Source organism: Taudactylus pleione, unplaced genomic scaffold (assembly GCF_031769625.1).
Source record: "Taudactylus pleione unplaced genomic scaffold, aTauple2 ptg000082l, whole genome shotgun sequence".
In the NCBI taxonomy this organism is placed as follows: Eukaryota; Metazoa; Chordata; class Amphibia; order Anura; family Myobatrachidae; genus Taudactylus; species Taudactylus pleione.
In genome coordinates, this window is record NW_028284484.1 from 8,438,571 (window position 1) to 8,582,749 (window position 144,179).

At 44.7% G+C, this 144,179-nt stretch overlaps 1 protein-coding gene across 1 annotated transcript; it reads right to left on the reverse strand.

Annotated features, from left to right (window-relative positions):
* Positions 1-21,887: 21,887 nt before the first annotated feature.
* Positions 21,888-95,845, reverse strand: LOC148532190 (transmembrane protein 26-like). The gene is made up of 4 exons (XM_088468204.1): positions 95,758-95,845; positions 40,849-41,065; positions 34,567-34,690; positions 21,888-24,146 (listed from the first exon to the last, which is right to left on the reverse strand). The coding sequence occupies exons 2-4, from the start codon at positions 41,043-41,045 to the stop codon at positions 23,562-23,564; spliced, it is 906 nt and encodes a 301-aa protein (XP_088324330.1). The 5' UTR covers positions 41,046-41,065; positions 95,758-95,845; the 3' UTR covers positions 21,888-23,561.
* Positions 95,846-144,179: the final 48,334 nt, after the last annotated feature.

A 144,179-nucleotide genomic window follows, 5' to 3' on the forward strand; every position in this document is an offset into this window, starting at 1 on the left:
GCATGGACAAACATCATCTTTCATGGACTTTTGTCCATGAAAGATGATGTTTGTGCATGAAAAATGACGTTTTGCCTCTTTCTGAGACCCAAAATCAGAATATGGCTGGAAAATCCGAACCAATCCGAACCTGCATATCTCTAGTTGAAACACAGTCATTAACTGAAACAGAAACAGCTGTGTAGAATGCTTAAAACTGGGTGAGGAACAGCCAATCTACTACAAAGGTGAGGTTGTGGAAGACCGTTTCATGTCACAGGTCATACACCATGGCAAGACTGAGCGCAGCAAGAAGACACAAGGTAGTTATACTGCATCAGCAAGGTCTCTCCCAGGCAAAGATTTCAAAGCAGACTGGGGTTTCAAGATGTGCTGCTCAAGCTGTTTTTAAGAACCACAAAGAAACGGGCAACGTTGAAGATTGTAGATGCAGTGGTTGGCCAAGGAAACTTCAGATGAAAGACACATCATGCTTACTGCCCTTTGAAATCGGCAAATGTCAAGCAGTGCCTTCAGCTTAGAACTGGCATAACACAGTGGGACCCAGGTACACCCATCTACTTTTCAGCAAAGTCTGGCCAGAAGTTGTCTTCATGGAAGACTTGCGGCCAAAAAGCCATAGCTTCGATGTGGAAACAAGGCCAAGCGACTCAACTGTGCATGAAAACATTGGAACTGGGATGCAGAAAAATGGCAGCAGCTGATCTGGACTGATAAATCAAAATTTTAAATATTTGTCAGTAACAGAAGGCAGTTTGTTTGCCGAAGGGCTGGAGAGCGGTACAATAATGCCTGCAGGCAACAGTGAAGCATGGGGAGGTTCCTTGCAGGTTTGGGGCTGCATTTCAGCAAATGGAGTTAGGGATTTGGTCAGGATTAATAGTGTCCTCAATGCTGAGAAATACAGGCATGTCCTTATCCATCGTGCAAAACCATCAGGGAGGTTGATTGGCTCCATTTTTATTTTGCAGCAGAACAACGACCCCAAACATACAGATAATGTCATTAAGAACTATATTCAGCGTAAAGAAGAACAAGTAGTCCTGGAAGTGATGATATGGCCCCCACAGAGCCCTGATCTCAACATCAAGTCTGTCTGGGATTACATGAAGAGACAGAAGAATTTGAGCAAGCTTACATCCACAGAAGATCTGTGGTTAGTGCTCCAAGATGTTTGGAACAACCTCCCTGCCGGGTTCCTTCAAAAACTGTGTTCAAGTGTACCTAGAAGAATTGATGCTGTTTTGAAGGCACAGGGTGGTGATACCAAATATTGATTTGATTAAAATTTCTCTTCTGTTCATTGACTTTTCATTCACTTTGCATTTTGTTTATTGATAAAATAAACTATTAACACTTCTATTTTTGAAAGCATTCTAACTTTGCAGCATTTCACACCTGCCTAAAACTTTTGCACAGTACTGTGTATTTAAATATTTTATTTAAAAAAAATATACTTTACTGTGTTATGCACCCCCAACCCCTGTGTCCACAGGCCCCTGTTGAAATGTAATTTCTCACGTCCCACGAAAAATATCCCCCACAGTGTTATAAACCCCCGAGCAATATTAACCCCCACCCCCTTGTGGTAATATGTCCCTGTCGCAGAGCTCCCACCCACACCCCCAAGGACAATGGGTCCCCAAGTTACCACCACCCCCCTCCTCATGTTTTACTGAATATGGAAAGGTTTTTTTGTTTTATTTATATATATATATATATATATAACATTTTATAGCTCCCTATCTAACTCTCTTCTTATAGTAAACACCTATCACATCTTCTCTTTCTTCATTTTAACGTCCTCCTAACCCTAGGCCAACTTTCCAGTGTAATTGGATTATACAGCCCACCAAGAACATCTGCAATCGGGCTGGACCAATTTGCAATATGTAGCACCTCTCCTTGTGTATCAACACCTATTTCCCTATAGATTGTAAGCTTGCGATCAGGGCCCTCTTACCCTTATGTATGTCATGTATGTATGTATGTATGTCTTTTACAACCCAGTATAATGTTAATGTTGATTCAAATTGTAAAATGCAACGGAATTTGCTGCGCTATATAAGAAACTGTTAATAAATAAATTATATATATATATATATATAAATATATATTGTCGAAGCTGGATTAGTGGCTGAGACAGAATCAGCGTAAAAATTAGCGTGCGCGACGCCATCTTGCGAATGGCAGCTAGACTCCATTTTAGAAATAAGAATCTGCAAGACGCCATTTTGCGACCAGCGCCATTTTAAGTTACAACTCACAAGCTAAGTACAGATGGCAATGTTTTTGATAATCTACCAAAAACAACTAGAAAAACAGCCCCTGAGAAAAGTAAATAGAATAGACAATACACCAGAATACTGTGAGTGTTTTACATACAAATTGGGAATCCCTGTATATAGACAAGTATAGTTGTGGCAATTGTAATATAACCCAGACATTGATCTACACAATTGAGTTTGTCTGAATCCTAAACAGGTTTTAGTCCCACACCCAGACAGAATGGCCCCGGCTTCACAGCTGGGGGTAACACATTTGCATTGCAGTTTGAAACTGTAAGTAAGGAATGAGATATGTGTATGTATATATATATATGTATATATATATATATATATGTATGTGCATGTATATATATATGTATATGTTAAGTCCATCATAGATAGAATCTCATGCATAAACACCGCACATTACGCGCAGTTGAGCTGCTAACATGACGCTCAGTAGTGAATGCACAATATCCTGCATGCGAACGCTGTTTATTAGCTGCATGCGTGCACATCTGCCCCAAATCAGATAAACCTAACTAGCGTATTTTCCCATATCCCTAATACTTACATAATGCACACTTACACAAAAGGTTCCATAGCTATAAAGTAAAAGATCCAAGTTTTATTCAATTATTACAAATGCTGTGAAATAAAGACTGTTTTGGTATCTAAGGTTTAATACATGATTTGTAAGCCGTGTTTGATATTATACTGATCCGCACTTTATCCACAGCTTTCCGGTATCACCGGTGTGAAGATCGGAACATGCGTTCACAGCTTATGGACCATAAAGACATAAAGAACCAAAATGTATTTTTGTGCATGCAGGGGAAATAGAGGAGGCAACAAGCTGTTAGAGGCTGTTCTGTGTCCATTTGAACCAACCTGTTAAATGCCCTGTAACAAATGCATCCGCTCTGGGAACCAATGGGATCAGCAACAAACTCCTCTATTGTGTTGTCTATTTCTTGGGGGTATAAATATGTGTGCTCTGACCCTGAGTTTCTAGTCTTCTTGCTGATTGCTGATTGCCGGAGGTTATCTTGCTGATGCCGGGATCTGGTCCAGAGCGCTTGCGTATGTATAACTGTACTTGGGTCTGTATAATTTCTTTGCGCTAAATTGTACTTAGATCATAGCGTGTAACACACTGTACTTTTACTTGAATAATACTTTGTGCTTTGGAACCACAGGTTCAAGGTCTTGAGTCTTTATTTACTGTATGACTGCGTACGCAAAATAGCGTCATCCTTAGAGGTTTATAGGAAGGATATTAGAAGGTATAGGCAGGAGTGTATAGAGGTTCAAATCCAGAATCCTTAGTATATACACTGTATGGATTTTCTGGCTCTCACTGCATACTGCGGAGCTCATACCCCGTTGCCCTCCGTCATGAAGATGATGGTAACCACTATCTTCTACACAAAGTCACACAATCGGCGGCACTCAGGGATTTAAAAGACACAACAGACCACCAGGTAACAAAAGCCAACGTTTCAATGCTGGCGCATTTTCATCAGGGCAATACAGAAAACATGCTCTACTCACCATATATAGGTGCTCCCCTTCACCAATGTAGCCTCATGTCAGGCACAATCTCCCAGTAGAGCATGATTTCTGTATTGCCCTGATGAAAAGAAAATGTGCCGGCATTAAAACGTTGGCTTTTGCTGCCTGGTGGTCTGTTGTGTCTTTTAAATCCCTGAGTGCCACCGATTGTGTGACTTTATATATATATATATATATATATATATATATATACTCTGTAGAAATAAACTGCGGCACTCCAGAAATTGAAATTTAAGAAGTAATCTGTATTTGGCAATGAACTGCCGATGTTTCAGAACATCAGCTCTTTTATCAAGGCAGCCAAAATACAAGGATTAAATAACAAAGTTGCAAACAAGTAATACATAGGTTCTTACCTTAAATAGGTATTAGAGGTCCCTGGTCTGCTGCAGACCGGGCAGCGCAGGCAACAACCTATGTTTATTAAGGACACCACCAGTTTCTTACTAGCACTACAAACTGTCACGGATATTCCTCAGAACACATTAATGTGTGTTATGGATGTTAACAGCTTATACACATCCATCCTGCACCAGGCAGGACTCGAAGCGATGCATAACTTTCTGCTTAAGGAACAGGTCTCCAGTATCGATATCGATCTTTTCATGTCACTTTTACACCTGACACTGACCCGAGACTACTTTTTATATGACGGGAGATTTTACCAACAACTCCGCGGTTGTGCAATGGGCAGTAATGTCGCCCCTTCTTACGCAAACATATATATGCTTAATGAAGAACGAAATATGTTTTTTGATGATCCTGCAATCTCGGGAGCAATATTATTATATTGCAGATACATAGACGACCTGTTTGTGTTATGGTCTGGAGGGGCAGACCAATTGGAGATCCTGATGATGCAAATTAATAGTCGCGAGTCCCCAATCAAGCTTACTTATCAGTATAGTGGTAAAACCATCAATTATTTAGACGTACAAATTACCATTAAACATAAACCCACAGACCGCAATACACTCTTATTGGCTAGCAGTTACCATCCGAAACCACTGAAGCGGGGGCTGCCTAAATCGCAGATGCTGAGAGTATCCAGAATCTCAAGTGACATGTCTAATACCAGCAAGGAACTGGACAAAATTATTGACAAATTTGTGACCCGTGGTTATGACCTAAAAACGTTAAGAAGGCAAAAAGATGAAGTGTTGAAAATCCCACGGGATGAACTTCTACATCCAAAAGTCAACTACATAGGGATATCATCCCTTGGAAACAACGTTTTCAAACGTCTAGTCCAGTTGTAAAGCGAGCCAGTCGGGCACTATGGCCTATAGTAGCAACGGATAAAGACTTACCCAGTCTACGGAATAAGAAACCCATGGCCTGTTATACTCGAGGCCGCAATATACGAGATATAGTAGTTCATACTGACATTACGGGATTTCCCAAAGCAGAAAGACCATCAGCCACTTTTTTACAGAGACCTCCAGGTTGCTATAAATGTTTACATTGTACCACTTGTAAACACATGATCACGGGGAATTCCATCAAGCATCCCCATATGGATAAAAAGTACCAGATACGTTTTGTTTTAAATTGCTTGTCTACTCATGCCATCTATGCCATCATTTGCCCTTGCGGCCATTATTATATTGGTAAAACTATCCGTACCATTAGAGAAAGAATGGCATTACATAAGTCAGCAATCAAACTGGCCTTGAACAGGGGCAGCTCCGAACAACCGGTGGCCAGACACTTCCTAGAAGTGGGACATTCTCTGTCTTCCCTCAAACATATGGTTATAGATCAGGTACCGACCCCCACCAGGGGAGGGGACCGTGAAAGTATTTTATTGCGACTGGAGGCTCGCTGGATTCACCAATTTGATACTATTGCACCACGTGGTCTCAATGAAAAAGTTAATTGGAATACCATTTAGACCAGTATCAGTTATGTCTATTGCACATTTAGTTAACATATATGCATTTCTTAGGGATGACATATATAGCGATACCACTTGATATGTGAGTAATAGCATGATAATATATTGATATGGTCTGTAAAGGTTAATCCTTCAATGATGGTTTATTATATTTTTTTGGTGGGATGATCATGACATCCCCTGCTGTTTTGGTATACCACCAGGTGCCACTCTGGTCCAGCAGTTCATGTCCTGTGATTTATTCCAGCTGGCCGAGGCTGTGCCACCATAGTATACATATATTGCCGATTGTTTAGCGGTTGTTGCTAGTTCATCTAACATTGTGTATTGGACTTAATTAATATGTTCTTGTTGAGGACAGTGGCGTGCATGTTGTTAATATTGCACATAACGCTCCTAATGTTTATACAGCGCTGTGGTCTGTTTAGCAGACTGGGGAGACGCTGCCAGGTTTCCTGGCAACCAGGTCGCGGCTGGCTGACGTCATTTCGACGGGACTCCGGCCTCGGCGTGGACGCGCGCTGCCAGGTCTGCAGCAGACCAGGGACCTCTAAAGGTGTATTAGGTATTATGGTGGGTACACACTGGGCGATATTACTCAGCGACTGCACGATTACGACATCGTAATCGTGCAATCGCTCAGTAATCGTGCAGTCGCTGAGTAATATCGCCCAGTGTGTACCCACCATAATACCTATTTAAGGTAAGAATCTATGTATTACTTGTTTACAACTTTGTTATTTAATCCTTGTATTTTGGCTGCCTTGATAAAAGAGCTGATGCTCTGAAACGTCGGCAGTTCATTGCCAAATACAGATTACTTCTTAAATTTCAAATTCTGGAGTGCAGCAGTTTATTTCTACAGTGTATCTTTACGTCGGCTGAAGGCACACATCACCATTTACATTTTTTACTCTACACGAGTGCCAGTCCGCTTGTAAAGTATATATATATATATATATATAATATATATATATATACACACATATATATACAATACAATACAATGTAACAACCATTCTTTGATGTCTGTTTCACATTGTGAGAAAACAGTTTTTGTACATGCCTCATTTGTAGCCTCGCTCAGGATACTACCTCTGTGGCTATGGCCATGAGCCCTAGCACTCTTATAGGGCCCATACACCTAAACGACCAGCATAAGATCAGATGAATGATACGTTTTTCCCTACGATTCTCCCGGAGCTCCCTGGCAGTCCCTGCATGCTGCTGTTGTTTTTCTAGCACAGGATCAGTCGTAAGATCGATCCTTTGTCTCACAGGTAATCAGGGGCTCATCAGGGAAACAGTCATTGAAATGACTTGAAATGCCACACGATGGTTCCCATGAACAAAATAAACAGCACCATCCTCATACAGATAAGAAGGGCAAGATGTGCTGCACATATGATCAGAAGACACGATTGTACGAACAGCAGGAGCGCGCATCGGATCATAAGTTACTAAAAAAAGACACGATTTTCACAAGATCCATCTTATGATTGCTTGAAAATCGTGTAATCGTCCAGAAATCGTTTAGGTGTATAGGGGCTATTAAGCAGGGCCGGATTAAGGGGGGGGCGACAGGGGCGGTCGTCCCTGGGCCCCCACACACAGAGGGTCCCCCACTAGCAGCTGTGCAGCCGATGGCTTCACCCGCCGCTAGTGTCCCCGCCGCTGGTGTAGTATAGACCGCGCTGTGAGCGCAGCCACACTACACAGTGATAAACACACAGCCGCCGGCGGCAGCTGTGTGTTTGTTACAGCAGCCGATGAGAGTCACACAGAGTCTCATTGGCTGCTTCAACGGAGGGAGCCGGCTGGAGCTAACTTATGAGCTCCGTCTTCCGGCTCCCCCCCCGGGTGATGATGGGAGTGACGTCATGACGCTGATGTCTCTCCCATACTGCAGGAGAAGAGGAGCCGGAGCAGACAGCGGCGGTCGCATCAGGAGCGGGGTTTCAGTTAAGTTGTGTTTTTTTTTTTTTTGTGTGTGTAAGGGGCACTGCATAGGGGGGGCCGCTTCATGGGGGCACTGGTGGCAATGCATAGGACAACTACTGGCGGCACTGAATAGGGGTGGGCTACTACTGGGGGCAGTGTATAGGGGGGCACTACTTCTGGGGGCACTATATAAGGGGCACTGCATGGGGGGGGACCACTACTGGGTCTGGGGGCACTATATAAGGGGCACTACTGAGGGCACTGTATAGGGGGACCACTACTGGGGAGTTATAGAAGGGGCACTGCATAGGGGGGACCACTATTGGGTCTGGGGGCACTGTATAGGGGGACCACTACTGGGGCATTATATAAGGGGCACTGCATAGGGGGACCACTAATGGGTCTGGGAGCACTATATAAGGGGCACTGCATAGGGGGACCACTACTGGGGGTACTGCATAAGGGGCATTACTACAAGGGACGGTGGTATATAGGGGCCCCCATAAGTTTGTTGCCCAGGGGCCCCCACAGAACTTAATCCAGCCCTGCTATTAAGCATATCTGTGCTGTGACCCAGGAACTTGTACTCAAACATAGAACATTACTGTCACAAATCGCGCTGTTCTCTGCAGCCGCCAGGTGACCCCACATTTGGCGTTATCCAGCATTCCGGTCCATAGCTACTCTGGAACGGACGTACCAAAGCTCATCCTATCCTGTCTATCTACACCTGTGTGCTTCAAGCACCTATCATCTGGTTCCCATCAAGACACCGGCTGTCCCACCCATGCCTTTAGTCGCCAGCAGCCATATCTTGCCTGCCAGTAACACACAAGTGCACTACTGTCCAAATCCATTAGCAGGAACTATTTAAGGACTCCCAGCAAGGCCGGATTAAGGGGGGAGGGGCGACAGGGGCGGTCGTCCCTGGGCCCCCACACACGGAGGGGCCCCCACTAGCAACGGTGCGCTGTCTGCGCCCGCCGCTAGTGTCCCCTCCGCTAGTGTAGTGTGGACCGCGCAGTGAGCGCGGCCACACTACGCAGTGACATACACACAGCCGGCGGCGGCAGCTGTGTGTATGTTACAGCAGCCGATGAGAGTCACACAGACTCTCATTGGCTGCTTCGTCAGCTGAGGGAGCCGGCTGGAGCTCACCCATGAGCTCCGCCTTCCGGCTCCCCCCCGCGCAGCTGGTGATGATGGAAGAGACGTCATGACGCTGACGCCTCTCCCATCTGTGCAACAGAAGAGCCGGGACTCGCGTCAGGAGCGGGGATTCAGGTAAGTTGGTTTTTTTTGTGCGTGTGGGGCAGCACTGACACTGCATAGGGGGGAGCGCTACAGGCGTCCCTGTATAGGGAGGCCACTTCATGAGGGCACTGTATAGGGGGGGTGTGCTACTAGGGGCAATGCATAGGGGGGGTACTACTGGGGGCACTGTATACCAGGGGACTACTACTGGGGGCAGAGCATGGGGGACTACTAGTGGGGGCACTGTATAGGGGGGACTACTACTGGGGGCAGAGCATGGGGGGACTACTACTGGGGGCACTGTATAGTGGGGGACTACTACTGGGGGCAGAGCATGGGGGGATTACTACTGGGGGCACTGTATAGGGGGGGAATACTAGGGGCAGAGCATTGGGGGACTACTACTGGGGGCAATGCTTTTGGGGGAACTATATAAAGGACACTGCATAGGGGAGATTACTACTGGGGGCACTGTATAGGGGTGGACTACTACTGGGGCAATGCATAGGGGGGAACTACTACCGAGGGCAATGCATAGGGGGGACAACTACTGGGGGCACTGTAAATGGGGGAACACTACTGTGGGCATTATGTTAGGGGCACTGCATAGGGAAGACCAATACTGGGGGCACAGTATAATGGGCACTACTACAGGGGGCACTGCATAGGGAGGACTACTATAGGGGGCACTGCATAGGGAGGACTACTACAGGGGGCACTGCATAGGGAGGACTACTACAGGGGGCACTGCAAAGGGGGGACCATTACTGGGGACATTGCATAAGGGGCACTTCTACAGTGGGCATTGCAAGAGGGGCATTAAGGTGAATAGAAAGAAAAAAAAATCCTAGGGTGATGAGAAATGGTAGTATATAGGGGCCCCCACAGACCTTAATACGGCCCTGACTCCCAGCATTCCGCCGCTCGCCTCAGATACCATTCCAGCCAAAGACTCCAGTCCGGTTGCAAACACTCTTAAATTAGCTTCTGATGTTTTTCTATAGACAAAAATGTGTTAATATCATGTATAACTCTATCATATATAGCACATATATACAAATTAGTCATCTGTGATCAGGCGCATCTACAGTATAAATAGACATGTTGATACTGATGACTGGCACATCTATGCACTCAATTCTAGGTTGAATGTTTCTTAAGACACATGCAACTCAAAGTATAGATGTAAATCACAAGTGTGCAGAGCACATCTTTCCATCTAATTTAAATGACTAGTCCCAAAGACTTACTACTGTGGTCTTTTGAGCTCTGTACCCCAGGGATGTCTTATCTTGCCATTGGCTCCAGTGGTTGTGAGTGTAGAGCACCAGAAGTGATTTTAGGCTTCCCCTCCCTCTTTTGAGTAAAAGAGTAAGGTGATTCTGGACACTGCTTGGCATAGAGCTGCCACTTATGTAACTTTGTCTATAATGATTCAGATTAGAGATGTACGTGGACCCCCCTTGGTTCTAAATCATTGTTATGTTTTGGTTTTGGCAAAACCATCCTCATGTGTTTTTGTTCAGTTTGGTTTTGTATTTATTTAAAACTGATACAAACAGCTAAAATCATGTAATTCGGGCTTTTCTTTTTGTTTCAATAGTATTAATATCATCAATAACATTAATTTCCAGTCCATTTTGTCCACCTCACAATATTGTGTTCATCAATATTGGGCAAATGCTGCAGCGAGCTGGCTGGCTAAACTAAGTGACAAAGCAGCGGCACAAACACATGGCAGAATAAAAAAAAATATATAGCAATCTATAAAAAACAGTTCTAAGTAATTGCAGCTCACCGGGGGCGTCTTAAGAGAGGAGGGGGCCCTTGTGCATTCCCCATATGCGTGTGCCCCTCCTCTCTCCCCGGCGGCCAGCAGCCGACTGACGCGGCTGGCTGGCCACTGCAGAGTCAGTAGACTCTGTGCACTAGAGTGTGCCCAGAGTCTACTGCGCATGTGCAGAACTCCAGAAAAAATGGCTGCGGGGGCCATTTTCCGGTGTTCTGAGCAGAGCTGACACCCGACGCAGGACCACGGACAGGTGAGTTTTAGATAATATGGGTGCAGGGTGTGCAGTGCGGGGGCCCCTGTGCACCGCACACCCTGCACCCATTATAGATATGCCCCTGCAGCTCACTTCAAGTTCACTTCTAACAATGATACACAAGAGCCTGTTTGCACTGGAGTGCAGGTGCTATCTAGTGTCTGACAAACAAACGTACACAGTGACAAAGATTCCTGAAGTCTTTTATACGCTTCCCACCCACTCCATCTACCTACATATCTCTCTAATGGCGATTAGTATGTAGTATTGCACCATGAACTACAGCCCACATCCTCTCTATACACTCTCCTGTGTGAAATGGTACCTGAGATCACGAGGTAGGAACTTGCATGCAATCCAAAACATGCAAGATCCGGTTCTGAGATACGATTTCTGAACTTGTGATAAGACCCGAGTCGGGACCCGGTTCTGCTCAGAATCCCAAAAGAGATCCGAGCCGGGACTCAGTTCGACTTGAAACCCCAAACTTTGGTTGTGTTCGGTTTTCTGCAAAACCGAACTGCTCATCTCTACTACAGATGGCAGTCGGTGTCCGTACAAACACCAGTTCATTAGGATAGTGGTTCCTAAAATGAGTGCCACGAGTAACTTTATGTTAAATGTGATGGATAAAAGCAGTGTTGGGGGCTGGCAATCATAAAATATGTGGACAAACAGAAGCGCAGCCCTATACACTACCACAAAACCTAAGGGCAGTGCTGCCATCAGAAATTGTGGGGCCCGCTACTGACAAGATAGGCAGGCCCCCCCATCCCCGGGGGTGGAGGGGCCAGAGGTGGGCGGAGCTACACTGGAGGGGTGGGACATCAATTGGTGCCTTTAAAAATTCTCAAACCTTGCGCTGTGGTTGTAGTTCGATTGACATGCTGGATCATATATATATATATATATATATATATACACATACAGTCAGGTCCATAAATATTGGGACATTGACAGAATTTTCATATTTTGGCCTCTATTCACCACCACAATGGCTTTGAAATGAAACAAACAAGATGTGCTTTAACTGCAGACTTTCAGTTTTAATTTGGGCATTCCAACATATATATACATTTAAATGTGGACATTGCATCATCTGCAAATATACTAATTCTAACAATAAGTCTTTTACCAATTTCGATGACTCAAAAATTTTTCTGATTTATGAGTTTATGAATTGTATAACAACCTGGGTGATTTATATGTTGGAATGCCCATGCGGATTAAAATATATTGGTAAGACGAAGCGACCATTCAAAATTCGGATCCAGGAACATGTACGGAGTATAAAGAATAAGCTGGATAACCATAATGTTCCTAGACATTTTAAACAATGTCATAATTCTGAACTGAATGGTTTCAAATTTAAGGCCATTGAACATGTGACTATTGGAGAACGAGGTGGGGACCTTGAGAATAAATTGTCCAGACGAGAGATGTATTGGATATATACATTGAACACTATGGCCCCCAATGGTCTTAATGACAATTACGAGATTGCCCCATTTTTAGACTGAGGTCTGTTGTTGAATAGTTATATGTAGGCTTCATGATTTTCTAATGGTCGTTTACGGTCTTAATTCTTAATCTTAATTTTATAATCTTTTATTTATCTGCTTTTTAGCACATTTTAAAAAATGTCATATTATAATTTTTGACATTTTAATCAATATTTTAATATGTGGTTCTTATTGGATTTTTAAACTATACCTTATTTGCTGCTCATATATGTATGTCTATTCGTATACTTCTTTATACATTATATTTATGTGTACATACATATATGTTTATATATGTATGTGTATTCATATTCTTATCAGCCTCCTATATTGGTCATTGTTGCTATTTATGATCCCAAAGGTTTTTCATTTGCCCTGTAATTGTGTTACCATTTATATATGCCCATCATTGTACACGTTGATATCCCTATTAGATAGTGGTTGAATAAGGTGCTTGGTCACCGTGGGTTTCATTTCCCTATGATAGAATAGGAATAGACCATGGCAAAATGGCGATGGCTAATACTAGAGCAATTGCTAGAGGAAAATCTTCAACAAAATGGCCACTATCATACACGGACGGAGCCCATGGGAGTCACACGCGGCTGCTGGAGCATTGTGACCCGATTAGCTCACCCAGCATGCCGGTGGACTCGGAGTGGGCTGACCACGTGTGTGAGGGTAATTATCAGGCCGTTTGTCGACTAGGAAAACGGACATAGGAATGTACATCTGGGATGGTGGAACACATTTCCAGTTGACTTCCGGGTCTTTGGAACGCATTCTCGATCTCAGAATGGCGGTACTCACGCCCACCAATTAAGGGATATTTTTAGGGTATATATAGGGCATGGTTATGATTATTCTTTATCCTCCTGATGAAGTCCTATACATTTGATGTGGACGAAACGCGTTGAGGTTTACTGGTGATTGATGTTACCTTTTGCCCGGGGTTCCTGTCAAGTGACCATGGACATTTTCAGATAAGCTTATTTGAAATTATTTTGATGTACGGGCATTTTATATTGTTGTCTATGTGTGCATTAAATATCTTTGTGTTATGTGATTACACTATGGTCCTCTTCTCTTTCCATACCATCATTGCATAAACATTATGGCTGGTGCCAAATGGCTCAAGTTGTCTTGTTCCGAATGAGAAGTGGAAGTGCTGAACACATTACTGGTTGTTTCATGCTGATTGTTTTGTGGATTAATTCCACTGCCTAAGGTACACCTCCATCACATAGGTGTATACTATTGGTGAAGGGTCTTACAGTTGGTACGAGATTGCACTAGGAGGCGCTCTTTGTCCACTTTTTGTGTCTCTATCTATCTATCTATCTATCTATATATATATATATATATATATATATATATATATATAAATTTATTTTTTTTTACACTGAAAAAGCTGGATCCCCAGAAAAAGTCAGGCAGGGAAGGCTGGCTGGACTAGGGGGGGAGGCACAGGGCAGAGAAGGCTGACTGGACTGGGGGGACTGGGCAGGAAAGGCTGGCTGACTAGGGGGAGGGATAGGGAAGGCTGGCTGGACTAGGGGGTAGGCATCGGGAAGGCTGGCTGACTCGGGGGGGACAGGGAAGTCTGGCTGGACTAGAGGAGAGCCACAGGGCATGGAAGGCTCAGTGTCAGTACAACTCAGTGTCAGTCTGAGTGGGGGGGGGCAGGGAAGGTTGGCTGATATAGGGGGTAGGCACAGGACAGGGAAGTCTGGGTAACTAGGGGGGTACAGGGAAGGCTCAGCTGGCTTGACTTGGGGGTAAGCACAGGGCAGAAAAGGCTGTAACAGGGAGAGGCAGTGCAGTGAAGGCTGGCTGAAACAGCGGGGTGGACAGGGAAGGCTGGCTGGAACAGGGTGGAGAGCACAGGTCAAGGTCAGGGAGTACCTGTCTTTCAGCTGGCTGCCCTGGTGCAGCCAGCCAGGTAGCATTAGCGCTGAATCCTCAGATATGGGGGCCCAGGTGGCAGCAGTGCTGCACCGACAACCAGGAACGGCAAGCCAGGAGCATTAATACAGTAGCTCTGACAGCATTTCAAAAGGCGGCCGCGAGCCAATCACAGCTCGCGGACCGGCAGCCAATCAGGAGCGGCCGCTCCTGATTGGCTGCCGTTCCGTGATCTCAGGCTGACTTGTGGCCGCAGGAATGGATTGCGTGAATTCTCCCTGCATCCCTGTCTGCTGGTGTGGTGTAGCACCGCTGCAGCCCGTGCCCCCCTCTCTCTCCCTTCCCTCCGGGCCCGGGACTTGAGGCCCGGCGGTCCCCCCGATGGCGGCCCTGCCTAAGGGTGACCGACAAACACAGTTTACTTAATTTAATAATTTCTTCTGAATTTCTCAAAAAACTTTTGACCTAAGGGAGTCGTGAAAAAAATGCTCATTCTTAACAACGCCATGGTTCAAAAAAGTTTGGGAACCACTGCATTAAGGCTTGTGCACTCACTCTTTAACAGTAAAACAAATTATTACAAACATTAAGGGAAGACAGGGCGCAGCAGCTAGTGAGAGAGATTGAAACAACAGCAGAGCCAAGTGTAAGAGTGACATCTGCATAGAAAGAAAAGGGTAGGTAAGGTGTTATTTCTGGTAAAGAAGACAGACAGAGGAAGGGAAAATGTTTTATTACAGAAGGTGAAAGTGTGCACATTCTGCTGCCTGATCAAGCTGCATCCTTTAAAGCAGGGATGGGGAACCTCCGGTCAAAAAAATTGATAAAAACTATAATTTTATCAGGCCTGCCCGGTCCGGCCCTGTGTAAAAGCAACAGCATTTTCTGCTGCCGTCTGCCCTGGAGAAGCTGAGCAGAGCAGCACTGGGGTGGGGGTGGAGCCAGTGATCTGAGCAGTGTTGCCAACTCTGAAATGGAAAACAAGCAACCTATAAGTAAAAAATAAGCCCAAACCAATCCTAAAAAGCCCAATAAAAAAGCCCAATTTATGGGGGTGTCTCTTTCTCCTCACTCTCTACCTAGTTAACTTCCTTTATTCCCACTCTTCTCTAACCTAAATATTTTAGTGTATGCACAGCCTTATCTGCCTATATTGCTTTTCTCCCTCTACACCAGCCTCCATATTTTTACCTCCCTCTTTTCATACTTCATTCCCTTGCCAGTCTTCAGCTGGGTACACACTTGCCAATGTGTGTACCCAGCAATGCGATGCCCGACCACGCAATATATATCGGGCGGTCGATACATACTGCACGATGTGATGACCAAATGTCCGATATGTCAGGCACCGGCTCCATCCACTATGCCAGCATCGGCATCTGGGTCATTCCATCGGCCGACAGAACGACCACGATAGACGACTGCAGGAGTGCGCAGGGTCATGCATAGTGGGTACACATTGGCCGATTTGGACAATATGTCAGCCCAATCAGCAGGATCAGGCGACATATCGTCTAGTGTGTACACACCTTTTCTTTACCACCCCTCTTCTTTACCTCCTTCATTCCTGTCACCTGTCTAATTCCATTATCCCCTCTTTTTAACAGCCTCATTAATTTTAACTCGCCCCCATGTACCTGCCTCATTTCTATCATCTAGTTTTCCTCTCCTTCTTGCCTGCCCCCTCCAACTTCACCCTGTCCACTGCCCTCTATTCCCCAGACACAACCTTCCCCCCTCCCTCAGTCATTACCAGTGCAAAACACACAGACACACACTTACCTCCAGGGGTGCCTCGGCAATGCACACAAAAAAACAAGCCCCAAAACAAGCAACCTTAAAAAAATAAGCCCAAAAACAAGCAACAAGCTATTTGCAAAAAAAAGAAGCAACTTGAAAAAAAAAACAAGCCCAATTCCGATTGTTATAAGCGGACTTGGCAACTATGGATCTGAGGAGTCTGAAACAGACAGCTCAGCTCACTTCAGTCTCCTCTGATCACTGGCTGAGAGAGCCGATGAGTCATCAAAAAGCTCCACCCCCACCCCAGTCAGTGTGGTGTTTCGGCTTCTCAAGGGACCCTGGCAGCCAGCGTCAGGCATGTAGACTTTAACCACTTGCCTGGCACAGTCGTATCAGATACGACCATACCAGACTGGGCTTTACTTGACATGGTCGTATCTGATACGACCAGTCAGAAATGCCCACTGGGCGGCTGCGGGAAGCTAATTATCCCGTAGCCACCTATATCAGAGGGACCTCCTGGTCCCTCTGCATCACCGGATTCTCCTCCTGTATGTCCCGATCACTGTGGCCAGCAGTGATCGGGCAGCGGACATGACCTCCCTCCCGGCGCGGCTACCCTGCTGTGTCCCTGGGCTGGGCAGCCGGCGGGACACCCACCCCCTTGTCCCCAGCGTGGCTTTGTATTATAGAAGCAGCAGCAGTGGCTTGTCAGCCGCTGCTGCTGCTCTGTTTCCGGGGAGCCGGCGGTGCTCCCACCCCTTCCATCACCGGCGCTGGCTGCCGGTGACATCGAACTACAGAAGCGGCAGCTGCTGCTCCTGTCAGCCGTGGCTGCTGCTCTGTCCCCGGGAAGTTGGCGACTAGCCCACCCCTTCCTTCACCAGCACTGGCTGCCGGTGACATTGTACTACAGAAACAGCAGCTGCGGCTCTTGTTAGCCGCCGCTGCTGCTCTGTCCCAGGGGAGCCGGCGGCTAGCCCACCCCCTGCCTTCAGCAGCGCGGCTGCCTCTATAAAAGCCACAGAACCCGCAGCATCGGTGGCGGCTACTGCTCTGTCTCCGTCCCGCGCAGCCGGCAGCACAACACTCTCTCCTCCCCCGGCCAGGCGGTTACCTAGTGCCCTGTCCCCGGCCCCTCCTTCTGCCTACAACTCCGCCCTCATCCCGATCACTGCTGGATACAGTGCTGGGGCATTGTACATGCAAAAAAAAAATAATCACACAAAATATATATATATATATATATATATATATATATATATATATATATATATATATATATATATATATACACACATGTGTAATATATACACACGTAATACATACTGTATGTGTGTATATATATATAATGTGTATATATATATACTGTATATGTATATAGATTGTGTGTGTGCAGCCCTCCAACCTGCAGCTGCGTTCTCAAACAATCGAATGTTTCTATCGATGGTTGAACCCATCGGCCATCGATGGTACAGCTGTCAATGGCCATCACTACAGTATACCATAAACATGTTTATTTTTATGGTATATGGTGTTTAAAAAAAAAAATGCGTTGGAATAGTTTTAAAAAGATGTTCTTGACCTAATTCAATCATAAAAAATAAAAAAAACAATTTCGGAGCGTTTTTTTGAAAAATAATTAGTGGTCTATTACTAAGCAGTGTTAGGAGTAGGGATGTGCAGGCTCGGTTTTACTCGGATTTACCCGCTCACCCCTAGTTAGGAGAAGTGAAAAGTGAAGAGTGAAAAGTGATAAGGTGCCAGCCAATCAGCTCCCAACTGCCATTTTTCAAACACAGCCTGTGAGATGGCAGTTAGGAGCTGATTGGCTGACACCTTATCACTTTTCACTCTTCACTTCTCCTAACACTGCTTAGTAAATAGACACTAAGGGGTCTATGTACTAAGCAGTGATAAGAGACAGAGTGAAAAGTGATAAGTCTGTGATAAGGTGCCAGCCAATCAGCTCCCAACTGTCATTTTTCAAAACAGCCTGTGAGATGGCAGTTGGGAGCTGATTGGCTGGAACCTTATCACTTTTCACTCTAAGGGCCGTATTCAATTTGAGGAGTTAAGTCCGGATTCACGGTAATTTACCGCCGATGACGTCATTATCGCCTGTTTTAGTTTTCCTCCGTATTCAATTTGAAAGACTTGCCGCCTAGGAGGAAAGTTAACGCTATGTAATAGGTGGAAAAGTATCGCCTATGAATAGCAGACGTCAAAATGTGCAGAATTGGGGTTTTGGGGTGCAACATTGCGGGACCCCCTGTACAGCCTTCAGATAGTTCCCCAAAGGTAAACTGTGTCAAAAAAAAAAAAAAAAAAAAAACACTTTTGGACACCCCAAAAAATCACCTTAATTTTGGGGGTGAAAAAAAAAATTGGGTATTGGGTAACAAAGTTAAAAACTAGCGAACTTTACTCTGGGGGGGGTCCCCAAGTATGCCCCAAGTGTTTTTTTCATTGCAGCTGCTTGCGGCAGGTGGGTTTTTCATGTTTTTTTCAACTCACTTTAGCAACTTTAAAATATGCTGACCCCCATTTTCAAGTACCCCAAACCTGATGGGCATAGTTATTTTTCCCCAAAAAATCTTCTGAATGCTTTTCTGCAGCACTTTCTTCCAAGCTGCATTTATGCACCTGCCGCGGCTATTACAAACCCCGACTTCCTTCAAGAGATAATAAAGGGGGTACCCATAGTGATCCCCTATGTCTAAACATCTTTAGGGTGTCCCCTGGAATATTTTAAGAAAATTCCCGTTATGTTTCTACCTGTAAAAAAAACAGGATAAAAGATAAAAAAAAAATTACATAGGGCCCCCCTCCAAAAGCCAAACCAGCCCCAGGCTTGGCAGCTAGTGGTGGTTTCTAAAAATACGGGGAACAAAATGTGTAGGGTTCCACCGTATTTTAGAAACCAACACCAGGCTGCAGGGACTAGTGCTGGTTTTAAATATAGGGGGCAAAAAAGACGTGGGGTACCCCCTATATTTAAGACCAGCACCAGACCCAACCGACCGGGCTGTAATGCCACAGCCCGGAGACCCAATCACCGAGGCTCCAGATCCAAAGTATTAGCACCCCAAGTCAGTCAGCGCAAGCCGGTGATCTCAGGGGAGTCGGGAACCCCCCAAAGAAGGGTCCCCCCCTCCTGAACACCCCAGGCTTACGCTGAAGCCCGGGGCTCTTCCCCCTACCCCTGGCTTGCTGGGTATGGGGGTAATGGGGGGGGCCAAATAATGTAAAACTATTGTACTTTACAGTGGAACTACAAGTGCCAGCATGCCTGCCATTTTGCACTTGTGGAACTACAAGTGTCAGCAGACATGCGGCACCTGTAACTTCACTGTAAAATAAATAGTTAAAAAAAAAAAACACACACACCCTGTCCAGTATAACTTTATTACACACACCTACCCATTCACACATACTTACCTATACAAGATGAATCTGTCCCCTTCTCCAGTAGAATATCCGAAAACATGGCACTGCAAAGAAGAATTCATGCTCACCTTTATCCTGGCGCTGGTCTCCGCAGCATCCCTGGGACTTGGCAAAACAAAAAAAGGAGTTTACCCGATCCACGCACTAGCTATCAGTATGTGTGTTGCCACACATACTCATAGCTCCCAAATGCCAGCTGCTGGAACATGCACGTAGCTGGCAGTCCCGAGAGCCAATCAGCGGCTGCGCTGACTGTAGAGTGGCCGCTGATGCTGCGAAGACCAGCGCCAGGATATAGGTGAGTATGAATTCTTCTTTGCAGTGCCATGTTTTCGGATATTCTACTGGAGAAGAGGACAGATTCATCTGGTATAGGTAAGTATGTGTATGTGAATGGGTAGGTGTGTGTAATAAAGTTATACTGTCACGGTGTGTATTTTGTCTTTTTTTAACTATTTATTTTACAGTGAAGTTACAGGTGCCGCATGTCTGCTGGCACTTGTTGTTCCACAAGTGCGAAATGGCAGCCATGCTGGCACTTGTAGTTCCACTGTAAAGCACAATAGTTTCACATTATTTGGCCCCCCCATTACCTCCATACCCACCAAGCCAGGGGTATCGGGAAGAGCCCCAGGCTTCAGCATAAGCTTGTGGTGCTCTGGAGGGGGGGTCCCTTCTTTGGGGGGTCCCCGACTCCCCCGAGATCACAGGCTTGCGTTGACCGGTTTGGGGTGCTAATGCTTTGGACCTGGAGCCCCGGTGATTGGGTCTCCGGGCTGTGGCATTACACCCCGTTCGGTTGGGTCTGGTGCTGGTCTTAAATATAGGGGGATCCCCACGTTTTTTTTTACCCCTATATTTAAAACCACAACTGGTCCCTGCAGCCTTGGGTTGGTTTCTAAAATACAGTGGAACCCTACACTTTTTGTTCCCCATATTTTTAGAAACCACCACTGGCTGGCAAGCCTGGGGCTGGTTTGGCTTTTGGGGGGGGACCTTATGTCATTTTTTTTGTAAATTTTTACTACTTTTTTTTACAGGTTAAACAAAATGGGAATTTTCGGGAAATATTCTAGGGACCCCGCTAAAGATGTGTAGACATGGGGGATCACTATGGGTACCCCCATTTTTAACAACTGAAGGAAGTCGGGGTTTCAAATAGCTGAGGCAGGTGCATTTTTGCAGAATTAAAAAAAAATGCGTTTTGGGACTTAAAAATATGCTAGTACCCATTTTCATGCACCCCAAATTTGATGGGACCATTTTTAAAAACGAAAAAAATAAGCTAAATGCTCTTCTGCATCACTTCTTCAAAGTCGAAAAAAAAAAAAACCTGCCGCACCTATTTAAAAACCCGACTTTCTTTTGCAGCCAAAAACGTTTTTTCACCGCCGATCCAAGTATCGCCGGGTCCCGTTTTCGCCTACTTTCAAATTGAATATGGGGATACGCGGGCACGCACGCGATACTTTAACGCCTGGAAAACAGGCGAAGTCGGCGTTAATTCCAGGCCGCGTTAAGCTAACGCGGCTTGGCTCAAATTGAATACGGGCCTAAGTCAGTTAAGTGGTTAAGAAGCAGAAGAATGAAGATGGCCCTGGATGACTTTTCCTTTCAGCGTTGGTACAGGTAAGTGTTGAAGGGGGAGCACAGTGTGGGTGACATGTGGGAAGGGGGAGCCCAGTGTGGGTGACGTGGGAAGGGGGAGCCCAGTGTGGGTGACGTGGGAAGGGGGAGCACAGTGTGGGTGACATGTGGGAAAGGGGAGCACAGTGTGGGTGACATGTGGAAAGGGGGAGCACAGTGTGGGTGACATGTGGAAAGGGGGAGCATAGTGTGGGTGACATGTGGGAAGGGGGAGCACAGTGTGGGTGACATGTGGGAAGGGGGAGCACAGTGTGGGTGACACGTGGGAAGGGGGAGCACAGTGCGGGTGAGATGAGGGTGGACAGTGTGGGTAACGTGGGAAGGGGGAGCACAGTTTGGGTGAGATGAGGGAAGAGGGTGTACAGTGTGGGTGAGATGAGGGAAGAGGGTGGACAGTGTAGGTGGGAAGGGGAAGCACAGTGTGAGTGACATGTGGGAATATACAGTATATATATATATATATATATATAATCAGGCAAATTTTTAAGTTGATAGTTTTGTATGGCCCGCGAATGATTTTATAAATATCCAAATGGCCCTTGGCAGAAAAAAGGTTCCCCACCCTTGCTTTAAAGCTACATATTTGAAGTTTTGTTTGTAAATAAAATGAGTCTTAAAAAGTTATTTAACAACATTTATTTTAACAAATAAGTGTGTTTTTCATAACATCATATAAGGAACTTATGGCCTGATTCAGAGCCGCTCGTAAGTGGCTGCTCGTTCGCTCTGAGCGATGTTCGCACAACTGCGTATGGGTCATAATGCGCATGCGCAAAACAGTCATTGCAGTCGGAAATCGTGCGCTCGTAAAACAGCGAGGGGCTGCTAATTTGATTGACAGAATGTACCGTTTGTGGGTGGTAACAAGGGAAGGTGCTTGAAATTTGGGGAGTGGAGATCCGAATGCAGGCATGCCTAACGGTCAAAAGGGCGTTTAATGGGAGTGCATAATTATTAGAGGAGCGTCATCGGCCACGTTACTTGGTTGTCTTTTAGCCTGAACTGCTCGCAGTGATAGCGGTAAGAAAATCCTACCACAAGCACTGCGAGCAGTTCAGATGCCTTTCGATGTTCCCGATTAATCTAATAAATACCGGAGATGACGTGTGATGTGAACGGCAAAGGGGCGTCTTTACAAAATAGCGAGCACATTTTTCGGACACTCGCTCAGACATAGAGGTGTCAACACACCGCAAAGAGCGAGCGCTCAATTTAAATATCCGGCCCCTTTTTTAGAACGACCGTCCGCAAATAGCGTCCGGCTCTGAATCAGGCCCTCAGTACGGATTGCAATAGCGATTACGCATGCACTCTCACTTCGAAGATATGCTAATCCTCTGCGATCGTATGCCATTGCAGCACGTAAGGATGCCCACCTTACCTTACTCAAATTCATAGTACTTAACAAGACTGCAAAACCATTGGTAACATTGAGCACAATCGTAGCCTCGTGCACAACAATTGCACAATGTCTGACCTTACTCAGGAATTGCTAACCTCGTCACACGCAGTGAGTACACAAGCTGTGTATGGCATCGCAGTGGCTAATTTATGCACACCCCTACAATGGTGTTGAAACGCACTGGCACGCCAGTGTTTTGCTGATTTGCTGATCACCCCCCATCTCCACTCCCAAACGGTACTTACTGTCAATCACTCTGTGATGGGTCTGCGTAGTCACTGCGATCGCAGTCCCGATCGCAGTGTTGTGTTTGTGCACTGCGATGCATATGCATGCGCAGAACGCAACAATCATCCAATTGCGTGCGTAATCGCATTTGCAATCCTTGCTGAATCAGGCCCTTAGTTACACACAACCCAGAAAAAACCCATGTGCAGAGCTCCTCCTGTCAGAATGTGATACATTTTGTCCTCCATGGTCACCACCACAGTGGCCTGCTAACCTATGCGTTCCTCCATTTAAACATGGGCGTTCACACGAAAATAGGCATGCAAGATCACAGAATATTTACACCGTGGTTCTGTATTGTTACTTTGCTGTAAGTGACACTCATACAGGTATTTGCTGATAAATATGCAGAAACATATAGGGCCTGATTCAGAGATCTGTGCTGCTGTATCCGCTCTAGCGTCTGTTGCATAGGTGCGATAATATGCAAATGTTAGTATCAGCCTCCTCACGTGTACAAGCCTGCGTCTGGTTGTGCAACCCTGAGACGGCCACTTTCAGCACCCGTGCACGCTGTAACACAGCATTTGCAACTTTTTATTTCTTTTTAAACAGCAGCTAAAAAGTCCTGAAATATAACATTGTCCTTGGAAAAGGCTAGGATGGTGCTGTTTTTCCTCAATAACTTCTCCTTTCCAATATGTATTAGTCAATATTTATACGAGTTTGTTCAGCCTTCTTCCTATTGCGCTTCTCTTCGCACATAAATAAAATAATCCTGTATATTTGTAACACGACCATCAAAAAGTTTTTGCAAATAAAGAAAGTCATTGAATCATCAAGCACACCCTGCATAGATGTCAAGTAAATACGATAAACAAGGAAAGGTCCATCCTGCATCCCCACAGTGATGACCAGAGGCCACATTTGAGTAGTGCAGCACGAGGTGACATCCAGCCTGTCAGGTGATGTATCTGACTCCCCATCGCCCAGTGCTTTCTGAGATGGCGGGGACACACTTTGTGTGAGCACGATTGTGAATTGCAGGATTGCCCAGCTAAACAGGCACAGTCCCACGATGACTATAGCGGAGTTGGTGTTCACTGCTGGGTCCTTAATTAATTCTAAAACATCCAGGATGTCTGCACCTAAACCAAGGTACGTCAGAAGTAATTGAGAGAGTTGGTCTCTACTCATGTGACCTTTTGGCATCAGCCAACGTCCTATGATCAGAACCAAGATCAGTAACTCCTCCAAAGCTTGTGTTTCATTGGAGTACTCTTTGTATTCCTAGTGTGAAAGCAAAACATGTTGTTATACTAAGGAAAAAATAAATATATAATACAGATAGAGGGGCTGATTCTGAGTCTTTATGGATGTAAACACACAGCACATGCACATATATCCGTCCTATTCTGGGTGGTATAGAGCTTGGCCACATTTATCTTTCCGTGATGGCAATTGGGTGGCAAGAATGCTAGCACATGTAATCGCCCTGTCTTAGTGTCATGGCTCAGTTCGATTATGAGTTGTGCATGGGTCTAGATGAAGTGCTGATGCTAATCATGATGTCTGTGGTGGCTGGAATAAAATCAGTGGATGGCAAGGGCTTCCACTTTCAGATACACAAACCCCTGCATTAGCCCTGTCTAATCTGGCATTAGCATAAGGTAGTAAATCAGAGTTCCGCAGCTGCCCACAACTACAGCGCCTTTGTGTGTGACTCAGAATCAGCCCCATAGTACTGTATGTTCAGTAAAGTACAGTGATGGTATTGGGCAGGGGTTTTCAAACTTGGCCCTCCAGCTGCTGTGGAACTACACATCCCAGCATGCACTGCCACCTTTTTGATATAACAGCATGCTAAAACTATGTGCAGTGCATGCTGGGATGTGTAGTTCCACAGCATCTGGAGGGCCAAGTTTGAAGACCCCTGGTATAGGGCATTGGTTCTCACACATGAATATACAGTCAGGTCCATAAATATTGGGACATTGACAGAATTTTCAGATTTTGACCTCTATTCACCACCACAATAGTTTTGAAATGAAACAAACAAGATGTGCTTTAACCGCAGACTTTCACATTTAATTTGAGGGTAATTACATTCAAATCGGGTGAACAGTGTAGGAATTACAACAGTTTCAATATGTGCCTCCCACTTTTTAAGGGGCCAAAAGTAATGGGAGTATCAACTCAAAAGCTTTTTCATGGACAGGTGTGGGCTATTCCCTCATTATTTCATTATCAATTAAGCAGGTAAAAGGTCTGGAGTTGATTATAGGTGTGACATTTGCATTTGGAATCAGTTGCTGTCAACTCTCAATATGAGATCCAAAGAGCTGTCACTATCAGTGAAGCAAGCCATCATTAGGCTGAAAAATCTAAACAAACCCATCAGAAAGATAGCAAAAACATTAGGTGTGGCCAAATCAACTGTTTGGTACATTCTTAAAAAGAAAGAACGCACCGGAGAGCTCATCAACACCAAAAGACTCGGAAGACCACGGAAAACAACTGTGGTGGATGACAAAAGAATTATTTCCCTGGTGACGAAAAACCCATTCACAACAGTTGGCCAAATCAAGAACACTCTCCAGGAGGTAGATATATATGTGTCAAAGTCAACAATCAAGAGAAGACTTCACAAGAGTGAATATAGAGGGTTCATCACAAGATGCAAACCATTGGCGAGCCACAAAAACAGGAAGACCAGATTAGAGTTTGCCAAACAACATCTAAAAAAGCCATTACCGTTCTGGAACAACATCCTATGGACAGATGAGACAAAGATCAACTTGTACCAGAGTGATGGGAAGAGAAGAGAAGGAAAGGAACTGCTCATGATCCAAAACATACCACGTCATCAGTGAAGCATGGTGGTGTTAGTGTCATGGTGTGGGCATGTATGGCTGCCAATGGAACTGGTTCCCTTGTATTTATTGATGATGTGACTGCTGACAAAAGCAGCAGAATGAATTCTGAAGTGTTTCGGGCAATATTATATGCTCATATTCAGTCAAATGCTTCAGAAACTCATTGGACAGCGCTTCACAGTGCAGATGGACAATGACCCGAAGCATACTGCAAAAGCAACCAAAGAGTTTTTTAAGGCTAAAAAGTGGAATGTTATGCAATGGCCAAGTCAGTCCCCTGACCTGAAATCGATTGAGCATGCATTTCACTTGATGAAGACAAAACTGAAGGGAAAATGCCCCAAGAACAAGCAGGAACTGAAGACATTTGCAGTAGAGGCCGGGCAGAGCATCACCAGGGATGAAACCCAGCGTCTGATGATGTCTATGCGTTCCAGACTTCAGGCTGTAATTACCTGCAAAGGATTTGCAACATAGTATTAAAAAGTGAAAGTTAGATTTAGGATTGTATAGTTTGTCCCATTACTTTTGGCCCCTTAAAAACTGGGAGGCAAATATAGAAACCGTTGTAATTCCTACACCGTTCACCTGATATGGATGTAATTACCCTCAAATTAAATCTGAAAGTCTGCAGTTAAATCACATCTTGTTTGTTTCATTTCAAAGCCATTGTGGTGGTGAATAGAGGCCAAAATATGAAAATTCTGTCGATGTCCCAATATTTATGGACCTGACTGTACCTGTGTTTAATGGGACGCACATTGGTTTTTACCATATATAATGAATAATGTAGCTCCAGAGCCAGCTTAATAGCTCTGGTGGCTTCTTGGGTTTAGTTAGTAAAAAGATTACTAGGCAGATGGGGAATCACAGAGCAAAGGAATGGGGGTAGGACAAAGAAAGGAGAAGCAGAGAGGGGGGGTGGAGTGGAAGAAAGATTTAAAGAGGAAAAGAGGACAGGAAAGAAAACCAGAAAGGAGTAAAATGAGAGAGAACAGAGATGCGGTGAAGTCATATAGGGATGGGAGAGAGCAGAGAGAACAAAAAAGGGGGTTAGGAATGTAGATAGAGGATAGAAAATCAGATAGGCTGGGCAATGGAAAGGGACTCAAATTGAGGATGGAAAGGAGAGAAACTCAGATAGAGAACCAGAGATGGGGAAGAGGAAAGAACCAGGTGAAAGAGGAGGAGAGAAAACCAGATGGGGGAGGAGAGAAACATATGGAGGAGTGGGGGGGATGTACTATCCTCAGGAATCCGCCTTCCCCTTTCCGGACCCAGCACCCAATGCTATTTTCAGTCCTAGCTGCACTTGCTCTGCTTCTAAAAACAAGTGGCATTTGCCGTGTCTCTTTGTAGGCTTTTTTGAACCTGGGATACCTCATAAGTGTGTCAAGGGTGCTGCTGCAGCTTCTTCGTGTTGTTAACAGAATTTCCTGACTCTGGTTCATTTCTACCTTTTATCTCTGCATCCTTCTGTGGTCAATATCACCATACCTTCTGGTTCTGAAATCGGCTGGAATTGGCCGCAATCCATGAGGTTTTTACAGTGAAGCCCTATCCTTCATTAGGGTAAATTCCAGGGGTCCGTTAGACTCCATGCCTTTGATCAGCGAGTGCTAACATCAAGACCAGTTCACTCAAAGGACCTCATTCAGGGCTGCTCGCAAAATGCGAGCGCTCGCTCTGAATGAGGGCGGCCGCTTTCCTTTTGAAAGGCGGCCTCCTGGCCGCTCGCTAAGCTGTTACCACCCACAGCTTTAGCGAGTGACTAGGTGATGGTCGCGATGGTCGAGACCATCGCGACCATCAGGGCTTGCGACGAGACCCTTGTGGTAGGTGATGGTGATGTCAGTAGGGCCGTCTACAAACGGTAGGCGTTCTTTCAGGAACGCCTCCGTTTGTCCGGCCACCCACCACGCCTACAAAACGGGGCGAGCTGTCGATCAACATCGACAGCCGCCCCTTTTGTAGCGAGCCCTGAAGCGAGAGAATTTCTCTCTCACTCCGGGGCTTGCACACGCGGCGCGTGCGCAGTGCCCCACCATCGACCCACTTGTGAGCACATAGGCGCTTGCGAACAGGTCTGAATGAGGTCCAAAGACTGCAGGGCCTCGATTGTTGTCCGGACTCGCTCAACCCACAGTACCACCTGATTCTCTCTCTGACACTTTGATGTCCCTTCAGCAGAAAATACCCTAAACTCCCTAATTATGATGGAGATCCAAAACTCTGCAGATGCTTCCTGAATAAGTATTCCATTTAATTTAAGCTTTTACTTCGGAAATTCCCCTGAATAAAAGCAAAGGTAACATAAATAAAATTGCTATTCTCTGGCCATGCTGTCACCTGAGCCTCTCCCTTATAGGAGTGCAATAGTCCATTCCTGCATAATTACATGTTTTTCCTAGATAATTTTATTGGAATTATCAATGAGCCATGTTGAGCATCTTCAGCTGCATCTAGTCTTCTCTGCTTTTGGCAGGCTCCACTGATGGCGGGTTAGTATACCTATCCGTTTCATACTTTGACATTGAAACATCATTGGAATGAAGCCTTGGTTGAAACTTTGATGGTTTTTCAGGAGGAGATGGCCTCACAGGATCTAACAGCTTCTTTAAATAATCCCTTATCTTTCTTTTAAAGTGGATATATCGTTCAGAGAACGATTACAAGAGATCGATCTTTCAGTAAGTTAGATAAGGGATATGAGTGGAAGGCATTTAAATTGAGATGGACTCTGTAGCTTAAATATACTAAGCGTTGCTTTTTGCTCCAGTTCAAACCAACGGGCATCAATAGTGTCACAGCGCGCCAGACGCCGGAACCAGGGGCGGATTGGCCATTACCTTCAGCGGGAAGTTTCCCGGTGGGCCAATTGTTCTGTGGGGCCGCTTGTCACCTGTGGCCCCGCCCCCCTAACCCGTCACTGCTTTCTTGTATGACAAGCAGCCCACTGGAGGCGGCAGAGTGGGTCCGTGTCCGGCAGTAAAGGTAAGTATAGCACTGCCAAACCCCCGCTGCTGCCGCTAGTCCCCCGCTGCTGCCGCTAGTCCCCCGCTGCTGCCGCTAGTTCCCCGCTGCTGCTGCTAGTCCCCTGCTGTGCAGGTACCGGCAGCAGGTGCTGGCAGACAGGAGACAGGCTGTGCCTTGAGGCTGTGATATAAAGGGCTGAGGTGATGTGAAGGGCTGTGCTGTGAGGGGCTGTGCCACAAAGGGACTGTGGTTTGAGGGGCTGAGCTGCAAAGGGACTGGTGTGAGGGCCTGTGGTTTGGGGGTCTGTACTGTGAGATGCTGTGCTGAGGGAGCCTGTGATGTAAGGTGCTGTGCTATGAGGGGGACTATGCTGTGAGGAGCTGTGATATGGGGGCCTGTGCTATGAGGGACTGTGATGAAGGAGGTTGTGCTGTGACAGCCTGTAATGATGGGTTTTGCTCTGAGGGGGGATGTCATATGAGGGAGACTCTGCTGTGCTGTTAGAGGGTCTGTGCTATGCGGGCGATTGTGCTGTGAGGGGCTGTGTTGAGGGGGGCTGTGTTGAGGGGGGCTGTGTTGAGGGGGGCTGTGTTGTGGGGGGCTGTCATATGAGGGAGATTGTGCTGAGGGGGGCTGTGGTGTGGAGGACTGTGCTATGAGGGGGCTGTGATGAGGAGGGCTGTGCTGTGAGGGGCTATGAAGGGGGCTATGAGTAGTGCTGTGAGGGGAGAGGGTTCTGCTGTGCTGCGGGAGGATGCTGTGATGTGGGGAGGGGGTTGACACTGGGAGCACAGAGGAGATGGTGCCGGGGAAAAAGGAGATGGCCCTGGGGGCAAAGAGTAGCTGCAGCTGGACAGTGGGATGTATTGGAGAGACCCAGGTGGATGGTATTGGAGAATGACAGGGGAATGATGCTGGTGAGATACAGGGGGAAGGTACTGGCGAGAACCTCTGTTGCATGTTGATGACATTGGCTTTATTCCTACGCTAACAGGCGGCTTCCGGACCATGTGATCTCCTGCATGAATAGTGAAAACTGACTGAGGACACTGCCTGTCCAGGGAGGATCAATTTCTTCAGAGTTTCAAAGAAATCATATAGGTAAGAAAATACTTATTCACATGCTGTGTTTATTCTCTGGTGAGAGGGACTGGGGGCATATCCATCAGCTCCCGGAGCGTTGGGCATGTCCACAGTATGATGAAAACAAGGAGACCAGCTTGCGGGCATAGCATTTCACACAAGGCCACACCCCTTGCCACAAAGCCACGCCCCTCGCCGCAAAGCCACACCCACTTTTTCGGTGCGCACACATAGGGTCTTGTTTTTTTCCAGGGCCACTTTCATTTCCCAATCCGCCCCTGGCCGGAACACACTTACCGGGTCCGGCGGCGCTGGTCTGTGAGGGGACGGCGGGCGGGGTGTTCCCGGCACCTGCCGCTGGGCTACGGGATGTGGTGCATTGGGGCGGGGAGGAGTGCCGGGCAGTAGGTTGTATGGGGATGCAGCGCATTGGGGCAGGGGAGAGTGCCGGTTGGTGCATCTCGGGCCCGTCACAGTACAGGGTGGTGTCAGGCTGGAGGGTAGAGATCCCTCCCCCTGTATAAAAGCAAGGGCGTGCTGGTCGGGCGGGAACAGACGCCTGAACACATTAAAGAGAGTAGACCTGCGTGCATTCTCTGTCTGTGTAGGAGCTGAAAAAAAAATCTGTGGGGACAGTGGGCCTGATTCAGAGCCGAACGCTCTGACCAGAGCGCTTGCTCTGAATCAGGGCCCTCCTACCTAAACTTGGAGCGGCCTCCTGGCCGCTCGCATAGCTGTGGGTGACCACCCACAGCATATGCGAGTGGCCAAAAAGATGGTCGCGATGGTCAAGACCATCGTGACCATCGGGCTTGTGACGAGACCCTGCGGTAGGGTCTCGGTGACCGCAAGCCCTGGAGTGATTTTGGCTCTATCAGAGCCAAAATCACTCCCACTAACATCACTAGTGATGTCAGTGGGGCCGGACCCAGACGGTAGGCGTTCCCATGGAAGCGCCTCCGTCTGGCAGCCACGCCCTCGGCACGCCCACCAAAGGGGGCGTGCTGTCAATCAACATCGACAGCACACCCCCTTTGGTGCGAGACCCATAACAACGGCTACCCCGTCGTTATATGGGTCTCGCACATGCGCACGACGGAGCTCCCTCCGTCATGCGCATGCGCACTAGGGCACCATCGACCCGCTTGCGAGCACTGCTAATACAGTACATTGACACCCATTTCCCTTGGGACTCCAGTACTGGGCTAACCAGTCTAGGGCTGGTTGCCACTATAGCATGGAACACCACACGGAGTCTCTCCCTGTTATAGTGTACATTTTTTTTTCCCCCTTTTTACATACCAAAGCCTGCACGCAAACTAGCCTGCCAGAACCAGGTCTATTATTTTGACGGGGTTGCCATCGGTTTTGCAGTGGGCTCTAAACCTGCTTCTTAGTAAATGTGGGTGTCTCTATACTTCCAATGAACATACCATTGATTATGAGTCAAGTTCAATAGCTTTCTAAAATCTGTATTTTCCGAGAATTCCCATCAGTTTTGCTCTTAGCAAATCATTAGATTGCAGTAACCAATGTAAAACCCAGACCAATGCTTAGTAAATATACCGACCCATGTGAGATTTTCTCCTGGAAACTCCATCCAGAGGAGAGGAACTAGGTTATTAGTTGCAGGGAACTTCTTACTATCATACTATCAAATTGGTTTTGTAATTGTGGAGACATCTTTGCAAGGGTGCCATGTTAGATTTGACCATCTTTTCTAACCACAAAAATCTGTTCTACCTTCAGTCTGTCCAATGTCTTTATCCACACCAGATAATATGGTCCTTATTCTTTTTACCTCTTTAACCTAGCTAAGAATAGGAAGGCTGTTGTCTTGTCCCCATCTTTTGAATCTTTGGATGCTGTACCAGAAGGCAAATCCATCATAGACCCTCATTTACTGTACATTCTTGCCGATTCATCCACCATCTTAGTTCTTCCTCCTCATAGGTAAACCTTTATTCCTCAAGATCTCTTATTTGCAATATCCTCCATGCCTAAAATTCACTGAGTTGCTTTCAACTTAGAATGTCCAGTCTCTATGAAAATACATCCAGTAGTTCATGTTTCTCTGTTTAAATTGCTGTATGAGAATTTTGTCACTACCAGTTAACGTTGAAAGAGAAGTATTAATTCTAGAGAAGATCCTGGACTTTGCGAGAACCGTAGAACTCATAGAAAAAGACTACATTACTTGGTTAAGTGAAAAGGTCTAGAAGGAAAATATTGGGAGCTGGCAGAAGATGCTAGATTGGCTAAAGAGTTTTGACTCAAATATCCCAATATGCAATCTACTGAATCATCTAAAGGTCATTCTGACATTACTGCCAGAATTTGAACTTAGGACTCCTGTGGCCATGCTGCTGCTCAGTCTAATCTATGCTAATGTTACAACATGTTTTAGTTCCACCCCTTGGCTTCCTACATAAGACATGCTATGTGATTTTCCCCTTGCCAAATCATTGTGCTCCTATCCAGTAATGTTGTTGCTGCTGTATCCTTGGCTTTTCCTCTGTTTCAATTCTTCATTAATAAGCTGTATACCAAACTCAGCTGCTTCTGACCATTATATGTTCTAGTGAACCTAACTTGGTCTGCCTTCCTTTCCAACTATAAGACTCAGATTCTGATCACCATTATAGGATTTCATACCTTGCCTATTTCTAGCTTTTAATTATCCTGTAACACATAAATATAACAACCTACAACATGACCCTAACACTATTTAGAATATGTTCTCCCAAATAAGCTACTATTTACTCAATTTACTTCTGTTGAAATAATTAATTGATATCTACATAATAATTCCAAGTGGTGATAAAACGTATGTCCCCAAGTTGGTATGCACACATCAGAACAAACATGCACAGCATACGTCTCCAGAAGACTGAAATTCACACACTTCTCCCAACACTTCCGGGTTCTGGAGAAAGTAAAGAAGGAACCTGTTGCATTAATCCCAGTGACCACCAGCACATATGGTATAATCACCAACTGGGTCCCAGCCCTGGTGTGTTCCTAACAGAATCAGTTGGAGAACCTCCAGAGAAAAATATCCCTAGATATCATGAGAAGAATCCGCTGTGCCTAGGAACCAAGAGAGCAGGTAAACTTGGATTATGAAGGAACCTTTGTCTTTCAAAATTGACTTTTCCAGCCCTGCATCTTGACGCTCTACACCCGGGTACCAATGAGCACCCACTGTTCCAACCCTGGTCAGATATTACCGTCCGTCTGATGTTCCTGCAGGAGGTCTGATCTGCAGCAACGGGAAGAGAGAGTTGGAGTAAAAAAAGGAAAAAGGGGGGCAGAAAAAGTGTGGGTGAGAAGTACTGAAGAGAGAGAGAGAGGAGGAAAGTGACATACAGGAGGAAAGGGAGAAAAAAAATCACAGGCAGCACCAGGGACAAAAGCTAATATAACATAAAAACACTCTTTAACAACTTTATTAAACTCTAAAATCAGGTAGGCCAAATTGTAAAACAAAAATTTCTGAAGATAACTGCTCTTTAAAAGGTGGGTCATTTCTCGCTGAGCCATTCACAAGCGGCTTGTGTGGAAAACTGACTGTAATTGGCTCCCAGTCTATTGGAAATAATATCTTATCACGTTAGACCTACATAAAGAGCAGCTACTGTATGTGTACAAATCATTACTATACTGAATCTAAATGGGCATGTATATGATCTACATTGTTAGGCACAAGTACATTTTGCATGCATCTTTAAATACAGCTGCATGATTGTTTATATGTGCAGTGCACAACTGTACACACACTGTAAATTAATTCACACTCATCCTTAAGAATATACATTATATATATATATATATATATATATATATATATATCCAGATAGGCAACGCTCCTGGACTATGTAGTAAATAAGACAAAAGATGCCAGAGGGCTAGTCCAACGTTTCAGTGTTCTTCATGTGTTGTACATTTAACTCTGTCGACCTAAATACATGTCTACAGAATGATGGTCAACCTAATGACCATATCAACAACATTCAAAATCAGTCAACCTTCTGAATGTCAACTTTTTTACTGTCGAACTTTCATACCACACAACAATAATCCTTACTAGCTATCAACACTTTACTAGTATAAATCTGTTTAAACCTTTACAATTTAAATATATACTTGTTAATTATACGATGCCAGATTGAAGGAGTGCACAAGAGCAATGCTACAATAATCCTGGTGTATTGCTGATATAATGGAGGATCTGGTCATTGCCCCATAACCACCAACAACCCTACTCATTTCACTATCCATCCACAGACCCCTCTTTGACACGAGTTACTATGGCCAGAGATGTTAGACTGGTGAACCAGCAGTGTTGGTCCAGGGACATGTAGCTTTGGGGATGAAACAAACAATCACTGGAATTTGGACAGCAAAAGTGATTATTAAAGAGTGGGAAAAGGGATTTTGTTTACCAGTTGCAACTCGCCACTGGCACTCAGGATAACCAAATCCTCCCTGGAATGACAGGTTGGCAGAGTCCAAGCTTCAAGTGGACTACATTTAATTAACAAGTATATTTATTTATATATCTTAAACTCATAGTGTACAAGTTTCAGTCTTTTTTCAATTACACCTATTGAACAAATATCTTTACTGAGTTAGTAAAATTAAAGTAAACATTTCAAGAATCTTGATGAGTGTGCACACTCACTCTCCTATTTGAAATATACCAGGATTTTGGCACTAACGAAAAGCAGCCATTCATAAATGTTCCAGCTTCTACTTATGTATCAGATACATACACTTTCAATACACTTATCACTTGTCGTGTTCCTTAGATGAATTCTGTATTCTAGGAGCTCAAGTTCCATCACAAAGACAGAGGGTATAACACTGCACAGATATAGAAACACCATAGGGGAGAACCTACAATAGCAAAAAAATATGATTTAGTGCTCGAACACAGTTTAAGAAATGCTCTTACTTGGTATCATTGGTCTATTATAACTTACTAAATGGAGCAATAAGAATGGAATTAACCATTGCATATTTATCAAAAAAATGTTTGCATATTTTGCTTTAAACACATTTTGTCATTTTTTCAGGTAGTTTTTTGTTTTTAGTAATACATAATATTCAAACATGTCTAGGAGGTAATTTACAAAGTGCAACACAGTGGATGATGTACAGCCTAAACTGCTCTTTTTAGATGGGTACCATGCATCATCATTTCTATCAAAGCACTATGATTGAAAATAGCTCACTTTATTCAGTGTTCTCACCACCAGATAGATATATTGCGCTATCTCAGTATACGTGCCAGTTACTTTGACAAATTGGCTGAGCCATATGACTCTCAGAAATTCCAGAACAATGCCCCAGGGTTAAAATGGGAATCCAGCTCTAGGCATGTGTACAGGTGTGTGTACATGCACTGACATCTAACCTGTTGGATATTGGAGCCACACCCCCTACCACTTATAGTAAGAGCTCACCTCAAAGATTATTTTGTGAGCCTTTTCTTATGCACATTCTGTGAACATTGAATAACAGCAACAACATCCTTTCTGCTCTCAAATTGTATTAACATGATTACCTGGACTGCTTGCATCTTTGAATTGTGTATCATTTCTGAACTCTATGAATATAATAATTTTAATAATAATTTTATTTATATAGCGCTTTTCTCCCATAGGACTCAAAGTCGCTTTACAGACATCAGAAAACATGGTACATTGTACAAGGATTTGGTGTTGCAAAAAATAGAAAACCACACCGAGATAATTAAAATCGAAACCTAGAGAGCATAATAAGCATATTGCAGGGTTGGTGCAGACATTTTGGGAAATAACTTCCATGGGTTATATATTCCACCCACAAAGGTACCAAATGAGGCAGCCGTCTTGGGCGCACTACGCAGGATTACCCTGGGAGGAATAGGTTACTCCTAGAAGAGATGACACAAAATGGGTGGTTGCAGCATCCTGATGCTAGGAGTAGTGTCCCAACATAATAGTCAGGTCCATGTATTTTTCATCCCATCCACGAGTGTACCAGGTGAGGCAGCCATGGTGGGGGCACTACGAAGCTTGCACTGTGTGTGACAAACCATACAAGGACCTAAGGAATATATGGGAAAACTGACACACGTGTGGCAAAATGAAATACCCTTTGTGAATAGATCCACATGAAGTACATTCTGCCCATAGAGGATGCACTTCAGTGGATGTATAGCACACCAGTATATCATACAGTGGATGTATAGCACACCAGTATATCATACAGTGGATGTATAGCACACCAGTATAGCATACAGTGGGGTGGAAGTACATTTTACATAACAGGGATTAGTAAATACAGCAAACAGAGCTGCAGTTCGGGCATGAGATTTACGGGTGACTGAAACATTTGGAAAATGAAATGCCCTAATTAATACATCCACGTGTTTGTTCATCCTGCCCAAGAATGAACCAACCGAGGCAGCCATCTGGGGCGCACTGCGTAGGTTATATCTGGCAAGGTGTGCAAGTAGAGGAAGTATAACGTCCAGGTGGAGAAAAAAATAAAAAAGAATAAATGGTGACCGCATTTTAAGTTAAAACCATGTTAAACTTAATCAGAAATTAAAAAATGATAGAGTGATCTTAAAAAAGCCACAGCGTCTCCTTCGCTCGAGTGTGTGGGTTTGTCGCAATATGAGCACTGTTGACCTAATAATACAAGACCGGTAAGCAAAACTCTGCAAAACATACTATATTGTGATTGCTCACTGTGCATTGTCATATTTATGCTAGTATCCTTTCCTTTGGGTTCCTACCGTTGAAATGAAGATCTGCAACATAAACATCTAGTCCACTAAATGGACTCCACAGGGAATATTGCTCAATGGATAGAAGCATCATTTGTTCAAGTTATTCAGTCATTACAAGGTCAATTAACAGCAGTGCAATTAAGAGTTGATGAATTGCAGGCAACTCAAGCTGTTCAATGATCTATTGCCCCACCATATCCTGTAGTGGAACACCATACACATTTGATGGGACCAGATCACAATTGCATAATGTAATCTAATTTTTCAGGTACAGCCACAGGTTTATCATTCTGATACTTAAAAGTGGGACCTGTGTTAACCTCGTTATAGGGCCAAGACTTGGCCTTGGTAATTCTATTTTTAGAAAGACTAGACCCTATGTTAAATCACTATGCCAAGGGCCATGCACATTTGTGAAGTAAACTGGAAGATGGCCGGTAAATGACACCAATTGAGAAAAGATTGAAATAATGATGAGAAATATAATTTAGCCAGAAAGGGCCCTTTTTCAGTTTAAGAAGGATTCATGGACTGATAGTGGTTAATAGAGTACAGGCTGGTGTGATAAGCGGAGTGCAACGACCTAGAACCACGGTGGTCCGGACTTTTGAACATTACCAGGTCCTTTTGCACATTTCAACATCCACTCTGAGATTTTTTTATTCAGTTTCGATGTTTGTTTTATATGCCTTTGGAATCTTGGATTAATTTAATATCTTAGTGATTAAATTATATTTTTTACACCTTCTGAACAAGGTCAACGTTACATCTTTTTTCATCCGTCTGAATGTATAAAGGAAAAATGGACCGTGATGATCAAGATAAAGATACCTTTATGTGCATATCGGATCCATTTCTATTTTGAGTAAGGGTACGCACACACTATCTGTATCCTTACGTGTGGTGGAGAGTATGGACTATGGGCCTGATTCAGAGCCGCTCGCTATATGCAAGCGCACGCTCTGAATCAGGGTGGGGAGTATTTTTTTTTCCTGTCCGCTCGCTAAGCTGTGGGTGCCCACTCACAGCTAGTGCGAGCGGGCAGGAGATGGTTGCGATTTTCGCGACCATCGGCATTGCGAGGAGACCCTAAGGTAGGGTCTCAGCACTCACAATGCCGAGTGGACTTCCAGCTCTAATAGAGCCGGAAGTCCACTACTGACATCACGAGTCCTTTGGGAACGCCTCCATTTGTTCAGCCACCCCCCTCCCCGCCTACAAAATGAGGCGAGCTGTCGATCAACATCGTCAGCCGCCCTGTTTTGCTGCGAGCTCCGGAGCGAGTGAAGGTCTCACTCGCTATGGGGCTCGTGCACACCGCGTGTGCGCACTGGGCCACCATCGACCCGCTTGCGAGCGCAATGCGCTTGCAAGTGGGTCTTAATCCGGCCCTATATACAGTAACCTGCTGAAATATTAAGAAACCATGATACATATCTTTTCATTATTTGTCCTGTGAGTAATGGTATGAAAAAAGGGATGATATAAATCCATATATACGGGTGGATTATAGGTTCCAGTTTTGAAAGATACCATTATATGTTTTAATCTTGCAAAATAACGTGTAAATTAGGTGCGTCAGTATAACCTTCCCGATACTAAGGTGATGGGTTAAGGCACTTGAAATATTCCTTCCTTTAGAGTGACTTGTGTATCCATGCGCAAAACCAAAACGATCTACACCATTGGTTTTTTTTGTTCTCTTTTATTACATGGATTGAGAATTCAAGATAAAGGATAAATACAACAACCAGGAAAACTATACTCGTCATCCATACTGTAACATAAGGACTAAGTATCGGTTTCCATTTTATGTACATTAATGTGTTAAATTTAAGAAGCGCAAATAGTTTGCTTCCAGATATCAATAAGCTTGATGGTGCTTATTTTGAAAGCACGTTAAAGCCTGCATCTTATTAGGTCACAATATTTCTTTGTGTATAGATTTATGGACTGATGTATTGCAATTGATTAACGTTTAAGAGGCGTAGAGAAAACTCTAAGATATGCATCAGTAATCATTGTAATTTTCCTAGTGAGCCGCAAATCTTCTCTTCTGCCCCACAGACTTCTGATTCTGGGCCCATGCAGGTGGGATTTGTACCAGGTCCTTTAACTCCTGGAAAGTGGCAACGCCATAGAGAAATGGACATATGTTTATATTGTGCAATTCCAATGGAATGCCTAGTGTGCTTAATGAAAAATAAATGCCTTGCTCTTTAAAGAGGGCAGAGCAGACTCAAGTTGGTCATTGATCTCTTACATTAAGCACCAAAAAGGATATTAAATCTCTCTTATTGTTATACTTCCTTGCCACTCAGAGTTCAATACAAAGACGTGTTGATTTATACGGTTGCTCTTGTTGATTTTTTCTTTAATGGGAAATTATATCAGTAGAGGCTTGGTTCAAGTTACTCTTTGCTGGTGGAAAACACATTGAAATTTCTAATGGCTTCCCTATAAAATCAGACCTATGGTTTAAGAAAAATCAGTTGATAATATTTCAAAATGTATAACACATCATGAAATACTTGTTCTGGATATTGTCTATTCCCCAAAGTGTCCTTGTACAATAATGTCCTGGTTATCAAAACATAATCCTTTTGACCAGAGCAACCTGATTTTGTTTTGCTTTCATCAGGAAAATGGCTTAAACAATAGTGTGTTCAGTTTAGAAAGTGTGCCTGATATCCCTTGTTGGTGACTAGAAATCACTACGACCTCATAGCATATACGAGTGATCAGTGATTATCCTTTCTTGTAGAACTCAAATCTTAAAGCAGTATATTGAAGATAATTGAGTAGAGGCTTTAGTCATCCATCCACATCACCTGCTGGAGCTACAATCTTTTTTGTGGGCAAAATAGATGGAGGTTAAGACAATATATAGATTACAAAGCACTCAATGTAGTAACTATAAGGAACAGATAGCAGGAGGTACCAGACACATATCCAGCAGGTCAGTGCAACTTTCTTTAGCTTCCATGAGATCTGGGAGCAGAAGACCCACCAGAGTTACCATTACGACTCCAGACACAGTGCCTCACCTGGGCTTGTGATGTTGCTTATTGGACCCTGGAGGTCTGGCAACATGTGGCATGATCTGATAAGTCACGTTTTAAGTTGTTTCAGGCATATGGTGCGGCGCAGACCCCATGAAGCCATAGACACTAGTCGTCAACAAGTCTGGTGCAGCCTACACTACCCTAGCTATACCACTGGCGCTAACTAAGGGATTGTTTACTTTGACGAATTCGATAAGTGATAGATTCTGGAGAATTGCCCATATGCTAAAATGGATCTCCAATGGGGATTGAAACAATGCCAACTGTCACTTATAGTGAGCATTCACCTTGCAGTCAGTACTAGGTGTTTGTTCTGTAAGCGTGCTGTTGTGCATTTCTATAACGTCAGCTTCTGACCTCTATTTTTTTTTGTGACTACTCCCCTCTCTGTTCTCATATTGAATTAGTGTACCAAAATGCTCATTGACCCTGCTTTGCAGTGCACTGCTGAATTAGGCCCTTAGCACTTTATCTCTGATTCCTATGACATTTACACAACTTTAAAGACTTGAACCAACTCTCATTACAGCTGAAGTGCCTCGTGGTTCCTGAGTCCATGTACCAGCAATCTCTGCGGTGACTATCAGTTACATTTAGTGATTTCTGTCATGCTTGAATGACAAACTACTAATTTATTTTTGTAATTTATTTCTTGTGATGTCCAAGCACAGCGCTATATTTTATTCCTGAATATCTACCTCTGCTGTCCAGTATTATTATTCAGTATGTATTTCTTTAGGGCCATAGCAGTGCACTTCTGCCATACCTGGCCCCTAATACATGTGAAACATGACTTCATAGAAGAAGGGTCTGGGAGCAGGAAGCTCAGTGCTCAGCATGTTCTAATTTTGCAGCTCTTTAGTCTTCAAAGTACCATTCCAGATACCCTAAAAGCCATATGCAGGTTCCACGAGGGCACCAAACGCGTTACCTCGTCTGCATTTTGCCCATGGTGGAGGCACTGATTGCACACTCCAAGTTACAGCCCTGTTATTCTTCATAGCTCTCTATTGGTCTAATATCCAGAACAATAGATAAAGGCAACAAGAGACAGATTCTCCTGTACATTATAGTTAGGCAAACATGCAGTTTAGAGTTCTAATATATTGCGAAACTATGTGTAATATTTATATTATCCTTACTTTAAAAACATTTACATCATTTAGGTATCTAAACCACAATACAAATGTTAGACTAAGATATATTACCATTTCCATTCTCCTTTCTTGGTTTCCTGTAGTGTCACTACCATCTCAACGAATAATAGAACAATGCCAGTTAGAAGTATCAAATATGCTTTATTGTCCTTTATCACCATTGCTAGAATTACCATCAGGGTCCCATGTAAGCTGAAAAGTAATCGACTGAAAACTGCTGCCAGTATCCTCCAGCACTTGCACTTCATTCTTCCTGTTTACCTGCAATCTGGCGAAAGACAAGCTTTAGGCATAGAGTAACAGTATAACATACATAAACTTGTGAGATGTACATTTGTACTGTACAGTATATAAAGAAATGGAGGTTGTTCCTCAGTCTAAATATATCCGTCTAGTTCTATTGCACTAGAATCAGTGTTAGAAACTGTAAGGTGAACACCTTTGGGTATTTAGGGATCTGTTACGGTTATTAATCATAATTAGGTTGGGCATTAGGAGTAAACTAACTAACTTTATTTAGCTGTCTACTGTATGACATGTAATGGCAGCTACAGGAAGAATACACAGTGGCAGTTCCTGTGCAGAGATGGCAGGGATTCAGGTAAGTAGAAGTGCAATTTGGGGTATATAGGTAGGCAGGGGGTGGCATGTGAGGAAAAGGCTGATGGAACTGAAGGAGCTGATGGGTATATTAGGGAAAACTGGTGGCAGGTATAGCATATGAGAGAAAATCTGGTGGGCAGAGGGGCATGTAAGGAAAAGACTGATATACAAGGGACATATAAGGGAATATCTGGAGGGCAGAAAGGTATGTGTGGGTAAAGCTGTTGGACAAGGGTACATGAAAGAAAAACTGGAAGGCAGAAGGGCATGTCAGAATAATGCTGGTGAGCAGTGGGGGTATATGAGAAAAAAAAATGATGGACAGATGTAAGGAAGAAATAGTGGGCAGTGGGGCTTGTGAGAAAAAAGATGTTGGACAGAGAAACATCTGGTGGGCAAGAAGTTACTAGGCAGAGGGAACGTGAGGAAAAATCTACTGGGCAGAGGGCATATGAGGGAAATCCTGTTGGAGATCTACATGTCTGCATTATTTGTTTTTTTCATGTATACAAGCATTTTACATTACCTTTGAACAATCACATAATATGTTTACATATGACTCAAACAAATCATCACAAAAAGTGATGATTGTGTCAAGTTTTTTTTTTTTAAATCTAACATATGGAAACCGCTCACCTCTAGAAATTTTGCATTTGACTTTTGGCAGCAATGAAGCCTGGACATTTTTCTACATCCAACATACAGTAAGTGCAATTGCACTGCAGCCTCAAAGCCAGCCAGGAGTAAGGTAAGAATTCTTATCATGTTGCATTCAACACATTTGTGTCTGTACTGATTGGAAACAAACTCAATGCTTATTGACAATATATTTTTTTTAGAAAAATGGATGTGACAACAGCCAAACACAATAATCTTCCCTTGCACTGGCTCAGTCTGCTGACTATGCAGAACACTTTGGGGAGAAGGGGATGCATGAAGATAAAGCCAGCCATACATAATCTGAGGACAGTAGAGAACCTGTGGATGATGAGTGACTGAAGCTTCGTACAAGAGACTGAAGGCCTGATTCAATAGCGATCGCAAATCCAACTACGTACGTAGCATGAGTGATTATTAGACATGCTTATAAACTGCACATGCGCTGCATTCGTGCTGCGCTTACACACGCACAGAGGAATCCATTGCACAGTGAGTGACAGGCTGTTAGTGTTTAAGGGTGGTGATGGGGGAGTGGTCGGAAAAACGCAGGCGTGCCTGTACGTGCGTAAATTAGCCACTGCGATTGCATACGCAGCTTGTGAGCCCACTGCGTGCAAGGAGACATCCACTTTCTGGTTTAGAGAAGGGTGCTGGTTCCAGGGCTGTTGTTCAGTGTGAGGTATACAGTCTGTGCACTGAGGTGTTCAGAGACTTTGGGGTCTATTTACTAAGCAGTGTTAGGAGACAGAGTGAAAAGTAACAAGAAAGTGATAAGGTGCCAGCCAATCAGCTCCCAACTGTCATTTTTCAAATACAGCCTGCGAGATGACAGTTGGGAGCTGATTGGCTGGCACCTTATCACTTTTCACTCTGTCTCCTAACACTGCTTAGTAAATAGACCTCTGTATTACTTTTCCTAACATTCAGTTTCTGAGTTCTGCACTGGTTCCAGATCTTGCATCAGAGCTGTGCCAGGGTTAAAGCTTTTTCAAGTTGTAGCCTGGATACATAAGGATCTGATTCCTGGCCTGAGTTCTTTCCTATCTACCAGTACTATGCTATTCTGAGTTCCGGGGTCAACCTTGTGTTTGGAGCATATTCCTGGTCTGGTAGATCTTCAGTGGTCACTAGACGAGGGAGTTCCCAGTTACCTGGGTAATCACCACAGTTCCAGTTTAACATCCTTGCACATCACAAGTCTGTGGTTCCTGCTCTGGCATTAGTGTAGTGTTCTTGGTTATACTCATGAGCAGGAGTTACATAAAGCCTCCTCGTTTCACCTGTACCTCTGTTCAGTCCAAGGGTCCTGAACAGGATCTACAGAATACTCTGGGTCTGATTCAGCAAGGAACGCACGGATGCAGACGCACGCAATCGGGCCGATGTCCGCGATATGCGCATGCGTATGGATCACAGTGCGCAAACCACTCAGTGTCTGCAAGAATGAAAACTCAGACCCAGGGAAAAGTGGTTGACAGGAAGTGCCGTTTGTGGGTGGATACAGGGAGTGGTCGGTTGAACACAGGCGTGCCAGTGCGTTCGCACCCTGTTACAGGGGCGTGCATAAATTAGCCACTGAGATGCCGGATGCAGCCTTGCGTCCCTCTCCCTGCATTAAGTCTTTCAACTCCTGCGGCAGGGTTAGGTCTACCTTTTAGTCTGCGTGCGGCTCCGATGTTACTCGATGTTCACAATGTTTTCTCAGCCTTGCACATTTGTATGGACGTTAGTGGAGAGTAAAGGGGGAAGCATTATGTAGTGCTGGGCGTCTGCATCTTTGTGCTGCGATTGCCGCGCGTATGCATTCATTAGCATATTCTTGCAGCGGTTGGGTGCGTGTGTCTGCATCCGTGCGTTCCTTGCTGGGTCCGTGACACCCTTTCACTAGCGTACAGCTGTGCATCTGAATGTGCAAGGACTGAGACGCCAATTTTCAGCGTCTTTAGACGATAAAATCATATTTGGTATGCCACCATCGGTCCCACAATCGAAACTTGCACCAGCCCATGCCAGGGGCAGATTCTCCGCCAGAGTATGGCCTCCATTGTAAGTGATTAAAGCTGGGTACACACTGATAAATACGAGGGCTGATTGAAAAGTAATGAGACTGATATTTTTATTCAGCATTAGATGACTCCACAGGATCTGAACATTTTTCTCTCTTCTTTCAAATTATGATGAATCCACAATTCGTTACTTGAAACAATCATCAGGAAATCGGGTATCCTCTCCGACATTCGAACGGTGTTTTTGCACGATTCAACTCGTCATCGCATCTGCTGTTCTGTGACATTTCTGGGTACCCACCTGGCACACACGCGATGCATTTGCAGTTCCTTTGTCACAATATGCTGAAACTGTTTGAATGAGAAGTAAAGCCCGAAAGTTCACGTAAAGATAACTTTCTTTCATTTTGCAACATCTCCGCAGCTTTGGCAATGTTGACATCTTTAACCGAGGTGGATGGTCTCCCAGAACGCGCTTTGTCAGTCACTCGCGTATTACCCTCTTTGAAGTTCTTCCACCACCAAAATACTGCAGCACGGCTAATTGTTTCTCCACCGTATGCTTGCCGTAACATTTCATGATTTTCATTTCCGCTTTTTCCAAGTTTCACACAAAATTCAATCACACATCTCTGATGTAATCACACAGACACGTCTTCCTCCATGATGAAACATACGAAGATCTTCCATTCGCTGTGACCAAACAGAGAAGACTATGGAAATCCAACTGCAGTTTCAGACACATCGATGAATTAGCTTCACAATAACCAGCATAGCATTGACACGTCTACCTATGGGACAGAAAAACAGAGGCAGTCTCATTACTCTTCAGTGAGCCCTCGTATATCGCCCGTTCCATTGAATGGGCGATATATCTATAGTGCATCGCCTGGTGTGTACAGCGGATATATGTTCAAGGGAAAGTGAGAATTGACCCCTTGGAGTCTGCTCTTAATCCATGACCAGAAATAATTTCTTGGCATAAATGTTAAGTGGTATTGAGACAGTCTTATTTCTTGGTTTCAGAGATCCTGGATTGGTCACCATGAAAACTAATGAAAAATTGTTAAACTTACTGGTATGTGGGGGATAGAATTCTGAGGGGGGAGACGGCGCCCTACAGTGTATTCAGAACACAAAGTGCCTACTCCCTTTAGAGGAGCAGTATAGTTTAACCAAGCTTTTTATGATTGACAATGTACAGCCTTGTGGCTGGTACTGACACTGGAATGTGTCCTATATTGGTAGTAAAACGGATCACTATGTGAGGGATCTGGCTCCTACCTCAGTCCTGACATACCTTGCTGTGGGGATATGTGTTCTGTCAGTTGATGCATGTGGGATCTGTAGCTTGCGTTGGCAGGAGCTGGATAGTCACACCATTTATGGTGTAGTGTCCTCTTGGACAGCTGTTGGTGACAGTGTCTGCGTGCAGGTGTGCTGTGGGCAGGGCAGTAGAGAGTTTGGCCAGGTCCAGGTAATGACAGGGGGCGTGACCTAATGTAGAGAGACGTGACCATGCCCCCTGAAAAAAAATAAATAAAAATGAAAGTATTATCTGCGGCATTGCAGATCGTCACCATGCGCTCCACAGGAGGATCCAGATTTGGGGGGGAGGCGTGATGAGTGCCAATGCTCTCCCCCCTCCTTTCTGGTGCTCAGCAGCAGCAGTCTCTCTCTACTCACTGCAGCCCAGCCACTGATAGGAGGGGGGAGCGGCGGATCCGGGCCTCCACTGGGCCAGTTTAGCAGGCCAGGGTAAACGGTACCCGCTCCTCCCCCTCTGGCTGTGGGATTCCTCTTGGGCCTTGTCAGAGGAGAGCTGCTCAGAATGTCTGATGGTACATGGCCGTTGGTGCTAGTGGAACTGTATCTTCCATCGCAGTCCCTAACACTGACATGCCCTTGACATGCTGGCTGACATAGGCCACTGCCCAGTCACCACACAGGAATGCCTATCAGAATTCCATGGATCTCCATGCAATCCCAATCTGCGTCCCCAGCGGTAACCATCGGGATGCATATGCAGTGCGCTTCGGACACGTGCAGATTTAAATCATCACTTGCTTGAGCTCTAGGTTTTAAATGCATCAACCTCTGAATCAGGCCCTTAGTCCCCTGTGTGCAATGTGGGAGTAATTACATCTGACTTGCATTCAACTCTGCAACAGCCCCAAATGTACAAAGCATGTAACTGTGTGTACCAATTGCATTTCCATGTTCTAGGCATAGTTAAGCAAATATATTATATGGAGTTAGAATTTCTTTAACCACTTGCCTGGCATGGTTGCATCAGATGCGACCACACCAGGCTGGGCTTTCCCTGATGGTCGCATCTGATGAGACCAGTCAGAAATGCCCACTAGGCGGCTGCAGAAAGCTAATCTTCCCGCTGCTGCCTATGTCAGAGGGACCTTCCAGCCCCTCTGCAACCCCTGCTCTGCCTCCATTTTCTCCCGATCACCGCGCTCAACAGTGATCGGGTAGCCACGCAGCACCCCCACTCCCCCGCACAGCCCTGTACTACAGCCACGGCTCTAGGTAGCTGTGGTCTGCCCCAGTGTACCGATCACTGTTTTCACAGTGATCAGGTTACACCGCCAGTCCCTCGCACAGCCTAGCCTGCAGCCAGAGCTCCAGGCAGCACAGACAGAACTGCTCCCAGTGCCGCACTAAATCCATGGCTACCTCTGCCCCCAGTAGCCCTGCAGCACTACCGGTCCCAAGCCCAGCCTGCTCCCAGTGTCCCAATCAGCATCTCCTGGCAGCTGCGGCTCCAGTCTGCCCCAGTCAGTGTGTATACTCTGAACAATGCTTGCCAAAGTCATTAGGGAGCCAGCTCAGTGTCGCAACCAGTGTGTGTGGGCATGTGTGTATACTATATATGGATGTACATATTATATATATATATATACATTGTGATAGAAGCACTGGAGAAGTGTGGAATGGCTTCTATGTGTGTCCCAGGTTCCTGTCCTATGTGTTTTAGCCCCCAGGAGAAGTCTGTTTTACAAACAGGTTTGAGTGTTGGCTTTTGGTAAAAGCCGGAGAATGGGTCCTGGGGGTGTGGATCTGAGAGAGAAGGGAGAGCTCCAACCACAGGGCCGTTTCAGGTGTTAGGCCTTTCAGCCTGAGAGCAGGCTAATGAGTGATTACACCTGGAAGTGGCTCATAAGAGCTGTGTAATGTCTTGGTGCAGTGTCTCATACCTGGGAGAGCAGGCCCGCAGGTTAGCTAGCTTACTGAGACACTGTTTGCTACAAACCAGAAGGTACTGTGGACATGAACTTAGTTTAGTGTTCTGTTAGTGACGGAACTTACTGTCTAGTTAGAGCCCAGCCGGGCTAGGATTTATTTTATGTTCTGTTTATTTGATTATTGATGTTGCACAATAAAAACTGGTGCCGACCATCTTGCACGAAAATCCACGACTGGAGTGCTGTTTCCTGGCTGCTGTGTGTGTAAGGAGGCATCCATCTACCCCAGGAGAGGGACCCTCTACCCCAATCATATCACAATATATATATATATATATATATATATATATATACACATACATATGTATGTGCATACAGCCATGGCCAAAAGTTTTGAGAATGACACAGGCATTGGCTTTCACAAAGTTTGCTGCTTCAGTGTTTTTAGACTGTTTTTGTCAGATATTACTATGGTAAGTCAAAGGCTTTTATTGACAATGATATGTAAAGAGTCAATATTTTCAGTGCTGACCCTTCTTTTTCAAGACCTCTGCAATTCGCCCTGGCAAGCTGTCAATCAAATTCTGGGCCACATATTGACTGATGGACGCCCATTCTTGCCTAATCAATGCTTGGAGTTTGTCAGAATTTGTGGGTTTTTGTTTGTCCACCCGCCTCTTAAGGATTGATCACAAGTTCTCAATGGGATTAAGGTCTGGGGGGTTTCTCTGCCATGGACCTAAAATATCGATGTTTTGTTCCCCAAGCCACTTAGTTATCACTTTTGCCTTATGGCAAGGTGCTCCATCATGCTAGAAAAGGCATTGTTTGTCACCAAATTGATCTTGGATGGTTGGAAGAAGTTGCTCTTGGAGGTTGTTTTGGTACCAATCTTTATTCATGGCTATGTTCTTAGGCAAAATTGTGAGTAATCCCACTCCCTTGGCTGAGAAGCAACACCACACATGAATGGTCTCAGGATGGCCTGGTTTCAAGAAGGGCAGCAAAGAAGCCTCTTCTCTCCAGGAAAAATGTCAGGGACAAACTGATTTTCTTCAAAAGGTACAGGGATTGGACTGCTGAGGACTGGGATAAAGTTATTTTCTCTAATGAATCCCCTTTCAGATTGTTTGGGGCATCTGGAAAAATGCTTGTCTGGAGAAGGAAAGGTGAGCGCCACCATCAGTCCTGTGTCATGCCAACAGTAAAGCATCCTGAGATTTAAAATTTTATTTATTTTTTATTTATTTATTTTAATGTTTTGATTCTTAAAAAAATTGATGAGGAAAGATCAATGTACTACAAATTCTTCAGTTCATGAAAGACATCTTTGGCCCTCATTCAGAGCCGCACGTTACCAACAGTACGCTCGTTGCGTTCCGATGTTGACTAACCGCGCATGCGTCGGTGTTACACTGCGCATGTGCGTACGGCAGATTGCGAGTTTTTTTTCTCTCGTTCCTAAAATAGCGTACAGGAAGTGACATGTCAAATGTGATTGACAGAACAGGGCGTTTTTGGGTGTTGCCGGGGGTGGAGATGAAAAAACGCAGGCGTGGCGAGGCGTTTTTGGGGCGTACATACATTAGCAGATGCGAACGTCAAATGTGTTCGGACCGTCCCACACGTCACTGGAACATCCGCTTTCCCTTCAAAATGCTCGCACAGCTTAGGGTCAGGATTACTCGACCACATTGGCGATGGCCTTCTCCTCCGTCCCGGGACTCAACGATGGTGCTGCGATTAATCGCGGCTGGTCAGTAAAGTAATTAGTGTTGGATTGAAAACCGGCTTGGTATGTGTTTGGAAAGCAGTTTATTGGGATAGCACAAAAGCGTACGCAGGTGGAAATCAGAGCTGCTAATGTCATGATTACACAATCAATTAGCGTACATTTTGGGTGTTTTATTTTGGCCACAATTTGTTGGTTATGGCCTATTGTAACAATAATGTCATCATGTTTTAATTAGCTCCCCTTTTTTTTGGTTTACTGTGGAATTTGCATCGCTATGTGATTTTTTTAAACGTTCCTTAAAGAGGCCTTTTTTTTTTTTTAAGAGGGTCAGTTTTTGCCTTTAGGGCCAGGATTAAATGTAACCCATTTGTACAATAATGTCACAATACAATGTCAGTTTTTTCTTTTAAATTTATTGTTTAAACACAAACAAATTGGCCTAATATTTTTTGGCCTTTTTTTTGTGGCAAAGATATTAAAAAAAAAAAAAAAAAAAGCCATAACTGCTAACATAAACGTAAATACCAAATGTAAAAACATTTCACAAGAAAGGAGAGGGAAGTTTTGACCAGAAAGGAATATGAGCCAAGCACAGAAGGAGTGTGGGAAAAGTCGCCATTGCTGTCACCGTTTTCTCGCCCGTTTGGCTGGGTGAGGGTGGGCGCCAGACCGGGTCCGGGATGCCATCGGGCTGGCCTGTCCAGAGGCAGATGTTGTGGCCTCTGGACTAGGCACAGGGCTAGGCACATTTGGAGGATTGGCTGATGTTGTGCCAGAGGTGGAGGATCCGGATGTTCCGGCAGGAAGGGAGGTCGGCTCCACCATGTGCTGGCGAACGAGCTGCTCCAGGGCATCGGCGATGCGGATGTTGGCCCTGGTATTTTCCGCCAGGGCCTGAGCAATGGTCACGTTGGCCGCAGCATTTTGCTCCAGGGCCTCAGCCACCCGTATCAGACTGGCGTCCATCCTCTGCAGAATCTCCGTATGGCAATCCGATTTAAAATTGAGTTCTGTGAGGAGGCCCACTGCCTGCGAGGGGGCACGCCCTGGACTGGCTTCTGCAGGGTCCTCAGCCGGATGTACTGGTTCCTCCCCTGCAGAGCCAGCAGAAATTCTGCGGCCAAGGCTCCCCTCTGGAGCAGACTCATCCGCCTCTGTCTCTGTTAGGAAAATTGCGAAAAGACTCACATTAGAATCTACATATTGGCACAATAGCATTTCAGAGTTGGTGACATCACAAGACTTACCTTGGCCAACATGAGGAGCCGCAAAGTCTGGCATGTCCGTATCCATGTTGGACACGCCAAACACCTCCACAGCCTGCACACACCCCTGTGCCAGCTCTTCTAAGTCTGTCAACTCCAATGACACAGGGGTGGGACCCCCACCTGTCCCCCTTGCATGCCTAGCCCTGTCGGCAAGTTTTTGCTTGAGACGATATTTGAAGTCTGCCCATCTGTGGAATGAAATTGGAACCATTATCCATTTTTTTACAATGGGGTTTGTTTATAGGATGGGAAAGTGTTTACTTACCGCCGTTTGACATCCCGGGCTAGACGGACATAATCACCCACCCTATTGACAGCAACGGCGACCTCCTCCCACATTCTCCACTTCTGGCTTTGGCTCATATTCCTGGCTGCCTGGGGCAGGATGTCAACGCACTTCTGGATCAAAACCTCCATCTCCTTGCTTGTGAAATGTGGCTGCCTTTTTTTTTTGGCAGCTTTGGCGGGTTGACTGGGGCCAGCAGTCTCTTCCATGTCATCCTCCTCACCTATTTGGGTAAATATGCAGATTTAGCCACTTCACAACTTGCCCAATATATTTGTTTTAAAATAATCATTGAGACAAAATGCATGAAGGCCTTACCGCCGGATTTTTGGCCATTGTTTCCCTGGTCTGAAGCCATGTCTCTGCTTCCAGAATGAAATCAACCAGAAATTCAATGTGATTTCGTGACGTATTTATACATGCGTCCTTTGTTTGCGGCCGCATCATTGATTGTGCGTCCCTATGATTCATCCTTAATTTGTGCGGGAAAATAAACACTATTTATGGCTTGGTGTGTGTGGAGTCGAGGTTGGGTTGTTGGATTGTTGGCGGTTAAGTTGGTTGGATTTGGTTGTTTGCGGTTGGAGGATTTGGCAGAGTTGGTTTTTTGTTTGGTTTTGCTACAGTTGTTTTGGTTTTCCGTTCGCATTTTTTTGCTTTTTTCCCCATCCTTTCCTGATTTGGTAAGTTTTGTGCAGTCTAATTTGTGGCCAATTGGTGTCTTCTTCTGTTTTTTGGTTAGCTATTTTTTTTTAACACTAATTTCATCTTTTTTAGTTTGTTTTGGCTTTCGGACCCAAAGACCTTTTTTTTGGAAATCTTATATATTCGAGTTGGGTAAGTCCATTTTTTTTCTTGCATTTGCGAACTAATTAACGCATTTTTGACTGTTGGTGTAGTGACTTGCATTTGCGAACTAATTAACGCATTTTTGACTGTTGGTGTAGTGACTTGCATTTGCGAACTAATTAACGCATTTTTGACTGTTGGTGTAGTGACTTGCATTTGCGAACTAATTAACGCATTTTTGACTGTTGGTGTAGTGACTTGCATTTGCGAACTAATTAACGCATTTTTGACTGTTGGTGTAGTGACTTGCATTTGCGAACTAATTAACGCATTTTTCGCGGCTTATTCATCATGTAAACCAGTTTTGCTTTTCCCTTTTCCATTTTTGGGGTCCATTTGAACCCTATTTGACGTACGGTGTGCAATGTCGTTTTCATCGATGGCCAAATGTGTGTTTCGCCTATTTTATGTGTTGGCTTGCAACAATTTGACAAACAAAAATTCACCCTCTAAATTTTTGATGTCTCATTTTTGGCTTTTTGACAGTTTATACGTATCATGACAATACCCCGGCATGTAAGCAGCTATGGATGGTATCAGAAAGCTAAGTTGTTTTATGTTACTTTTGGGGTGGCTCAAAAGCCTTACATTGTAAACTTTGAATTTCAGGTAGATCTGGGGCGAATTGTTCTGGCCCTGCTCCCGGAAGACGGCCAACCTCAAACTCGTCCCAGGCGTAGGCATCGTAGGCATGCAAGGCCCCAGATATTTCGAACACGTGTCACCCTTTTTGGAATGCCCGATGATGAGGTTTTAAGACGCTACCGTCTACCTCCCAAAATCATCATAGACACTCTCTCATTAATAGAAAGTGATCTTGAGCGGCAAATTGACAGTCCAACAGCAATACCACCACTGACGCAATTTATGGCGGTGTTACATTTCTGTGCCTCAGGATCGTTTCAAACAACGGTGGGAATAGTGGCGGGCATCTCCCAATCCTCCTTTTCCCGGATCCTGAGGGCAGTGATGGAGGCACTTTTCAAGCACCTCCATCATTTTATTAAAATGCCTTTGGATATGGGTGCCCTTAGTGTGGCCAAGGCCAATTTTTACCAAATAGCTGGCTTCCCACACATCATAGGGGTTGTGGATGGTACTCACATACCACTTCAGCCTCCAGCACGGCTGGAGGCAATATTTAGAAACCGTAAACACTATCACTCCCTGAATGTAATGGTGGTATGTGATGCCTCCCTCCAGATCCTGTCCCTGAATGCTAAATTACCCGGAAGTGCTCATGACTCCTTCGGCATCCGGCAATCAGGGATATGGCAGAAATTAACCAACCTACAAGCTGGTGATGCGTGGCTTCTGGGTAAGTGGAGACCTTTAGTACATAACAATGTTAAGCTTGATACACAGTGTTCCTGATGTGGTCTATTTTTGTTCACAGGAGACAGTGGATACCCTTGCATGTCCTGGCTGCTCACTCCTTATTTGGCTCCCACACCAGGGCCACAAAGTGCGTATAATTCCGCACTTACAGCCACCAGGCAAGTGGTGGAGCGCTGTATCGGCCTTTTAAAAGGCCGATTCAGATGCCTCCACCGCTCTGGTGGCGAGCTCATGTATGTGCCGGATATGGTGTCTAAAATTGTGGTCCTGTGTGGGATATTTCACAACATTGCCATAAGGAGTGGTGTCCCAATGCAGCCAGAGGATGCCTTACCTGAGGATGGCCCCCCCGAGGTTGGTCGAAGGTCAGTATGTGGGGGGGCCATACGCGATGATGTGGTGGCCAGATTTTTTAGGTAAGTTTGAACAAAACTACAGTGTTTATACCTAATGTGTTTGTTTGCGAACATCTAATTTTGTTTTTTGTTTCTCACCATCTTCTGTTTGTTCACATAATCTTTGGCACTCCAACGCTCACTACTTCCTGCTACCCTTACCAAACCTGGATCTGGTCCTTTTGGGCATATATTCTGGAACCCATATCGCAACGCCATGTTTGTGGAATCATGTTGGCATGGTCCTTCGTCAACCAGTTCTTGATTTTTTGTTTTTATTTAATTATTTCTTGGTATGTGTTGTATTTGAATTTATCACTGTGTTCTTTTTTTGGGAGTGACCACTTTGTTTTCTCTGTTATGTTGTGAATAAATGTTTGGAGAGTGAAATGGTCTTCCTTTTTTGGGACGTTAACAGCAAGTGTAACCAGGTTAACACAAGTTACATTTGACTAAGGGGTAAACCAGTACTGACGCCAGTTGAGCTAAACTGAAATATGTTTTCAGCTTCCCAACCCACACCAAAAGGAAGCCTGGCCCAACCTTGGGATTTGTAAGATTGGCCTAAGCAGCTTGCGCACCAACTAGGAACCTGTAAAATGTAGAAATATGTAATTGACACTACACCCAAAAAGGGAAATGACATTGTTACTGTTATGTGTTTCTTGTGTCTGTTTGACATACAAAGACAAAACACAATCTAACTTTTAAAAAAGGGAAATCCTTGCAGGAACAGTCTACTTATGTCATGCTAAACTATCTTGGTTTTGTATTTTAAAAATGAGCCACAACGTATATTTGTCTTAATAAATTTATTTGGAAAATATAACAAAAATAAAAAAACTACTGCCGAAGGAGGCCAGACAGCCGGTCGAGGGCCACCAGAATGCCGATGACATGTTGGCGCATCTGCCCCACACAATCCGCCACCTCTTGCCGACGCCTCTGTTCCTCTGTGGGTGAGAAAAGTGTGTGGGTTAATACAACAATAGGGAATCCACATAAAAAAAAAAAAACACAACCAAATCACTCCTAAACCCAAACAAAAAAAAAAAAAGGGGGGGCTGGCAAAAATACAAGGCCTAGGTACAAATTCCCACAGGTATGATATGTGTATGTTGAAATCACCAGGAAGAGGTAAAGGCAAACCTTCAAAATCACCAAAAGTCAAGCCACAAAAATACGAAGAAAGGCACGACACATGATTACATACAAACAGTTTGTGCTTTAAAAAAAAAAAAAAAAACATACCGGGAGCCAAAACGGGAGCTCCGGAAATACCTCCATGATCCTCCTCGGAGGATCCGTCATTCCCCAAAGAATGGGGAGGAGTTATGATGGACTCCGGGGAGGGGGTAATTGGAAGAGGGGTGGGTGGAGGAGAGGGGGAAGTGGGACGGAGGGGAAGGAGGCCCGACATTTCCGGGAGAGGGTCTGGGAAGGATGGGGAGGAGTGGGGAATAGGGGAAAGATTTGGGGTGAAGTGTTGGCTGGGGGTTGGGGATAGTGGCCGGGAACGCCGTCTGGACGGACGGTGACGGCGGAGTCTTGGCTGTCCCCCTAAAATATGACAAAGAAATTGCGGTTAGTTATGGACAAATCCGGGCAACAAAACTAAAAAAAAAAAAAAAAAACAACAAATAAGCCAAATAGCAGTAGAATGAATAAATCAGAAATAGAGGGAAAACATGCACACGCAGATATGAGTACAAATAATAAATAGGACAGACAGGAAAACATGCACACGCAGTTTGACCCACAAACACAAACATTAAAACCACAATACATAACACTTACTTTCCTGAATCTCCATGCGAAAGCATGCCAGCAAGCGGGGCGTTCGCCGTTGCAGGTCGGACCACCTGCGCTCCAGCTGCCCGATGTTGCGGCGTGAGCCGAAGGACCGCAGACGGGACCGTGCCTCCGCATACGCGGAGCGCTTCTGCCGGTTGGTCATGGGTTGAGGTTGGCTGGTGATCCTGCGATCCATGACCTCCGTAAGCACCAGCAGCTCGCGCCTGGTGAATGCGGAGGCTCTCATGATGGCAATGGTGTTTTTCTTAAAAATCATTTTTGATAAAGTGTAAAAATTTTATGATTGGCTAATGTATTTTGGAAATTAACAGGAGCAATTTTATTGGTTAGTGTATGAGTCATGTGTTCGACAGGGCCAGAAATCTCTGGAGAGTTATGATAGGCTTGATGCAGTGACATGCGTAAGCAAATTTAAATAAAGAAATGAACCCAGGGAAATATGCGGGGATCCACAGCAATAGTACAATTGTTTAATTGTGGTTCACATGTTTTTTGAACAATAAAAGCGAATGTTTCATCCGTACGTATTCTGCGGGTAAACACAAACACGGACAAGAGTAAAGTTTCTTGCATTGTGTTGAAAAAAAACAAACAATTAAGCTAATTGATACATTGATTGGCATGATACGATTGATGGAGGTAGGCAGAATAAAGGAGCAGGTAATCGACATCTGACAAGGCCACTTCCTGTTTATACTTGTGCGTGCGTTCCTTTCAAGCCATTTCGGGGATGTACGCTCGCTATTTCGTACGCTCGTTAGTTAGAGGAGGGGTCGTCAGAGTTTAGGGTGGAATTTTAGATGCGAACGAAAATACGAGCGAGCCATTGAATTTAAATATTTTTGTACGTACGCCTAACGTACGTGCGCCCGCTTGCGAGTGGGTCTGAATGAGGGCCTTTGATCTGGAGGAGGTTTTTTATATAACTAATAGAAATGTGGTGGCCTTACTTGTGGATGTGCTGCTAGTACTTACTGTAAACAGGCATTTTCTTTGTGCTCAGGGAGGTTGTTAGGGATAAAGGGGCAAAGACTTGCTGTTTCGATCAGAGGAAAACACTCTGTAGCTCTCCAGCTGAACTAGAACTCCCAGCATCCGTGATATTTGCCAGGCCTCCTGGAAGTTAATTGTCAACAACAGGTGGCGTTGTAATGTAATTTCTGGACATATTTGGAATTCAGCAACCGCATGTAGAAGATTTCAGCGGCTGTAGCAGTTCAACTTCCAACATGGCAAATTATTCAAGAAGCCTGAGGGAGTTGGAGTGTGTATGTAGTTGCAGGCAGGGAAAGGAAGGATTGATTAGTAGTAAATTTTTTGATTTAGAAGCAAACTTATGAGGGAGGAGGGGAGGGGAGGAGGCATTTACAAAAATTATTATATCATTCACATCAGTCCTTGCCCCAAAAGATTCCTTGAGCACTATGCCTGCTGCTGTGGCTGCTCCTGGGAGTGGATTTTCATCCCGGTAGTAGTTTAAAAAACTATTGACTGTTAATTATTTGCAAGGGGGAGCAAGTATAACAGCAGTCACCCAGTTGCACAGCAGATCACTGACGCCATGACATCTATTCTGGTATTAGATGCGTGTCCAATATCCACCAATAATGCAGTGGGTTTTAGTTTTAGACAGTTAATTGAGGTCGACTTCACTAGAAAAGCAATTCCCAGCCTGAACAGGGATGTAAAAAAATAAATGAATCAGTGTCCTCCAAAATGCTGTTGTACACACTGGACTTAACCACAGGTATGTGGACAAGTGGAACAGAGCAAATGCAAGATTACATGAATATAACAGCCCACTGGGTAGGTGTATTGCCTTCATCGGCACCAACAGCAGCATCTAAGAAACAGCAGCTCATTCAGAGGCAAGCTACTCTGTATCACCGGTGTCACTAAGAGGCATACCCCTGACAACCTTTAAGAAAAACTCAGGGAAGTAATTCCAAAATGGCTTACCCCGCTTGGACTCTCTTCAGGATTCGTAATTTCTGACAATGCCACCAATATTGTGAGAGCATTACAGCTGGGTGAATTCCAACATATCCTATGTTTTTCTCACGTAATCAACTTGGTGGTGCAAATTTTTTTTTTTAAATGACAGGGCCGTGCAAGAGATGCTCTCTCTGGCCCGAAAAATTACTGGACATTTGCGCCATTCAGCAGGCGCATGTAGAAGATTGCAGCACCTTCAAAAAATGTTGAATTTGCCCTGCCACCAGCTGAAGCAAAAGGTAGTTACAAGATGGAACTCCACCCTTTATATGCTTCAGCGGATGGAGGAACAGCAAAAAGCCATCCAAAGCTACTCAGCGAACGATGACATAGGAAGAGGAGGGGGAATGCACCTTACTCAAGCTCATTGGAAATGGTTTCAGTGTTGTGCAATGTTGCTGAAACCCTTCGAAGTAGTCACCTGTGAAGTGAGTTCAGATACTGCCAGCTTGAGTCAGGTAATTCCCCTAATTAGACTGTTGGTAAAGCAACATGAGAAACTGAAGTGAGCTGAAACAAAGCGATTCTGCGAAGTACGTTGGACTTGTAGATAAAGTCCTTTATTCACTTCACCAGGAACCATGGGTTGTCAGGACCTTCCAATCGGAACAATATATTTTGGCGACTGTGCTCGATACTAGGTTTAAATCATGTGTTGTGTCTTTCTTCACAACGGACACAGAGCTGAAGAGATGCAAAGACCTGTTGGTAAGCAAATTGTCAGCTCTAGTGGCATGTGATGCAGCGATGGCTCCTCCTTAAGTTTCTCCAGCAAGTGCGGCTGCCAAGGAAAACTAAACTTTCCCAAAAGACCTACTGGTGATGCAGGTGAGTCAACACAACCAAGTTTTGACATCTAGTCTGGTCTAAAAGAATTGCTTACAATTAAATTAATGAGACCTCTACCATGAATCCATCTGGTACGGTCACCGTTCAAAGAATGGTTGAAGACCATTTTTAACAATAGCATCCAAATAGGCATGTCAGACAATCCGTTTGACTACTAGCAGGAAAAAAAATCAATTTGGAGGCCCTTGCACAAACTGGCTTTGCTTTACTAGAGCTGCCCACACTCCAGCCTGTACTCCAATAGCGTTTTCAGCACAGCCGGGAACATTGGGCCTGATTCAGACCCACTCGCGAGCGGCTGTCCGCTCGCAAGTGGGTCGATGTTATGGACTGAGCATGCGCACGACGGAGGGAGCTCCGTCGTGCGCATGCGCCAGACGCGACGAGCGAAGGAAAGTCCTTCGCTCGTTGTGTCCGATCAAAGGGGGCGTGCTGTCAATGTTGATTGACAGCACGCCCCCTTTGGTGGGCGTGCCGGGGGTGTGCCTCCCTGACGGGGGCGTTCCCACGGGAACGCCTCCCGTCAGAAGCCGGCCCACTGACATCACTAGTGATGTCAGTGGGAGTGATTTTGGCTCTGATAGAGCCAAAATCACTCCGGAGCTTGCGGTTGAAAACCTCAACCGCAGGCTCCGGCTCGCAAATTCGATGGTCGCGATGGTCTCGACCATCGCGACCATCACAATGCACGCTCGTATAGCCTGTGGGTGGTGACCCACAGCTATACGAGCGTCCAGGAGGACGCTCCATGAAAATGGAGCCCGGCCCTCATTCAGAGCGTGCGCTCTGCTCAGAGCGTACGGCTCTGAATGAGGGCCCTTGTCAGCAATCGGCGTAGGAGGCTACTTCCTCAAAATGTGGAAAGATGATGTTCATCAAAATGAACTACAAATTCCACGAGGAAGACTTTTACCACCAATTACATCCAAAAATTACAGAGGCACCTGTAATGGTGGATTCCAACGGGCAATCTCCTATGTTCGGGACCCGCTCATCATATATCTGTTTCTCTGCCCCCATCCTGCCCTTCACTCTGTCCTGCAGTGACTCCCCCTGCCCCACACTTTGCTACGGCACCGTCCCTGCAGCTACATCTTGCCCCACCCCTCCATCCTTGCTCCATTCCCTCAACCACTAACATAGTAATTTATTTAATTTTTTAAACTATAAAACTATTTTTATTAAAAATGTCCCAAAAATTGTTGATTTTTTTCTTCATTATCACATTATGTAAATAATAGCTATTTAAACTTGATTTAGACTTTTTGGTAAAAAAAAAATGTTGATTTAGGTTTAAAAAGCTATTGTTTACATAAATTGATAATAAAAACACCTGACAATTTCTGAGCATTTTTTGGAAAAAAAAAATTGTCAGTTAAGTGGTTAAAAAGGTGTGGTTAACTGGCTTTACTAAACTATGTATTAGTCACAGTGAGTTACATACAATAATTTATTGGAAATTAAGTCTACTTTTTCTTTGAATATATTTGTGAACAATACAGACTAAGCTTGCCAAGCCTCACCATGGATATTTCCCTTTAGGCCAGTCATTTGCTGAAAGAACTTTCCTGCCAATGATACTTATTTATGTTGGCTTAACATAGTGCAAAGTATGATACAAGGTTGTCAGTTGTTGTTCTGAATACATTGCAAGGAACAACGCAAGCTAATACTTGTTACTGAGTGAACATTGCAATTCTTTCTTTGTAATATTTTTTTCAACTTAGCCATTGTACTGTACACAATTTCATGGGATTTGTGTTAACAATTTTGCAGAATATGATTCAATCATCAACACCCAAAGAAGTTTTGGGTGGACAAACAGTATAGGTTTCACCTGAAAGGGATTTAGGCCCTGATTCAGAGCCGGACGCTCTGACCAGAGCACTCGCTCTGAATCAGGGCCCTCCTCCATTAATATGGAGCGTCCTCCAGGACGCTCGTATAGCTGTGGGTCACCACCCACAGCATATACGAGCGTGCAAAAAGATGGTCGCGATGGTGTTGACCATCGCGACCATCGCAATTGCGAGTGAAACCCTGTGGTCGGGTTTCTCAACCACAAGGCCAGGAGTGATTTTGGCTCTATCGGAGCCAAAATCACTCCCACTGACATCACTAGTGATGTCAGTGGGGCCGGCTTCAGACGGTAAGCGTTCCCATGGGAACGCCTCCGTCTGGCAGGCACGCCCCTGGCACGCCCACCAAAGGGGGCGTGCTGTCAATCAACATCGACAGCACGCCCCCTTTGGTGCGAGACCCGGAGCGATGGAAAGTCCTTCGCTCGCTGGGTCTCGCGCATGCGCACGACGGATCTCCCTCCATTGTGCGCATGCGCAGTGGGGACCATCGACCCACTTGCAAGCGTACTGCCGCTCGCGAGTGGGTCTGAATGACCCACTTAGTCAAAGATTAGACAGTGAAAACTTAGACAATGAAAAGGTCAACACCAAAATGTTGACTGTCATAATGTTGACTGGGACAAAAGGTCAATGTGGTCATAAGGTCGAGAGGGACAAAAGTTCAACAATGAAAATAAATGTCGACAGACAAAATGTCCGTATGTTGGCCTGACACATGGAAACCCTGAAGGGCATAAGCTATCAAAAAACGCTGACCATGTAGAAGGATGCCATCTGAGAGTGTCACAACGTCTTGATGCAACCCATATTTAGGGATTGGCGTGACCTATTTCTGAGGCGCAGAGTTTAATGTGCCAGCGGTATTCACCAGGGACCCTCGCAAGAAGGTATGGACTTGGCTGCGTCTAACACACAGGTCGCGGCCCTCAGAATAGGTTTCCCTATACAGGTGCTGGCAAACTCTGGATGAAGTGGAGAAGACTTGTAGCATAGTCGACAGGCCAGGTTAGAACAAAGACGGTACTAGGGAGCAGACGTATGCAGGTCACAGGGAACCCGAGGTCAGAACCAGATATCAATGGAGTAAGGTAATTGAGCCTATACTCTGGCACTTGAGTGCTCCCAGGAACTTCCTTGTAAAGGTCAGGGTTCAAAACAATAAGCACTTCCCTCATTGTGCCCCTTTAAATCTTCAGCAGAGTGGTGCACGCGTCCCTATGTAAGCCGCGGCCGCCTGCACACAGAGCCGCCGGGGAAGAGAGAGCAGCTGACACTGGTTGCTGGGTCTTCCGCCTGCTGTCCCTTGCCAGCCCGGAACCCAGTAGCGCCGGACCTGGTAAGAGACACCCGTGTTCGGCTGCGCTGTGACAGAGAGAATTCAAATTTATCACAGAAGGCAAAGAAAGACTTTAGATCACGAGACAGTGCCATGAAGGAAGAAAGCCAGCCATGCAGGACAACATGAGACAATCATTGGTAAAGGGCATCCCTAAGTGTGACATCACAGAGATCCTCTATGCACCTGGAGGAGAGGACATCAAACTCCATGGCATCCAGGTCATCAGCATCAGGGACACCTGAGTCCTAGAGGTGAGCACGTGATAAGGTGTCAGCAACATGGAGGTCCTTTTTGTTGATTTGTAGTTAAATAGTTAATCGCTGTCTCTTAGCTGTGTGCATGACTCATCTGTCTCAATAACATCACATGTCTGGAGTGAATGCTATTCACCAAACTCAAAGGTCAGGCTGTCTAGACTGCAGGTGCAAGACTTGTTTACCTGGCTTTTTAAAAGTGTTTGCCTGTGCCTAAGCCTATCACTGTGTTATTCTAGTATCACAGTGCTGTACGGCTGTACAGTACTTATCCCAAGAGGGATTGATACCTTATGTGTATCCTAATATCTTCATTAAACCATTCTCTGGTTTGGAATCAATGTATGGACTATCTTCCTTGCTCACATCCGCTATGCACCTACCAACTTGTAGGCATCTACCAATACTTACACAGGGGTTGGTGGCCTGTCTCAACCAGCACTGGATGCCCATAGATGAACTTGTGAAACTTTTGACAAGCAAAGACTAGATCCAACAGTTCCTTTTTAATCTGATCATAAAATGACAGTTTCAGTAAGGGACCTGGAAGCAAAATTTTTAGGTTTGTCACGCTGTGTGCAGACAGCACCGAGGCCATGCTGGAAAGCATCGGCAGAGATCACAACAGGTACATGCACATCGAAAAATTGGAAAACTGGACTGGAAGTGAGCTTTTAGGCGAGAAATAGCAGCAGCATGGCAGTCCAACCAATGCTATTCAATGTTGTTATGCAAAAGCTTATGGAGCTGGGCTGTGACTTCACTGTAGTGTGTCACAGCCCAAATTTTGAAAGGTAGTTGGTCATACCCAAAAAGTGCTGCAGACTCAACTTATCTGTAGGGTAAACATGTCTGGGAGAGCCTGTGTCTTGGCAGGATTTGCCTGTGTCTTGGCAGGATTGGACTTAAAACCCTCTGAAGTTAGGAGATGGCCAACATACAGGACCTCAGTGACTCTGAACGACACTTGTCAGGGTTTAACTGTAGGTTGATTTCATGGATTCTTTGAAGGATGTTGCGGGGGCGCATGTCATGTTCTTCCATGGTGTGATCCCAGATGAGGATTTTATCCACAATGATCTCACAAGGGTATCCTTCAAAGAGATGCTCCATGCAACATTGGAATACTTCACTGCAGTGTATGGCATTCAAAGGAAGGCATACCTGCCCACAGGTGTCATGAACGTGGTGAGCATGGATTATTCGTTGTTTGATGTGATCTGCTAAAATTTACATTTGGCATCCAGAGTGGCAAATATCTTTGCATTTGGCATATTAGTTATTACTTGCTCCATAGTTCTGAGCGGGTGATGTGGTCTCATTAGAGCTTTGTCCAGATGCACAGGCTCAATGCAGATGCATACCAATCCATCTATCTTTACTGCAGCAACCATGGCCAACACCCAGGGGGTGGCTTCTACCACAGGAGCAATGATGCCCAATGCTGAGACCACCACCACGCTGGGGACCTGTCAACAGCGCATTCTGAGAGCCCCCAGGCCGGGACCCCCGCCAAGGCAGAGCAGCATGACCCCGAGGGTAAGGACGGTTCCTGACAAAAACTTCAAGCCTTCTCTGAAAATTCACATCTTCAGAAAAGCTTATCAAATTTCAGAACCACCCACTTAACCTCCACAAAATAGCCTACCCAATTGTATCCCCTCTATACAGTCCATACATAACTTTACATATTTTCTCTTTCTTCACTTTCACATCCTCCTGACCCTAGGCCAACATCCCTGTGTGACTGGATCATACAGCCAACCAAGAACCTTTGCAATCTAGCTGGACCAATGTGCAATAGGTAGCATCTATAACTGTATATTGTTGCCTATTTCCCTATAGAATGTAAGCATAGTCCATTATGTCTGTTTTTACTCTCTCTAGTTCTATTACTGTTTGTTCCAAATTGTAAAGCGCAACGGAATATGTTGTTGCTATATAAGTAACTGATAATAAATAACAGATCAGCAAAGTCTTTTAACTCTGGAACTCTGAGTGACATGCACATCAGCATTAATAGTTATTAACCCCAGTTTTATGCTGTCCGGCAAACCTAGATGCGGTTTGACATTACTGTCCACTATATGAAACTACAGCAGGAAATTTGTGTATTGCAGCATGACCAGGCCCATGCTTTTGATTACCTGCCCACCATAAGCAAGTAGATTCACAGTGTGAGAGCAGTCAATAGATGTTTTGGGGTTTGTGCGAGTTCATGACATGATGTTACACTTGGCGTCAGTGTCAATTTTTATCTTGATGGCATTATTTGTCTCCTTATCTATTAGGGTTGTAAATATTTCACCCTTTTCAGCCCTGACATTAATACAATAGCAGTAGATACCGGTGTCTGGGGTGTTTTCTGACGGAGTGTCCACAGTATAAACTTTGTGCTGTGGGCTGCTGGAACGTGCAGTGTAAGGTTGTCTGCCATCAGCTTTAGGCTTGGACCTGCACTAGTGTGCAAAATTATTTTGTTGGCCACAAGCATTGCAGAGTTTATTGAAAGCAGAACATTTGTGGCATTCATGGGAATGGTCACTGCTGAAATTCACACAGCATGTTTGTTGTTGCACGTGTTGCCAGAGGTTGCATACTGTACATCAGACTCTTTTTTTTTTAACTTTTATGTGCAATGTCCAGTGTTAACTCCTTATCACGTAATAAATGTGCACGTGTTACATCATTATGCTTCACAATCCTCTCCCTATAAGCTCACTTGCTAATGCACCATAATCACATTTCTTTGCTACTAGTTATATCTGGCAGCATATGACTGGATACTCTGGGGGCTCTGAAGAGCAGTGTTAAAAGCATGTCTGTCCATTATAACAATTTTCACTGGTAAGCGTATCTCATCAAAAAATGTTATTAGTATTTTCTGGATCTTCGTATAATAGGAAGATGGAGAACATTTTGAGAAAACATTGGGGAATGTTAAGGAGTGATCCGATTTAAAAAGATATATTATCAGAGAAACCCGCTATATACAAAAAAGCTCAGAATTTACAGAATATTGTAGTGAAAAATGCATTGCCACCTACACAAGGAATGGGTACATGTATAAAATCTAAAGGTGTTTTTAGATGTGGCCTTTATGTAGCTTGTAGAATTTGTAAAACCCAGGAAGGAAATAAAATTGAAACATTTACATCAAACGCTACTAAGAAAGAATATGAAATAAATCATTTCCTGACTTGCAGTAGCACTAATATTGTATATGTAATACAAGGTAAATGAATGAAGCAATATGTAGGCAGGACTAGCAGACCTCTGAAAGTACGTATGGAAGAACACATACAAAATATTCGTAATGGGGTAGAATATCAATACATGTTAAGTCTCAGCATGCCTGCTCTGTTAATGATATAATTAATCAGCTTTAAAGCAATTGAGCAAGTTAAAGGACATTGGAGGCAAAATTATAAAAGTACAGCATTAGCTTGTGCAGAAATGCGTTGATTATTGTTCTTTAAAGTATTTTTATTAAGTACACATTTTCGGAATCAAATTTTGTCATGTGATGTAGAGTTTTCTTTTTATATATATATATATATATATATATATATTAGGGATGAGCGGGTTCGGATTTCTGAAATCCGAACCCCCCCGAGGCCCCCCGGTCCGAGTCGTATCCAAGTCAGGCTCGACTTCTCCCGCCTGACTCGGATCTGAAATCGAGGCAAAAAGTCATCATCCCGCCTTCCAGATCTTGCGGGTTTTGGATTCTATAAAAGGTCCCCGTGTCGGCGCCATTTCTCACTCCGGCTGTGGACTGTAAAGAGGGAGGGTGGGAGCTAGGGGTGGCTGGGCTGTGTTGTGCTGCTGTTGTCCATAGGGGCTGTGACCACTCAGTCCATAGGGGCTAACTGGGCTGTGTTGTGCTGCTGTTGTCCAAAGGGGCTGGCTGGGCTGTGTTGTGCTGCTGTCATAGGGGCTGGCTGGGCTGTGTTGTGCAGTCAGTTGCAGTCATAGGGGCTGTGTCCACTCCAAAGTCTATAGGGGCTGGCTGGACTGTGTTGTGCAGTGTCCCATAAAGGCTGTAGTCCTAGAGGGGTGCTGTAGTGTTGTCCAGGGGGTGATCTGTGCATCAGGGGTGCTCCCCGAAAGTGCACTCCAAAAAAAATGATTTTTTTTTTGTGTTTGTGAATTGTGTGCGCAGTAGCCGCACGTGCATCAACAAAGTAACGCCAAGCTTGCGCTGTGTCATAAGTAAAGGGCCGGCTGGCTTGACTGTTAAAGGGTGCTGTAACCCCCAAAGTACACTCCAAACAAAATAAAAAATTATTTTCTGTGTTTGTGAATTGTGTGCACTGTGGCTGCACGTGCATCAACAAAGTAGCGCCCAGCTTGCGCCTGTGTCATAAGTAAAGGGGCGGGTGGCTGATCTGTTAAAGGGTGGTGTGTTTGAGAATTGTGTGCACTGTGGGTCTGATTCAGAGCCGGACGCTATTTGCGCTCGCTCGTTCAGAAAAAGGGGGTGGCTATTTAAATTAACCGTTCGCTCCTTGCGGTCTGTTGACGCCTCCATGTCTGAACGAGCAAACAAAACATGCAGACTTTTTTTGTACAAAACGCCCCCCTGGCCGCTCGCATCATACGTCATGTCCGCTATTTATTAGATTAATCGAGTACATCGAACAGCGTATGAACTGCTTGCTATTCTTGTGGTTGGTTTTTCCTACCGCAATATTGCGAGCAGTTCTGGCTAAAAGACACCCAACTGACGTGGTCGATGACGCTGCTTTCTTAATTATGCACACCCTTAAAACGCCCGTTTTGACCTTTAAGCACGCCTGCGTTCGGATCTCCACTCCCCGTTTTCAAGCACCTTCCCCTGTTACCACCCACAAACGCCTCATCCTGTCACTCAAAATAGCAGGCATTCGCTATATTGCGAGCACACGATTTCTGGCCGCACTGACTGGTTCGCGCATGCGTACTAATACCCATACGCATGCGCAGATGTGCGAACATCGCTCGGAACGAACGAGCGGCCGCTTACGAGCGACTCTGAATGAGACCCTGTGGCTGCACGTGCATAAATAAAGGAGCAGCGCCAAGTGTGCACCTGTGTCATAAGTAAAGGACCGGTTGGCTCGTCCGTTAAAGGGTGCTGTAACCCCCAAAGTGCACTCCAACAAATATTTTTTTTTTCTGTGTTTGTGAATTGTGTGCACTGTACGTGCATCCTCAAAGCAGCAGCGCCAAGCGTGCTTCTGTCTGTTAAAGGGTGCTGTAACCCCCAAAGTGCACTCCAACAAAAAAAAAAACATTTTCTTCTGTGTTTCTGAATTGTCTGCACTGTACGTGCATCCTCAAAGCAGCAGCGCCAAGCGTGCGTCTGTCTGTTAAAGGGTGGTGTAACCCCCAAAGTGCACTCCAACAAAAATAAAACATTTTCTTCTGTGTTTGTGAATTGTCTGCACTGTACGTGCATCCTCAAAGCAGCAGCGCCAAGCGTGCATCTGTCTGTTAAAGGGTGGTGTAACCCTCAAAGTGCGCTCCACAAAAATTAAAAAATTATTTTTTTCTGTCTTTGTGAATTGTGTGCACTGTAGCTGCACGTGCATCAACAAAGGAGCAGCGACAAGCGTGCGCCTGTGTCCCATAAGTAAAGAGCCAGCTGGCTCATTTCTTAAAGGGTGGTGTAACCCCGAAAGTGCACTAGTCTCCAACAAAAATAAAAAAAGATTTTCTGTGTTTGTGTGCGCCTTAGCCGCACGTATATATCAATATAACATAAATGGAGGACCAAACTTTCTCCGATAAAAATAAAATAGGGAAAGATCAAGAACCACTTCCTCCTAGTGCTGAAGCTGCTGCCACTAGTCATGACATAGACGATAACCTGCCATCAACGTTGTCTGCCAAGGCCGATGCCCAATGTCATAGTAGAGGGCATATACAATCCCAAATGACAAAGTTCAGGAAAATGACCTTAAAAAAAACATTTAAATCATCTGTGGAGAAACGTAAACTTGCTAATATGCCATTTACGACACGGAGTGGCAAGGAACGGCTAAGGTCTTTCCCTATGTTCATGACTAGTGGTTCAGCTTCACATGATGATGGAAGCCCTCATCCCACTAAAAAAAAAAGGTGGCAAAAGCACAGCGAAGAACTGTGCGTTCTAAGAAGATATCACAAATCCCCAAGGAGAGTCCAAGTGTGGTGGCGGTTGCGATGCCTGACCTTCCCAGCACTGGACGGGAAGAGGTGGCTCTTTCCACCATTTGCACGCCCTCTGCAAGTACTGAAAGGAGCACCCACAGTCCACTTGCTGATATGCAGATTGAAGATGTCACTGTTGAAGTACAACAGGATGAGGATACTGGTGTAGCTGGCGCTGAGGAGGAAGTTGGCGAGGAGGATTCTGATGGTGATGTGGTTTGTTTAAATCAGGCTCCGGGGGAGACAGTTGTTGTTCGTGGGATGAAAAAGCCCATCACGGTCATGCCTGGGCAGAAGACCAAACATTCCACCTCTTTGGTCTGGCAATATTTCTGTCCAAATCCGGACAACAACTGTCTTGCCATATGTACCATATGTAAAGGTGAAATAAGTAGGGGTAGGGACGTTAACCACCTAGGAACATCCTCCCTTATACGTCACCTGCAGCGCGTTCATAAAAAGTTACTGTCAAGTTCAGAAACTTTGGCTAAGACTGTAAGCAGTCCAGGGACACCTAAATCCCTTTGTCCTGTTGTATCCAAGCGCCTGCAAACCACACCGTCAACTCCCTCCTCGTCAATTTCCTCCTTAGTCAGGATCGAAAGTAGTCCTGCACGCCATGTCACTGGCATGACTGACTCTCCTATCTGGGATTCCTCCGGAGGATCCTCAATTGCTACACCAACTGCTGCCGCTGCTGCTGTTGCTGCTGGGAGTCGTTCATCGTCCCAGAGAGGAAGTAGGAACACCACTACTTTTACTAAACAATTGACCCTCCAACAGTCCTTAGCGAGGAGGATGAAGTATGACAGCAGTCATCCTGAAGCAAAAAATATAACTGAGGCCTTGACTGCTATGTTGGTGTTAGACGTGCATCCGGTATCCGCCATTAGTGCAGTGGGATTTAGACAATTGATGGAGGTAGTGTGTCCCCGGTTCCAAATCCCGTCTAGATTCCACTTCACTAGGCAGGCGATACCGAGACTGTACAGAAACGTCAGGAAAAGTCTCCTCAGTGTCCTGAAAAATGCGGTTGTACCCAATGTCCACTTAACCACGGACATGTGGACAAGTGGAACAGGGCAGACTAAGGACTATATGACTGTGACAGCCCACTGGGTAGATGTATCACCTTACGCAGCAACAACAGCAGCGTCACCAGTAGCAGCATCTCAGAAACGCCAGCTCGTTCCAAGGCAGGCTACGCTGTGTATCACCGGTTTCAGTAAGAGGCAACCTCTTAGAGAAACTGAGGGAAATCATCGCCCAATGGCATACCCTACTTAGACTCTCCTGGGGATTTGTGATATCTGACGACTCCACCAATATTGTGCAGGCATTACATCTGGGCAAATTCCAGCATGTCCCATGTTTTGCTCACACAATAAACTTGGTGGTGCAGAATTTTCTGAAAAGCGACAGGTGCGTGCAGGAGATGCTTTGGGTAGGCCGAAAAATTTCTGGCCACTTTCGCCATTCAGCGACTGCGTGCTGAAGACTGGAGCGCCAGCAAACACTCTTGAACCTGCCCCGCCATCACCTGAAGCAAGAGGTTGTGACGTGGTGGAACGCAACCCTCTATATGCTTCAGAGGATGGAGGAGCAGTAAAAGGCCATTCAAGCCTATACATCCACCTATGACATAGGCAAAGGAGAGGGTATGCACCTGACTCAAGCACAGTGGAGAATGATTTCCGTGTTGTGCAAGGTTCTCCAGCCCTTCGAACTTTCCACATGTGAAGTCCGTTCAGACACTGCCAGCTTGAGTCAGGTCATTCCCCTCATCAGGCTTTTGCAGAAGCAGCTGGAGAAATTGAAGGAGGAGCTAAGACGGAGCAATTCTGCTAGGCATGTGGGACTTGTGGATGAAGCCCTTCATTCGCTTTGCCAGGATTCCAGGGTGGTCAATCTGTTGAAATCAGACCACTACATTTTGGCCGCTGTGCTCGATCCTAGGTTTAAAGCCTATGTGGTGTCTCTATTTCCGGCCAACCCAAGCCTGCAGAGGTGCAAAGACCTGGAAGTGAAAACACTGTCAGCTGAAGCGGAACGTAACACGTCAACAGCTCCTTCTTCATTTTCTCCCGCAACTGGGGCTGCCAGGAAAAAACGTAGGTATCCTAAGCAACCAGCTGGCGGTGATGCAAGGCAGGCAGGACCAAGTTTGGACTTCTGGTCCGGACTGAAGGACCTGGCAACAATTTCTGACATGTCTACTGTCACTGCATATGATACTGTCACCATTGACAGAATGGTGGAGGATTACATTGGTGACAGCATCCAAGTAGGCATGTCAGGCAATTTGGAGGCCCCTGTACAAACTGGCTCTATTTTACCTGAGTTGCCCCCCTCCAGTGTGTACTCCGAAAGAGTGTTTAGTGCAGCCGGGAACCTTGTCAGTGAAAGGCGTAGGAGGTTGCTTCCACAAAATGTGGAGAAGATGATGTTCATAAAAATGAATTATCAACTCTTCCAGGGAGACCAGCCTCCAGAACGTACAGAGGGACCTGTGGTGGTGGATTCCAGCGGGGACGAATTAATACTCTGTGAGGATGAGGATGTACACAACACTGAAGAGGGTGAGGAATCGGTGGATGAGGAGGATGAGGATGACATCTTGCCTCCGTAGAGCCAGTTTGTGCAGGGACAGATTAATTGCCAGCTTGTTTTGTGGGGGCCCAAACGAACCAATAATTTCAGCCACAGTCGTGTGGCAGACCCTGGCGCTGAAATGATTGGTTTGTTAAAGTGTGCATGTCCTGTTTATACAACATAAGGGTGGGTGGGAGGGCCCAAGGACAATTCCATCTTGCACCTCTTTTTTTTCTTTGCATTATGTACTGTTTGGGGCCTAGTTTTTCAAACTGCCATGCTGTCTGCCACTGCAGTGTCACTCCTAGATGGGCCACGTGTTTGTGCCGCCCACTCGTGTTGCTTAGCATAGTCACCCAGCACCTCGGTGCAACCTTTTGGACATAAAAACACTATTGTGAGGTGTTCAGAATAGACTGGAAATGAGTGGAAATTAAGGTTATTGAAGTTAATAATAGCATAGGAGCAGAAAAACCCACAAATCCTAAGATTTTAGCTGTTTTTATGCTTTTTTTCAAAAAAATACAGATCCAAAACACAAAAGCCAGAACCCAAAACACGGAAGGGTGGTTTTGGCAAAACCAATCCAGATCCAAAACACGAAGAAAGATCCAAAACCAAAACACAAAAAGTGGCCGGTGCACACCCCTACTATAAATATATATATATATATATATATATATACATATATATAAATATATATATATATATATATATATTGTCAGTGTTGTATTTGTGCAACAAGAGATCTGAAAATATGTATGTGATTTTAAGTAACCCTGGAATATGTATATAGTCAACTTTTACTGGGAATGAGCATTCCGGATTTTTGGAGTGCTATAAATTGATCATGTGACCGCATCCACTTGAGCCTTGACAAAGACCCGGCTGAGGGTTGAAATGCATCGGAAGGTGGACTCGGTCATATTCTTTGGAAAAAGCTTCTGTGTCTAATTACGAGCTGTGACATCAGCCGGTGGAATGTGCACATGCTGGGAGCAGTCAGACCTCACAAGGAGAGTTAGCGGTTTACAGTGCAGCAGTTTCGGGATAACATCTCACCGTCGGTGGTACGTGTACATTTTGGGAGCGGTCAGATCTCACGGGGGGAGCTAGCGGTTTGCGGTACAGCAGTCCCGGAATAAGATCTTACTGCACTAGGATTACAACACCGTAACATTTAGACTCCAAGGGACTGGTGAGCTCCCTAATTTGTGTACATCATTGCAGTTATATTCTCAGAAACACTGAAAGATGACATGTTTTTTTAATTGGAGAAATAAAGACTTACTCTAATTATATAGTTGACTATTGGAATTATATATGTAGAAGACTTTTTGTGGAATCACAGGGAATTAAAGTTTTTTCACTGTCGGAACATTCCCATTTTATAAACACGAAGTGAAATTGGAGACATCGTATTTTTAGAGATTGGAATGGCAATATTGTATATTTGAATAATTGGTGCATATATGGCAACAGAGACTAAAGGATCGTGGAAGTTATATTTTGTATGAAAAGCTTCTGAATAGAAATCTATTGGAATCTATACATGATTAGCAGCACTGTTGAAAATCACACTGACGATATTTGTATGTATGTTTGGAGCAGTTGGTTGTCCAGTTTTTAGTGTAATAGACAGCTGCAGCTTAGAAGTGCTTAAAGCTTAAAGTAGTCTGGTTGCAAATCACCTTAAAACTATGGAGAGATGCAGAAGTGTGACTTTACTACCTGCAGAGGCACTTCCTGTATGACAAGTGGATAGCAATGATGCAATCCACATACAGGATACATGTACACTGACTGACTGGAAGTCAATTTTGGTGACAAAATATATATATCTACCTGATGAAGTCGTGGTAATTCTGATGGACGAAACGCGTTGAGGCACTCTTCCGGTTGGATTGTTCCAGGGACTGTTGCTGATGCTCCTGTTACATCCAGATAATCTTCTTATTCTAAACTTAAATGTATGTTTGGATATGCACTTAATAAATTATTGTTTATAATTATCACCTAATTTCATGTTATTTCTTCATTTAGCACACTGCTGGTCACTGAGAGTATGAGCTTCAGACATCAGGATCTGCTGTGAAAAATCTTATAAGCTGTTTTGGGCAAAAATGTAAACTTTTTGCCTATACACACTGTACGTGTGCATTTGATTATTCGATGTGGTCACCATGGGAATTTGAATTTATTGCACTAGGAGGCACTGTTCTTTCTGTCACTATTGTTTCTAGATTCACAACCAATGTGAATCATTGGATTTGACTATCAAGCTGTCCCTGTGCACAGCACAAAAAGGACGTATTTATTGTGTTTTTGTTTTATTTGATCACCCACACTGGGTTAACTATATGTACAAGCGCCAGAATCATCACTGTTTCTCTCTCTCTCTCAAAAGTCATGAGATAGCAGTATACATCTTATATCCCACACCAGAACTGTTCTGTGTATATGGCTTACATCTAATTGCGGGCCACCATTTATTACCTATTAGTCGCCTGAGGATTTACTATTACAGCACATTTATTGTATTGCTTTTTGATTGCTGCTACCGTCACTGTGAGTGACTAGGAACCTATTGCTGCTATTTTATTACTGTTATCTTTGAGGCATTACACACTTACCATAGCTGAAGGTGATGCTGAGACACCTAGATATATTAATATACTACTGAGTAATACACTAAGCTTCTCTGAAGGGATTCTGTTTAAACAGCAACTCAAGAGTTAGGTTTAGGCACCAACGGGGAGGGTTAGGGTGCAGGGTGGGGAGGGTTAGGGTGCAAAACAGTAGGGTTAGGGGGTGAAAGAGGGAAGGATAGGGTACTTACGTGTCACCTGTTGGTATTCTCAGCATTGGGATGCTGCTGTCGGTCTTTTGACAGCCGGCAGCCCGAGTGTGGGACTCCTATCCCCAACCCTTCAAAAGAATTGGCTCATATGAAAGATAATGTAGTAGCATTTGAAGCCGAATTCAAACCGGTCTTGATTACTGACCCTACTACAGACTGGCAATAAACACTGCACACACGGATGATTAATTACAAGATAAACCTTATGTTACATGTGCCGCTGAGACTCTCTGCCTGATTGGCTCTCAGTTGCTATCCTAGCTAACTGGACTCTGGCTGCTACGTGCAGCTACTCACCTGTGGATAGTCTCGTTACCTGACCTCAGCCCGATGGACCAATCGCAGGAGTCATCTCCCTTCATTAGGGATTCTGGTCAGTTCCTGCTTACCGGTGATATTCCTAAGTTTCTGCACCTAGTGAATGTTCACATGGTCGCTGCATGCTGTGCAGTTCCTTGCTCCTGAACCTTTGTTCCTGTGTCCAGTGTCCTGCCATTGTATACGCTCCGGGACTCACTACAAAAGGGGCGGTCGTCGATGGGGATCGACAGCTCGCCCCATTTTGTAGGCGGGGCGGGGGGTGGCTACACAAACGTAGGCGTTCCCGACAGAACATCTGCCGTTTGGGGGCGGCCCCACTGACATCACTCGTGATGTCAGAGGTGAGCTTCCAGGTCTAATAGAGCCGAAAGCTCACTGGGGCTTGCGGTAGACGAGACCCTGCCCCAATGGTCGCGATGGTCTTGACCATCGCGACCATCAACCTGGCCGCTCGCTAAAGCTGTGGGTGGTCACCCACAGCCTAGCGAGCGGCCAGGAGGCCGGCTCTGAAAATAGAAGTGGCCGCCCTCATTCAGAGCGAGCGCTCTGAATGAGGTCCTCAGTCCTCAGTGTCCTGTCCTTGCCAGTCCTACTCCTGACTCCTGCTGGATTTTGCCCTGTTCCTGTGTCCATTCCAGCTCTGTGCCTGTGTCTTGCCAAGACCCTCCAGCTTACCTTCTGTGTCACCACCGGTTTGTGTTTAGTCCCACCGTGTACCTGTGCATCTGTCTGCCAGTTCAACTATATCAAGTACAGGTTCTGCTACAAACTCCAACCTGCATTCACCTGTCAGTTCAACCATATCAAGTACTGGTTCTGTTACAAACTCCCACCTGCATCCTGGGTAGCTGGCCTGCCACAATCAAGTCCATATCCAGCATTGCAGATTCAACATTATTCCAACCTGCATCCTGAGTAGCTGGTCTGCCACAACCAAGCCCATATCCTGCATTACAGATTCAACATTATTCCCACCTGCATCCTGAGTAGCTGGCCTGCCACAACCAAGTTCATATCTAGCATTGTAGGTTCAACATTATTCCTACCTACATCCTGAGTAGCTGACCTGCACAACCGTCCACATCCAACATAGCTGTTTCAGCATTGTTCCAGCCTGCATCTGAAAAGCTGGCCTGCTGCTATCCAGATCTACATTCTGTCTGTCTCTGTGCATATCCACCTGTGGCAGTTAATTGCAAGTCTTCAGACTTTCAAGCTAGTTTGCAGCAGCAGACTCTAGCACACCCCTGTATCTGTTTGCCTCAGCCATTAACTCCTACTTTGCCTGCTGCCATTACTCCAGGTAAATTATTCAGTGTATTCCTGCTTACTTCATGTCCCCGTCAAACAAAGTCTAGGGGTCTCATGCTAGTAGTGCAGGTACTATCATAACACTTAATCAAATATAAAAAAATTGTTAAAGTAAAAATGGAATATGACTCTTAACTGTGTGTACCAACGGGTATTGGGCACACAGCTGGACATAACCTCAATCATCATCATAAGCTGATAAGGTTGGGGCTTTAGTGCTTCAGGACTTGGACAAATATAAAAATGAGATCATGTGTCAGCCAGCAGATGCTAATGTTATAGGCGCCTAATTCGAGATCCATCTTTATCATTCAAACAAGACCTCTGCAGAATATTACAAGATGCAGTGGATAATGGCTTTATTGATTAAAAATTGTATAAAAGCGTTGATTCTGCAATATCCGAAAATACTACTTCTTTATACAACGCCTAAGATAAATAATACATTCATAAATCCTCCAGGACATCAGATAATTTCGGCCTGACAAACACTCTTTCAAAATGTATCAGTCTGTATTGATGCTCTACTACAGCCAAGGGTGCAGAATCACCAAAATTTTCTATTGGCTACAAATAGTTTTTTGATTGAATTGCAAAATCTACAAGATATTCCAGATAAGGCTGTTGTGTAATAGACGTGTCTAGTCTATATACAGCAATACCACACATAGAACATCTTGAGGCTGTTAAAAGACTCCTACATAACAATACTAATTATACAGGACCAGATTCGAGAGCCATATTAACCCTTCTAGAACTCATTCTAACCTGTAACTTTTTCTTCTTTGACAGTATTTTTGTTTGCAGGTGTCCAGATGCGCTATGGGGTCTAATATAGCCCCATCTTATGCAAACGTTTATGTTTATGGTAGAGACTTTTTTACAGACCCATTGGTATATAAACATATTTTTTTCTATACAAGGTTTGTAGACAATCTTTGCATGATCTCAACTGGCACCAAAGAAAAATTAATTAATGTGATAGATAGAGAGACATAATGACACCATAGCCCAGTAAAATATACATATACTGTAAATCCATCTAACCCTGGGTACGGTGGTTTTGAAAAATGGTCCTACTATTTTTACCTCAGTTTACACTAAAACTACAGATAGAAACAAATGACTTCAAGAAAACAGCTACCACCCCAAATCCCTTAAAATGGGTTTACTTTTCTCCCAAATGGTATGGGTTGTTCAGGATATGTAGTGTTACAATAAACAATTCCTCAATGACACTAAGCAATGTGTGCTGATTTAAAACGTGAAGATCTATTCATCAAGAGAGAAAGAAAGATCCCAACTGAATAAAATAAATACAAGTCAGGACATTTGATTATATATATATATTTTATGACACAGTCAGGGTAGGGGTCCCTCTCCTGGGGTAGATGGACTCCCTCTTTACACACACAGCAGCCGTAGAAACAGGATACAAGTCTGGGGTTCTCGTACAAACTGGTCGGCGCCAGTCTTTATTGTGCCAAATGAATGTAAACATAAACAAAACATAAACATAAGTCCTAGCCTGGCGTTGCACTAGCTACACAGCAGATTCCCTCTCTATAATAATGGTAGGGCCTATTGCCCTCACCATCAACAAAACACATGCACAGTACTTACAAGGAAAGTAACCAAGTGTCTCTGAACAGGCTAGTCTGCCTGCTCTCCCAGGTGTGAGACACTCAGCCACAAACAAACCCAACTTATATTAGCCATTTCCAGCTGCAAGCCCTAATGAGCCTGTTACCAGGCTTAAAGGCAAAAAACCTGGAGTGGCATGTGGATGGAGCCCTCCCTCTCCTCACATCCACACCCCCAGGACCCAAACCAGCTTTTCTCTAATGCCGACATTTCTAGTCTGTTTTTCCCAAATAGACTCCTCCTGGGGGTTTCAGAACACATATGACAGGAACCTAGGACATACATAGAAGCCATTCCACACTTTTCCAGTGCTTCTATCACTGTAATATATATATATATATATAAAATGAACCCTTATATCGCGCTTACACTGGTTCAGCTGCACCAATTATGTGGACCTCTGCTAGTAGACGACCTAAAAATAGAAATGGAAAAGAGGGGGTACCTTTGGTGCACTAAAACTTTGAATATTAATTGAATAGGAGAAATTTCCACCACTTAGGGGGATTTATTGCAATATTAGCTGTTGGTCAAATACAACCTTCTAGTTACTCTTCAAATCACCATTTGTTTATGTTTTGGATATTAATAAAATAAAAAGCCCTATGGCAGCCCATAATTCTTATACCTGAATATTTTATTCTTGGTATATCAACAGAGGTAAAAACAGAGGTAAAAATATAAAACAATTTACAATACAAATCAATACATAAATAGCATAAACAACTTTTAGTAAATCTGCCCCAGTACAGAAGGATAGATGTTATCTGACACCTACACCCTTACGGGTGTGAGCTCTTAGGCGGACCTCTCATGTGGTAGGTGCAGGTTTTTCAAAGCGATGACCCTACGTGTTTTTTCCACATATGGGACTTCATCAGGGGTGAATACTTTAAACAGACAAAACATATGGTGATAAATACAATTGCATATTTACAGTGTATAACAGATATATCCATAGTCATGTACTTGTAATTGATCTTGATTAATATTTATACAACATGAAGACAGAAGAGTAGGTTCATATAACGGAAGTTTATCCAATCGGAGGTTTAACAATGGCTACTGACAACAGACACATAGTAAAAGTACATACCAAAAATGGAACTGGTCTGAATAAACACTCGATGATATGGAACAGGTTAGAACACTCTGTGGTATAAGCTTATTTTCCGTCCCTTGATAGGGAGAATTTCCTAGAAAGGCTCTTAGAAGCCTAATAGGAGATGCAGACAATTAATATTACATTATAAGATTTGGTATTTATTTCAATATAGTCACATGTCGAAAAAAATAAATAAATTAAGTATATACCAGGTGGTTCTTATAACCCTTATATTGTAGTGATTGGGTCTAAATACCCCTCAATAATATAAGTTTATTTTCTGTCCCTTAGTTGGGAAGGGCCCAAAAAATGGCTCTCAAAAGTTTATAGAAAAAAAAGTAGAATATTAATTCTATTTTATAAGGGCTACTGTTCATTTTTAATATATTCGTTAGGAAAAAAGATTTAGTACATACCAAGTAGTTCTTATAACGATTAGGGACAAAAATTATTATACTAATGGTAAAATCTACAACTGGTCTAACTCAGAGTCCAGAAAGAAAGGTAATAATTTCCAAAATAAATATAGAAGAGAAATGTATGAGGAGACTGCTCCACACAAATATACCCATAACTCTAACTAATATCTATATCAGAGATCAGAATGGCAACAAGTACCCTACAGGTCTAGAAAAAAATCTTTTAACTCTTCCCCTCATTATAGAGGCCAGAGAGTGAGAATCCCTTCACATCAGAGGTTTCAGAGAGGCAGATTCCCGTCAAACCAAAATAGGTATGAGGTATTAAGGTCCCCCTCTCCTGGGGATTCTCACCACTTTTTGGGGGGGAGGAAATTAGGTATTCTAAGAGACTCCCAGAGAAGGGAAGAACTACATACTGCCTGGATTCCCCTCAGGGTATAAAAAAAATTTTGAAGTACGGAGAAGGGGCAAAAGAGGGGGCAGAAAGATCCCTTCCAAAAAAGAAGAGCCCTGTTCTATCCACAAGACATTCTAAATCAGGAATCATCAACCTCTCAGAGAAGAACCTATCCTCCCCACAGGTCGCAATTTTAGATAAAGATCTGAAATTCGCCCCAGCCCATCATGTTGATAAATTTAATATGTTTATCGATCTCACTAAATACATGAGAACTTTAACCATCTAAAGACATTTTTTTAAATACCCTACCCCCAAACTGGCATATGAAAAAAAAAGGAAGCCATTGGTCTCTCTGCCTTCTAAATTCTACCCTGTGGAATCATGGGGCAGTCATCTGGAGATCTTTTATGACTCAGTGAAAGAAGACTTTAGAAAAATAAAAATCTAATCTTATAAATATAATAACAACTTAAACCCAGTCAAAGTAAAAGCAGTTAAATCATTAAGAGACGATAAAATCCTAGTAATAAAAAGCGCAGATAAAGGAGGAGCGAAGTTATACAGAAAAGGGATTCATATTTACAGGAAGCATATAAAATACTCGATAATATGTCTACAATGAAAAAAACTGAGCTCTAATCCTACCTCTACATTCCAAGAGAAATTGTACCTATTGTTAATCGAAGCCAAAAAACAGAATATATTTTGTAAAGAGGAATTTGAATATCTGTTGGTTAAGCATCCTATAACTCCTATGTTTTTACCACCTCCCGAAGGTACATAAAAATAAAGATAATCCGCCCGGGAGACCTATTATTGTAGGAGTCAATTCATTAACTGCTAACTTATCCCACTTTATAGATTTAAAGTTACAACCATATGTTAAAAAGCAGAGATCACATTTGAAGGACTCTACTACCCTCCTTAAATTACTTAGGGATGCCAGTTGATCTCAAGATTATCAATGGTTTACCATCGATATTCAGGCCCTATACTCCTCCATCCCCCATAATAAGGGAATAGAGGTGGTAAGTAATATACTAGAAAAAGATCCTGAAAAGTAATCGACTGAAGTCATGTTCATCCTAAATAGTATACTATTTATAATAGAACATAACTTCTTCGAGTTCGAGAACTTGTTTTTCTTCCAGCAGCAGGGAACTGCGATGGGGACTACATTTGCCCCATTGTATGCTAACCTGCTAATGGGGGAATGGGAGGATAAATTCATCATTAACATAGAATTTGAAAAGAATCATATAATCTTATATAGGAGATATATAGATGACTTAATCTTTATTTGGAAAGGGGACAAAAAAAGTATTGAAAAGTTTATTACGTACATACATAGGAATGATTTTAACCTAAAATTTACATATAAATGTCACAAAAACAGCATTGATTTTTTGGATTTAGTCCTGGAAAGTGATGATAGTAACAACATCAATTCTCGCACGTTCTACAAAGAAACAGATGCAAACATCTATATCCTGTCCACAAGTTGCCACCATCCATCATGGATTAATATGTTCCATATGCTCAGTTTCTAAGACTCAGAAAAAACTGTAGTTCTAAGGAAGATTATGAGTCCCAATCCCTAATGATGAAGGAGCAGTTCACAGATAGGGGATATGATCCAACTAGAGTTGAGGAAGCAAGAGTAAAAGCAGCTCAAAGGGACAGATATGAACTGCTTGATAGCAACAAAGTTGTATCTAAAAAATGGGATCAAAAACCATTCATTACCCAATTTAATAGAGTAAATTATGCTATCAAAAAAATCTTCAAGAGTCATTGGAACTTATTGTTAAAAGACTCCATTTTAGGTCCTCACATTCCTGATAAGCCTACTATTGCATTTAGGAAAGCGAAAAATCTAAAAACCATTATAGCCCCTAGCAAACTGAGATCACTAGAGGAGGGTAAATAAGAAGAAACTACTTCGAGTCAGTTTTTTCTTAAAATAAATGGTTGCTTTCCATGCAACCATTGTAATTGCTGCAGGTTGATGGAGAATAAAACATTTGATTGGAAACAGGATAATGGCTCCATCTATACCAGGGGTCAGGGAACTTTTTTACCTTTTACCCCAAAATATATTTAGATACGCCGACGTTACCCCCTTGATTTGAAAGGAAGGAAATCATATAGTAGTGCTCCCATATAATGCCCCTGTAGTAGTGCCCTCATAGTTATGCCCCTGTAGTAGTGCCCCCATATAATGCCCCTGTAGTGCCGCTTGTACAAAAAAAAACCCACTTACCTTAATCCCCGCTCCTGCATCTGCCACCATCCTGTCTGCCCGGCTGCTCCTCGGAACTATGGGAGAGACGTCATGACATCTCTCCCATAGTGCGCATGGAGAGAGCCGGAAGCTAGAGTTCAGAAGAGAACTCCAACCTCCGGCTAATGCGGCGCTGCAGGGAAGGAGCCGGGCACCCGCTGGTAATAATATCTCAGCGGGCGTCCAGCTTTGAGCCTACCTGCGGCACAGCCGGGCATGCATATGAATCATTCTATATTATAGAATGATTCATATGCATGCCCAACTGTCCATCCATTACCCCCAGGAATTTCATTTTTACCCCATGTCGGGTAATTTACCCCTGTTCCCTGACCACTGATCTATACCATTAATGAAGTGGTCACATGCAATACTTGTTTTGTAATATATAGAATCACATATAAATGCAAACTACTAGGAGCACTAAGATACGCATCCAGGAACATCTGAGAAATATTAAACATAATATGAAGACACATAGCCTACCTAGGCACTTTACAGAACACCATAGGTCGGATATTAATGATCTTTCGTTTACCATATTGGAACATATAAAACTCAACCCCAGAGGTGGAAGTAGAGAATTAGAACTCTCTAAAAAGGAATCCTTTTGGATATATACTCTCAACACTCTCCAAAAGGTCTGAATGAGGGGATCGACATTGTGTCTTTTTTATAGGTCTGTCTATCTTTGACTATATGTATATGTCTTCACGTAAGCTATTCTTTATATAATGGATCTTAGTATAATTTTTTATGAAACTATGTTAAAAACTGTATTGTGTTAATTAAATTGTAAAATATTGTGACTATGGAAAACAAGTGATGATCACAAAGGCTTTATACACCTAAAAAAACTAGCACACTATCTATATTTATTAGTTAACACATGGGATATATATATATATATATATATTTATTTTTTTTTCTATATGTTAACATAAGTTATAAGATAATATTCTAATAAATCAACATGTTTCACTTACTAGGATCACAAAGTATGTCCACCTTAATATCACACATAAAACTAATACTATAACACAACATATCCCACTGGATACTACAGTGGGATAGAATAGGATTAAATAAAAATAACCTATGTGAAATTAAGCACTACAATTAAGCACACATATTGTCTATCACTACTTTGAAGTAATGTTATTCCCTGGTGATAGTATAATTACGTTAGGACCCAGAGATGTATAAAGAACAGTTTGGGGGGGTCCCACGTTCTGGATTTGAACCCTAGTATGTTAGGGACCTACCCTAAAGAGGTTTCCTGGATTTGGTGGGTAGGCCCATAACCTTGGCCATGATTATGCTAAAAACCTCTATTGATTGCAAAATTTTATTGCATTTATATATCAATAATTTGGAGTTGCGTACCTGAGATTTGTCTGTTTCTGTGCCTGCAATTAGTCTCATCAGGTAGCACCTCCCATTATATATATATTCAGGTTGTGCAGTCCACGAATCTTTCCCATATACTCCATTTAATGTGCTTTATTGCACACTTGAGGGAAAGGAGACGCCCCCAGTCTGGATTAGCACCATTCCTTATTGGTTTAAAAGCATGGAGTCTGGTATAGTATATGCACATTGGTATTAGGCACAATTCTAGGTAAGTCCTACAAGTTATATACTGTAGTGCAACTTTGGTTCATCTTTGGGGCGTGGGTCCCCCTGGATTGCTTTGGTTGATCTGTTTCAGGGCACCGCATTATAACACATTTTCCTTTATAACACATTTTAACCCTTCACTGTGTGTTTCATATATATGTACTTCACTTTTTTATTTTCATTCTTTATATGCAGCTGTGGCTGCTCTTAACTATCTGCACTTTTCTTACTATGGCGGTGCACTGCGGCAACTTAACTGGGCCAGTTTGGGGGAGTCCTGTGCACTGGATTTGAAACCTAGTATGTTAGGGACCTACCCTAAAGAGGTTATCTGGATATGGTGGGTAGGCCCATAACCTTGGCCATGATTATGCTAAAAATCTCTATTGATTGCAAAATGTTATTGCATTTATATATTATCAATAATTTGGAGTTGTGCACCTGAGATTTGTCTGTTTCTGTGCCTGCAAATAAGGTGCGTACACACTAGACGATATGCTCCCTGAGCGATATCGTTTAGTGTGTCCCCGGCAAGGTGTGCTCAATGTCGTTCATGACATTGAGCACACCTGCTGAACGATATCATTAACGATATCGTTCAGCGCCGGGCTCTCTCCCCCATTCCCCAACATGCAGCAACCTTACGACATCGGCAGGTTAGCCTGCATGTTAACCCGATGAACGATGATGACGAACGACCCACGGGAACGCTCGTCGTCGTTATCGTTCATCGTTTTTGTGTTAATAATGGACGATAAAGTGGACGACTGAACGATAACGATATCGTTATCGTTCAGTCGTCCACTTTAATCGCCCAGTGTGTACGCACCATTAACCATTAGTCTCATCAGGTAGCACCTCCCATTATATATATTCTGGTTGTGCAGTCCAGGAATCTTTCCCATGTATAAAAAAACACCTATATTAAAGATTAATAGTTATGGAACGCATGAGATAATGAGTCCCTATGCGTCCAGCTGGGGAAGGCCATCGACCACCGAGGTTTTTGAATCATTGACGGTTTATGGCCGATGTGAAAATTTTTGCCATCGATGTGGGAGAACCAGTTTTTCCCCCATCGATGGCACAGTATACTGAATTTTTATTTTATTTATATTTCAATATATGTTTGTTTTTCATTCTTCCGTTTTTTTTCATTTTTCACTATGTGCCGAGTTATGGAGCATAGCTCCGTCCCCGACACCCGGCTCCGTCGTGCGCATGCGCACTGGACCACCATCGACCCGGTTGCGAGCGCTCAGCGCTTGCGACCGGGTCTGAAACAGGCCCAGAGTGAGTAAAAGCCTTTTTGCTAGCCCTTGTTAAAGCTTATTTTTTGGAAACTCTAATTGTAAACTATGGCTATACGGACATCACTAGCCTCTATCAAATACTTATCTTTTATAAACTCTGTTATATACTATTGTAATTATGGATATATAAACTATGCAGTATTATGTATGGATTCTCCTGTATAAGTAACAAAGATACTGGGTCTATGCTTGGAAATGTGAAGTACACATTATAATTATGTGTATAACATTTCTCTGTACAAACGTATTAACATGCATTATAATTATATGGTTTCTAAAGATCTATTATGGTATAGTCACTATATATTATATATATATGTTGATAATAGATAAATACTTTTGAGTTACTATCACTGCACCTTAGAGAAAACCAATTAAAAATGTAATTTATATTATACTATTTTCCTTCACATTAGGTTTTACCACTTGCTTGGCACTGGGTCTTATCGTTTTTACACATTGGGAGTATATGATACGTCTTCATATTTAAATTGCTATTAAGGAATCTGGTATGTATCCTTCTCAAAAAATAAATAGGGTTGTTTATGATGTCATTGGAATAAATGTACTTATAATAACAAAGGTACGATACTGTCCATTATACACTAGGTTACATTTATCAGTTGAGAAACATCCATCTAATTGTTCCAGTAAAATCGTTATAAGAACTACTTGGTACAGTATGTAATCAGTGGCGGTTCTAGGTGCGGGCTAATGGTGCATACACACGATCAGATTTTTCCTTCAGATATGAACGATAACGATTTAAAAATCGTTCAGTCGTTCATATCTGAAGGAAAATCGTTCATATCTGACATGCCTGAACGATGGACGATCAACGATGCGCGTTCCCGATGGTCAGATAACGATTTCTGACATCTGATGGGTTTGCAGTCAGACTTGGACGATTCCATTCATTTTAATGCAGTCAAAAATCGTTCAATCGTTCAAATCGTTCAAAACTTTGTTAAAATCGTTCAAATCGTTCAGATCGTTTAATCGTTCAATCGTTCATCTGACAAATCTGACAAGTCTGACAAATCTGACCGTGTGTACGCTCCATAACAGGGCCGTCGCCCGGAGCACCGACACCAAGAGGGCGCCACTGAGTCCCCCCCCACCGAAAAAAAAACCAGAAGGGAAAAAAAAAATGCGCCGGTCCAATCCCCCCCCCAGCCGCCGCCGCTGCCGGGAGGCTGCATTTGCCGGGCGCCCGCTGATATTTGTTATCAGCAGGTGCCCAGCTCCCTCCCTCCCTCACTCCTGAGCTCCGGCTTCCGGCAGAGAGAGAGTACTATGGGAGGGACGTCATGATGTCATGACGTCTCCCCATAGATCCGAGGAGCCTCCGTCGGACCAGAAGGCAGCGGCAGCAGAAGCAGAAGCGCGGCTAAAGGTAAGTATTGTGTTTTTTGTTTTTTTTCTTACAGTCGGAAGCACCAGCACTGGGGGGTATTACTACTGGGGGACAACTATAGGGGGCATTACTACTAATGGGCACAACTACAGGGGGCATTATTTCTGGGGACATTACTACAGTGGGCACTACTATAGGGGGCATTACTAATGGGGGCAGTACTACTGGGGAGCATTACTAATGGGGGCATTACTAATGGGGGCATTACTAATGGGGGGATTACTAATGGGGGGATTACTACTAGGGAGCATTACTAATGGTGGCATTACTAATGGGGGGATTACTAATGGGGGGATTACTAATGGGGGGCATTACTACTGAGGGAACTACAATAAGGGACATTACTACTGGCATTACTACTGTGGGCACTACTAATGGGGGCATTACTACTGTGGGCACTACTATAGGGGGCATTACTACTGTGGGCACTACTATAGGGGGCATTACTAATTGGGGAATTACTACTGTGGAGCTTTACTACTGGGGGAACTACTATAGGTGGCATTACCACTGGGGGCACTGCATGGGGGGCACCACTACTGGGGCCATTGTGTAAGGGGCACCACTGATGTGGGCATTGTATAAGGGGCACTACTATTGTGGGCATTGTATAAGGGGCACTACTACTGTGGGCCTTTTGTATAAGATACACAAATTTTGGCATTATGTAAAAGGGGCACCACTTTGTGTCATAACATAAGGGACTACTGTGTGGTGTAATTTGAATTGGGGATAATGTATTATAATGGTAATTACTGTGTGTGGCACAATGTATTATACAGGTTATTACTGCATATAGCATAATGTGTTATACAGGGCATTACTGTGTGTCGCATAATGTGTTATAAAGGGCATTACTGCGTTTGGCATAATGTGTTATAAAGGGCATTACTGCGTGTGGTATAATGTGTTGTAAAGGGCATTACTGCGTGTGGTATAATGTGTTATAAAGGGCATTACTGCGTGTGGCATCGTGTGTTATAAAGGGCATTACTGCGTGTGGCATAATGTGTTATAAAGGGCATTACTGCGTGTGGCATCGTGTGTTATAAAGGGCATTACTGCATGTGGCACAATGTTTTAACATAACATTATGCCATGTTATCTAAAAAAAATTCTCTCTTTTTTTTGGGGGGGGGGCATGTAAAAGGGGCACCACTTTGTGTCATAACATAAGGGACTACTGTGTGGTGTAATTTGAATTGGGGATAATGTATTATAATGGTAATTACTGTGTGTGGCACAATGTATTATACAGGTTATTACTGCATATAGCATAATGTGTTATACAGGGCATTACTGTGTGTCGCATAATGTGTTATAAAGGGCATTACTGCGTTTGGCATAATGTGTTATAAAGGGCATTACTGCGTGTGGTATAATGTGTTGTAAAGGGCATTACTGCGTGTGGTATAATGTGTTATAAAGGGCATTACTGCGTGTGGCATCGTGTGTTATAAAGGGCATTACTGCGTGTGGCATAATGTGTTATAAAGGGCATTACTGCGTGTGGCATCGTGTGTTATAAAGGGCATTACTGCATGTGGCACAATGTTTTAACATAACATTATGCCATGTTATCTAAAAAAAAAAAATTCTCTCTTTTTTTTTTTGGGGGGGGGGGGGGGGGGGCGCAACTGGGAACTTTCACCCTGAGCTCCACAATGTCTAGAACCGGCCCTGTATGTACTAATCCTTTTTTTCTAATGAATATATTGAAAATTAACAGTAGCCCTTATAAAATAGAATTGATATTCTACTTTTTTCTATAAACTTTTGAGAGCCATTTTTTAGGCCCTTCCCAACTAAGGGACAGAAAATAAACTTATATTATTGAGGGGTATTTAGACCCAATCACTACAATATAAGGGTTATAAGAACCACCTGGTATATACTTAATTTATTTTTTTCTTTTTTCTTTCGACATGTGACTATATTGAAATAAATACCAAATCTTATAATGTAATATTAATTGTCTGCATCTAAGCTTCTAAGAGCCTTTCTAGGAATTTCTCCCTATCAAGGGACGGAAAATAAGCTTATACCACTGAGTGTTCTAACCTGTTCCATATCATCGAGTGTTTATTCAGACCAGTTCCATTTTTGGTATGTACTTTTACTATGTGTCTGTTGTCAGTAGCCATTGTTAAACCTCCGATTGGATAAACTTCCGTTATATCAACCTACTCTTCTGTCTTCAAGTTGTATAAATATTAATGAAGATCGATTACAAGTACATGACTATGGATATATCTGTTATACACTGTAAATATGCAATTGTATTTATCACCATATGTTTTGTCTGTTTAAAGTATTCACCCCTGATGAAGTCCCATATGTGGAAAAAACACGTAGGGTCATCGCTTTGAAAAACCTGCACCTACCACATGAGAGGTCCACCTAAGAGCTCACACCCGTAAGGGTGTAGGTAGCAGATAAAATCTATCCTTCTGTACTAGGGCAGGTTTACTAAAAGTTGTTTTATGCTATTTATGTATTGATTTGTATTGTAAATTGTTTTATATATTTTTACCTCTGTTGATATACCAAGAATAAAATATTCAGGCATAAGAATTATGGGCTGCCATAGGGCTTTTATTTTATGAATTATATCCAAAACATAAACAAATGGTGATTTGAAGAGTAACTAGAAGGTTGTGTTTGACCAAAAGCTAATATTGCAATAAATCCCCATAAGTGGTGGAAATTTCTCCTATTCAATTAATATTCAAAGTTGTAGCGCAACCAAAGGTACCCCCTCTTTACCATTTCTATTTTTAGGTCCTCCACTAGCAGAGGTCCACCTAATTGGTGCAGCTGAACCAGTGTAAGCGTTCATTATATATATATATATATATATATATATATATATAAAATCAAATGTCCTGACTGACTTACTCACTGACTGACTCATCAATGCCCAGCCCACACCCTGGACCTAGAAATATGAAAATCGGAGAGCATATTCCCTCCAGACGGCACCAATATGCACCGCGCGCTGCTTCGTGGAGGCGTGGCCAGCTCTACCCAAGGGGCATGTCTAGCTCCACCTATGGGCATATATATTGCCACTTGGGTGTGTCCTGTACCAAATTAAATTATTTATGGCCAATGTTCTAGGCAAAATCAGTGCAGGTGGCTGCCAATCATAAAATATGCAGGTAAAGTACAGCCCTGTCCACCACCGCCACACAACTGAACCTAAGAATGATATATAGGCAGAATTTACTTATCTTTGCTGAATTTCTCAATAAGAACCTTTTGGCCAAGGACTGCCATGAAAAAAATGCTGATACTCTAGGACATAGAACATTCTTTATGGATCCTGAAAATGGGACAGATCCTTTGCATGCTCCTCCACAACCATTTACAACATTCTAATTAAAATGCTTTAACCTTCAATATATGATGCAATATATACTGTAGATGACCACACCGCATCTTAGATGGAATTTGTTGTGATCACAGGCACACATGGGAAGTAGTCGGCATCCCGGCCTTTGGGATGCCGACGGTTTGAATACCGGCACCAAAATCCCGACATGTCTGGATCCCAGCACCAGCATCCCGAAGGTAAGTATCGGGGTGTTAGGGGGGAGGTTAGCGTTAGGTAGCGGGGTTAGGCACTAGGGTTAGGCTCCGGGGAGGAAGGGTTAGGATTAGGGGAGGGGGAGGTTAGGTTTAGGCACTGGGGAAGGGGTGTTAGGTTTAGGGTGCGGGGAGGGGGAGGTTAGGCTTAGGCACTAGCGGGGTGGGTAGGCACCGGGGAGGGAGGGTTAGGATAGGGGTTAGGGGGAGACTTACCTTTAGTTCCTATGGGTGTCGGGATTCTGACCAGCGGCATCCTGACAGCCGGGATTTCAATCCCATTCCAGCACAAATGATCATATAATAGCACACCTTCCTAAAAGCTGACACCCTAGCTCCCCCACTGACAATATATCTCTGCCCTGCACATTCATATTAATAGATCCATTTCGGGTTGGGTACGGGATGCCAGCGTTCGGAATTCTGATACCAGCTTCCCGACAGGGTTAGGATACCGCCACCTGTTGGTCAGTATCCTAAAACCTTCCCTCCCTAACCCTCCCCACTGCCTAAACCTAACATAGCCTCCTAGTGCCTATACTTATCCTCCCGCACCCTAAACCTAACCCTCACCCCTTAGTGCCTAGCCCTAACCCTCCACCCAGTCTCAGTACTTACCGTCAGGATGCCAGCGCCGGGATTCTGACAGGTGTTGGTATGCCAGTGCCAGCATTCTAGGGTAGGCAAGTCTGGTAGCCACTAAACAGGGTAATGTCTTACTATAGCAGCGAGATATTACTATAGAGGTGAAGGACTAACGTGCTACTGGAGTGGTGAGGTGAATCCAGGTTTTTCTGTATTAATTAGTATAAAAATCAGAGACAGAAACAAAGAATGTGGAGACATCTGAACTGTCAACTACAACACCAGTGCTACCAATAGCACAGAATATCAACTCACCAGAAAAAAATGACTTCTTCAGAAAATAAACATCAGAACATCACCATGCTCAACACCTCAACTGAAGACTATATCGAACAATGTATGAACCTGGTTTTTATTTTTTTTACTCACACCATTTGCATCCACATAGACAACAAGATATTATGAGACTGCACAGGCTCAAGCGAGGAATAAGAGAGGAAATAAAAACACATAGCATAAACACATATATAAAGGCAAAAGGCATCTTCAACATTAGCAGCCTCCACATGTCATCATACCTCTTAACAAAGGATTGAAGTTTGGTCCTACCAACAATATGGATAAATTCAACACTTTGAACTGTGCAAATTCATTAAATGCTTTGCCTCAATACATTCTCAACAGACTACCATGAACAGAATTACTTGAAAACACAATCTAACTTTTACCCACATTATCTCACTGAAGCATTATTTAATACAGTGTAGAAACTAGTAGATTAGATTAGAACAGTGGCGGAACTAACATTGGTGCAGCCGGTGGCTTGCACCGGGGCCCATGGTGGTACAGGGGCCCATAGCCGCCTGCATCCAACAGCGCCACTGCACCCGCCGCCAGTGTCCCCCGGGCCCCACAGTATTTAAGTGTAGTGCAGACCGCAGTGAGAGCGGTCTGCACTACACAGTAACAAACAACGCCGCCAGCGGCGGCTGTGTGTTTGTTATAGCAACCGATGAGAGTCAGACTCTCATTGGCTGCTGCGTCCAAGGAGGGAACCGGCTGGAGCTCACTCATGAGCTCCACCTTCAGGCTCCCCCCGCTGCGTCTCTCCCATATTGCAGAAGAGCTGGCCGGGAGGAGTGGACAGCAGCGTTCGTAGCAGGAGCAGGGATTCAGATAAGTTGTGTGTTTTTGTAAGGGGCACGGCATTGGCACTACATTTGGGGGGTGGCCGCTACTGGAGGTACTGTATAGGGGGGCCTACTACTGGGGGCAACGCATAGGGGGTCTACTACTGGGGGCACTGCATAGGGGGGACTGCTACTGGGGGCAATGCATAGGGGGGACTACAACTGGGGGCACTGCATAGGGGGGACTACTACTGGGGGCGATGCATAGGGGGGACTATGCATCGCCCCCCGACAGATCGCTGAGGTAAGTACTAGGGTTAGGGCTAGGGGGAGGGTTAAGCACTACCGGATGGTTAGGGTTAGGCTGCAGGAGGGGAGAGTTAGGTACTGCCGGAGGGTTAGGGTGCACGAGGGGAGGGTTAGGCACTACCGGAGGGTTAGGATTAGGCTGCAGGAGGGGAGGGTTGGGGTTAGGCTACGTGAGGGGTGATTTAGGGTAAGGGTTATAATACTTACATAATTCTGATGGGATTCTGACTATCGGGATGCTGCTATCATTAGTCTGACCATTGGCATCCTAACTGTCAGGATCCTGTATCCAACCCCCCTGAGGAACATCCAAGGAATACAAATTTTAACTAGCTATGCAAACTTATCCACAACAGTTTAATTCTACAATGACACTGTGATTTGGTAAAGATATATTAACGACATCATATTCATATGGAAAAGGAATAATGTGGGCTTGAATAACTTCATACAACACATCAACAGCAACAACTTCAATCTCCACTTTACAATCAAAATAAGCCAAACATAAGTCTTCTTTAGCAAACAACATTCACGCCAAGATTTACACTGAGCAATTATCGCAGCAACCACCACATGGATTACAAACGTTCCAGGAGGCCAATTCACAAGTCTATGGAGAAACTGCAACAAACTCCAAAAGTTCACAACAGGCATATAAATTAAAAAAAAAAAACATAATTAAAAGAAAATATGTGCTACTAAGATTATCACAGATGCAAGAAAACCACTTTAGCATGGAAAAAAACAACTCAAACAACTACTCACATACAGTACAATCAAATTGTCACACATCGGGCTATGAGACCCTGTTACTTGACTCAGAGCTGCTGCTTCGCCCCCTTACTGCAGCGGTCCATGATACTTTTATTTACTAACCTTTTCTAAGGTTAACATCTTTCCAGAATTTTCCCGTTCCCGCCATATTGGTTACAGTCAGCTGACTCCAGATTCTCCAACCAGAGGCTTATTTTCCTCCACCAGACTTGAGCAGCCAATACGGATCCTGAGTGCCCTACTTAAACTCCTTTGGTGCAGCAATACATTGCCAGAACAACTTCACTTGTGGCCGGTTAATTGGCTCCAGTCTCAGCAGTTTCTAAAGCTTCCTGTGCTCCCTGGGTGATTCCAGTGCTATTGTTCAGCAATCATCAGCATTCCACCTTCTGTACTGTACATACTCTTCAGAAAACACTGTTGCTCCTGTGCAGCAATCAGCAATCACCAGCATCTATTGTGAGCTTTCTCTAAAGAACACTAGAGCTTCTGTATAGCATTCAACAAGCTCCAACATTTCATTTGCTCTGCGTTCCCTCCAGAAAACACCTGTGCTTCTGTACAGCAATTGGCAAGCACCAGCATCTTACCTATTGTGCGTTTTCTAAAGAACAACAATGCTTCTGTACAGCATTCAGTAAGCACTAGCATTTCACCTGTGCGCTTTCTTCGGAGACCACCTGTGCTTTTGTGCTGCTTCCAGCAAGCGCCAGCATCTTACCTATTGTACGCTCCCATCTTACCTATTGTACACAATATCACCATCTCTGCTAAGTGATTGGCTGCAATGTAGTTCTCAGCCAATCAGCAGCCGCTTACAGTAGAGCGGTCTCTGATTGGCTGGCAAGCCTGGCTAACAACAGAAACCACGTGATCTCTGACATTTACCGGGGTAGCGATATATATGTAAACACATATATCTCTACATGTTCGAGGGGTCAGTGCTATTCATTTTTTTGCCAAGTCCCAGGGAGTGTATTCATGTGTCAGTGCAGTGTCTGTATTCCTGTGTCAGTGCAGGGTCTGTATACCTCTGTCAGTGCAGGGTCTGTATACCTCTGTCAGTGCAGGGTCTGTATTCCTCTGTCAGTGCAGGGTCTGTATTCCTGTGTCAGTGCAGGGTCTGTATTCCTCTGTCAGTGCAGTGTCTGTATTCCTGTGTCAGTGCAGGGTCTGTATACCTCTGTCAGTGCAGAGTCTGTATTCCTGTGTTAGTGCAGGGTCTGTATTCCTCTGTCAGTGCAGGGTCTGTATTTCTCTCTCAGTGCAGGGTCTGTATTTCTCTCTCAGTGCAGGGTCTGTATTCCTCTGTCAGTGCAGGGTCTGTATTCCTCTGTCAGTGCAGGGTCTGTATTCCTGTGTCAGTGCAGGGTCTGTATTCCTGTGTCAGTGCAGGGTCTGTATTCCTGTGTCAGTGCAGGGTCTGTATTCCTGTGTCAGTGCAAGGTCTGTATTCCTGTGTCAGTGCAAGGTCTGTATTCCTGTGTCAGTGCAGGGTCTGTATTCCTGTGTCAGTGCAGGGTCTGTATTCCTGTGTCAGTGCAGGGTCTGTATTCCTGTGTCAGTGCAGGGTCTGTATTTCTGTGTCAGTGCAGGGTCTGTATTCCTCTGTCAGTGCAGGGTCTGTATTCCTGTGTCAGTGCAGGGTCTGTATTTCTCTGTCAGTGCAGGGTCTGTATACCTCTGTCAGTGCAGGGTCTGTATTCCTCTGTCAGTGCAGGGTCTGTATTCCTGTGTCAGTGCAGGGTCTGTATTCCTGTGTCAGTGCAGGGTCTGTATTCCTGTGTCAGTGCAAGGTCTGTATTCCTGTGTCAGTGCAAGGTCTGTATTCCTGTGTCAGTGCAGGGTCTGTATTCCTCTGTCAGTGCAGGGTCTGTATTTCTCTGTCAGTGCAAGGTCTGTATTCCTGTGTCAGTGCAGGGTCTGTATTCCTGTGTCAGTGCAGGGTCTGTATTTCTCTGTCAGTGCAGGGTCTGTATACCTCTGTCAGTGCAGGGTCTGTATTCCTGTGTCAGTGCAAGGTCTGTATTCCTGTGTCAGTGCAAGGTCTGTATTCCTGTGTCAGTGCAGGGTCTGTTTTCCTGTGTCAGTGCAGGGTCTGTATTTCTCTGTCAGTGCAGGGTCTGTATTTCTGTGTCAGTGCAGGGTCTATATTCCTGTGTCAGATGCTGTCTGATGTTATCATATCGGCATGCCCACCTATGCCGCACCAAGCCCCCTCACACCCTCCTCACTCCAACCTGGCTGCTCTGTTCTGGAGGGGGCTGTCAGAATGTTGGTAAGTACTGTCTGACACAAAGACCTCCACTGGATAGACACACAAATAGGCCTCCACAGGAAAAAAAATCATAGGCTGCCACTGGAAAAAAAATAACACTTTTTTCCCTAAAGGAAAAATAAAAGACATTGTCTCTCACAGAAAAAAAACAACACATTGTTTACCACAGAAAATAAAAAACACACATTATCCCCCTCGGGGAAAAAAATTAATATATTGTCCCCCACAGGAAAAAAATAAAAACCACATTCATTGCCCCTACTCCCCCACAGAAGCCTGACCTGACCTGTCGGTTTGCTGAAGAAGATGGGTAAGAGGAACTCTCAGTCCCTCATTGCCCTCAGCTATGGACAGACACCCAGCAGTGGCTGGAGCCAGCCCTGCTGCCTCAATGACTGTCACTGGCTGCAGAGCTGAAAGCATCTATGTGAGTGGGATGGCTGGCAGCTGCATGACCTATGATATCATGCCACCGCATTCCCATAGGTCCCAACTGGGGCAGCGTCTGAGCACAGCGTTGCCCAGGTCCGAACTGGCGGTGTGGCTGTCGCTAGTCTTAATCAGTCTGGGGCTGCTCCGCTGAAATGGCCCAGAGCTTACCCTGAATTGTATGGAGCAGCATATTTATAATGCACAGTGAACACAGTCATACCTACAGTATGTATTATCATTAGGGTCCTGTGACCATTACAGATTGTTTTTTACTTGTAAATAAAAAAATTAAATTATACTGGGTCACTTCAGTCTCCACCCTCTGCTCCGCCCCATCCTGCCCTCCACTCTTTCTGGGCCCTCCCCTATCTTCTGTTCTGAGCCCCCTGTCACTCCGCCCCAATCCCCTACCCCACCCATGTGCGAGTGGTGAGTATCATTGCCTCTCTGGTACTGTTTGCGGAAAGTAGCCCATAAGTTACAATGGCTAACACCATCTGCAGATGGCGTCAGCTACCAGGGTGAAGCTTTGGAATGCTTCACATTTCGGAACTTGGTAAATTCAGCAATAAAGCAGAATTTACCAAGCTGATAGGTATCTATGAATGCTGCCTTTGTGATCAAAAACGGGATACTACCGTAGATACATTCAGGGGATCCATAATATTCGCAGGCACCCACTGATGATTTGTTATGGGATATCTTGCAAATGAAAATTAATAAATAAGCCCCAAAATGTGCATAAAGATTTAGACATGAGAGGTGTGTGTTCAAACTGAAATCTAAATTGCAGCGTAAAAATAAAGCTGTCCAGTATTTGTAGGATACATGCAAAAGCAGCCAGTATTTACCCTTCATGCACATAATAAGAATAAATGCATTTGCACCCTTTGCACTGCAACATGGTTTCTCCAGGTGCAAGTTGCTTTCTTTATCTGATGGTTAGTATTGCCTTGGTTAGTCTATAAAGTAGCTGGAGAAGTTGGTGAAACAAATTCCAGGTAGGTGTCTTAAAAGGGATCAGTATTTTTACCGGCCGGCGGTTCAAATCCCGACAGCGGCAGCACGACATGGGTGAAAATCCTGAACGGTGATTAAGGTAAGTAACCCTAATCCCCCCCCCTAACCCTAACCCTCCCTTAGGGGTGCCTAACTCTTACCTCCCCCCCAGTGCCTAAACCTAACCCCCCCTTCCCCTCTGCCTAAACCTAAGTCTCCCTGGGGGGAGTGCCTAACCCTAGCCTCCCCCCCAAGGGTACCTAACCCTAAACCCCCTTCCCTTAGCCTAAACCTAACCCTCCCAGGGGGATGCCTATCCCTAAGTCCCCCCTAGGAGCCCCTAACCCTCCCCCCCCCGCGCGGCTGGCCGCGCCCGGCTTCCCTTCGATCGGGATGCTGGGTGTCGGGCTCCCGGCGTAGGTAAAATTACAGGCGCCGGGATTAGACAGTCGGGAAGCCGGTGGTTGGGATTCCGTCCGTCGGCTTCCCGACTGCTTCCCGTCTTAAAATATACCAACGATGACTGTAAAACAACTACATGTCCAGAAACAAAGGTGGAGAAAGAGAGGGAGTGAGAGATGGATATGCACATTATAAATAAACACAAATACTGTACCTGATTAATTTACTGTATATTACATCACATGTACTGTATATTAGAGCCGTGTAAGACAGAACATCAGATTGCACCTGGTATCATATAGCAGAGTTCTCCTCTCCCTTCCCAACATTTGTAATTTGGAGAGTCACCCACCACTTGCTGTACTTAGAAGTGTCTTGGCACATACATATAGATAACAAGAAAATTCCGTGCCAGGGAAAGCTTGGCACAGCATCTGTAAGGTTTTCAAATACATCTTTAAATATATAATTCATAACTAATACTATATATTTTTGTCCTACAAGTTGTATAATGTCCTATTAAGTAATAGATGAAAAGCTTACCTTCACCTTTCCTATTTACAGTCTTTTCCTTTTAAAAAAAAAGTATTTGCTTTGAGAGTTCAGTGTTTTCAGCACAGTTGCTTTCCAGATTCTGAGTGCTTGTACTGTTACTATGCTCCAGCCCACAGACGTAGCACACTCAGCAAATAAGCAGCCATTTCCAGTAATAGCCACACCCTTCACAGGGCTCTAAGCTGGAGTGATCTTATTTCAAGCAGTTAAAGCACTGTTCTCTCATAGAGGAACATTCATCATGTTAAAATTCTAAGCAGTGTTAAGTGAGTATTGAACTTGATAAACAGCTGAAAATATCTGACCCATTCATCAACCCTGAGTAACCTAAACATAACTTCCAAAAGCTGCGGAGACAGCTTTTTGGAAGTGTGAGAGACTTCGCCTTGTGTTCTGCAGGTTTGTACATTTTCGCTGCCTGTGTTGAAACTGCCCATGCTCCTGTAACATCCCAGGCACGCACAGAGTTCCAGCTGAGAGAAGACAGAGGTGGTGCTGCCTATTAAAGTTTGGGGACGGCGGCCACAATATCAGGGGTGAAATGTAACCAGGAGATATCAACGATATCTCCTGCATTACAAGGATAATAAAAGGGTCCATTACTCCAAGTTTGCAAACTGACAGAAAAAGTTGGTTAAAAAAAACAAATTTTTATGTAATGATTAATGTGCACCATTACAATATATTAATAGAGATGAGCAGGTTCAGATCTCAGAGATGCGAACCCAACCGAATTTTGGGGATCCGGGGCGATCCGAGTGCAGTTCGGATCTCCCTGCCTGCCCCGGATCCCTCACCCGAGGCAAAACCTCGCAACCCTGTTGTCGGGTCGCGAGGTTTTGTTTTGAGCGGGCTTAATGCTGATTGTCTGTCACGGCTCTCAGCCAATCAGCGTTAGGTCCATTAAAAATGCACTAGGAGAGAGAAAAAGATGGCGCCCGCCATTCCCCGCCGCCTGACACTGCCGGCACCCCCCACTGCCGACACCGCCGGCACCCTCACTGGCAGCATCCCCTGCTGCCGACACCACAGCTGCCGACACTCCTGCACTGCTGCCCCACGTACTGAGGATACCGTCAGCGACCCCCACACTGCCGACACTCCCACACTGAGGACACCACCAGCTCCCCTGCAATGCCGACACTGCCAGCACACATGCACTGGGGACACCGCTGGCACCCCCGCTCTGCCAACACCGCCGGCACCCTGCATTGACAACACCCCTGCACTGCCGACACAGTCAGCAAACCTGCACTGAGGACACCGCTGGCACCCCTGCTCTGCCGACACAGCCAGTAAACCTGCACTAAAGACACTGCTGGCACCCCCGCACTGCCATTCCATGTACTGAGGACACCGCCTGCAACCCCCGCACTGCTGACACAGCCAGAAAACCTGCACTAAAGACACCGCTGGCACCACCGCACTGCCGACATCACCGTTACCCTTCACTGAGGACACTGCTAGCACAGCAGCACTGCCATTCCATGTACTGAGGACACCGTCAGCAACCCCGCTCTGCCGACACTGCTGTCACAGTAAGTGCACTATTGGTGTATCCAACCTACACTGTATAACACACTGTATCCATGTTGGAAATTAGAAGCTGAACTGCCACATGTTAGTGCCGCCCACTGTGTCACTTAGCTTAGTCAGCCAGCTAGCTGGATGCAACCTGTTGGCCTTAACTAGATTAAGCAAATAATATTGTGAGGTGGTCAAAATCTGTATAACACACTGTATCCATGTTGGAAATTAGAAGCTGAACTGCCACATGTTAGTGCCGCCCACTGTGTCACTTAGCTTAGTCAGCCAGCTAGCTGGATGCAACCTGTTGGCCTTAACTAGATTAAGCAAATAATATTGTGAGGTGGTCAAAATTGATTGGAAATTACTGGAAATAAATGTTATTGAGGTTAATTATACTGTAGGAGCAAAAACAGGCTCATTTTATGTGGGTTTTTAAGAAATCCAGATCCAAAACCAAAACACGACAACAAAACACCAAGAAAAAAAATCCAAAACCAGGGGAGATCCAGATCCAAAACCAAAATACGAGGGTCAGCACACATCTCTAATATTAATAATTCACACATTTGCATTGTTTTAAATTTAATTTTAACCCCCTCCTCTAAAGGGACCCTAGGTTACTAACGCCCTTGTTGTCTAATGTACCCACCCTTAACCTCCCATTAAGTGGTACACATACTATCAATTCAGTGCCTCCACCCAAGCCAATTAAATATCTGTAATGTGATTAAGGCTTGCTTGGGTAAGCCCTGCGATACACTATAATACTAATAAGGTCTTGATAGTGTAATGTGACGTTTGTCTATAAAGATTGACATGACATAAATTACAGTGTAAATTTCACATACACATAAATATATATATAACCTGTTCTTCATTGTGTAGTCAAAGAACTGTCAGACTCCTCCATGAATAACATTCACTATAATTATAGTTTCAGCATATTTATGTGGTAATATTACAATATGGCAATAAATACTATCTTTACATCCAGAGATAGAATCATACAATTTCATATACATATAAGTATACACAAGTATTAACTGAACATTGTTGCAAAATGTAAAACCAATACAATTAAAGCATATATGTGGTTTTCTAAATTGTATTTTAAAGGATTGTAACAGTGCAGTTTTAGGTCGAATGCAGTTTATCTCCATAAATGAAGCTATGCTTGGAATCCAGAAGAATAAAATGGCCTTTTGCGGTTATACTATATGGCAGTAAATATGACTTTATCTGTGCTGGGATATAACACTCCTAACAACTTAAAATGTGTCGACCAAGTAGTCAATTCTCCTGTATGACTACAATACCTCATGTGGTCAGCCATGCAAAAACCAGAGGATAATGTGGCCCATACACGGGTGTGATTTTTTGCACGATGTGGACGATTTTGATTAATCGTAACGATCAAGCTTGCACATCGTGTGTTGATTCTGTGTGTTTACAATGCTGATGCGCGTCCCCGCTGTCGAATAGCTGGATCGTAGATCTTACTGCAAAACCACAAGATTACAATCTATTGTGTACAATGTGATACACATGTATGCATCGCATCGTATGAATGTAACGATTAATCGTACACCATTTCACCACATCGTATGGGGAATTTCAAGGGAAATCGTACAACACATCTTACCAACATAAAATCGCACCATGTATGGCCGGCATAAGGCTATTAACTTTGACATAGCATAGAATACTCCCAATCTGGCTGCAGCTGAAATAGGTAACTTTTTAGCTTTTGCTCCTCCTGAATAGTATCTCCTTAAATTGGCAGCAGATTTGTTTAAATTCAGAATTTATATAACACTGTGGGCCGTATTCAATTAGACTCAAAAAGTGCCGTTTGGCAAAATGTTTTCGCCGATTTGGACTTTTCGCCTGTTTTCTAAGTATCTCCTAAATCAATTCCAGGTCGTTTTCGCGTACGCGTAAACTCAATGCAATGTAATAGGCGAAAAAGATTCGCCTAAGAATAGCAGGAGAAAGGAACTGCAATATATTTATTTTGGGGTGCAAACATCGGGAAACGACTCAGAACCCAAGGGACAGTCCCCGAAAGGCCAATTGTTCAACAAAGAACACCCCAAAAAAGTACTTTCGATTTTGGGGTAAAAAAGTAAAAAGTGGGGGGACAAGCATAAAAACTAGCTAAATAGACGTCTTGGGGGTCTACAAGGATGGGTCAGGTGTTTTTAGGATTGCAGGTGCATGTCGCAGGTGCGTTTTTTCACGTTTTTTAAAACTTCAATTCAAAAACTTTAAAAGATGCTAGCACCCATTTTCATGCACCCCAAATTTGACAGGACTACTTATTTTCACCAAAAAATACTGCTTTATGCTATTCTTCACCACTTTTACATGGACACTAATAACAAGGATTTAAAACAACTTCCGTACCCCAAATAGTTTTATTAGGGATATTTGAAAACTTCTACATTGATCCCCAATGTTAATGCATCTTTTTGCGGGGTTCAAACTGATTTCCCCAATTCGGACAGTACTTTCCGTCTGTTCTGCATTCACTGCTTGCCGTTTTCGCCTGGTTAGCAATTGAATAGGGCGAAAAACGGGGACGCGCATGATAAGTTTTCGCGTCAAAGACACGCAATGTAGGCGAAGATTCGGGTAGGCGGAACTTTATAGCGGAGGCGAAACTAATTGAATATGGCCCTGTATCTCCTGCTGAAAGGGATTATTATTACTGCAGTAAAGTTTAGGCTTTGCAAACTAAAGCTACACGTCTTCTTGCTCTAAATGTCATAGTCTACCTAGTGACAGATTATAAGGAAACGCCTGTCACTGCCATAGTTTAAGCTAGGCAAGATGTGAGTATACATATTTTTAGCTTAAATAATGGGAAATGTCTATTAATAATTGAGATCCTCTGGTACTACAAAAAATACAGAACATGCTCCCCCAAACTTCAATTATAGCTGTAGCCTGATGGAAGTACTTTGTACTGAGGCGGTATTTTATAACTGTCCCAACAGACAGATGCCTTAGAAACCTATGTGCCCTCCTGTTTTCTCTTTAACTGTAGTAGCTAGCCATCCATTGTGTGGTGATGCAGTGAGTTCATTACTCACTGCTGTCAGAATACACTGCACTGTAGAGGAATTGCAAATTGAAGGATTATCCTCACACTGGCCGAGCCCAGGTCATCCCTCTTTCCTTAGCAGCTGCACGTGTCCTGCACGTGTGCCAGCTGTCGGACAGCTAGGAGGCTGCTGGTTCCCGTTATACACACAGGGCCAGGGTTTCCATTATGCAGCTGCCTAAGGGCGCCGGGACCTGAGGAGCGGGCTGCTGAGGATGAATGACACATCCTTCTTCTATCGGCTAACTAGCCCATGGTCCAGCAACCTATAGCCATGAAAAAGGGGTGCTGCAGGTACTTGTTGGAGACACCCAGCGAGGCCGCCAGGTGATGAGGATCATAGAATATATGCCCCGGCTGCAGCAACCCCCGCGGCATGTGTGAAATGGTGATGATAGCTGCCACCTGACAAGCACCGTCAGCCACCGCCTGAGATTCCGGAGTGTGCGCGCTTTCCTTCAAAGCCGTCAGCGCCCACATCAATTGCGCACCAGACGCAAAGGGGAGCAGCTGCTCTGTGTGATACCGGAAGAGGGGACCCGCTGCTGGATAAGAGACAGCCAGGTGGTGCCGGTCGAGCAGAACTATGACTAGCTTGCCTGGTGGTCCCTGTGTGCCGGTGAGTGCTTCCTGAGACCCCCCCATCTCTAGCCCTCTCTCTATATACCCCCATCTCTCTATCTACAGCCTGATATATATATATATATATATATATATTAGGGGTGTGCACCGGCCACTTTTCGTGTTTTGGTTTTGGATCTGGATCTTTCTTCGTGTTTTGGATCTGGATTGGTTTTGCCAAAACCACCCTTCCATGTTTTGGGTTCTGGGTTTTGTGTTTTGGATCTGTATTTTTTTGAAAAAAAGCATAAAAACAGCTAAAATCACAGAATTTGTAGGTTTTTCTGCTCCTATGCTATTATTAACCTTAATAACCTTAATTTCAACTCATTTCCAGTCTATTCTGAACACCTCACAATAGTGTTTTTATGTCCAAAAGGTTGCACCGAGGTAGCTGGATGACTATGCTAAGCGACACGAGTGGGCGGCACAAACACGTGACCCATCTAGGCGTGATACTGCAGTGGCAGACAGGATGGCAGTTTGAAAAACTAGGCCCCAAACTGTACATAATGCAAAGAAAAAAAAGAGGTGTAAGATGGAATTGTCCTTGGGCCCTCCCACCCACCCTTATGTTGTATAAACAGGACATGCACACTTTAACAAACCAATCATTTCAGCGCCAGGGTCTGCCACACAACTGTGGCTGAAATGATTGGTTCGTTTGGGCCCCCACAAAACAAGCTGGCAATTAATCTGTCCCTGCACAAACTGGCTCTATGGAGGCAAGATGTCATCCTCATCCTCCTCATCCACCGATTCCTCACCCTCTTCAGTGTGTACATCCTCATCCTCACAGAGTATTAATTCGTCCCCACTGGAATCCACCACCACAGGTCCCTCTGTACGTTCTGGAGGCTGGTCTCCCTGGAAGAGCTGATAATTCATTTTGATGAACATCATCTTCTCCACATTCTGTGGAAGCAACCTCCTATGCCTTTCGCTGACAAGGTTCCCGGCTGCACTAAACACTCTTTCGGAGTACACACTGGAGGGGGGGCAACTCAGGTAAAATAGAGCCAGTTTGTACAGGGGCCTCCAAATTGCCTCTTTTTCCTGCCAGTACAGGTATGGACTGTCTGACATGCCTACTTGGATGCTGTCACCGATGTAATCCTCCACCATTCTGTCAATGGTGACAGTATCATATGCAGTGACAGTAGACATGTCAGAAATTGTTGCCAGGTCCTTCAGTCCGGACCAGATGTCCAAACTTGGTCCTGCCTGCCCCGCATCACCGCCAGCGGGTTGCTTAGGATACCTAAGTTTTTTCCTGGCAGCCCCAGTTGCGGGAGAAAATGAAGAAGGAGCTGTTGATGTGTCACGTTCCGCTTCAGCTGACAGTGTGTTCACCAGCAGGTCTTTGCACCTCTGCAGGCTTGTGTCGGCCGGAAAGAGAGACACCACATAGGCTTTAAACCTAGGATCGAGCACGGTGGCCAAAATGTAGTGGTCTGATTTCAACAGATTGACCACCCTGGAATCCTGGCAAAGCGAATGAAGGGCTTCATCCACAAGTCCCACATGCCGAGCGGAATCGCTCCGTCTTAGCTCCTCCTTCACTTTCTCCAGCTGCTTCTGCAAAAGCCTGATGAGGGGAATGACCTGACTCAAGCTGGCAGTGTCTGAACTGACTTCACGTGTGGCAAGTTCGAAGGGCTGGAGAACCTTGCACAACACGGAAATCATTCTCCACTGCGCTTGAGTCAGGTGCATACCCCCTCCTTTGCCTATGTCATAGGTGGATGTATAGGCTTGTATGGCCTTTTGCTGCTCCTCCATCCTCTGAAGCATATAGAGGGTTGAGTTCCACCGCGTCACAACCTCTTGCTTCAGGTGATGGCGGGGCAGGTTCAAGAGTGTTTGCTGGCGCTCCAGTCTTCGGCACGCAGTCGCTGAATGGCGAAAGTGGCCAGAAATTTTTCGGGCCACCCAAAGCGTCTCCTGCACGCCCCTGTCGCTTTTCAGAAAATTCTGCACCACCAAGTTTATTGTGTGAGCAAAACATGGGACGTGCTGGAATTTGCCCAGATGTAATGCCCGCACAATATTGGTGGCGTTGTCAGATATCACAAATCCCCAGGAGAGTCTAAGTGGGGTAAGCCACTGGGCATGATTTCCCTCAGTTTCTCTAAGAGGTTGTCGGCGGTGTGCCTCTTACTGAAACCGGTGATACACAGAGATGCTGCTACTGGTGACGCTGCTGCTGTTGCTGCGTAAGGTGTTACATCTACCCAGTGGGCTGTCACAGTCATATAGTCCTTAGTCTGCCCTGTTCCACTTGTCCACATGTCCGTGGTTAAGTGGACATTGGGTACAACGGCATTTTTCAGGACACTGAGGACACTTTTTCTGACGCTTCTGTACAGTCTCGGTATCGAATGCCTAGTGAAGTGGAATCAAGACGGGATTTGGAACCGGGGATACACTACCTCCATCAATTGTCTAAATCCCACTGCACTAATGGCGGATACCGGACGCACGTCTAACACCAACATAGCAGTCAAGGCCTCAGTTATACGTTTTGCTTCAGGATGACTGCTGTCGTACTTCATCCTCCTCGCTAAGGACTGTTGGATGGTCAATTGTTTATTAAAAGTAGTGGTGTTCCTACTTCCTCTCTGGGATGATGAACGACTCCCAGCAGCAGCAACAGCAGCAGCGGCAACAGGAGGCGTAGCAATGCAGGATCCTCCGGAGGAATCCCGGATAGGAGAGTCAGTCATGCCAGTGACATGGCCTGCAGGACTACTTCCGATCCTGACTAAGGAGGAAATTGACGAGGAGGGAGTTGACGGTGTGGTTTGCAGGCGCTTGGATACAACAGGACAACGGGATTTAGGTGTCCCTGGACTGCTTACGGTCTTAGCCAAAGTTTTTGAACTTGACAGTAACTTATTATGAACACGCTGCAGGTGCCGTATAAGGGAGGATGTTCCTAGGTGGTTAACGTCCCTACCCCTACATATTCCACCTTTACATATGGTACATATGGCAAGACAGTTGTTGTCCGGATTTGGATAGAAATATTGCCAGACCAAAGAGGTGGAATGTTTGGTCTTCTGCCTAGGCATGACCGTGATGGGCTTTTTCATCCCACGGACAACAACTGTCTCCCCCGGAGCCTGATTTAAACAAACCACATCACCATCAGAATCCTCCTCGCCAACTTCCTCCTCAGCGCCAGCTACACCAGTATTCTCATCCTGTTGTACTTCAACAGTGACATCTTCAATTTGCATATCAGCAAGTGGACTGTGGGTGCTCCTTTCAGCACTTGCAGGGGTGTGCAAATGGTGGAAAGAGCCACCTCTTCCCGTCCAGTGCTGGGAAGGTCAGGCATCGCAGCCACCACCACACTTGGACTCTCCTTGGGGATTTGTGATATCTTCTTAGAAAGCACAGTTCTTCGCTGTGCTTTTGCCAGCTTAACTCTTTTAATTTTTTTAGTGGGAGGAGGGCTTCCATCGTCATGTGAAGCTAAACCACTAGTCATGAGCATACTAGGGATCGACCTTAGCCGTTCCTTGCCACTCGGTGTCGTAAATGGCATATTGGCAAGTTTACGTTTCTCTTCAGATGATTTAAATGTTTTTTTCAAGGTCATTTTCCTGAACTTTGTCATTTGGGATTGTATGTGCCCTCTACCATGACATTGGGCATCGGCCTTGGCAGACGACGTTGATGGCATGTTATCGTCTATGTCATGACTAGTGGCAGCAGCTTCAGCACTAGGAGGAAGTGGTTCTTGATCTTTCTCTATTTTATTTTTATCGGAGAAAGTTTGGTCCTCCATTTATGCTATATCGATTTGATATATACGTGCGGCTAAACACAGAAAATATTTTTTTATTTTTGCTGGAGAGTAGTGCACTTTGTGGGTTACACCACCCTTTAAGAAATGAGCCAGCCAGCTCTTTACTTATGGGACACAGGCGCACGCTTGGCGCTGCTCCTTTGTTGATGCACGTGCGGCTACTGCGCACACAATTCACAAACACAAAAAATATTTTGTTATTTGGTTTGGAGTGTACTTTGGGGGTTACAGCACCCTTTAACGGTCAAGCCAGCCGGCCCTTTACTTATGACACAGACGCACGCTTGGCACTACTTTGTTGATGAACGTGCGGCTACTGCGCACACAATTCACAAACACAGAAAAATATTTTGTTATTTGGTTAGGAGTGTACTTTGGGGGTTACAGCACCCTTTAACGGTCAAGCCAGCCGGCCCTTTACTTATGACACAGGCGCACGCTTGGCACTACTTTGTTGATGCACGTGCGGCTACTGCGCACACAATTCACAAACACAGAAAAAATATTTTGTTATTTGGTTTGGAGTGTACTTTGGGGGTTACAGCACCCTTTAACGGTCAAGCCACCCGTCCCTTTACTTATGACACAGGCGCACGCTTGGCACTACTTTGTTGATGCACGTGCGGCTACTGCGCACACAATTCACAAACACAGAAAAAATATTATTTTTTTAGCACTTGGGGGGAGCACCCCTGATGGACAGAGCACCCCCTGGACAACACTATAGCACCCCTTTAGGACTGGGACACTGCACAGGACTTTGGAGTGGACACAGCCCCTATGGAGAACTGACTTCACAACACAGTCCAGCCAGCCCCTATGGACTTTGAAGTAGTGGACACAGCCCCTATTAACAACAGCAGCACAACACAGCCAGCCCCTATGGACTTTGAAGTAGTGGACAACAGCAGCACAGCACAGCACAACACTACTCTGCACTACACTACACAGCCCAGCCAGCCCTAACTCCCACCCTCCCTCTTCACTGTCCACAGCCGAGTGAGAAAATGGCGCCGACGCGGGTACCTTATATAGGATCCAAAACCCGCGAGACCCGGAAGGCGAGATGATGACGTTTTGCCTCGATTTCAGATCCGAGTCAGGCGGGAAAAGTCGAGCCTGACTCGGATCGGGGGGGATCGGGGGGGTTCGGATTTCTGAAATCCGAACCCGCTCACCCCTAATATATATATATATGTAATATGTGTGTGTATATTTATATATAATATATATATATGTGTGAATATATATGTGTGTGTGTCATATATATATATAAATATATATATATATCTGGCCTATGTACTGGCTGGAAACTGGGTCCGTGGGGAGGGGGGGAGTAGGCAACAGGTATGCCTAGGGTGCAGAGAAACCTTGCACTGGCCCTGTATACACGTTATCTACAGTAGTCAATGTGGGGTAACATACAGAGTAACTGGTGTTGCTAAGTGTATGCTGAATTGTCAGCTCCATTAAAAGATTTCTCACCACCTCCTTGAATCACTAGATCAGATCCTCTGTATAGCTGACTTTGTATGCTAGCATCGCCTCACATGTAGGGAAGTTGTGCGGCTGTCTCCCACTTCTGGTCCTGAAACACTGGCCGGCCCCCTGCTGACAGCCGATCAGCTGTCTAACCGGAGCCACTGCCGAGCACCCTGCAGCTGCCTCCTCCCGCAGGTAATGCCTCTAGTCACTGCTGGTCTCCCTGCTCTGCTCCGCCGCCGGGACCACCCCTGCTGCTCCACCGCCGGGACTCTGCCTCCTGTCAGCAGTAAGCTTACACCGCTTTGCTACTGACAGCCAATGCTGCTGCCTCCTCACACGCTCCACCCCCTGCGCCCGGCAGCCTACCACGGCCTCGCTGCCCGGGTCACAGGGAGGTGGGCACTCGAGGAGGGGAACGCCAGACTGGCCAGCAAGGCTGCTGGCCACCCTATTTATACTAAGCCTCACTCCCTTGGCCACGCGACCCTTACTCGGGCCGCGAGCCCCTGTACTTCCCGCCTGCAGTGCGAGCCACTGATCCTCGTGCTGCTTCTAGAATCCTCTCAAGCAGCGTGTGCCTTCCTATTCCCATCCATGGAACATAATAAAAGTGTATATCTATGCATATTGTACCCCATTTAGATCCCACAATAGAGTTTACATACACAATCAAATATAAATTACATGCACCACATACATCTGTAAACATATTTTAACCTCACAAATTGTACCATTATAAATATTACATAGATTTCTAAGTATAGTACTTATTTTAACCCTTAACCAGGGTTACATAAGTCATTAGTGCAATATAATGCATTACCTAAAAAGTACTTTTTATCACGCTTTTTGGCATGTCCTGTACTAAACCTATTGACATTAATTGCGGACCAGCCGTGATTATTATCTGCCGGAGATTTCTGTGAAGTCTCCTGCATTGTGCTATTAGTACAAAGGAACAATACATAAAATTATGCAGACACTGCAGTTTCTGCATAATTTTATGTAACAAAAAGATTGATACATTGATGCCTAAAATGCAATGAAAAAGTGCTATTTTTAGAATTTTTAGAAACATTGACAGTGGACATCATACACCACATAAATATACAGTTAATACTTTTATGTTTGCTGATATCAGTTGACAGCAAGTACATCAGTACAAAGCGATGCTAAATAAATCATATGTTAATGCTCCTTGGAAGAAATACAAATCATGTCTTACAGTATCTCTTCTTTTTCAAAGCGAACTAACTTAATCTCTACTGATATAGTAAGAACGTTGTGTCTGTTTGTTCCAAGTTGGCACAAAAACTACTGAACCGATTTTCACAAAACCTGCATCATTTTGTAGTGGAAACTCTTAGAAATAACCTGCACCTTATTTCATCTCGATCCAAATGTATTGACCGCATTAATGCAAGAGATAGGTTTAACACCATGCACGCGGCTGGTAAGGGATGGGGGGGAGGTGCTTTGGGCCTGTGTTCACTTGAAGAAGATAGGCTACATAGCAGTCTGTGCACAGGGCACACAGTGACAGTCGTGTGAGTGGTGGATGAATAGGATAGGCTACATAGCAGTCTGTGCACAGGGCACACAGTGACATTGGTGTGAGTGGTGGGTGAATAGGATAGGCTACATAGCAGTCTGTGCACAGGGCACACAGTGACATTGGTGTGAGTGGTGGGTGAATAGGATAGGCTACATAGCAGTCTGTGCACAGGGCACACAGTGACATTGGTGTGAGTGGTGGGTGAAGGCGCTGCTGCCACCAGTCTGTATAGTGCTGCTGGTCTCGTGGGGCACTCCGAAGACAGTTCCCCTATGCAAAGCAATATAACTAGAATACCTCCAACAATAAAAATGTTGACAGAAGTGATTTCATCGTGGGCGAAGCCGCTGGCAACAGCTACCTAATAATATAGCTGTCACTGGTTACCTATTACACATATTACGTAGCGCTTTACAGAGAATATTTTGACCATTCGCATGAGTCCCTGCCCTAGTGGAGCTTATAATCTATATTCCCTATCACATTTATACAGTCACATACATACAAGGGTTAATTTTTGTCAGTAACCAATTAACCTACCAGTATATTATTGGAGTGTGGGAGAAAACTGGAATGCCTGGAGGAAACCCACGTAAGCATAAGGAGAATATACAAACTCCACACAGGGTTCTGGTGGTAATTGAACCCAGGAACTACAGTAAGTGCTGTGATGCAGTAATGCTTACCATTACACCGTCTGTGCTGCCTAAGTTGAATGCAGAAGTTTTCTGTTTGCATTAACATGCATCTTCACACTTATAGCCTGACTCAGCGGAGGACGCAAATCCCGTGGCTGCTGCGTCTTTGTACGTAGCAAAATTGATAAGATCTGCTAATGCGGCTGTCACTGTCTATTGTACAGAGACGTTCACCACCGGTGTCTCAAAGATGCAGCAACAGTCGCACATCAGTCGCATCATCAAAGTTCTGAGCAAACCTATGGTTGCTCTTTCTGATTAGTAACTCTAATGCTATCGCTGCTGCATTTTTGTACGCAGCTTCTGTGTGAATATATTAAATGTCACGGCCCACGGGTATATACATTGAGATGCCCCCTGGCGTCTTCGCAAATCCAAGCGACTGCATACAAAGACGCAGAATCAGTTGCAGGTCCTTTGATAATCAGCCTTCTGAGTCACCCTATGGTCGCACAAAAGGCCGTGTGTACTGAGTCTTGTTATCTGCATACTGGATCGCAGATGCAGGCAGCAACACGCCCCGAAAATAGTCATGACATACCGTTGTCATCAAGCTGGGGGTTTGCCCAGTACTCAGGGAGCTGCTGGGAAGCCCCCAACCAATCCGGTCATAGGGGTGTGTGTAATGGGTGACGCATGCATGCGCGCATCATCGATCACAGCTGCTAGCCCCTTGGTGACACAATCTGAAGGGTCGACACCCAAACAGCAGGGCAGCTCTGCTATTTGGGTGTCACCCCCTTGGATGGTGTCACCCGGTGTGACCCATATCCCCTAGTGATGCATTCAGATTCAGTGGTACATTAAAAAACGATACTAATTTTATAGGGTTCACATTTATTTTTGCCCAGTTAGGGAATTTAGCCTGCCAGCTCCAATGTGGCAGTAACTGATGTGATTGACAAATATTCTCTCTGTACAGCACTAGGTAATTGGAGGCATCATATAAACTAGAATAATAATGTGCAACCAATTACTACAATGTGTGATGACCAAATATCTAACATTTGATGGAAAATCCCTTTAATGCTAGATGATCCAACCTCTAACTAAATCTGTCCAGTATAATATCCATCCCGTTGCTGACAGCTGATGTCTATAATAGCTTTCATACCTCCAGGATATAAAAAGGAGATGATGTGAAGTTTGGAGTTTCAGTCGTGAGTAAAGTTCCCTAGGTAACAAAAACCCAATACATATTGTAACACCTGCTCACTTAGGACCTCATTCAGACCCACTCACAAGCGCTGAATGCTCGCAAGTGGGTTGATGTTTAGGCCCTGCGCAAGCGCAGTGGCTGCACTGCGTGTGCGCAAGCCCCGGAGCGAGAGAGAAATTCTCTCACTCTGGAGATCACTACAAAAGGGACGGCTGTCGACGTTGATCGACAGCTTGCCCCATTTTGTAGGCGTGGTGGGGGGGTGGTTTCACAAACGGAGGCATTCCTTAAGGAACTCTTGCCGTTTTGTGGGCGGCCGCACTGACATCAGCAGTGGGGCTTGTGGTTGCCGAGATCCAACCTTAGGGCCTCGTCGCAAGCCCTGATGGTCGCGATGGTCTTGACCATCGCGATCATCAACCTGGTCGGTCGCTAAAACTGTGGGTGATAGCCCACAGCTTAGCTAGTGACCAGAAGGCCGCCCTTCAAAACCAAAGCGGCCGCCCACATTCAGAGTGACCGCTCGCATTTTGCGAGCGCCTCTGAATGAGGGCCTTAGTTTCTTCTCCAAATGGATGTGTTTAACCAGAGGTTCTCAAACTCGGTCCTCAGGACCCCACACAGTTCACATTTTCCAGGTCACCTAGCAGGTGAACAGGTATATTCATTACTCACTGACACATTTTAAAAGTTCCATTGGTGGAGCTAATTACTTCACTCGGGGTTCTGTGAGGAGACATGGAAAACATGCACTGTTTGGGGTCCTGAGGACCGAGTTTGAGAACCTCTGTGTTAAACGGTTACAAAGTTACTAATTGTATGGGTTTGTATTTGTGACTCCTTCTTGTTGGTGTCTCCACCCAAGCTTTGTTCAGTCTGTAAGAAGGTCTCCTCAGTGTAGTAATGTTTCAACGGGATGATTGTAACGCTGGGCTTGTGAACATATGCAAACCCTGCTCGTGCCGCATGCAGTATTTAACTCTTCTAGTGAGACCTGTGATTACCATCATAGCCATTGCTGATACCACTATTAAGCCTGTGCATACTGTATATACCTCTGACACCACTGTTAAACTTTGTGTAAACAGCTGTTACCATAATAAATCCAGCAGCCTGGTTAAGGGTGTGGACTAACCTCCATTTCACATTCCGCTGACACCTAAGCAGGTTACACTAATATGTTATACTAATAGGTTGTGGGCCCAGCAGCCAGAGTGTAAAATTTACAGAAAAGTCCTGAATTTGGAGAAGTACAGAAAATGCAATGTGCAGTAGTCAGCATCAATTTTGTAAAATTGACAGGATCAGAGAATCATGCCATGTGGAAATTAACTATGGAAATGCAGCTAAAGTGAGAGAAATTGTGGAAGATCACACATGATCCAGGTGACAATCCAAACCTGATGAAGTGAATAGAGCCATAGGAACAATTATTCGTTTAGCTGTGGAAAAGCACAAATATTCCATATTTCACAGGAAAATGTCAGCACATAATATGTGGATAGCCCTGCAGACAGCATATGAAGATAAAGGTCTGATGAGGAGGATAAACCATAGGCGTACACTGGGCCTGATTCAGCAAGGAATGCAGTTGCTTATACGCACACAATTGGTCAATTAATTTGCAATGCAGTGCATGTGCATGAACCAGATGCTGAAGTCAGGACTGCGATCTCAGAGGCAACGCATACCCATGGCAGAGTGATTAACAGGAAGTGTTGTTTGTGGGTGGTGATGGGGGAGTGGACGGAAAAAAGCAGGCGTGCCAGTGCATTTCAATGCCGTTGCTGGGGCATGCATAAGTTATCCACTGCAATACCAGATGCCGCCTGAGGCATCATAGTGTGCGCATAAGTAAGCAATTCGTGAGTAAGGTCTGGGCTTCCCTAATTGTCCGATGTTACTTGATGTTACTGGTTGTATCACTATGTTGGTCAATTATACGGATGTGAGTAAGGGGAAGTGGGCATCCTTATGTCAGGCTGTGATCGCAATGCGAATGCAAACATTTAAATATAACTACTGATATTAGCAACGCAGTTGTGTGCGTATAAGCAGAATAGCGATCCATAGTGAATCAGGTTCACTGTATGGTACTAAACATAGTGCATGCAGAGACATGAACGAGTACATTGACATTGTCCATATCTCAGCAATTGCCATCTGTAAGAGTCCAAGTGGCTGAGGAAGAGGTTGCAATGGCGATGCTGCAAAATCTGATACCTGAATTTGAATTCTTAGTAGTGGCTTGTGAGGGCTAAGATGCTGCAGGTTCAAGAAGGCATAATGATTGAGACAAATGTTGAAAGCTGTGATTTACTCATAAAGGACACTAAAAGCCCAAAAGACCTAAGTACAAGTGTTTCATATGTCACAAAGTGGAACATAAGATCTCTGAATGCAATCTGAAAGATTCAAGTGGTGTGAAAAAGCTTGATGAAAGAAACAAGTCAGCTTTAAATGTCACAGACAGTCACCGGAAGCATTGCTGGTACCTGGACTTGGGAGCCACAATGCATTTCAGTTGCAATCAAAAATGGTTTACATCATTGAGCATGTGTCACCCTATATCACTCGGGGGATCAGAGAAAAAGGGCCTGTATCAGAATTGTAAAGCTATGCCGATGATTTCACAGTTCAACAATTATCGGCCATCTACACTTGCATACAAGTCCCACTGTGCATTTGTCAAGGACCAATACAGTAGTCATTCGAAGCAACTATTTATTCGCAATATGATTGACAGTCAGTGAACATTTGGGGGAGGTAACGGAGAACTTGGATGTGTTGCAATAATTTTCGGGGTGTGTCACATCCAATATATTTGCGATTATATACCCAGGAAATATTGCAAAGGCGTCTCAGTTCCCACGGCCATTCTGCGGGACCATAGACTCACTCAGGACTGCCACAATTGAATGATCTGTGGCTGATGCTGACACTTTGTACACAGATGCAACAACTTTTTACACAGATGGTTGGCTTTGAAAACCTCCAGTGGGTGCGTCAATACATCTGTCGATGTCTGCAACATTTGCATATTTTTGCATAGCATTTGAGAACAAATTCACAGCGGCAGCATTAGTGTAGAACTCTAAATCAGGGTTAAAGTGCATTCAGTCATGTAGGTTGGGACAGTCACGTTGCACCTGAGACCTAAATGTGAAACCATAGTCACAGACATTCAGGATGGGTTATTTGTAACAGATTTAGCCATAAATGTCATAGAAGACAAAGGATTCAAGATTAAGTTAGAAGAGGGTAAGTGTATTGTGCAGAATGAAAGATGGACAGCAACAGCAACCCAGTGCCAGCAACTATACATCCTAGACATGGAGGATGTTATGCGATGGCAGTTTCTGATTCAATTAAGTTGTTGCATAGGTCGACTAGGTTACCTAGGGTATGATAATGTCCAGAAATGCCTTGGTTGGATGATGACAAGGATAGCCATGAACCATCCAGAGAGACCAGCATGTGAGAGCTGTATAAAATGTAAGCAAACCCTTTCCAAAATTAGCAATTAGAGCTGAGGCACTGCTAGCCTTGCTGCATACAGACGTGTGGTCCGATGGAGGTGAAATTGATAAGTGGATACTGATATATCCTGACATTCATAGATGACTTCACAAGAATGACACACATTTACCTCATTAAAACTAAAAGTAAAGTAAAAAACAAAATTGCAGACTACAAGAGTTTGGTTGAGACTCAAATGGGTCAGAAACGGAAACTTGAGACCTGACAATGGTGGGGAATACAAAAAGTAAAGAGGCAGCCATATACTTGAAGAAATATGGCATAGAGCACCAGCTAACCATTGCATATACGCCATAATAGAATTATATCAGTGAGCAGGCCAACAATACAATTGTGGAGAGTGCGGACAATGCTGAGTGACGTAGGCTTAGAGAAAGTGTTTTTGGGTAGAAGCAGTGTCTATTGCATTATATCTAAAAATATGTGTGCCCACAGTAGCTGTGAAAAGCAAAACACCACTAGACATGTGGGGGTATATTTACTAAGACTAGTTTTTTGGCAGATTTGGGTTTTTATGCGACATCACACACAGTTGGCAAATCGGAGATTTACTAAAAGTAATCTCGCATTGAAATCACCTTTATACGGCAGTAGACTTCTTTAGACCAAAGGATTATACATCGTATTGGTAAGATAGACAAGAAAAGGTACAGGGGCGTTTCTAGAGAGGAAGGGGCCCCCTCCTCTCCGCCCACTGGCCGGCAGCGCATTGAGCTGTGCGCAGCCAGCGCCGGAGTTATAGACCCTGGGCACTAGAGTGTGCCCAGAGTCTATAGTGTATGCACAGGTCACCGGGAATATGGCCACGACGGCCATTTTTACCTGTACTTCGTATGCGCAAACAATGGGAAAATGGCCACCGCGGCCATTTTCCAGTCGTTTTACAGCGCCGGACTCCCGCGCCGACGTGGCACTCCGGAGAGGTAAGTAATATTATGGGTGCAGGGTGTGCAGTGCGGGGCCCCCCTAGACCCAGGGGCCCGTGTTCCCCACACACCCTGCACCCATTATAGATACACCCCTGAATAGGTATCACAAATTTACTAAGAATTGTGTTGTCAAACACTATCAAAATCACACCAAAATTGTAGTACAACAGAAGACATCAATTGACCTGTCTGTGGCAGACGTGTTTGTCCCAAGCACGCACAGATCAGTATGACTCATGCAGCGTCTTCCACATGGAATGGATTGGGTTTGTGGTAACAAAGCATATTCCTGGACATCTGAAGGAGCCATTGAACAATGTAGTTTTTCATACGTAGGTCTATTCCCTAAACCAGTGGTTCTCAAACTCGGTCCTCAGGCCCCCACACAGGTCACGGTTTCCAGGTCACCCAGCAGGTGCACAGGTGTATTCATTATTCACTGACACATTTTAAAGGATCCACGGGTGGATAATTATTTCACTTGAGATTCTGTGAGACCTGGAAAACATGAACTGTGTGGGGTCCTGAGGACCGTGTGAGAACCTGTGCACTAGAGCCACAAAATAACTTAATCTAGCACCTAGGAATATTCCTTGGTATCATGATTTAACCCCTAAAGGACTGACATATCTGATACAATAAAATAAACATGCTGTGAATAAAGGCGATACAAAGTTTAGGTTTTCAGATGTGCAGGTACTTGAATTCCCTCATCAACTATATACTTAGAGAAGATTGTTACAGAAATAATTACTTTGATGGATGATATGGTTGGTGAAATAGTATTAGCAATTAATCCTACAATAGAAGAAATATCACAGATAAGGAAAGTAGTGCTACAGAATAGGACGACCCTCGATCACTTGTTAGCAGCAAGAGGAGGAACTTGTGCAATAGTGGGGCAAGGATGCTGTACTTACATGGACGATAATGAAGTAGATACTTAAACAAAGTAAAAGAAGTACAGAGTAAATTGAGAAATTTAGGAACTGATAGTTAGGAACCATTTAGATTGTTAGGTAGTGGTTTTTCAAAATGTTTGGTGGATTTTTACAATATGTAATGTTCTTTTTAGTAGTCATAGGAAATATTTATATTATGTTCAAGTGTATTCTCTTACTCTCTGGGCAAACGTAAGTAAATTGTCATCATCCACTAGCCTAGTAAAAGTAAAATGTAACAATAAAACTCAAAGATTATCACCTCAGCATGAGATATTGAAAAGTAAAATTATGGTTATGCAAGAATAAGTGTAAGAAAATGTTTATCTCCCATATTTTGCTCTCGTTAGCACCGCACCTACGTCCAAAGTGTTAGGATTCCATTCTTGTTATTGTTGTGTCCTCCCTTGTTGTTTGAGTGTCTTTAGAAATTGTGTTGATGTTGATATGTGCTGTAAAAGTAAAAAATACCAAAAGAGAGTTGATTATGAGAGGATTTTTTTCTATTTTATGTTTATATATAGTAGTGTTGTGTTGGCCCTTTTTATGTGAAAGTCTTTATTCATTGCATTTTAAATAAAAGCCATATGAAGCCCTGCACCTTGTAGAGACTAAATGGCCCTTCAACTAAAGCCATATGAGAGAGGCCTAAGCAAGTTGTGATTGACAGTCACAGGAAATTCCTGTGTGACAGTTGAATCGAAGCTTTGTTTGAGAAATGCTATAACAAAGACCTGTTCAGGCTTTTTTGTGTAAAAGTAATTAAAGGGTTAATAAAAGAAAAAAAGGCTTGCACCCCCACCCCAGTAAGCTATAGTGTAACCCCCTGCTGGTTTAGCCTGGTGCTGGTTACTGGAAAAATGGGATGACCCCATGTATATTTCCTTATTGAAATTAACCCTTTCATTACTACTTTACACACCAAAGCCTGCACAGTCGGCAGCCGATTCATGCTTCTATTGTCAGCAAATTCTTATTGTAAACAAAGCAAATCGGCCCAAAATCAATGAGTAGCACCATCAAATCACAATAGACAATCCAACACGCTACTCAGTAAATTTATGAATTTGAGTCTAAAACGTTCAGGCGATGTCCACCGATTTGGTTTAGAAGTCAAACATGATTCTTAGTAAATTCACGCCTCAGGGTTGATTCATCCTTGCTGTTGCATTTCTTACTTTGCAAAGAAATCACATTATTTTGCACTCAAATGCTTTGTGACCTATATTGTGACATACATAGCACTTAAACTAGAATTTTCTAAGTTTCTAAGTTTTTGTGTGTAATGCAGTATCCATGGATGGACTCACATGGCATGCATTCTTGGAATTGTAGTAACTTTGCTCTGACTGTGATCAGTGTTTGCTTCTAATGCCAGAACTTGAAAGTCAAATTCAGGAGTTAAGTTTTGTAGCTTAGCTGTAAATATCTCTTCATCATCAACTTGCACTTCTAAAGACAATAGTTGCTAAGAAACAGACATCATATTGGCTATGTACTCACTCATACTTCTGTATTCACATAACTTGGTATGCTGTCTGCTGCTGTCCACATGTCAATTGCTGATATCTTCCCATGTATTTTAGAGTACACATGTTACTCTACACTTAAACCAAATAGTACCCATGGCTCTCTCTACATCATCTGGGCTTGGACTGTCACTGGGATCTACTGTGACCTTCCACAACCTCTCACACTTTAATTGCATTTCCATAGCAAACGTCCATGTTGTAAAATTTTCTTCACCTTTTAGCTTGATAACCCCATCATAGGAATAGCTCCTGTGTTTATGCTCCTTACAGACATAACAGTGCAGCCTCTGATTTCTAATCAGCTTTTCTTTTGACACACTACACTGGAAACACTCTGTGTTGTTCTCATTCTGTGTTTTGACAGCAGTCTGTATTGCATGTGCCTAAGATGGCATCTGTGTGCTGCTCTGGGCTTTCTAGTAGCTTGGGGCCTGTATACTTGTAATTGGTGTAGCTGGGCCAACATGGGGACCACAGCCTATCCTTGAAAAAGTGCTTTACAGCCTGAAATGCAATGGATGGCACAGTGGGAGTGCAAACAGAATGGGACAGAGCAGGAGAAACCACCTGAGCTGGAGTGACGTCATCAGCTAGTGCCATCGGCCAGACACACACCGCAGATCGCTGCAGAAGGAAGATAAATGGTAAACACTTACAAAGGTTTGAAAGCTTAGGGACAGATAGGTATCTCCAAGACCCAATATAATCAGAAGGTAACTCAGCACTCAGATCACCGGACACCGCACCTGCTTAACAGCACTTGAATCCCCTCTGAGCTAACTGAACTCACTGCCTCTCCACAAATAGTCAGAACAGACTATAACCATTATTGATTCCTTTGTCTAGTCTCCCTTTTCTTCATTGTACCCTCCCATTGCCTTCCTACACCCTCACCCTTCTTCTTTAACATTGCTTGTACGTTTAAACTGTTTTTTTGGAGGGGGGGGGTTTAAATTGGTTTTAGTTACACATTACCATGTTATTATGGTGTGGTGTATTTGCTATGTCCTAAGTTCTGGATTGCAGACTTACCTGTACCTACTCTCCTTGAAGGTGCGGGAGACTCATGATTTTTTGGGTAGTCCCCCACACCACCCAGAAAAGTGACTGGATCTCCAGCATCCCACCCACTTGCTAGTGAAGTGGGCAGGACAGGTACATAATATTAGGACTTTGCGGTCCATTTAAAGGTGGGGGGGCTAAAATGCTGCAAATCAAATTAGCTCTGTCCCTTCACCATGGTGGACCTCAAATTCGTGGCATTCTGCCACCACAGAGACAGGGCCTAATAATGTGAGAGCCAGGTCCCACCCACTGAAGTGGTGTACTTCAACTCTTCTGGTTTCTCTTGGAGAGGAGAATTAAAAAGTAGGCAAGGACTGTATGGCTCGAACACTGTGACCAACACCATGGGTTACGGTGATTCATCAAAAGCCCATGTCATGACTGTATGTATTTTGTGTGCGCTGTATAAAGTGTGTGTATTATCATAATTCCCTAAAGTATATATTTCAGGAATGGCTGCTTGCCATGAATGGATACAGTATGTCAAAATTGGATTGCCTTAGCTAATCAGAGCAAATGGCCACGTGACACCTAGCCTTTGAAGAAAAGCTTCAGGGACGTAACGTCTGCTCACACACTAGGTGGCCCTGCTCAAGGAGCAGTGCAGTCACGCTGGCTGCGAGAAGGGTCACTTGTAACACCTCATGCTAGCAGTCTTCCTATCATAAAATACCCTAAAGGCTCCAGGGAAGTATATTAGTGTCAGGTCTTGTAGTTGTGCTCATTTGCATTTACCCAAGAACCTGGGAGAACAAAGGACTGTACTTTTGAGCCTTGGAAGGGTGGGGGCTGCCGAGGGAGAGGGGGGCATGTGGAACTATAATACTCAGCATTCCACACTGCTAGGTGTTCACTTCCAAGGATAGCTGAGAGCGAAGAAGTGCTCCCCATGTCGGTCTGTGGTGGTCTCCCTCCACACAGATTCTCTAAGACTTCAGCGTAAGATACCTTAGGATTCTGACTTTCTTACCTTTACTTATCTCTAATCAATCTGTGCATTTATTATTATTACTATATATATGTCTTGTTTATTTACCTATTTTTCTTGTAACTTAACCCTGGAGATATTTCTCAATAAATACTAAAACTTTATCAGCGTTATCTCTGCGCTCTAATGAATTCACATGCCTGTAGAGGCCCATGCTATATTTGTGTAATCACTGGGAGTTTAAGTGACATTTATGTGTCTGGTGAACGTAAGAGCGCTATTTTAATACTCTTCGTGGTGGCAGCTTAAGTAAAACCCACGTCACAACCACCCAGCTACGTCAGGTTGGCGTATCTGAGCGCAAGCTGGACACAGTGTCGTGATAAACTGGTGGCAAGTGGTGGGATTTGATATTTTTGTTTTTATCATAAGAGCTTAAGTGAATTAGCAGTGTGTGCTTCTCAGAAAGTCAACACCCTAATTCGCCAGAGAGTACGCTCATGGTTAAAATTTTCAAAAGACATACTGTGCACAGTTGATCTCTGTTTCCTCCCTCTCTCTTGTTTTTCTTTTTCTATCTTTGGCAAAAAGTTTGAGGTCCAGAATGACCACGGAGTACCAGCAGTTAAAAAGGGATGAACTGGCAGTCCTGTGTATGCAGAGGAACATTGCCTGGACTGGCCAGAGCAGAGATCGACTGGTCCAAGCACTCGAGGCTGATCAGAAACTTGCTGCTGAAAGGAGCCAGACAATAGACAACCCTGCTACAGAAGCTCAGTCTGTCCTGGACCTTACCACAGATGCCCAGCAGGGATCGGACACCTCTGCTGGGTCAAGTGAGTCTGCCCTAGAGAGTTTCCTTCAAACTGCTATAAGGCATATGAAGGACGTGGACCAGGCGACAGCCATGCAGTTGGTGCAGCAGTACCAACCGACGGCAGACAGGGAAGCTGCAGCTGCAGAGCACCAGGCCAAACTAGTGTTCCAGCTGGAGCTGGCCAGACTCCGCAGCCAGAACACCACCTGTGACCCGGGTAGGAAAAAACCCCGGCACGACCAATTCCCTGTGTTGGAGAAAGACGGCGACCTCGATACATTCCTGAGGGGATTTGAAAGGGCTTGCCGACATTTTGCGCTGGAACCCAGTGAATGGGCCAGCTATTTAACACCGGAAATGAGAGGGAAAGCACTGGAGGCATTTGCTGACCTTCCTCCAGAGCTGGATGGCGATTACTGCGCCATTAAGGAGGCGCTGCTAAAGCGATTCAACCTCACCCCAGAAACTTATAGTCAGAAATTCAGAGACTCAAAGCGCAGTCGCTCCGACACATATACGGGACTGATAGCGCACTTGTCAACCACGATGCATCAGTGGATTGATGGACTGAAAGTGACAGACTTTGATAATCTGAAAGATCTCATCCTGCAAGAGCAGTTCCTCACACTGTGCCCCGCGGAGGTGAAAGAATGGGTCATGGACCGTGACCCTAAGTCATCGCAAGAAGCTGCCAGCCTGTCTGATAAGTACATCGCGACCAGGGCTCCAGCCGCAAAGAAGTCATTTGGGATGTCTGGGCATCGGCCTGGAAGGAGAGGAGTCCAGGAGGGCTCCCCACATTTGCCCCTTCAACTAAACCAGCTGTGGCTGCACCGTTTGGGGGGGTGGTGGGCAAGCCTGTTTTGGGCGATGCCCGCAGGTGTTTTAAATGCAACCGGGTGGGGCACATCAGTGCCAATTGACCCTCTAAGAAGCAATCAACGTCCCTTCCTGAGGGAGGACCAGCAGGGAAGTCTGTGCCAACTATCCTGTATGCTGGGGGACCCCAGGAGCGACCACGGGACAATCTACAAGCAGTACAAGTCTGTGACAAGGTAACCATTGGCATGCGTGATTCCGGGGCTGATGTGACTCTGATACACCCAGATTTGATGCGCCCCGAGAACATTTTACCGGGGAGAACAATGGCTGTACAGGGGGTGGGCGGAGTACACTCTGCGATACCCCTAGCCAGGGTTTATTTAGATTGGGGGGCAGGTCGTGGAATCCGTGATGTTGGAGTACTTGCGGACCTGCCTGCCACGGTCTTATTGGGGACAGATTTGGGGAAGAAGTCTGCTACATATGTGACTGACCAAAATGTGGCCCCTGATGTAAACTTACCTGTCAATAATTTTTCTCACCAGCTAACACCAATACCGATATGTACTAAAGTGTCAATATGTACTGATGATACTGCAGGGAATAATGCTTTTCAACTTCGCAGGACAGAGACTGAAATGTGTGATGATGCATGTACTAGCATAGAACCGAGTACTGTACAGTTAGCTAATAATTTTACAGCTGTTTCCGCAGTGACCACACGCAGTGCTGCATGAAAGGAAGAGTGTTTGTTAGTAGCCCCTGCAGATGCAGAGGCACCAGCACTGAAATGGTGTGTTTCTTTAACCCCTGCATGGGTGGAGGACCATTCACTGGATGGCAATCCCCCTTCCCCCCTCCCCTTCTCTCCTGTGAGAGCAGAGGAAGGGGGGCAGCCTCCCAGTCCACTGCCTTCCACTGACCAGAATGTGTTTAAAGTATGTCTAAACACAGACCCAACGCTGGAGTCGATAAGGGTTCAGGCTAATCAGATGTGTAGGAAACACATCTGATTAGGAAACTGCTCCCTCGTGAGGTGGCATATGCCACGATTGAAAAAGAATGCTTAGCTATTGTGTGGGCATTGCAAAAGCTGCAGCCGTACCTCTATGGGAGAGACTTCACGGTAATCACTGATCATAACCCGCTCAGCTGGTTGAACAAGATTTCCGGGAGTAATGGCAAATTGCTGCGATGGAGTCTCACTCTGAAGCAATACACCTTTACCATCCACCACAAAAAAGGGGCAGAGCACGGGAATGCAGATGGACTCTCCCGGCAAGGCAATGAGGTAGACGCCGTGGCACAGGGAGGTATGTGATGGATGATCGCCATCTCCCTACACCATATTTAGGAGGTTGGTATGACCATCGCCATGGGTTACGGCGATTCATCAAAAGCCCATGTCATGACTGTATGTATTTTGTGTGCTCTGTATAAAGTGTGTGTATTATCATAATTCCCTAAAGTATATATTTCAGGAATGGCTGCTTGCCATGAATGGATACAGTATGTCAAAATTGGATTGCCTTAGCTAATCAGAGCAAATGGCCACGTGACACCTAGCCTTTGAAGAAAAGTTTCAGGGACGTAACGTCTGCTCACACACTAGGTGGCCCTGCTCAAGGAGTAGTGCAGTCACGCTGGCTGCGAGAAGGGTCACTTGTAACACCTCATGCTAGCAGTCTTCCTATCATAAAATACCCTAAAGGCTCCAGGGAAGTATATTAGTGTGAGGTCTTGTAGTTGTGCTAATTTGCATTTACACAAGAACCTGGGAGAACAAAGGACTTTACTTTTGAGCCTGGGAAGGGTGGGGGCTGCTGAGAGGGGGGCGTGTGGAACTATAATACTCAGCATTCCACACTGCTAGGTGTTCACTTCCAGGGATAGCTGAGAGCGAAGAAGTGCTCCCCATGTCGGTCTGTGGTGGTCTCCCTCCACACAGATTCTCTAAGACTTCAGCGTAAGATACCTTAGGATTCTGACTTTCTAACCTTTACTTATCTGTAATCAATATGTGCATTTATTATTATTATTATTATTACTATATATATGTCTTGTTTATTTACCTATTTTTCTTGTAACTTAAACCTGGAGATATTTCTCATTAAATACTAAAACTTTATCAGCGTTATCTCTGTGTTCTAGTGTAACCATGCTATATTTGTGAAATCACTGTGAGTTTAAGTGAGATTTATGTGTCTGGCGAACGTAAGAGCGCTATTTTAATACTCTTCGTGGTGGCAGCTTAAGTAAAACCCACGTCACAACCACCCAGCTACGTCAGGATGGCGTATCTGAGCGCAAGCTGGGCACGGTGTCGTGACAAACACACTACCTGCAACACAATCCGATTGATCTCAGACTTAACCTTCCTGTGGGCCTGATTCAGAGGTACACGCCAAGCCCATGTTTGTGAATTCGATTTTTTAATTTTATGCTGCGTATGTGTCTGATGTCACTGGTGATTGAAGATTTGGACCCGGAGTGGAACCAGGAGAGGTTTTGAGGGCAGACTTCTGGTACTGGAAGGACGCTGGCTTGAGAGGAGTGTTGCTCATGAGTGGCCCGCTGGCAGAAAGTGGCTCTGACGGAAGTGTACCCAATAAGGCCTGCGGGGACCGACAACTGGTAACTGGATAGCCGGGGAGGAACACCTACAGTCATAGGTAGCCAGAGGGACCCCACCAGAGTATCCGGACAGGTAAGGTTCGCTGACCCCGGCCACACGCAGCCCTGGTCGTGACATCTGAGTTGAACTGCGCCTGCACCAAGTTAGATTGCTGGCGGTGGTCGCAGTGAGGACTTAAACGCAATGTGAATGAGTGTTTTGGGGAGGTAATGGTGGGTGGCGACTCAAACACAGGCGTGTCATGATCATTTCAAGGGGGTGTCTATGCCTGCAACTGCAAATTCATACACAGTGGGTAAGGCGGCTTACTTCCCACAGACATTCTGCGCGACCACAGGTTTGTTCAGAAGATTGATGCTGTAACTGATGGTGCAGCTTTGTGCGCAATCAGTGGATTTGAGAAGTCGCTACTGGGCGTCTCAATATAAATCCCGGCAGCTGCGACATTTACATATTTTTTGCACATCAGATGCATACGAGATCGCAGCTGCTACGGGCTTTTCATGCACTTCTGACTCAGGCCCTGTTTCCCTAACTGTATATCCTAACAGCAGTGCCGGACTGGGGCATTAAGGGCCCACCAGGGAAATGCAGAGACAGGGGCCCGCTGAAGGGGTGTGACCGTTCCACAAAGGAAACATCAATATTATACATTGTCAGACAGCTCTATGCCCAATTTAGGCTAATAGATGTACAGGTTGACAGAGGGGCATATTGATCATAACTAAAATGGCCCGTTAATCATGCGGGCCATTCATCATCAGGGGTCTGATAGGACCACCCGATATTCAGCAAACTCCGAAAACGAAAAGTTTTCGGGGTTTTCTTGCGAGAACAAGCTTCATCTTCAGATCGATCCCTCCGCCACCTCCTCACTGACTCCCCAGCGGCTTTGCGAATGTGTCACCTCAGGTCACACATGCACAGAAGACGGCCGCGGGGGGAAGGTAAGTAACGCTGCTACTTCTGCATTAGTGTTACTAATTGTGGGGACAGCTGCTTTTCGGAGCAGCTGTACCCGCACCTGAGCAATGATGACTTTCTCCGGTGTTAAGTATCCCCCACGGCAAGGTTGAATACGAGGTTGAATGCGAGGTTGAATACGCCTGCACGTCCCCTTGCTGCGTCTCCACGCCCACCCAGCCCCTGTTTCAGCTCCCTAGTCATACACAGTCCCAAGTCTGGAAAAAAGATGTGTACTCCATCTCCATAGGATGCCTATCATCAGTTACATTAAAATAAAGTAGCTGCTGTGACAAAATTCGCAGTCGCTACTGCAACAGCCTCCACATCTGAATCACCCCCTTAATGTCATTGAGATTTGTTCTATTTTAATAGAAATCAAGAGCGTGGTAAATTCAGAACTCTAAAATACATATTAGAAAAGAAAAAAGATATTATACTTTTAATCAGTTATATACTGTACACTACAGTGATTTTTATTTGTTTTAATATATATAATTTACACCACGGACATCTCCTCCACCATCCTCCTTCCCTCATACCCCAGCCATATCCTCTCCTCCACCATTCTCCTTCCCTCATACCCTGGCCATATCCTCTCCTTCATACTCCTTTAATAGCCCAGCCATATCCTCTACTCCACCATCCTCCTTCCCTCATACCCCGGCCATATCCTCTCCTCCACCATTCTCCTTCCCTCATACCCCGGCCATATGCTCTGCTCCACCATCCTCCTTCCCTCATACCCCGGCCATATCCTCTCCTCCACCATTCTCCTTCCCTCATACCCCGGCCATATCCTCTCCTCCACCATTCTCCTTCCCTCATACCCCGGCCATATGCTCTGCTCCACCATCCTCCTTCCCTCATACCCCGGCCATATCCTCTCCTCCACCATTCTCCTTCCCTCATACCCCGGCCATATCCTCTCCTCCACCATTCTCCTTCCCTCATACCCCGGCCATATCCTTTACTTCACCATCCTCCTTCCCTCATACCCCGGCCATAGCCTCTCCTCCACCATCCGCCTTCCCTCATACCCCTGCCATATCCTCTCCTCCTTCATACTCCTTTCATAGCCCAGCCACATCCTCTCCTCCATCATTCTCCTTCCCTCACAGTGGTGGATCAGTCGGTGACAGAGAGTGCGTCTGCAGTCATTCTAACTCTGTGTATATATATATATATATATATATATTTATTGATGTGGCTGATTGTTTGGTGTCAGAGGCGTATGTTAATAAGAGGCGTCCAGAGGCAAAATAGTGACTGGTGCTACCTACACACATGCATTCATTGATTCATTCCCAACACCCCAGCAGCACTCAGACAGACACTCCCCTCATTCCCCAATTACTCATCTCCTCTGACACCCCAGCAGCCCAGACACAACCCTCATTCACTACCAGCACCCCTGCAGCACCCACACTACTAATGTATCTGCTACACCCAGACAACCCCTTATTCACTAACACAATTGCAACACTAAGACATCCCCTTTAATTTACTATCAACACACCAGAAGCACTCACTCAGACATCCCTCCTACATTACCAACACCCAGACACCCACCTTCCACACTAGCTGCGTCCATACACCCCCAACACCCAGACACTACCCTCCTATACTAGCAACACCCAGACACCCCCTCCTACTCTACCAACATCCACACATCCCCCTCCTACATTACCAACACCCAGACATACACCTTACACACTCCCTGCGTCCATACACCCCCTCATACACTACCAACAGCCAGACACTACCCTCCTATACTAGCAACACCCAGACCCCTCCTACCAGCACCTAGACACCCCTCCATTACACTACCAACACCCAGAGAACTCGCTCTTACACTGCCAGCACCCAGACACCCCCTCATACACTACCCCCTGCATCCATACACCCCTCCTACATTGCCAGCACCCAGACACCCCCTCATACACTACCCCCTGCATCCATACACCCCTCCTACACTGCCAGCATCCAGACACTCCCCTCATACACTACCAACACCCAGGCACCCACCAAATAGAATACCTCCTGCTTCCATACACCCCCCTCATACACTACCTCCTGCATCCATACACCCGCTCCTACACTACCTCCGGCATCCATACATCCCCTCCTACACTGCCAACACCCAGACACCCCTATAAAAATACATCCTGTCCCCTTCACCCCCACTCACCGCCTGTTGCTGATCTGGTCTTCCGACTGCAGTGTGCTGCTCATTGCTCCCACCTCTCCATCCAGTGCAGAGCAAGTTAGAAGCAGGTGACAGGTCCCGCCTTGGGTGTAACAGCCAGGTGGGCAGCCGATAGTGCAGGTAGGGACATGCACTTAAGCATGTCCACAGTCCCGCGGCCCACCTCATCGTCCCCTGCTGCATCCACGAGTCCGCCCAGCGCTCTTTCTGCAGGAGTCAGGCCCTGCTGCTGCTGCTGATGATGATTGCAGGGGAGGTGCCGTTGTTGAGGACGGGGGAGCCCGATGCTGCTGTTGTGAAGGACGCGGGGGGGGCCCACTGATGCAGACACTGATGATGCGGGGCCCACTGCTGAGGACGTGGGAGTGGGGTTGTGTGCTACTGTCGGCATTAAGGATGCGAGGGGGCCCGCTGGAGAGCACACCGAGGGGCAAGCTACTGCCGGCGCTAAGGACGCGGAGTTGCCCGCTGATGCAAACACTGAGGATGCGGGGGGCCACTGCTGCTGTCGGCGCTGATGACGGAGTCCCGATGATGCCGCCGCTTTTGATGGGAATGGCTTGCTGCTGCCAGAACTCAGGAGGGGGGGGGGTCGCTACTGCTGGGGAGGAGGTTTGGGGTTTCCTTGTCAATTTGTGCCCCATTCAATAGGCTGCCCGTAACCCCTGATTGTGGCCCTTCCCATAGAACCAGTACTGCCCCTGCATGGCCCCGCCCCCTGGTTAAAGTGGGCGGAGTTACTAAGCAGGAGGGCCCACCGGGGATTTACCCGAGTCCCCAGGGGCTCAGTACGAGCCTGCCTAACAGTATAACTCAGTTTGGCAGCGTAAGATTAGATATAATTAATTATACTTATCTGCTGTTGTCTCCACAGTGGGCCTAATCTGTATAGTGGCCAAGCATAACAGGGATATATTGCATACTGATCAAGTTACATTAAGCTAAACTGAATATTTATCAATCCTGAAAGTCTACTGTATAATGGGTCCTCCATTGTATCTTCATCATTGCCAGTTATATTCTATACTGGGAACAGAGACTATTGGGGAGATTCAATTAGCAGCACATTTCCATCAGAATATTGCACGCTGATGTAATGCTGGTCACCCTGCAGGAAATCCTCGCTCGGCTTTGCTCACACCTATAGAGGTGCAGAAATAACTAGCCTTGGCCTAGCTATTAATGTCATTTCAATATATAAACATCCTAAGAGTATTTTCATTTTAATTGTGTTTTTTATATTAATTCAATCCCTTGCTTGTTTTCTACCCAAGTAGCAGTCTTGAAAAATAAAAATTGGACAGAAGCAGCAGGTTAATGAAATGAGAAAGAGCTGCTAGGAACTGATTGATTCAATGAGTGGATGCAGTAAAAGAGAACTTTGGCGAATAAGGAGATGGCAAAGGGACAGATGTGTAATAAATGGCAGGTGTATCATGGGAAGCAGAGGTGATGGAGAATATAAACATATCACACATCAGTAGAGATTATTTTGTGCACTTCTCCTTGAAGGAATGTAGAACACGAGTGAGGTCATGCTGTGATGTCATAATGGTAGCTCTTTGCTGTTGCTACCACTCTTAGTTGCCCAGGACACTGACATAGCATTATCATTGCTGTCATTAACATACTCCAAATACATCTCTTGCACCCAGCCCACTGAGGGAAAGATATCCTCTTGCGGTAAGTATCTCATCAAAGATAAGGGCGTTTCACTTGGATGTGCCTGCTGACTTGGAGCTTGACTACCCTAAAATATGACCTTAAGCTTGTTTATTTCTATAATTGGAGGTTCTAGCAGCACAGCACATCTATCGAAATGTAGTAGCCATTCGGGTAAACTCGGTGCTTCTCAAAAGGAGATGACCGTCCTCTTCAGAAAATTGCGCAGCTTTGGGAGGAATGTAAATTGGGTAATCTCAGGAGATGTGGACTGGAGCTACATTAATGACGTCAGCCAATGTTATTAATTAATGTGGTGAAATGTATACTGCATTTTAGTGTCAAATGTTCATATTTTAAATGTTTGGAAATATAACTCTACATAGCCTCCTAGTGCCCAGAGGGATGGGCAGTCCTTCAAGCCATGGGTCCCCAGAGGTTTCCTCCACAGGGGGTTTTTCCTCCTGAGTGCTTGAAGGATGATTCTTTGTGAGTCATGAGGCTTCCACCATCTTGGTCTTCTTATAGGACAAGCTTGTAAGAGCCTCCGGCTAATCTTGGGCACTAATTTATTTTACAACGCAGAGTAAAAATAAAGTGTTGTTTTCCTTGTGCTAAAAATTCATAATAAATATATTTTAAAATTGATTTTGCTTGATGTGGTCTTTGTTTTTTTCATAATGGAGGTTCTTAGAAGGTTATGAGGCTGTGAGGTCTAGCAAAGTAAATGAGGTGATAAACTCTTCTTACAGTAAATACTGTATATCTGCTACTATAGAATCAGGAATATGGTCTTACTCCGTACTTGTTGTTACCCACTTGTCTAGTTTACAACAATGGTAAAATGAGTTATATGGAAAATATTAAGAGGATCCAGTGACGTTTTGCAATTTCTTTACAAAGAAACAAAATCTGACCAAAACAAAGGAGAAACTAAAATAAAAACAAAATTGTTATGTTCATTTCATGACACTCACAAAACACTAAAGGCCTTGTATTCTGAATGACATAAAATATTTCTATGAAGCTCATATGGATTACTGGCACCTGAGGAGCGATATGATAACTTTGGGCTGTGGTAAGGGTCCCAATGACAAAAACTTTGTTTGCACACAAACCGGGTAAAGATTTTACAGGGATTCCTACCGTGTATTTCTTTTCTCATATAAATATTAAGTAATGAATATATTCAAATAATCTTAATACAGAAAATGGTGCAATTTATATGTTGGTACTACTAAGACTGCTTATCAAATTCATCATTTACTACATTTCCAATCTTCTGCTTTCTTTCACCCAAAATCTGTTTCACGCCTCCCAGAACTATCCTGTAAATAGAATTGGGATTTGATAATCTTCGCACTACATAATAGTTTAAGGTTATGACCTGATGGCGATGTGCAGGATATGGCGGTGGTACATGATGTCACTGGGGAAGTGGTCAATTCCAGAAAGGACACAAAAAATGAAAGAGATCAGGTGAAATTGAAATAATATAAAATGTTTTCTAACATGTATACTCTTCTGTGCTGGAGAAAATGAAGCAAACGACATATGGAAGGTTACAGTCTCTTTAAATAGCAACTATTTAGAATGGTTTTCAAGGCATTTCTTAAAGAGGTTGGATACCCTGTCCAACTGCATTATTTAATGCAATCATCCTGCAGACTTGGAAGCAGTGGGTGCACCTGCAGAACAGGTAGCCATTATGAATGGATTAAAAATGACATATTTGGCTCACATTCACTTCCGAGATGCCTAATTGAGTCTGCCAAGTCCCAGGCAATTGCTCAATGTTATGATCCTGTACTGTTGACACGATAAGAAGAAAACCCAAAGCAAGTGGTCCTCCTGTCACCTAGTCCAAGCCTATTCTGCAGGGGGATGTGTGTCTCTTGCCTAGGAAGAAAAAACAGCCGGAGGCATCACTAGGGTCTTTGGAGCCCAGAGCAAGTTGAAGAACGGCGTGCCCCGCACCCCCACAGATACACATAGAGAATCATATCTGCGTGCAAAAAATGGGCGTGGTCACATACCAAAGGGGCATGGCCACTAAAAATGGGGCGTGCCAACATGGCACACCACCCATTTCTTGTCACTCTGGGAACATTACTTTCCATTCCATATACACCTTACCTATACGATGGTTTCTCACAATGTGGAACCTCTGAAGAAATATATCCTCCATGGGAAGACGGCATCTTCGGTCGGCATTCATTATTCATGTAGGTCACATCGTTCGGAAGATGCCCGTTTGTGTGGGAATATTAACAAGGTCATCGTCTTACAACAGCAGTTCAACCAGACTCGTTCCCCCTGCCCCCTGCATCTCTTAGCCACACCATCTCCCCCTGCATCGTCTCTCAGCACACCATAACCTCCCCAGACACACACACACTGACAAAAGCCTACACAGACACACACACCTTTTCCACACAAACGCAGCCAGCCAAATAAATAAAACGGCTCGCGCATGCAGGCGCTTTAAGCAATACAAGTGCCTACATACCCATGGCTGAAAAATCATGTGGCAGCTTGAAGAAATCATCCAGGACCAGCTGGGACCTGTAGTGCCACAGAAAAAAAACACATACAAATTAGATATGTGTGCCGGACCATTTCTTTTGGATTTGGATTTGGCTCTTATTCGTCGTCCGGCCTTCGATTTGGATTTGGCAAAGCGCCATGACTGGGTTTGGCTTTGGATTTAGAATTTGTTACAAAAATTGACAAAAAAGCTAAAATCACATAATTTGGGCTTTTTTTTTGTTCCTAGAGTATTATTTACCCCAATAACATTAATTTCCAGTCATTTGCAGTCAATTTAGACCACCTCACAGCTCACAATATTATTTTCACCATTATTGGCCAAAGGCTGCAGTGAGCTGGCTGGTTACTAAGCGACAGACTGGCAGCACAGACACCGCAGTTTAAAGCACATCTGTGAAGCATAGCCACTCACTACTAAGTCACAGTATTTGTGTGTTATGCACACATAGAGAGCTAAGGCCCAAGGAGTCATGGTGCATGTATACACATAGGGCTAAGGCCCAAGGACTCATGGTGCTTGTATACAGAGTGGGGTACAGCACAAAAAAAGTGTTTTTTTTCACTTTTTAAACTTTTAACCTTCTTCAAAGTCTTTTTTAAATGTAAAACTTTTTTTTTTTTTGCACACAAAGCCACTTGCGAGTCTGGACACAGCCCCTTTAATCAGCAAAGTATAGCGCAGCATAGATCAGAGAGCAGTGGGCCCCCTTACACAGTCACTTTGCCAGCACAGCCACCTGTGAGTCTCTGGATACAGCACTTAATCAGCAGAGTATAGCGCAGCATATATCAGCGTGCAGTGTGCCCCCTCATACAATCACTTTGCCAGCACAGCCAACTCTAAACGACCCCCAGAGTGTACGTATATTTAGCACAGTGGGCCTAATCTGTATAGTGGCCAAACATAACAGGGATATATTGCATACTGATCAAGTTACATTAGGCTAAACTGAATATTTATCATTCCTGAAAGTCTACTGTACAATGGGCATAATGGGTCCTCCACTGTATCTTCATCATTGCCAATTATATTCTATACTGGGAACAGAGACTATTGGGGAGATTCAATTAGCAGCACGTTTCCATCAGAATATTGCACGCTGATGTAATGCTGGTCATCCTGCAGGAAATCCTCGCTCGGCTTTGCTCACACCTATAGAGGTGCAGAAATAACTAGCCTTGGCCTAGCTATTAATGTCATTTCAATATATAAACATCCTAAGAGTATTTTCATTTTAATTGTGTTTTTTATATTAATTCAATCCCTTGCTTATTTTCTACCCAAGTAGCAGTCTTGAAAAATAAAAATTGGACAGAAGCAGCAGGTTAAGGAAATGAGAAAGAGCTGCTAGGAACTGATTGATTCAATGAGTGGATGCAGTAAAAGAGAACTTTGGCGAATAATGAGATGGCAAAGGGACAGATGTGTAATAAATGGCAGGTGTATCATGGGAGGCAGAGGTGATGGAGAATATAAACATATCACACATCAGTAGATATTATTTTGTGCACTTCTCCTTTAAGGAATGTAGAACATGAGTGAGGTCATGCTGTGATGTCATAATGGTAGCTCTTTGCTGTTGCTACCACTCTTAGCTGCCCAGGACACTGACATAGCATTATCATTGCTGTCATTAACATACTCCAAATACATCTCTTGCACCAAGCCCACTGAGGGAAAGACATCCTCTTGCGGTAAGTATCTCATCAAAGATAAGGGCGTTTCACTTGAATGTGCCTGCAGACTTGGAGCTTGGCTACCCTAAAATATGACCTTGAGCTTGTTTATTTCTATAATTGGAGGTTCTAGCAGCACAGCACATCTATCGAAATGTAGAAGCCATTCGGGTAAACTCGGTGCTTCTCAAAAGGAGATGACCGTCCTCTTCATAAAATCGCGCAGCTTTGGGAGGAATGTAAATTGGGTAATCTCAGGAGATGTGGACTGGAGCTACATTAATGACGTCAGCCAATGTTATTAATTAATGTGGTGAATGTATACTGCATTTTAGTGTCAAATGTTCATATTTTCAATAAGTTTGTAAATATAACTCTGCATAGCCTCCTAGTGCCCAGAGGGACGGGCAGTCCTTCAAGCCATGGGTCCCCAGAGGTTTCCTCCACAGGGGGTTTTTCCTCTCCTGAGTGCTTGAAGGATGATTCTTCGTGAGTCATGAGGCTTCCACCATCTTGGTCTTCTTATAGGACAAGCTTGTAAGAGCCTCCGGCTAATCTTGGGCACTAATTTATTTTACAATGCAGAGTAAAAATAAAGTGTTGTTTTCCTTGTGCTAAAAATTCATAATAAATATATTTTAAAATTAATTTTGCTTGATGTGGTCTTTGTTTTTTTTCAGAATGGAGGTTCTTAGAAGGTTAAGAGGCTGTGAGGTCTAGCAAAGTAAATGAGGTGATAAACTCTTCTTACAGTAAATACTGTATATCTGCTACTATAGAATTAGGAATATGGTCTTACTCCGTAATTGTTGTTACCCACTTGTCTAGTTTACAAATATGGTAAAATGAGTTATATGGAAAATAATAAGAGGATCCAGTGCAGGGGCGGATTGGGAAATTTAAGTGGCCCTGGAAAAAACTGTGGAAGAGGCCCCATGTGCGCGCGCCGTAGGAGCGGCTGAAAAAGTGGGTGGGGCTTAGTTGCAAGGGGTGTGTCCTAATTTAAAATGCCATGCTCGCAAGCCACTCTGCCCATTTTATCATGCTGGAGGAATGGCTATCAGCTCCAGGAGCTGATAGCCATGCCTCCAGTCCTAAGCACAGCGAGCATGTGAATGTGCATTTTCTTACCTGTATGATTTCTCTGCAGCAGGGAACCTCTGGAGAAATTGATCCTATCTGGACAGGCAGTGTCTTGAGTCGGTATTCATTATTCATGCAGGGGATCACATGGTCCGGAAGCCGCCTGTTTGCGTAGGAATAAAGCCAATGTCATCAACATGCAACCAGAATACATAGAATACATAGTAACAGAAGTTTTGGGGCAGGGCAAAATGGCAGTTTCACATATCAAACAATTGTATCTTAATAAAATATATTTTCTCATTTGGTACAATCTGCGTCTCCCCAGTGACGTCCTCCTGCCCTAGCGCAGAATAGGCCCCCTTTCTCTCACGTCATGTTCCCTTAGCACAGAATATCCCCACTCCCCAGACAGATCTCCCTTAACAAACAATATCACCCTCCCCCACAGACAGATCATCTCCCCCTAGTACAGCAGATCGTTCCCCCCACAGACAGATCATCTCCTCCTAGTACAGCAGATGATCCCCACAGACAGCTCATCTCCCCCTAGTACAGCAGATCCCCCCCTCCCCCAGATCATCTCCCTTAGCACAAAATAGGGAATCGGTATGAAATGCCAATGGATGGGGTGCCGGCTGTCAGTACACTGACAGCAGCATCCCGTTGTTTCAAATCCCGACAGGGGAACAGTGAGTACTGTTCCCCCGGTCCTATTTACCCCCTTACCCTTGTTTTTTGTACCCTAATACAAACTCTCCCTACCCCGCACCCTAACCCTCCCGGTAAGTGCCTAAAACGAACCCTCCCCCTTAGTGCCTAACCCTCTCCCTTAGTGCCTAACCCCCCCCTCAGTGCCTAACCCTAACCTCCCCCTGTTGGTGCCTGAACCTAGCCCCCCCTGCTTGGAGCCTAACCCTAACCTCCCCCCTCTCGCAGCCCAACCCTAACCCTCCCCCCCACCGCGGATGATACTTACTTTGTCCCGGTGTCCTTACAATTTGGATGCCAGCTGCCGGGATTCCAGCATCTGCATCCCCAGTCATGTCGGGATTCCAGCGCCGGTCTTCTTTTGGTGATTGGGATTCCGGTGCCAAAATTTGGGACATTAACTACATCCCCAAAACTGCCCCTCCCCCTCAGACAGAACATGTCCCCTTAGTACAGAATAACCCCCCCCCACTCACAGACAGACAATCATTCACCCACCCCCCCAGACTAGTATAGAATAGCCCCCTGCCCCCCATGCAGAGGCAGATTTAGACCTCATCAGGCCCTAAGCAAGATATCACTTTGGGACCCCACTCCCTCAGCTGCATGCAATTTTATACACAGACACTGTCATTATAGCTGCCCACACACACATTGCCGTTATAGCCGCACACACACAGAGCCCCCATAGCCGCACACACACACACACACACACCCATAGCCGCACACACACATACACGACACCCATAGCCGCACACACACACACTCGACACCCATAGCTGCACACACGACACCCATAGACGCACACACACACACACACGACACCCATAGCCGCACACACACACACACACACACACACACACACACAGTGCCCTTACTGACAGATACCACTTTCTGACACAGATAAAGACACTTACTGACACAGACACAATTACAGACATCTACCCCTTACTGACACAGATACAACTTACTGGCACAGACACCACTTACTGGCAGACAGTACTTACACCACTTACTGACATACAGTACCTACACCACTTACTGACAGACACCACTTACTGACACAGACACCACTTACACCACTTACTGACACAGACACCACTTACTGACACAGACACCACTTAATGACAGACAGTACTTACACCACTTACTGACACCACTTACTGACACAGACAGTACTCACAGCACTTACTGACACAGACACCAGACACACAGCACACAGCCTTCATGATATACACAACAACCCTCCCCACACACACACTTTCCTTACCATTAGCACTCACCTTTCTGGGCTCCTCTCTCTGGTCACACACAGCACAGAGCAGTGGAGAGAAGGGCTGGCTGTGAGACAGAGCAGATCCTGGCAGCTGTCCAACAATGTGCTGAGACAGTCTGCCGAGGCTGGAACTATGTAAAAGACCTCCCCTCCCTCCCAGCCCCGATTGTCTCCTCTCCTGGCTAGTGGCTTCCCCTCTAGTTGTACTAACCAGGTCCCTGAGTCTCCCAGGCAGCCAGCCCCGATTGTTTCCTCTTCACTCTGGCCCCTCCCCAGGCTGTGAAGTTACAGTTTAACTTCACAAACTGTGGAGGGGTCAGAGTGGAGAGGAGACAATCAGGGCTGGCAGGCAGGCATGGTGGCCCTCCCCTCCTCCTCCGTGACTCACTTACCGACGCCGGCCACGGACCAGTTCCTCCTCTGTGGTGCTTGCTGTCTGTGATGAAGCAGCAGCAGCACCTTCCCTGGGTGGGTGGGGACTAAAAGGAAAGCCTCACATGAGAGAGGCTGGCTGGCCGCTTTACTAGCTGTGACAGGAAGCCGACGGGCTGCCTGTCATGTAAACACAGGGACAGCCTGTGACTTGATTCGGGGGGGCGGGACCACAGATCACAAACGGCCCCACTGACCAATCGGCCCACCAGAATTTATCCCGCTGAATATAACGGCCAATCCGCCCCTGACCCCGTCCCCCGATTGCCTCCACCCCGTCCCGTGAAGTGTCAGTAGGGAGGCCAAACCCGGGCCGTTTTTTCAATCCCGCGATTGAGTTGGCCAATGAAAATATTTTTTTCCTATTGGCTTGTGCTTGGCCATGAATGCTATTTTATTTCTGTGGTGTTAGGGCTCAGCCAGGGCCTCCCAACACCACAGGTACAATAAAATAAATAACATTGATGGCCCAGCACAGGCCCACAGAAAAAAATAAATCTTTCATGGCCCCCTGCTAGGCCCCAACAGTCCGCAGCAGGAATAAATTAACATTTATGGCCAACCCTGGCCCCAGCCCCTCACAGGAATAAAATAACTTTTAGCCAGCCCCCCCACCCCATATACCACAGCACAGCAGGCCCATTATGAATTTGCAAATAAAGTGTACACCACCCTCAGAGAGGAGTCTCACCCAGGCCAGTACAGTATGTATGACTTGCCTCACTCTCCAGTCCACTCCAGACCAGTCTACTCCAACCAGCAGCCAGGCAGCAAGGGGTGTTCCAGCCGGCACAGGCACCCACTTTGTCATCAGCCAGACTGACAGTAAGTCAATGTGTGGAGGGGGAAGGATTGCAGCAGCAAGGCTCCTTCCCTGGAGTTGCAGCAGCAGCAGCAGGGCTCCTTCCCTGGAGATAGGGGTGCAGCAGGGCTCCTTCCCTGGGATGAGGGTGCAGCAAGGCTCCCTCCTCCCCAATTGGTACTGGCACTTTTTATCTTTCATAGGGGCTGGGCCGGCTGCCTGACGCCACCCTAGCTCGCTCCATCCTGCATAAAATGGCTGCAGATGCGGCTGAAGGAGGACAGGCGGTGTGGGGCTGCGTGACCTCTGACGTCACCCCATGGGTACAGCTGAACAGCCGGGCCGCGTCTGAGCTGAGCGCTCAGAGCTCAGCGCCACCCGGCAATAAACTAAGCCTTTGCACATGCGCTGGACAGAGGCGGGCCGCGGGCAGCTGTACTAGCTGTGACAGGCAGCCGGCGGGCTGCCTGTCATGCAAAAAACTGATAGCCAGGTGACGCGATTAGGGGGGGTGGGGCCACAGATAACAAGCGGCCCCACAGTCCAACCGGCCCACCGGGAATCTTCCCGCTTAAAGTAACGGCCAATCCGCCCCTGATCCAGTGACGTTTTGCAATTTCTTTACAAAGAAACAAAATCTGACCAAAACAAAGAAGAAACTAAAATAAAAACAAAAATGTTATGTTCATTTCATGACACTCACAAAACACTAAAGACCTTGGGCCTGATTCAGACCCACTCGCGAGCGGCTGTCCGCTCGATAGTGGGTCGATGTTCTGCACCTAGAATGCGCACGACGGAGGGAGCCATGGTGCTTGCATACACAGTGGGGTACAGCACAAAAAAAGGTTTTTTTTTTCACTTTTTAAACTTTTAACCATCTTCAAGGTCTTTTTTAAATGTTAAACATTTTTTTTTTTGCACACGAGCGAAGGAAACCGCAGGCTCCGGCTCGCAGTTTCGATGGTCGCGATGGTCAAGACCATCGCAGCCATCAAACTGCACGCTAGTATAGGCTGTGGGTGGTGACCCACAGCTATATGAGCGTCCAGGAGGACGCTCCATAGTTATGGAGGACGGCCCTCATTCAGAGCGTGCGCTCTGCTCAGAGCGTACGGCTCTGAATGAGGGCCCTTGCATTCTGAATGACATAAAATATTTCTATGAAGCTCATATGGATTACTGGCACCTGAGGAGCGATATGATAACTTTGGGCAGTGGTAAGGGTCCCAGTAACAAAAACTTTGTTTGCACAGAATCCGGGTCAAGATTTTACAGGGATTCCTACCGTGTATTTCTTTTCTCATATAAATATTAAGTAATGAATATATTCAAATAATCTTAATACAGAACATGGGCCCTCATTCAGAGCCGCTCGTTAGCGGCAGTACGCTCGTTCCGAGCGATGTTTGCACATCTGCGCATGCGTACGGTTTTTAGTACGCATGCGCGAACCAGTCAGTGCGGCCAAAAATCGTTTGCACGCTATATAGCGAGTGCCTGCTATTTTGAGTGACAGAATGAGGCGTATGTGGGTGGTAACAGGGGAAGGTGCTTGAAAACGGGGGAGTGGAATTCGAACGCAGGCATGCTTAAAGGTCAAAACGGGCGTTTTAAGGGTGTGCATAATTAATCCAGCAGCGTCATTGACCACGTCACTTGGTTTTTTTAAACTCAGAACTGCTCGCAAAATAGCGGTTGAAAAAAACAACCACAAGAATAGCGAGCAGTTCATACGCTGTACGATGTACTCGATTAATCAAATAAATAGCGGACATGACGTATGGCGCGAGCGGCCAGGGGGCGTTTTTATCAAATAAACGAGCGTATGTTTTGCTCGCTCGTTCAGACTTAGAGGTGTTAACAGACTGCAATTTGCGAACGGATCATTTGAATAGCCACCCCTTGTTTTTGAACGAACGACCGCAAATAGCGAACGGCTCTGAATGAGGGCCATGGTGCAATTTATATGTTGGTACTACTAAGACTGCTTATCAAATTCATCATTTACTACATTTCCAATCTTCTGCTTTCTTTCTGTCATTGGGGAAGTGGTCAAGTCCAGAAAGGACACAAAAAATGAAAGAGATCAGATGAAATTGAAATAATATAAAATGTTTTCTAACATGTATACTCTGTGCTGGAGAAAATTAAGCAAACGACATATGGAAGGTTACAGTCCCTTTAAACAGCAACTATTTAGGATGGTTTTCAAGGCATTTCTTAAAGAGGTTGGATACCCTGTCCAATTGCATTATTTAATGCAATCATCCTGCAGACTTGGAAGCAGTGGGGTGCACCTGCAGAACAGGTAGCCATTATGAATGGATTAAAAATGACATATTTGGCTCACATTCACTTCCGAGATGCCTAATTGAGTCTGCCAAGTCCCAGGCAATTGCTCAATGTTATAATCCTGTGCTGTTGACATGATAAGAAGAAAACCCAAAGCAAGTGGTCCTCCTGTCACCTAGTCCAAGCCTATTCGCCAGGGGGATGTGTGCCTCTTCCCTAGGAGAAAAAACAGCCAGAGGCATCACTAGGGTCTTTAGAGCCCAGAGCAAGTTGAAGAATGGCGTGCCCCGCGCCCCCACAGATGCACACAGAGAATCATATCTGCGCGCAGCAAAAAAGGGCGTGGTCACATACCGAAGGGGCGTGGCCACTAAAAATGGGGCGTGCCAACATGACACACCACTCATTTCTTGTCACTCTGGGAACATTACTTTCCATTCCATATACACCTTACCTATATGGTGGTTTCTCACAATGTGGAACCTCTGAAGAAATATATCCTCCATGGAAAGACGGCGTCTTCGGTCAGCAATCATTATTCATGTAGGTCACATCGTTCGGAAGATGCCCGTTTGTGTGGGAATATTAACAAGGTCATCGTCTTACAACAGCAGTTCAACCAGACTCGTTCCCCCTGTCTACATTCCTGCCCCCTGCATCTCTTAGCCACACCATCTCCCCCTGCATCGTCTCTCAGCACACCATAACCTCCCTCCCCAGACACACACACACTGACACAGACCCACACTGACAAAAACCTACACAGACACACACACCTTTTCCACACAAATGCAGCCAGCCAAATAAATAAAACGGCTCGCGCATGCAGACGCTTTTAGCACTACAAGTGCCTATATACCCATGGCTGAAAAATCATGTTGCAGCTTGAAGAAATCATCCAGGACCAGCTAGGACCTGTAGTGCCACAGAAAAAACCACATACAAATTAGATATGTGTGCCAGACCATTTTCTTTTGAAATTTGGATTTGGCTCTTATTTGTCGTCCGGCCTTCGATTTGGATTTGGCAAAGCGCCATGACTGGTTTGGCTTTGGATTTAGATTTGGATTTTGTTACAAAAATTGACAAAAAGCTAAAATCTCATAACTTGGACTTTTTTTTGTTCCTAGAGTATTATTTACCCCAATAACATTAATTTCCAGTCATTTGCAGTCAATTTAGACCACCTCACAGCTCACAATATTATTTTCACCATTATTGGCCAAAGGCTGCAGTGAGCTGGCTGGTTACTAAGCGACAGATTGGTGGCACAGACACCGCAGTTTAAAGCACATCTATGAAGCATTGCCAGTCACTACTGAGTCACAGTACTTGTGTGTTATGCACACATAGAGGGCTAAGGCCCAAGGAGTCATGGTGCATGTATACACAGAGGGCTAAGGCCCAAGAAGTCATGGTGCTTGCATACACAGTGGGGTACAGCACAAAAAAAGGGTTTTATTTTCACTTTTTTAAACTTTTAACCATCTTCAAAGTCCTTTTTTAAATGTTAAACTTTTTTTTTTTTTGCACACAAAGCCACTTGCGAGTCTGGACACAGCCCCTTTAATCAGCAAAGTATAGCGCAGCATACATCAGCGAGCAGTGTGCACCCTATATACAGTCACTTTACCAGCACAGCCACTTGTGAGTCTCTGGACACAGCACTTAATCAGCAGAGTATAGCGCAGCATACATCAGCGTACAGTGTGCCCCCTTACACAGTCACTTTGCCAGCACAGCCACCTGTGAGTCTCTGGACACAGCACTTAATCAGCAGAGTATAACGCAGCATAAATCAGCGTGCAGTGTGCCCCCTCACACAATCACTTTGCCAGCACAGCCAACTCTTAACGACCCCCAGAGTGTACGTATATTTAGCACAGTGGGCCTAATCTGTATAGTGGCCAAACATAACAGGGATATATTGCGTACTGATCAAGTTACATTAGGCTAAACTGAATATTTATCAATCCTGAAAGTCTACTGTATAATGGGCATAATGGGTCCTCCACTGTATCTTCATCATTGCCAATTATATTCTATACTGGGAATAGAGACTATTGAGGAGATTCAATTAGCAGCACGTTTCCATCAGAATATTGCACGTTGATGTAATGCTGGTCATCCTGCAGGAAATCCTCGCTCGGCTTTGCTCACACCTATAGAGGTGCAGAAATATATAGCCTTGGCCTGGCTATTAATGTCATTTCAATATATAAACATCCTAAGAGTATTTTCATTTTAATTGTGTTTTTTATATTAATTCAATCCCTTGCTTATTTTCTACCCAAGTAGCAGTCTTGAAAAATAAAAATTGGACAGAAGCAGCAGGTTAAGGAAATGAGAAAGAGCTGCTAGGAACTGATTGATTCAATGAGTGGATGCAGTAAAAGAGAACTTTGGTGAATAAGGAGATGGCAAAGGGACAGATGTGTAATAAATGGCAGGTGTATCATGGGAAGCAGAGGTGATGGAGAATATAAACATATCACACATCAGTAGATATTATTTTGTGCACTTCTCCTTTAAGGAATGTAGAACACGAGTGAGGTCATGCTGTGATGTCATAATGGTAGCTCTTTGCTGTTGCTACCACTCTTAGCTGCCCAGGACACTGACATAGCATTATCATTGCTGTCATTAACATACTCCAAATACATCTTTTGCACCCAGCCCACTGAGGGAAAGATATCCTCTTGCGGTAAGTATCTCATCAAAGATAAGGGCGTTTCACTTGGATGTGCCTGCAGTCTTGGAGCTTGACTACCCTAAAATATGACCTTGAGCTTGTTTATTTCTATAATTTGAGGTTCTAGCAGCACAGCACATCTATCGAAATGTAGTAGCCATTCGGGTAAACTCGGTGCTTCTCAAAAGGGGATGACCGTTCTCTTCAGAAAATTGCGCAACTTTGGGAGGAATGTAAATTGGGTAATCTCAGGAGATGTGGACTGGAGCTACATTAATGACGTCAGCCAATGTTATTTATTAATGTGGTGAAATGTATACTGCATTTTAGTGTCAAATGTTCATATTTTAAATAAGATTGGAAATATAACTCTGCATAGCCACCTAGTGCCCAGAGGGACGGGCAGAACTTCAAGCCATGGGTCCCCAGAGGTTTCCTCCACAGGGGTTTTTTACTCTCCTGAGTGCTTGAAGGATGATTCTTTGTGAGTCATGAGGCTTCCACCATCTTGGTCTTCTTATAGGACAAGCTTGTAAGAGCCTCCGGCTAATCTTGGGCACTAATTTATTTTACAATGCAGAGTAAAAATAAAGTGTTGTTTTCCTTGTGCTAAAAATTCATAATAAATATATTTTAAAATTGATTTTGCTTGATGTGGTCTTTGTTTTTTTCATAATTGAGGTTCTTAGAAGGTTAAGAGGCTGTGAGGTCTAGCAAAGTAAATGAGGTGATAAACTCTTCTTACAGTAAATACTGTATATCTGCTACTATAGAATCAGGAATATGGTCTTACTCCGTACTTGTTGTTACCCACTTGTCTAGTTTACAACAATGGTAAAATGAGTTATATGGAAAATATTAAGAGGATCCAGTGACGTTTTGCAATTTCTTTACAAAGAAACAAAATCTGACCAAAACAAAGAAGAAACTAAAATTAAAACAAAAATGTTATGTTAATTTCATGACACTCACAAAACACTAAAGGCCTTGCATTCTGAATGACATAAAATATTTCTATGAAGCTCATATGGATTACTGGCACCTGAGGAGCGATATGATAACTTTGGGCAGTGGTAAGGGTCCCAGTAACAAAAACTTTGTTTGCACAGAATCCGGGTCAAGATTTTACAGGGATTCCTACCGTGTATTTCTTTTCTCATATAAATATTAAGTAATGAATATATTCAAATAATCTTAATACAGAACATGGGCCCTCATTCAGAGCCGCTCGTTAGCGGCAGTACGCTCGTTCCGAGCGATGTTTGCACATCTGCGCATGCGTACGGTTTTTAGTACGCATGCGCGAACCAGTCAGTGCGGCCAAAAATCGTTTGCACGCTATATAGCGAGTGCCTGCTATTTTGAGTGACAGAATGAGGCGTATGTGGGTGGTAACAGGGGAAGGTGCTTGAAAACGGGGGAGTGGAATTCGAACGCAGGCATGCTTAAAGGTCAAAACGGGCGTTTTAAGGGTGTGCATAATTAATCCAGCAGCGTCATTGACCACGTCACTTGGTTTTTTTAAACTCAGAACTGCTCGCAAAATAGCGGTTGAAAAAAACAACCACAAGAATAGCGAGCAGTTCATACGCTGTACGATGTACTCGATTAATCAAATAAATAGCGGACATGACGTATGGCGCGAGCGGCCAGGGGGCGTTTTTATCAAATAAACGAGCGTATGTTTTGCTCGCTCGTTCAGACTTAGAGGTGTTAACAGACTGCAATTTGCGAACGGATCATTTGAATAGCCACCCCTTGTTTTTGAACGAACGACCGCAAATAGCGAACGGCTCTGAATGAGGGCCATGGTGCAATTTATATGTTGGTACTACTAAGACTGCTTATCAAATTCATCATTTACTACATTTCCAATCTTCTGCTTTCTTTCTGTCATTGGGGAAGTGGTCAAGTCCAGAAAGGACACAAAAAATGAAAGAGATCAGATGAAATTGAAATAATATAAAATGTTTTCTAACATGTATACTCTGTGCTGGAGAAAATTAAGCAAACGACATATGGAAGGTTACAGTCCCTTTAAACAGCAACTATTTAGGATGGTTTTCAAGGCATTTCTTAAAGAGGTTGGATACCCTGTCCAATTGCATTATTTAATGCAATCATCCTGCAGACTTGGAAGCAGTGGGGTGCACCTGCAGAACAGGTAGCCATTATGAATGGATTAAAAATGACATATTTGGCTCACATTCACTTCCGAGATGCCTAATTGAGTCTGCCAAGTCCCAGGCAATTGCTCAATGTTATAATCCTGTGCTGTTGACATGATAAGAAGAAAACCCAAAGCAAGTGGTCCTCCTGTCACCTAGTCCAAGCCTATTCGCCAGGGGGATGTGTGCCTCTTCCCTAGGAGAAAAAACAGCCAGAGGCATCACTAGGGTCTTTAGAGCCCAGAGCAAGTTGAAGAATGGCGTGCCCCGCGCCCCCACAGATGCACACAGAGAATCATATCTGCGCGCAGCAAAAAAGGGCGTGGTCACATACCGAAGGGGCGTGGCCACTAAAAATGGGGCGTGCCAACATGACACACCACTCATTTCTTGTCACTCTGGGAACATTACTTTCCATTCCATATACACCTTACCTATATGGTGGTTTCTCACAATGTGGAACCTCTGAAGAAATATATCCTCCATGGAAAGACGGCGTCTTCGGTCAGCAATCATTATTCATGTAGGTCACATCGTTCGGAAGATGCCCGTTTGTGTGGGAATATTAACAAGGTCATCGTCTTACAACAGCAGTTCAACCAGACTCGTTCCCCCTGTCTACATTCCTGCCCCCTGCATCTCTTAGCCACACCATCTCCCCCTGCATCGTCTCTCAGCACACCATAACCTCCCTCCCCAGACACACACAC

What these genes read in the sequence shown, in the direction of transcription:
- LOC148532190 (XM_088468204.1), bottom strand. Translation starts at nt 41,045, where the DNA reads ATGAAGTGCAAGTGCTGGAGGATACTGGCAGCAGTTTTCAGTCGATTA. An exon ending in AAGAAAGGAGAATGGAAATG is followed by an intron (nt 34,691 to 40,848) that starts GTAATATATCTT and finishes TTGCTATTGTAG; the next exon opens with GTTCTCCCCTATGGTGTTTC. An exon ending in GTGATAAGTGTATTGAAAGT is followed by an intron (nt 24,147 to 34,566) that starts GTATGTATCTGA and finishes CTTTCACACTAG; the next exon opens with GAATACAAAGAGTACTCCAA.